The sequence below is a fragment of the Saimiri boliviensis genome, chromosome 5 (assembly GCF_048565385.1).
Source record: "Saimiri boliviensis isolate mSaiBol1 chromosome 5, mSaiBol1.pri, whole genome shotgun sequence".
Taxonomy (NCBI): Eukaryota; Metazoa; Chordata; class Mammalia; order Primates; family Cebidae; genus Saimiri; species Saimiri boliviensis.
Genome location: NC_133453.1, coordinates 23,720,407 through 23,864,585, shown reverse-complemented (window position 1 = coordinate 23,864,585; position 144,179 = coordinate 23,720,407). Strand labels below are relative to the sequence as shown.

Below are 144,179 nucleotides of genomic sequence, written 5' to 3'. Positions count from 1 at the left end.
CTGTACCCCGGACACTACGGCCCTTTTTCTTTACCTCCCACTCTTCTTTTCTTGATCCATGCCTTCCTTTTCAAGGGCCCTTTTTCATAACACTTGGAAGGCACTTAGAGCATGTTTAAGACTGAGGTAACTATCACAGGATCAGGCTCATTCTCAGTTGCATTAATTTGCTTGGGCTGCCATAGCAAAACACCACACACGGGGACTTTAAACAACAGAAATGTGTTTTCTCACAGTTCTGAAGGCTGGAAGGAAGCCCAGGAGCAAGGTTTCAGCAGGGTTAGGTTCTGCTGACCTCTCTTCTTGGTTCATAAATAGCCACTGCTGGCTGTGTCCTAACGTGGCCTTTTTTTCTGTGCATGTGCAGAGAGGAAAAAAGAAAAGGAGAGAGTCCCAATCTCTGGTATCTTTTTCTTTTGTTGCAAGGACACCAGCCTTGTGGGATTAGGGCCTCATTCTTATGACCTTATTTAACTTTATTTAATTAACCCATTAAAGGCCCTATTTCCAAATATATATAGTCCCTTTGGGAAGTATAGCTTCAACCTATGGATTTTGGGGGGATACCATTAAGTTCATAACATCAGGCAAGAGAAGCTCTCTGATGGGTCCCACAATCTAAAGGGTACCACTCTGGCCTTCCTCTGGCCATGCCCTTCCTCAGAGCATGAGAAACTTACCAGATTACAGGGTCATGTCCATCCAGAGCTGGCACTCCACTTTCTAGACCATGTTCTGGGTACAAGGTACTCCAAAATTCCCTTCCTAAGGAAGGATCCTGCCTCCCACTCAGTAGATGGCCATGGTGCAGCTATTTCAGAGGGGCCAAAACAGAGCTTGGAAGGTGAGCCAGTTTGTCTACACATAAACCTTTCAGGCCCTTCATGATGTGGGAAGATGCCTGGGGGATAACCCAGGATCACGGGGCCAGAGACTGGGATGGCAGCCAGCTCACCACAAGTCACCATATTATGGCAGGAAGACAGTACAGATTTATTTAATATTTCCTTAGCTTCATGTAGAGCTTTTACATATTTAGATGTCATCGATGGGCTGCCTTTTGTACTCCGCTGGGCACAGCAAATGTTACCCATTGGGCCTGGCCTTACATCCTGGTTTGCCCCAGGACAATGGAGTTTATGCCTGATGTGCTGCAGTATTTTTAACACCATCACATTTTCATTTTCAATTACATCCTGTTTAGGGACAATAAATGATGTGCTCTGCTCAGCTGTGAGACACAACATTAACACAGAAATTGGGGAACCAACGGAGAAGAGGATGATCTAGAATAATGAAATAGTTGCTAGCCCACCCCTGAGCTGGCTGCAGGAGGTACGAGATGTACAAGACACGCTTCCTCCCTAAGAAGTTTGTTGATTACGTCTGGGGCACCAGACTCACACTTTGGTGTGAAGAATGCAGGGAAGTGCACAGAGGTAGTTGAGTAGGTAACTAACCAGGGCCCAAATATATGGTGTGGGTAGTGAAAGCAACATGACTGTCTGCAGAATTCTCCAAATTAAGGCTTCTGACGCTGGAGCACATAAAATGGAAAACTAGTTCAACCAAAAGAATAGTAATACAAAAGCAATGAAAATCCTTATGTATATATAAAACAATAAACAAAAGAAGCCCATGAAACTCCCTTAATGCCTCTCACAGCCCTAGGTTAAGGACTGAGCAAAGGTTTGAAGCATTTTCTTTTTCTGCATCCAAGCCTTCATTTCCAATTAACACTCTCATCACATCCCTTCCTGGGGAAAGGGGCCTGAGGAAGCTTGAAAAGGCAGGGACCATCTGGACCAGCTGCACTGGCTATAGTCCGGTTGTTTTAAATCTCACCTTGCTCCTTCCCTCTGGTCCCTCAACTCCCTTCTCCAGATGCTGAGGCCTGTATGTCTTGATCTCATGAAGTCTCTGAAGCTCTATGACCTTTCCTGACAACTTAGTCTCTGCTGATTTTCTTTCACATGAAGCATCTGCCATATGGACACATCTTGCTAGTTATCCTCTCCACTGTGAGAGTCCACTTGGATTGGAGTACCACAGTTAGGTTCACAACCCTGAGTTTGTACGAAGTCTCTGGGGTCATTACCTCTCTCTTTGTGCCACTATAAGGGATGGTGTTTTAATTGGGATCTTTGTTAATTTTCACATGTAACTTTTACACAATAGATAATATATCCCCATGGAACAATATTCAGAATATACAAAAGGAAATACTCTAAAAAGCCTTATATATTCAGTTCCTCTCTAGTTTTGTGTATTTTTCCCAGAAAGGTTTATTTTCTACCTCTTCTTATTCATTTAAAAAAATACAAGAGAGAATATGCAAAACATATTGCTCTACATTGGTTTTTGTTTTAAAATAACTGTTTTGTTTTAGAATCGTTTTAGATTTATAAAAAATTTGCAAAAATAGAATAGAGAGTTCCCATTAACCCTGTACACACACACACACACACACACACACACACACACACACGTTCCTCTACTAATAGCTTAACATTAGTAAGGTGTATTTGTCACAATTAATAAGCCAGTATTGACACATTATATTTAATGAAAGTTTGTACTTTACTCAGATGTCCTTAGTGTTTACTTCATGTCATTTTCCTGTTGCAAGATTACCGCCATGATTTCACAGTTCATTTATTGTTGCATTTCCTTAGGGGCCTCTTGGCTCTGTAACAGCTTATCAGATTTTCCTTGTTGTTGATGATCTCGACAAATTTGAGGAATGCTGGTCAAGTATTTTGTAGAGTGCTCCTTGGCTGGGATTTTCCTGAGGTGTTCGCACCGTTAGACTAGGGTTATGGGTTAACACAGAGGTAAACTGCCATTTTTCGTATCAAAGGTATATGCTTTCAGTATGACTTATCACTGGATGTTCATCTTGATCACCTGACTGAAGGTGTTTGCTAGGTTTCTTTACTATAATTTTACTTTTTTTTCTCTCTTTGCACACTGTTCCCTTTGGAAGGAAGGCACTATGTACAGCCTACACTTCAGAAGTGGGATTTATGCTGTATCTCCTTAAGAATAACTGCATAAATTATTTGAAAACTCTTTGCATAAGAGATTTGTCTTTTGTCCCTCATTTATTTATTTACTTATCCAATCATTTATTTGTAGCAGTATGGACACATACATATATATTTTATACTTTATATTATAATCCGTGTTAATTGACTGTCGTAACAAAATGTCATATGCAGGGAATTTTGTTTTTTCCCTGTTCTAGAGACTGTAAAGTCCAAGGTCAAAGTGCTGGCCAGTTTGATTTCTGGTGAGGGCTCTTTTCTTGGCTTGCAGAAGGACTCCTTCTCCCTGCATCTTCACATGGCAAAAAGAGAGAGGGAGCTCTCTCCTGACTTTGCCTACAAACAAAATAATCCTTTCTTACAAAGGATCGGGGCCCTTCCCTATGACCTCATTTAACCTTAATTACTTCCTAAATAAATATCCAGTTTCTCGACACAGTCACATAAGGGGTAAGAGATTCAACCTGTGAATCTTGGGAGCACATAAGTGAGTTCATAGCATAATCTAATTCTACTTTATTTTGTTGCTGAAATTGTTCCAGTTTTGGATACTGGGACCTCTTTCAGTTGGCTCCTGTGTTCCTTTGATATAATCCTATCATTGTGAGCATTCTTTAGCACTTTTTTACTTTGCACTTCACTTTTGTCATTTAATAATCCAGTTTAGAAATCACTCCTTATTATGAAAATCTTCCTTATTCAATTCATAGCTGAGGAGATTGCTACAGAACAGTAATTTGGCCAACTAGCCTCTTATCGTTTAGGTTGTGTTCAGTCATTTGCTATTAGGATCAATATAGCTTTGAGTAACATGACGTGTATGTTGGTATAATGTCAGATAATTTCCAGGATAAGTGTCTTAATCCATTAGGGCTGATGTAACAAAATATCATAAACTGTGTGGCTTATACACAATAGAAATGTATTCCTCACAATTCTAGAGGGTGGGAAGTTCAAGATCAATGCACCAGCATATTTGGTGTTTGGTAAAACTTCTTGCTGTGTCCTCATGTGGCGGAGGGGTGAGAGTCTCCCTGGGGCCTCTTTTATTAAGGGCACTAATCCTACTCATAGGGCTCCTCTCTCAGAGGAATCCCCAGTCACCTCCCAGAATCCCTAGCTCCTAACACTATCATCTTGGGGGTTAGGATTTTAACACATGAGTTGTGAAGGGATGTAAACATTGACTCCATCATAATGAGGAATTGCTGGGTCTGGGGAATATATGCTTGTCCTTTGGATAGACATTGACAATCACCCTTCAATCAGTTGGCTCCAGCATACATTTCCATAGGTAGTGGATGGGCAGTGCCTACTTCATCCAGCTTTTCCTATATGGTGTATACATAAATTTGCACATCTTAAATGTGGGAAATAGTCTATAGTTTGGAAGATATCAGAGAAAAATGCTTCACAGCTCACCCTGGTGACTCACTTCCCAACTTATGGGAAGATGTGAGGTTATTCTGTATTCTAATATATACAGGAGAGCTAATATATAGCAGGAGAGCTCCACCCACAGCCTTCCTGTGCTTTCCTCCCTGTGAGCTCACATCCCGTTCACCAGCTGACTCGGAAGGGAAGTCAGGACCAGGCCTGACCCCATCACACCATCATAACCTCAGGATGGCAGGGCTGGAAGGCATCTCAGACATCATCCTTTGCAGACTCCTCATTTTACAGTGAGAGGCATGACGTGTCCCTGGCTGGGTAGTGCCAAAGTCTGGGACAGGCTTCACATTGTCCAGCTCTTAGTCAGAGCACTGTTGATGATGTCTGCCTTCACTTGGAATTCAGCACCTGCTTTCAGTATAAACCCTTGCCTTTCACTAAAGCTGAGCAGCATGCTGATTTAAAAAAGACAGGTCCATCCAGCAGGGATTAAGTTTTTCCTCCTTGAAAGAGGACATTCGCCTAATGGAACACCTGGAGTCTAAATCTTTCTGATGTGTGACTTGGCACAGTAACACAATGCAGGCTGTTGGAGCGTTAATAAAAATCAAAGTTGCATCTGCCCATCTCAGAGTCAACAATGTCAAGAAGTTAATATGAGTACATCTGAACATTTTACTGATCATCATGATGATATCAATGTCTTTTATTTGCAAGTTCCATTTGTTTTTACTCAAATAATTACTCCTGAGTGGGGCCAGCAGACAAGCACTTGACAAGTTTGCTCTTTGAGAAGTTCTAGTTTCACTTCCCCATTCATGGACAACCATAAACCACATACGGCAACCTTCCATTTGCTTTTTCACACCTGCTTTCTCTCTTCCTGTTTTCTCCTTGCTCTTTCTCTCTCCGGCTTTTCTCCAGTGTGACCTTGTGCAAACCACTTGCCTTTCGTGGACCTCAACATCATTTCAAAAATGAAGAGACTGCACTAGATGACTTGTGAGTTCTTTTCCTTCCTTAAGTTTCCCTGGTGACTTTACTTATGGTTTCTTTATTATTTTCTCTTGTTCTCAATAACACAAGAAGTGAAGTCACACTGTGGGAGCCTGATATGGTTTGGATGTGTGTTCCCTCCAAATCTCATGTTGATCTGTGATTCCCAGTGTTGGTGATGGAGCCTGCTGGGCGATGATTGAATCATTCATCAGGGTGAATCCCTTCTGATGGCTTAGTACTGTCTCTTTGGTGATAACTGTGTTGTTGCTGAGTTCCTGCAAAATCTGGTTCTTTAAAAGAGCATGGAACACCTCACCCCTGACTCCACTTGTGCTTTAGCCATGTGATGCACCTGCACCCCTTTCACCTTCCACCATGATTTTAAACATATGGGAGCCCTCACCAGAAGTGGATACTGGCACCATGCTTCCTGTACAGCCTGCAGAACCATAAGCCAATTAAATCTATTTTCTTTATAAATTACCCAGACTCAGGTATTCCCTTTGAGCAATACAAACAGATCAGCATAGAGCCCAGTAATTTATTCCTTACAGAGACATCTAGAACAGTGCACTTTTTTTTTTTTTTGAGATGATGCTTGGCTCTTGTTGCCCAGGCTAGAGTGCAGTGGTGCAACCTTGGCTCACTGCAACCTCTGTCTTCCAGTTTCAAGCGATTCTCTTGCCTCAGTCTCCCAAGTAGCTGGGATTATAGGTGCCTGCTCACCACTACACCCAACTAATTTTTGTATTTTGGGTAGTGATAGGGTTTCACCATGTAGGCCAGGCTGGTCTCAAACTCCTGGCCTCATGATTCGCCTGCCTTGGTCTCCCAAAGTGCTGGGATTACAGGCTTGAGCCACCACGCCCAGGGGAACAGTGTGCTTTTAAAACAATGTGGTAGCCTCCCTAGTTTATTCTGTTCAGGCCATGGCTGAAGCACTGGAATCAGTTCAGCATTCCTAACTGAAGAGTGACATTGTCCAGGCAAAGAAATCTAGAGGAGAAGAGTAGCAGGAACTCCAAATCACATCGCAACCACACTGGTTCAAATACAGATGAGCTGGTCGTTAAAATACTGAACTGCTTCTTTGCTGGTTGGTAAACAGTCACTCCCTCAAAAATCCAGGGTAATACCCCATTTTGATCATTGCTTATTCACCCCATTTGTGGGGGAGAGATTCCCCACCCTATATAGAATGAGACGGCTGAACACGATCCCCAACAATGGGCAGATGACATTAACAGCAGTTTAGAGTCACATTTACTCACATCCCAGAAAAGGAGGATGCCAAATGCCGTGGAGGGCCACATGGAGATTGCACTTGGGAATAGAGGAGCAAGCAGAGGCTGTGGAAGGCAGACTTTGTAGTAACCAGAGGGTGAGGTGCCCCCAATTCCCACTGGAGGAAGTCGTTGGTTTCTCAGAATACTTTTGTAGGCTTGTAGGGAACTGCAGATCACTAGGTTGAAGGTGGCGTGGTGTGCAGCTGGTCTACCTGATAAGTGGGTGAAGGGGCATATGTTACAAGAACAGGGGAACTCAGAGTTAGGCCTTTTGGGTCCTGTGAAGCTCAAAAATGTCAAGGTAGCACATGACATTTTAGGCCTTGTAAACACTACCTCTCACTTCCCAGCCCTATATCCAGCTTGCATCTGGCTTTGCCGCACAATCCAGCAACAAAAGCATTCATGTGTTGTGCAGCAGGAACCTCCAGTCCCTGATCCAGCACAAAGGCTACTTGGTGTCCTTCTGATTTGGTCACACACGTGCTTTACCAGCTGTGAAATACTTTGAATATCGTCCTGGCCACAACCAATAACACATGGTAGAACAACTTTGACTCGGAGCCTTTTGCTTTCCTCCTCCTTATCCATAGCTCCCAGGATTTTAATTCTTTCTGTCGACTATACAACTGGAATGGCCTGAAAAATCCTTATCTCCCCCATCCTTTCTTTAAAACCTTGTTCCATCCAGTTGGAACTAGAAAGAAGGAGAATGAACTAATTCACACTGAGTTGCTGGTTATTCGCTATTTCCAGGAATATTTGTGTTTTAAAAATGGACTCGATATGGTCTTTGAGCTGAGCCGAGGTGGTCGCTTGTAGCGCAGCCTCCCCACAGCCGCGGATCCCCGCTTAAGCCTCCTGTGGAAGCCCTGGCCCACTTTGCATTTCTCCCTTTGTCTCATAACCATGTCCGCCAACGAGAATGCACATACACCACCTGTCCGTCTTAACAGATTCAAGAGCAAGGGAAAAGACAGTACAGAAATGAGGCGTCACAGAATAGAAGTCAATGTGGAGCTGAGGAAAGCTAAGAAGGATGATCAGATGCTGAAGAGGAGAAACGTAAGCTCATTACCTGATGATGCTACTTCTCCGCTTGAGGAAAACCGCAACAACCAGGGCACTGTAAGTTGGTCTGTTGATGACATTGTCAAAGGCATAAATAGCAACAATGTGGAAAATCAGCTCCAAGCTACTCAAGCTGCCAGGAAACTACTTTCTAGAGGAAAACAGCCCCCCATAGACAACATAATCCGGGCTGGTTTGATTCCAAAATTTGTGTCCTTCTTGGGCAGAATTGATTGTAGTCCCATTCAGTTTGAATCTGCTTGGGGACTCACTAACATTGCTTCTGGGACATCAGAACAAACCAAGGCTGTGGTAGATGGAGGTGCCATCCCAGCATTCATTTCTCTGTTGGCATCTCCCTATGCTCACATCAGTGAACAAGCTTTATGGGCTCTAGGAAACATTGCAGGTGATGGCTCAGTGTTCCGAGACTTGGTTATTAAGTAAAGTGCAGATGACCCATTCTTGGCTCTTCTTGCAGTTCCTGATATGTCATCTTTGGCATGTGGTTACTTACGTAATCTTACCTGGACACTTGAAATCTTTGCCGCAACAAGAATCCTGCACCCCAGTTAGATGCTGTTGAGCAGATTCTTACTACCTTAGTTCGGTTCTTGCATCATGATGATCCAGAAGCATTAGCAGATATCTTCTGGGCTATTTCCTACCTTACTGATGGTCCAAATGAACGAATTGACATGGTCGTGAAAACAGGAGTTGTGCCCCAACTTATAAAGCTTCTAGGAGCTTCCGAATTGCCAATTTTGACTCCTGTACTACGAGCCATAGGGAATATTGTCACTGGTACAGATGAACAGACTCAGGTTGCGATCAATGCAGAAGCGCTTGCCGTCTTTCCCAGCCTGCTCACCAATCCCAAAACTAACATTCAGAAGGAAACTACATGGACAATGTCAAACATCGCAGCTGGCCGTCAGGACCAGATACAGCAAGTTGTGAACCATGGATTAGTCCCATTCCTTGTCAGTGTTCTTTCTAAGGTAGATTTTAAGACACAAAAGGAAGCTGTATGGGCTGTGACCAACTAAACCAGCGGTGGAACAGTTGAACAGATTGTGTACCTTGTTCATTGTGGTGCAATAGAACCGTTGACGAACCTCTTAACTGCAAAAGATACCAAGATTATTCTGGTTATCCTGGATGCCATTTCAAATATCTTTCAGGCTGCTGAGAAACTAGGTGAAACTGAGAAACTTGGTATAATGATTGAAGGATGTGGAGGCTTAGACAAAATTGAAGCTCTGCAAAACCATGAAAATGAGTCTGTGTATAAGGCTTCATTAAACTTAATTGAGAAGTATTTCTCTGTAGAGGAAGAGGAAGATCAAATGTTGTGCCAGAAACTACCTCTGAAGGCTATACCTTCCAAGTTCAGGATGGAACTCCTGGGACCTTTAACTTTTAGATCATGTAGCTGAGGTATAAATCTGTTGTGTACTATGTTTGATATTTTGTCTTCCTGTTTCTCTACGAAGAACTCTTTCTAAATGTGGTTTATTATTGTAGCACTTTTTACACTGAAACTATACTTGAACAGTTCCAACTGTACATACCGTATGAAGCTTGTCCTCTGGCTACGTTTCTTATTTCTATGTGGAATTTCATATCTTGCAGCCTCCTGTAAATAAACATTAAAACCCACCCTTTAAAAAAAATAGACTCTACTTTACTTTAAAGGAAGGGTGGGCAAGTCATAAGCCTGCAAGCTAAACCTAGCCCACACCTGTTTATGCACAATTTTCAAGCAAAGGATGATGTTTCTATTTTAAATGTTAAAAAAGAAAACAAACAAAGAACATGTGATGAAGACTAATTGGCCTGTTAAGTCTGAAAAATTTACTATTTGGATCTTTATAGAAAAATTTTTCTGGCTCCTCACTTAAAGCAAAGATTATCTAATGGTGGAAATGAGAATATTAATAATAGGCTAGGGACACTGATTTTGAAGCAGGGATTCTCATCTTGTTCAGGGGGATATTCTAAAATCAGAGAGATAAACAGAGAATAAAACCAGGTTAGAAAGCTGAAGCCAATGATGCCTAAAGGGCCATTGGCAGGAGAGTGTTCAGGACGAAAGAGCTGAAAACAAATGTAATGAGGCGTAAGCATGTTAGGGCAGAAGAGGTGGTTCTGGAAGGGTTGCCAAACACATCCTTCTGATACATATTATTTTCCTAAGGGCCCAGAAGCTGGGAAGTCTTCAAAAAAACAAAGGCAAGTGTGTATGGAGTGTGCAATTGTGAATTAAAACCATGTAAAACTGACCTATCTGGGGACATAATTTTTTGTTCTTTTCTTACCTTCATATGCTGGTATAAAAAAAGAGGACTGGGGGTTTGAATGATGTCTTCTAAACAAGACATTCCTGTCTTTGCAATATTAAATGCTAATGAAATTGGCACTTGATATGTCCTGGAATTGAGATGAAGAAAATAGGTTAAAGTAACATGAGTAAGAAGCTTTATCCCAGAAAGGACTGGAAAGGTGGAAATGAGTTTCTGAAGGAGTGTGTAGAGTTTCTCTTCCTGGAGCCACCTTACAGGAGCCTGTTGTATCCAGGAGTAAGGTCTTCCTGGCACCTGTGAATTCAACTTGGCATTTCTGCCTCCTGGAACCCCAGCAGAGCCCTGGGAGGCAGGCTTCTGCCAAGTGTCATGGCCTGGTGTTTCCACTATGTGCTCCCATGCATCTTTGTTTCGAAGGGAAGATTGGTGGGTGGGGTGCTTTCGTCTGGGAGACAGTGGGTGGTAAGAGTTTCCAGGAGGACAGAGACAGACTGATTGGCCCAGCTAGTTAGTGAGCATGGTGTTAATGAGGCCAGGTCATATCCTGGTCTCCCACCACACCCAGCCAGCAGTCTCCTTTCAGGGGTCACAAATTTCACTCTTCCCCAGAAAGGAAGAGCCAAGAAAGAGGGTGGGGATAACTCCACGCGAAACAGTCTTCTCTGCTGAAAGAAGAATCCTGCTGGTGGAGGGTTCTTGGCACCTTCTTTCCTTACGTGTATCATTTCTCATTCACTCGGGAGATGAACACAGAGGACACTGCATTCATTAGTTTGGACTGCTTAACAACCTACCCCAAAAACTCATGGCTTAAAACAGTAACTGTTTATTTAACTCACCGTTCTTTGGGTCAGCTGAGCAGTTCTTCTGTCTTAGGACATCTCGACTGATCATTTCCCCGCTTGCTTATGCATTTGCAGACAGCTGGAGAGTCAGCAGGAGACGGATGATCTAGGGTGGGCCCACTTACACAGTCCAGCAGTTGCTTATTTGTCAGTCAGGGTGACGGGGGACATAGGACTTTGTGTCTCTTATTTTCCAGTAGGCTAGCTTCAGTTTCTTCCCATGCTTTGGTGGCAGAGGAGCTAAGGGCAACAAGAGAAGGCAAACTCTCATGCATATTGCCCTTTAAAAGTTACAAAAATATTGGCTTAGATTTATTCTAGAAACAGATGTGATAATACAGCATTAATACGTTTTACAAGAATGGCGGTTATTTTAATGAAGATACTATACTCAGTGCTTTACATGTATTATCTCATTTAATCTCATGAGGTAGGCTGTAAGCATCTGGTCCAAATTCACTCTGCCATAAAGTAGCAGAGCCAATATTCAAACTCCAAACTTAAACCACCATCATACAGAATCACAACTCACAAATTTTAGGAATTAACATGCCTGTTCCAACCACGCTACCATTGTTCAAAATTCCATCTGAATTCCTGTTGTCAAATCCACAGCCTTGGCAACACAGAAGCCATTGGATAGAGGCATAACCTTGTGTGACAGCTGCACAGGAATTGGATTTGTCTCAGATGTTTCAGAGGACAAAGGTGGGTGATCAAGTTTGTTATGTTTGGATTACAACCAAAGTATGATGAGAGAGAAAGAAGAGTCAGTTGTGTAGATGGTAAAGTGAGATGCACATTTCATCTTTTTAGTATTGGAACTGGGCTTTTTAGCCCTGTTCATAGTGCCAATGCTGCTTAGTCTTTCCGAGACATCAGGCAAATTCTTTTTTTCCATGTTTCAGATTTCTCCTCTGTACAATAAGGGGCTTAGGTTCTACGGTTTCTAAAAGATCCTTCCAGTTCTAGAAATCTATGATCCTACAATATATTGCTCCTTAGAAATGATTATTTTAACAAAAAATGTACATTTCTCATCTTCAAAATAAAGACATGCCTTTGACACTACCCCCACTCTCCCTTTTCACAACATAGAGGAGACTGAGAAGGTGCTGTTTAGTGACAGACCAGATTCTTTTGGAGACGAGGGAGTTGGGGGGGAGTGCAAATATCATATTCAGGACAGGAATTCAGACTTGAATGCTGCACGTCTTGCCTCTCAGCTCTCCATGCAGTATCAATTTTATTATTTGTCCACTGACTTTCATGAGCAGGAAAGAAATCAGGTCAAGGAGCATATAGTATCCTTCTTATTCCCATGCAGATGTCTAAGGCTTCTTTCTCTTTTGGTCCAATCCGATCTGTATTTCTTCTTGGTTAATACCCCAAGAGTGCTCTAGGCTGCTTTCTGCCTAAATGTCACAAACTCAAAGTGTATAATGTTGCAGGGGTGAGCGGAGGTGGAGAGTCAGCCGGGAAGGAGATGCTAAGGATAGACCAAGCCATCCCATTTCCCCACTTCCCAGACCTTGTTCTTGCCCTCCAGCAAAGCCTTAGGAAGGCCTCATGGGGGAAGTCTGAACTCATTCCCACCCATTTCGGATGGTTGCAGCTACTCAACCTTTTACTAAATGGCTCTGCACAGCTGTTTCTAGTTACGTGTCTATTTATGTTGTTGGTGTACGTGTGCTTGTGTACCGTGTGCGTATCTTATCTTCTCAGTTCCCCAGCTACCCAAGTCTTCATGTGAATTCACATTAGATCATTTGGAATCCTAAGTGGAGGCAATCGCAAAACAACATAATGTTCAAGTTCAGAAAGCATTTACAAAGGTTGTATTTCACAGAGCATCTTCTCTGTCATTCATAAAGGCAAGGGAAGTTAGAATTCAGGAAATAAGATGCAAAGACTTATCAATGTCTTGAAATTCCAAAAGAGTATATTTCCCCACCAGAGTAAAATCAGATTGTAATCCTCTTGAAACAGATACTTTTTCCTTTTTAATCACCTAGATAACAAATGTAAGACTTATCCCTGACTTTATCCATTCTTTTGTTCATTCATTAACTAAATAAACGTTTATTAAGTTTCTCCATGTGCACTGGACTGCTGAAAGCTCTATAGTAGATACAGCAATGTGCTTTGCTGCCTCTGAATAGAGCAGTATCCCTCCCAGCCTATTGGCATGGCTAAATTTTAAAAGGATTCTTCTGCTTGTCTTCAACTTCAAAGATCAGTCTGAACACGGAGTGAAATCACCAGTGTCCCTGGCAGGGAAGAGACCCTGTTCCACACCCAACACATCATCCTAATAGTAGGCTTTTGACACAGTTCTATTAAATAATGAGGAATGTCTCTGTCTAAGTTTATATAATCAGTGCTTCAAAATTCAGACACTTTGCCTCTCAGAGGTGGATCGGCAAACTCAGTGAATTCCTATAAACCAGTTTGAAAGGAATTACTGTCTAGAGACGTGCTCCCCATTCTGCCTGCCATGGTTGCCAAATGGTGGTTTTTCTAATTTTGTCATTCCTTTTTGCATTTATTAATTGACTTTCTGATATAAGGAAGAGCTTTTCCTTCTACTCACTTAGTTAAATCAGAAAAATCTTGTTTTAGTTAATAGGCTATAATCCTTTACTATTGCAAATTTATTTTGATACCCACAATGTTCCAGAGTTGTGGCCAGTAGAAGCCCCACATTCTGGCTTCTTTATCCTTTTGAAATGCCCCCATCATTCTTTGGGAACATTCTTAATTTCTAAAAAAAAAAAAAAATATACTTCAGATTCACCTTTTACTTTCTCTCCCTGAGCCACAGAATCAGTGATTTTTTTTCAAAAAGCCCTAATTCCTTTTAGTAGAGAAAAATATTTAAAAGCCAAGATCTGGAAGCCACGTGGTCTTGCTGCACTGCAGTTCCTTGGTTTTCGGCCGTCTTAGAGGACACAGCCGGGAAGTACATGTATGTACAAACACACCTGCATCCACATACATCTCAATATTTATATCCACGTCGTCGATCTCTGTTTCATCTATCTATATAGTATATGCCATGAGTTCTCACCAAAAGCTCCAATTCCAATCGAACATCACTGAACTGCTGCTAACATTTCCCCTCACCGGATTTGTAACTACCTTTTCTGGACAAGGAGAGCACTGGCTGCCGTCTTCTGTAATATATTTGCTTATTTGCTTGGAGAAACGTTACTGTTGCTCAGCGCTAGAATTCACACAGAATAGTTTCAGAATTGCTATCCTGTGCCTCTGTGAAAAGCAAACCTCACTCCACAGCACCAATGATTGCTTAGAATTTTATTCTTTGGCCCGAGGACGTATTGTCCAAGAATACTTGGGTTGGTTCTTTCTTTAGCATCAGGTTAGTTCTTCCTTAGCACCAGCCTTAATTCTCCTCCTCAGTATCACTTTGAGACCTGGCCTGAATCTTTGTTTTAGCCGTCTCCAAAATAAGCTAAAGCTTCATTCCTGGTGCTCTGGTGCTGCTGCTGGAGCCAACATATGTCTCTCTGGAACACCAAGTAAATATTCAATGTATGTCTGCTCACTCCTCCTTCCTGTGTAGCGAATCCAACAAATAGATCACAGAAATATCTTCATTTCCACAAACACTCTTGTGAGCTTATAATATGAGTGTTATCTCCCAGGGCTATCCACATTCCCATGGCTGCTCCACCCCCCATGTTTAGATACCAAAATCTTTTTCACATTGAGACAAACCTTAATTCATCTCCCTTACACAGGCTTTGTAATACCTCTTTACCTAAACATAGAGCATAGGCCCACAAATGCCATGTTCATGGATTTAGAAGCTCGTTTCCTATTTATCAAGTTCTCACATATTCTCCATCTTTCATATTTTAAAATATTTACTTAATTAAATGTATGAGCCAGAAATTGAGAAACATGTGGAGTGAAGGGAAGGAAAGAAAGGAAAAAATAGCCCATTCATTCAGCTTTTCCCAGCTGCCATTACTGACTTGGGAGATTTGAGTAGATGTCAAATTTAGGTCCAGCATGAAAAGAAAACAAAATCCCTCCTATAAGACAAACTACTCAATTTGGAAATGGACTTTTGTTTTGTTTTGTTTTGTTTTTTTAAGGTCCTGCGTTAAACCTTCATAGTGATTGTTTCCATGAGGGTGAGAATCAGTCTACCTCTTGGAAAGCTTCTGAATAGGGCAGTTTAGACAAATTTAAGAAGCATTTATTTCTCTGAATGGAGAACTGTTCCTCTTGGGGGCTCTGCTCTCTCCTTTTTGGACAGAATCCACTCCGCCCTATCCTGGTTGGAAGAGGAAAAGGTGCATGGAGGATGATTCCAGGTGCTGGAGATTGCACAGTGGGTCCTATTCTTTGTTATTTGCAATCCATCTTTCTCAAAGTTGGCTCACAAAATTCCATCTCCTTCTACAGTTAACCCTCTGGACTAACCTACCTGAGAACACAGGTGGGTACTTTCTCAACACATATAAGGTCCAACACATGACAAGTGACAAAGTGGGATGAACCTTTCCAAACTGCATGAGTATTGTACAGTTTCCAATATGGTCTGGTTACCTGGTTACTTTTATTGTCCTGTCTCTACCTATGTGTGTATGTATCTCCACCTATGTACTCTTATTATCATATCTCTACCTATGTTTTATACAAACACACGCTATAGATAGATAGATAGATAGATAGATAGATAGATAGATAGATAGATAATGTTGCAGTTATATTTTATGCTCACTTTTAAGATGGAAAGTTTTGCATTCCAGGAAACCCTCAGTCCTGAAAAGACTGAGGCACTTGATCACTCTGTGTTGCAGACTTTTTCAAATGGCAAGAATTAATAACTATTTAGGTTGCACATATATTTATGCCCCAAATGAAAATGCTCTGAAACCACATCTTTACTAGTTGGAATTCCAGGCCCTTTCCAGGGTTCCTTCAACCTGTTATTGCAGAGAATGTGCTGTTGCTGTGAGTAAATCTTGGCCAATCTTCTGTAAGCAAGAAAGAAGCCCAGATGCTCTCCTCAAGACAAGTCCCTGAAGAAAAAGTCTGAGTGCCCCCAGGTGATCTGCTGGGGTTTCCTAATGGATCTGCTCTTTCAAATGTTGATGAACCTGATTTGGCAAAGCCAGAGGCCCCTCTCATAGCCTATATGTAGTGAGGAGCTCCCCTGTGTGTCACTTGCCTATCGAAGTGTCACAGCATTTATACTGAAATAACGACATTGCTTTGCTCACAGGACACAGGTGCCCATTTGGATCCAGGCAAGTTTTAACTCAGGCAGCATACTGTTTTCACTACTTCCTTCTCATGGTGATGTACAGTCTAGTCTGTAAATTCAGACTTTCCCTTTCCCTGGAGTGAGTTCCTTCTCAGGAATCTTGTTCTCTCATCCTGTGACTTGTCATCAATTCAGAACACTCTAGTGTAATAGACACTGGGTGTGTAATACTTATACTGCCCATCTCTTCATGTACCTATGGCTCCATGGATTAAAAGGGAAGGTGGATCACCCATGTTTACCTGTCAGAAGCACTTGAACCCCAGAGGAAAACTTATCTATCACAGAGGGTGGGAAAGGAAAGTTGAGGAGGAGGAGGACTCTGCCATGGTAACTAGGATGCAGGCCCCGTGGCCAGCCAAAATATTTTACTGCATGGCTTTTTATAGAACACAATCATTGTCTTAGTCAGTCTGGGTGACTATAACAAATTACCATAGACTGGGTAACTTATTTCACAGTTCTGGAGACTAAAAGGCCAAGTTCAAGGTGCTGGTAGATCTAATGTCTGTTGAGGCCCACTTCTTGCTTTGTAGATGTCCTTCTTGTTGTATCTTCACATGGCAAAGAGCAGAGAGAAGAAGCAAGGTCTCTCACGTCTCTTTTAATAGAGCATGAATCCCACCATGAGGGCTCTATCTTCATGAGCCAGTTACCTCTTAAAGGTCCCACCTACAAATGCTGTCATCACACTGGGGATTAGAGTTTCAACCTATGAATCTGGAGAGGGACACAATCATTCAGTCCATAGCACATTCATGCTCTGGGGCTATGCAGGGGTTAGACTCTATCTGCAAATTCACCTCGTACAAAGTTTCTCTTCTACGATGTCATCAAGTTCTCTCATCTGTTTATCTTTTTCTTGCCCAAACACTATAATCTGAATTGATTGAAACCATTTTCTGATGGAAAAATATACACCTTAGACCAGTGGTCCCCAACCTTTTTGGTACCAGGGACTAGTTTAATGGAAGACAATTTTTCCACAAATGGTGGGATGCGATATGGTTTCAGGATGATCCAAGCTCATTGCATTTACTGTGCACTTCATTTCTATTATTATTATTATTATTTTTAGATGGAGTTTCACTCTTGTTACCCAGGCTGGAGTGCAATGGCGCGATCTCGGCTCACTGCAACCTCCACCTCCTGGGTTCAAGCAATTCTCCTGCCTCACTCAGCCTCCTGAGTAGCTGGGATTACAGGCACACGCCACCACGCCCAGCTTATTTTTTGTATTTTTAGTAGAGACGGGGTTTCACCATGTTGACCAGGGTGGTCTCGATCTCTTGACCTCATGATCCACCCGCCTCGGCCTCCCAAAGTGCTGGGATTACAGGCTTGAGCCACCGCGCCCGGCCACTTCATTTCTATTATTACAATGTAATAGATAATGAAATAATGACACAGTTCATCATAATGTAGAATCAGCAGGAGCCCTGAGCTTGTTTTCCTGCAACTAGATAGTCTTATCTGGGGGTGATGGGAGACAAGGACAGATCATCAGGCATTAGATTCTCATAAGGAGTGCGCAACCTAGATCCCTCACATGCACAGTTCATAAAAATCTAATGCCATCACTGATCTGACAGGGGCGGAGCTCAGGCAGAAATGTAAGAAATGGGGAGTGTCTGTAAATACAGATGAAGCTTTGCTGGCTTGCTCGCTGCTCACCTCCTGCTGTGCTGCCCAGTTTCTAGCAGGCCACAGACCATTACCAGTCTGTGGCCTGGGCACTGGGGACCCCTGTCTCAGATTATTGCTCATTGCCCTTTGCAATTTTGGTAAGTTCCATAATGCTGGCAAATTGACCACTATTATTCTCATCATTATCAGCATTAGCAGGGGCGGTAGTATTCGTAATAGCTAACATCTGTTTAATAACTCAACATTACTAATATTCTTTGACAATCCTGAAAGAATGGGTGATTGAGATAAATTACATTTGGTAACTTGAGATAATAATGCATTTCTAAAAGAGAGCATAGAGCCTCAAGAGGTTCAGTGACTTCTTTAAGGTCACACTGCTAGCAAATGACTCTCTTCATATTTATTAAATTCAAGAGAACCAGAAACCTTTCTGAAGTCTGCTATTTCTAGGTCATTTAAACAAAGAGAAATTTGAGAGAAAGGAGAACCCCAGAGAAAATGGTGGGGAACAACTCCCCAAATGTTAGCAACTAGAGGCATCCCAAGTGAGGAGAAGTTTTGAATCCATGGTAACTTTGTCCATGATAACTTTGCAGGGCTGTTGTTATAGGGAAGGTCAAAACAGTTGTGTCTGAAAGCTGTCCCCACCCACTACAGAAGCAAGAAGGTCTCCAGGCTGAAAAGACACAGGAGGCAATTCAATAAAGCTGCCCTTAGTAGGATAGCTCTGTGGTATTCTCCTTTAAATATTTATTTTCCAATTTATTGAAAGGAGGTAGTCATTGCTACATGGGGAAAGGGTGGAGAATGGTGGCCCTTGGTGGACATCCTCTACTTCTGTCCTTGCAAAATCATTTGCTGCACTTTTTCTTTGGAAAATGAATTATAGCATCAACAGATTCACCCTTCTCAGAAAGGAATTTTCAAAATCATCAGTCCTCTAGCAGGCCCCCTGGGAGTCCTGCATTCTCTGTTTGCATTTGCAGCAAACATCCCCCAGTGTGGCATGTCCTCATAATCTCTGACAACCTCATGGAATGCTTGTCCTGGAAATCCAATTTTATCCATTTTGCTGCATTTCTAGGTATATTTCAGCATGTCTTATGGATTAACACTTTAAGCAGCCGTTTCATAAGCTTATTCTCCATCTATCTTGGCATTTATACACAGACATCAAATTGTATTAGAATTGAAAATGGGAGGGGGGAAAAGGGGAGAGGTGGAGATTATCTGAGTAATCAATTTGGTTCTCTCCTGCCTTTAGGCTGTATTGACACAGCTTAGCTCTCGCCTTCTCCTCCCAGACAAGCTTATCTGCTGCACACTGAACTCCCTTGATCTTCTTGAAAGACAAATGTGTTCAGGACAATGCTAACACTTAGCTCTCCCAAAAAGAAGACAGATTCTATGAGGTACAGAGTCAGGGTTCCAGGGCCTGCACTGGCAGCTCAGACAGACCTCAGCCAGATGGATTCTGTGTGGAGAGAGAGTGGATGGCAGAGGAACGGGCTTTGTGAACCTGAATACCAGCATCAAACCAAGTCCACCTACACCAAACCAAACTAAGAGAAACCAAATATCAACAGAAAGCAAAGCCAGCCCAAAGACAGCGACGACCGAATAAATGCCTGCCCATTTGGAGGCACCATGGGCCAGATGTACCTTTGGGTTTCAAGCAGACAGCACAATTAAATGATCATTATTCTTTAAATTTTAACAAATAATTGGCATTGGGTGAGGAGTCCACATAATAATCGTCAATGACTTAAGAGAAAGAAGTATTACAGAGTACATATGTGTTTTGGGCCATAAAGACACCAAAGCATTTCCCTTTGATCACTATTGCATTCTCCACCTTGTGGCGCTCAGAGCCACCCTCCCACAGACAAGAGGATGATCTGCTGGTCCTGGCCCTGTCCAGGAGACCCTGCTCCAAGATCGCTCCTGACACCACATGCTCTCTGGGATCAAGTCGTTGCCCTGGAAAGGGGAGTGAATTGATTATCTGTTTTCTGTGTCTCTTTATGCTGACCCTCCCAAGTCACATCACCCCTGTCCCCCTGCATCATTCTTTTGTTCCACTAAGATTTGATAGACCATTCTTTTCACTCATAGATCTGCAATCCTTGGCTGGAAATTGAATGGGAAGGTGATCTTCTCCTGGAGTTGAGCTGCCCAGTGGCCGGGCCCCTCTCTGACGGCCCCCAGCTGAACTCCTCTCGGTGTTTAGATATTCCTCCTCTTTTTTCTGTCTCTGCCATGTCGTTTGGCTGTCTGCCTGCTGATCTGATGGTTTGCTGGTCTGCTTCTGGAGCTCGGGGCTTGGGGTTTATATGAGTGCATAATAGGGGGCATGGCAGGCCAAAGGGCAACTCTCTGGGTATGAAAACAGGAATGCCTGACCTCATTTAGGGCCGTGGGTCTTCCGGGTTGAGGGCGAGGCCTTTGCCAGGGAATCACCCTCTTCTACCCAGTATTTCGATCTCCTGTCTGTATCAGCACCCTTGTGTAATTGCTCATGGTTAGACTACTGCCCTACTGCCTTAGTAAATACCCTATAGCCACTGTCCCCATAGACATGGCCTGTAAATACTTTGTGTAAAAGACTTGCCTTTGACTAATTATAAGCCAGATGTTATGAGGGCCCACCAGCCAATGGTTCATATACAAAGGAAGCTTTCTCTTTTTCTAACCAAGTGACTGCCTTGGCCCATAGAGAAATGAACTGTTGTTGCCTGTTAACGCCTTCTTTCTGCTCCTTACTAGCTCTCCAAAAAACTGGAGAAGGCCTGGTTACCATTGGACAGTATGGCCTGTGCTACTGGGTAAGGTGACTTTGCTTCAGAAGCAAAACATTCATTCTCTAGTGTGCTTTCCTGCTTCATAGAGGACTCACTTTACTCCGGCAGTATACACATGTTAGGCGGACAAGCAAGGAAATCCTCCCTCTTTCTTTTCTTGTTTTTCTACCAGTGCCTTCCTGGGTAGGAAAGCAGAGTAGAAAATGTCACACTGAGGGCCAATTAGCTTAGTTCTAAGGATAAGTAATCGGAATCCCAATTTTGGCCTCCCACTTGAAGTATGTCCCCAAACCAGTTTTCCAGGAAGATTTACCATCTGGATAACAAAGCTGGTGTTTTGATCCCATTTGACTCAAGTATTTGTGTTTATATTTGATTGGCGAAAGCCCTGGAGGGAAAGAAGACGCCTTCAACCTAAGCTTTACCCATGACGTTAGTAACATCACTCTGACTTCATACCTGCTGTGGATGCTGGACTGCAGCCTCTTCTCGGAGCATCCCCGAGTAGTATTCTGTGAGACTTGTGCACAGAAACTAGTCCCTTTCTGCTTCACTCTCCTCATGGCAAAGTATCACCCACAGTCTTTCAAGGGAAGTTTCCCATATGTGCTGTTGCAGGTGCTTCACCTAATTCTCTTCGAGGCCACTGTGGTACTGCCTTCTTCACACCGCTGTTGGTCCTTGCACAGAAATGGGAAGTTTGTCTTCTTGTTTGTTCTGGGTAAACTTAGGCATCCGGTTTCCAAGGATCACTTCTTACGATCCAGATCTCATGATGGAAGATGCTTCAATGAAAAACATTGGTAATTTCTGCTGACATTTTTTCCTTTCTACATCTGGTCAATCTAATCTTTTAGATTCTTAGGAGATTAGCATCTAATAGGTTCTAGACTATTACCTTTATTTTCCATTCCCCTTCTTTGGTCATTGAAAGAGACCCTCCTGTACATTGAGTCCTATTTGTGATTAATCCCCTAAATTGTGATTACTCTGAATCTACCCTTGAGTTCACCAGATCTATCCTGGCTACAGATTTGATTTGTATAAATTTGGTAGCTGTATTAAATAGGATTAGGCCAAGTATGCTATAGTAATAAACAACCCCAAACCACAGTTCCCATAACAACAAACTCTGGCAGAAGTAGAGAAAGAAGAATTGGGAACACTAGAAGCTCACAAAATCATAGAACCTCTTCTTGATCTTTCAAAGGGGAATTTTCAGGCATTTCCTACAAGAGTTAATATTAGGATAAACAGATACTTGTACTATTTGAATAACATCCAAAACATACTGGGATCGCAGACATACAGAGACACGATAAATAGATGCAAGAAAATCTACACTTAGCTTACGTATGTATTTATATGCTACCTGATGCTCAAAAAACTTGGAGGTAGCTTACAGCACAAATACAAACAATAAAGACCAAATAAGAACAAAGACAAATAGAAAAATAGAAAATCTAGACCATGACAAAGAAGAAAACTGATGTATAAAGGCCAACGTGAATGTAAAAAAAGAGTTCAAATTTTCTCCTGAGCTTCTTGGCATTGCAAAGCAAAAGTGACATAATTATTATTAAGTAAACAAATACAAAGACAGCTTCAGAATACCCATTCTTTCAGCTAAGCAAACTTGACCGAAACATAGAATTTAGACTCTCCCTTGTCAGCCAAGCTTTTGTTAGATTTTGAATAGCAAACAGTTCCAAGTTGCATTCATGAATAATCTTGAGCAGTTGGTGTTTGCAAAGGTTTTTGAGAGCAGACCTGTAAGCTCCAAATCCTGATGGAAAGATAACATTGAGTAGCTTCCCCCAAGTATTTTGCCTGCCATCATCTGCAAACCAGAGGTTTCCACACTAGGGGCTTTGGGACAGATTTCAGCACACAATAGGTCTCGATTTATCAAAGTGCTCCTTTATGAACCTCTTGCACGAGATTTTTTAGAATTGAAAAATATTCCAATCGGTTGCTCAAGCTGTCTGCTAAAAAAACATAGTGAAAGCTTTGATAATACTACTATTTAATCACTGATGTGGGGTGTCCCAGATCCTAGGTAATCTATTAGGTTGAAATAGCACCAAAATATTCTCCCTTAAATCTCAAATTAAGTAATTTTCTCTTCACTTGAAAGTAAAATTGATAGAAAGCAGTTGAAGCTTGGAAGTGGTAGCCAATGATGATTGTTTTGGTTTTGAACTTGTTTTTTCGTATGAATGGAGGGTTGGATCTGACTGTAGAGGTCATCTCTGATTTGTAACAATGAAACAGTATTATTAATGTATATAATATATCAATGTGTTACCATCTTTTCTTTATTGCATCAGAATCTGCAAATTGTTCATTTAAGGGTGGTTTTATTTGAAAATTATAAGCTAAAAATAATAGACACCAGAATACAACCTAGTTTAGAGCCCTCAAAAGTATTCTATAATTTGTCAGAGTTTTATTCAACACTCATTTTTATGAAGTATCAAGATACAGGAATGCAGATTCAACATGGAAAACATTACATACGAGTTTTGTTGTATAGTAATTTGCCCCACATACAGTATCTGTTACAGGTCTAATATAGATTAAAAGTCCAAAAGAATTGGAAGTCAACATATGTATGTTTAATTGTAATAAGAATTATTGGTTGGGCATGAGGGCTCATGCCTGTATTTCCAGCCCTTTGGAAGGTCAAGGCAGGCAGATCACCTGAGGATAGGAGTTCAAGACCAGTCTCACCAACGTGGCAAAACCTCTCTCTACCAAAAAATACAAAAATTAGCCAGATGCAGCAGCATGTGCCTGTAGTCCCAGCCACTGGAGAGGTTGAGAACAGAGAATTGCTTGATCCTGGGAGGCAGAGGTTGTAGTGAGCCAAGATCACACCACTGCACTCCAGCCTGGGCAATAAAGTGAGATTTAGTCTCAAAAACAACAACAAAAAATTATTGATACTGACTAGAGTCCACCAATCAGAACATGGTTCAAAAAATTATCTTTTTACCTTTTGGGCAGGATGTAATAAATTGTTGTTCCCATTGCCACAGTCAGACAAGCCCATACAAATTACCCAAAAAAAGTCACAATTTTTTTTTGAAGAATCAAAGATATTTGGAAGCAGTGAGAACTGCAACAACTAAAGCTACAGAGAGAGAAAACCGTTTCAAGGTGATCTGATGAACATGTCATTTTGTTTCCGCATTGGGAGCATTGGAGAAATTTAGATGTGAGACGAACCTTGTCTAAGACACAGGGCACCTGCACAAGTAAAGAGAAACAGGCAAAGCTTTTGGCAGTAACACAGACTTAAAGTTACCCATTAGAAAACTTAGAATACTTCAAAGCATGGCCACGTGGGACATTTACCTAGTCTGGGGTATATAAGAAAGCCTAATGAACCAGATAGAAATCTTTAAAGTATATAATTTTACATGTGGTACTAAGAAAGACCCGTAAGAGCGGGGGGTCTGTCTCAAGACATTTCCCATATTTAGAATTTGTGTGGAAAGTAAGATTAAAGAGCTATACTGACAAGCTGTGAAGGTAAGGACTGAATCACTCACTGTTTTCAGGACTAATGCTTTCCATCACAAACCTAAGAGCCATACCTGGCAAACAGAGGATAACCAAAGGAATGAAGCCATATTATGTATACAACCATGTTACCTTCTTTTCTTTATTGTATCAGCGTCTGTAACTTGTTCATCTAAGGATGGCTTTATTTAGTAAAATTATAAGCTAAAAATAAGAGAGACCAGAATGCAATCTAGTTTAGAGCCCTCAAAAGTATTCTACAGTTTGTCAGATAGCTTTACTCAATCCTTATTTTTATGGTAGAACTGGGTTTTACAACTGCCACCCAGCCCAGACTTAGTTCAGTTCCTGATTATATTGAAGTAATGAATGACTGACCCTTTCCCTTTCTGCCTAACACATCAAAAGGCACCGCTCTTAGTACAGAAGTTCATCTCATTGGGAGAACCTGTGGTTATTTTTTTCTTATTTTTTATTTTTTTATTTTGTTAAACTTTAAGTTCTGGGATACATGTGCAGAACATGCAGGTTTGTTACATAGGTGGTTCGCTGCATCCATTCCCGCTGTCATCTACATTAGGTATTTCTCCTAATGTTAGCCCTCCCCAATCCACCCCCCTACTATTCCTCCCTTAACTCCCCAACCCCTGACAGGTCCCAGTGTGTGATGTTTTCCTCCCTGTGTCCATGTGTTCTCATTGTTCAATACCCAGTATGAGTGAGAACATGCAGTGTTTGGTTTTCTGTTCTTGTGTTAGTTTGCTGAGAACGATGGTTTCCAGCTTCATCCATGTCACTGAAAAGGACATGAACTCATCCTTTTTTATGGCTGCATAATATTTCATGGTGTATATGTGCCACATTTTCTTTATCCAGGCTATCTTTGATGGCCATTTGGGTTGGTTCCAAGTCTTTGCTATTGTAAATAGTGCCACAGTGAACATATGTGTGCATGTGTCTTTATAGTTGAATGTTTTATATTCTTTTGGGTATATTCCCAGTAATGAGATTGCTGGGTCAAATGGTATTTCTATTTCTAGATTCTTGAGGAATCACCACACTGTCTTCCACAATGATAGAACTAATTTGCACTCCCACCAACAGTGTAAAAGTGTTCCTATTTCTCCACATCCTCTCCAGCACCTATTGTCTCCAGATTTTTTAACAATCGCTATTCTAACTGGCATGAGATGGTGTCTCAATGTGGTTTTGATTTGCATTTCTCTAATGACCAGTGATGATGAGCTTTTTTTTTCATGCTTGTTGACTTCATAAATGTCTTCTTTTGAGAAGTGTCTGTTCATATCCTTCACCCACTTTTTGATGGGGTTGCTTTTTTCTCGTAAATTTGTTTGGAGGTATCATGCTACCTGACCTCAAACTATACTACAGAGCTACAGTAATCAAAACAGCATGGTACTGGTACCAAAACAGAGATACAGACAAATGAAACAGAACAGAGGCATCAGAAGAACACGGCACATCTACAACTACCCAATCTTGACAAACCTGACAAAAACAAGCAATGGGGAAAGGATTCTCTGTTTAATAAATGGCGTTGAGAAAACTGGCTAGCCATATGCAGAAAGCTGAAACTGGATCCTTTCCTTACACATTATAAAAAAATTAACTCCAGATGGATTAAAGATTAAAACATAAGACCAAACACAATAAAAATCCTAGAACAAAATCTAGGCAATACCATTCAGGACAGATGCATAGGCAAGGATTTCATGACTAAAACACCAAAAGCAACAGCAACAAAAGCCAAAATAGACACATGAGATCTAATTAAACTTAAGACCTTCTGCACAGCAAAAGAAACTATCATTAGAGTGACCCGGCAACCAACAGAATGGGAAAAATTTTTTGCAATCTACCCACTTGACAAAGGGCATCTGTGGTTCTTTTGTATGCAATGTACATTCTACAATAGAGGCACACCCAGAAATAATTCAGATACTGGAGTTAGAAGTTCAGGATTCTAAAATAAATACAATTAATATTTTCAAGGAAACAAAGGAAAAGATGAACAGAAGAAATTAAAGTATGGATAAATTTAATAAGCAATTTGAATTTTTTTAAACAGTATTAAACAGGTATTCTAGAAATAAAATGTATGATGTTTGAAATTAGAAACTCCTCAAATGGACTTAGCAACAGTTAAGGTGTTTTTGATCCAAGTATTTCACTGTTTCCAAACTGAGGTACAGAGCGAGAAAAACGTAAAAAGGAACAAAAAACTGTAAGAGGCATGCAGAGCATATCAAAAAGCCTAACATATATATGATTGGCATTTTAGAAAAAGCAAAAAGAGAAAATGGCTCAGAAGATTTTCCTGTAAAGTGGCAAGTGAGTTTAGCATTCATGAAACTTTCCAGTGCTGGCTGGCGTCCAGAGGGACCCAGGGAGCATATTCTTCTAGCCTGTGCCACCTCCTTGCTCTGGCTGGGGTGTGAGTTGCCCTCTGACCCTGACCTGGTGCAGCACTGCCCCATGGTGAGGTCCATGCCCCTCTGTCCTCATCCGCTGTGCTCAGAGATGCCCCTTCTGTGCTGCTTCTAAGGGTGCCTGCCAACTATGCTGCCAAGACGTGTGGGCACCAGGCAGAGCTGGTTCAGAAAGTAGGGGAAAGCAGAAGGCAGAGAAAAACCCCATGCCCTTGAGGGCAGGGAGCAGGGGAAGAGGGTGGGCAGGATGGAGATGATAGCTGGGAGCCCAGCAAAGTCACCATGCCCTGCTTCTCACCTCCTCAAGCCACGAGTAACAGCCATATTGGGTACTGGCGTTTTCTGGGTTTTCCCCAACTCTATCTAATCACATAGTTCAAAGGTTCTCGGGGACCTTCTAACTCAATCTCATTTAACTGAAGAGAAAAGCAGACTCAGAGAAGTGAGATTCCTGTGGTCATCCTGAATTAGTCAAGGCCTGGGAATCAGGATGTGAGAGTCTAGCCCTTCCATATGCCAGTAGTTTTGCTACATCATTCTGACTAGGTTGATCTGTTTTGCCAAGAACATCCCAACTCCTATCTACTCACTGTCCCTTACACCCTCTCTACCTTTTCTTAATTCTGTTTAGTTCGTGAGTCCAAGCCTCACTCAATTTAGTTTAGTTCATGAGTCCAAGCCTCACTCCTTCCTTCAGCAAACATTGTCCTTGAGCACCTTGATGGGACAGACACACAGCAAACCAAGTCTCTGCCCACCTGGAGTGACCTTTTAGTAGTGGACTTACATCGTCCTACAGCCAACATGCCAGAGGGCTTCTTCAACATCTCCTAACTCCATTCATTCGTTGACTTTATAAAATAATTTCTGAAAACCCATCTGTATTTTTAGTTTTAATTTTAACCAGAACACTTAAATTTCCTTCCCTTCTCCTTCAAATCTCCCAATACTACATGACTTAAGTATTATTTGAAGTAACAATTCTCTTCACTCTCATAAGACTTTGAGTGTTTTGGTGAAAACCCCGCAATGCCCTCAGGCCTTCTTAGCATGTCTAAGGAAAGGAGGTTATACTGCCTTTTCCCAGTTTTTAAGCCCAAAATGGCAAGGATGGGAGGTGCATGTTGAATCAGCTGTATGAGAAGCAAGTATGAATGGAACACATACACACAAGGCAGAAAATGTGTGGTGGTTGGGCTGGGTGGCTGTGGAGAGTTTCTGGGGACATTTCCACTGACAGCCAGATGCACAGAAATCGGGTTGAAGTCCACAGATGAACAGAACCACCAGGGAAGGAAGCACAACCCCAAAAGGCGTAAACTCGGGCTCACTCTGGCAAATGAGAACTCATGAGGCACCCAAATTTATTTCCACAAATCTTGAGCAGTGGAATATGTGTGTTCATTTGTTCTATTTAATAGTGGACTATCTAAATCTGTTGTCTCATTCCTTCTTTTAAAAATTATTTGTTTTGTGTTCTTTTCTTCTCAGAAAGCCAAAGGAACGTGCTTTACTGTGTACCTATGGCCCTTCAAAGGCCAAGGTAGACTCTGCTACGATTTATAAGCAAACAAGAAAGGGTGAGTAGCTGGTAGCTAAGAACTCGGACTTTGGGATCAGACAGGCCTGGGTTTAAATCCTAGCCCTGTCACTTTCACTCTGTGATTCTGGGAAAAAGTGTTTTTGCTTTCTCATATGTGAAATGAAGGCAGTGGGTATCCTGAACATGCCACCTTTACGTGTCCAGTATGTCAGTCAGGTTTTGGTCATGGAGACAGAGCTGCTGTAAACATTATGGGAATAAGGGATTTTGTTCAGAATTAGACCATGCACAGATGTAGGAGGAGGCATGAAAGGGGTTTTGGAGGATTGATTGGTCACTGTGCAGTCTGCATCCTGAGTCAGTGGTGAGGCTGGACATGTTCAAGCTTCCAGGAGAATCAGAGAAACCAAGAAAGACAGCGGTGGGAAGTGAGACCACTGAGGGTAAGCTTGGGAGGGGGTCCTCGAGGCTTCTGCATAGGTGGGATCCACAGCTAATTGATTGGTGGTGACCTGGTGTGCTGCAGCTTAGCAGGGACAAGAGTGGAGGAAACAAGCAGTCCCCAACCTTTTTGGGACCAGGGACTGGTTTTGTGGAAGATAATTTTTTCATGTACCAGGAGGGGGATGGTTTGGGGATGATTCAAGTGCATTACATTTATTGTGCACTTTATTTCTAATACTCTTACACTTGCCATAATGTAGAATCAGTGGGAGCCCTGAGCTTCTTTTCTTGAAACTAGATAGTCCCATCTGGGGGTGATGGGAGATAGTGTCAGATCATCAGGCATTAGATTTTCATAAGGAGTGCACAACCCAGATCCTTCACATGTACAGTTTGCAATAAGGTTCAAGCTCCTATGAGAATCTAATGCCTCCACTGAAATGACAGGAGATGGAGCTCAGGTAGTAATGAGAGTGACGGGGAGTGGCTGTCAATACAGAAAAGTCTTTTCTGGCTTGCCCAGTGCTTACTGCCTGCTGTGCAGCCTGGTTCCTAACTGGCACTGGTCAGTGGCCTGGGGTTGGGAATCCCTGGTAGACAAACAACAGAATAAAGCCAAGCCTCAAGGAGAGAGAGTTGTGTAGATGCCTACCTGCCTAGTCTGTGTTGTGAGGGCTAAATCACACAAGACCTATATTTAATTCCTTATGGGCTTAGGCTGTGAATTAATGTAAAATCTCAAGAAACCAAGATGATAGGCAGGAACCAAAGAGCAAAAGACCATAGCTATGGTGGGGCAGCAGACAAAGTCAATCCCACCTGGCCAGATGGTGCCGACCCTTATCAGTTCTGTTCTGTCATCCCATAAAGGTAAAGACTTGTGTTCTTTTTCCTAGTACATCCCAGATGATATTGGCTGTACTTAAAGAAAATTTGGACGTGTGTGGGTATGGCTGGAATTGACATTCATGAGGGCTTCTGTTTTTATTTGAAAGGGGCTGAATAAGTATTTGTGAACATTGGATGGTGATGAAGAAAAAGAAATGGTGTCTAGTATCCTACCTGGCCTCATGGACCATGGCTAGAGGGGTTAGAGGCAAAATCGAAGGAAGCTGCCATCATAAAGGGCTCTGTGAATACTGTTTAGGTGGAAATGTGTGACAGAGCACTGGAAAGTATCTCATTGCATTACCTTGGCTCAGGCCATAGCATGACCCTTAACTAACACCTTAAGGTGATGTTCCCCTTGCCATAAGTATTGGTGTTAAAATGGAGGTTAACCTTACTGATGGCATGGTTAAGATTCTCCTGCATGACTTTGGAAGCTGAAGACACTGATCAGGAGAAGCAGAGCAGGAAAGAGAAAAATAGGACCGGGGCTGAGTTGTGACTGACAGATGAACACAGGAATGAATTCTAACGAGAACCCCAATAAATGTCTAGGGAGTGGTGACTGTGCATGAGCAGGCCGGAACAAAAGCAGAAGATCTGGGTAGTTTCCTGTCATGGGTTCCTTTACAGTCTCAGGAAAATGAAGGACTTTCAGCATTTTCACTGAGCACCAATCAATTCCCTCTTTACGAAAGACCAGATTGGAACAGCACCAAAGTTTAGAGATATTGAAGCAATATGATGACAGTGGAGTGGCCACTGAGAGCCAGCAAACTTCTTCACCACTTATATTCTCAGGCATTCTGGAAGCCAAGAATCTGGCTTACTTGCTAAACTGTGCATGCTGCACAGAGAACAGTGGTAAAGCAACAAGAATTGGTTCTAAAATCTCTGTAAAGGGAAGGGTGGTCATCTCTTTAGATGGCCAATTGAGTTTCTATAATGGGGTTTGCTCTCATGTTGAATTTCCACTCAGGCATCAAGACATTCTGCTGTTTAAAGCCCTAGACGGAGCTGGGCTTATGCAAGGCCTGGATGCTTCACTGAGCTCTCTTTTTCCACACACACTCATTTAAATCTTGGTCAAAATTATCCTTCAACATTTGAGTCTCCTGAGCAGGCAGAGGGGTCAATGGGGATAATCAGGAGAGATGAGGTGCACTTTCAGAAGCTAGAGCTGAGAAGGTGATGGAAGTATCTGTAAAGTCGATGAACAGCAGCACCAACTATAGGGGGCAAATTTCTGGAGATAAAAGGGGAATAGCCCTTTCCTCTTAAACCAAAATCATAGCACAGCTCCAGAGGCTTTATATGGAGAGTTCACTGGGATGTGAGCTCTAAGAGTGGCTAAGAATCCAACAAAAACAGCCATCTGCCAACCCAAAATTAAAACTCCTCTGTTTAGCACCCAGTAGAGAAAGCCAACCAGATTGACTTCCCAGACAAAAGACCTTAAAAGCATCACCTAAGAAAAGCGTGTCAGGATCCACAGATCCTGACACAGAGGATTCCCTATGTTCATTACTTACATTATTCCTGTTTATTTACACATAATGTTTAGATGTAAAATTCTTACAATGAAAAGGGCGTATATGCTTTCAAAAAGGCACAACAGAGAAGAATTGAGCAGGCGGTGTCCTGGCTCACAGATAGCGTTGAAAAAGAGGGTAGTCCTAAGAATTAGAATGAATTGGTGGTAGCTAAATAGAAGAGAGCACAACAAGCTGTATCCCAGAGGCCTGCCAGCAGTTGAATTGTTTTGACCATCAACGGGCAAGTGTGTGTGCTTTCTAATATCTGGCTCTGCCACAGCCCAGGGAAGAGGTAATGAGAAATGGAATAAGGCAGTAGGAACAGAACATAAAAGACAATGAGATGCAAAACCAGCTTGGGTTTAGGAACCAGACCACGTCCATCTCAGAATCTATGGTGCCTCAGTGGCACCTGGTACATAGTAGAGGCTCTGTGTAAAATTTTCTATGGCAATGGGCTCTAGAGACTTTGGGAAAATGCTAATGTGAAAAATGTTTTCATTCTTTATAGGTAAGAGCCTCTATTTTTCCTACTTGCTTGCTTCTGATAATGAAGAATATTAATAGAAACTGAAATTTGCTCATTTGAGTTTCTCTCTATCCAGTAGGTAGATTCCCAACAGAGAGCCTCGTATATGTTTGCTAAATTAATGAATGAACAAGTGAATGAATAGATAAATGAATCAATGAACAAATCAAAGAATTAATCAATGAATCGATGAATGAATCATTCAGTTAATGAATCTTATTCATCGTCTTCTAGAAAGGCGTATATCTAATGGAGTGAAAGAGCCCTGAACTTGGAGTCACAACCAGGGTTTATGCTTAATGTATTTCTTGCACAAGCATTTTCTGAGCACTTGAGCTGTATGCTAGGCTCTCTGCTACTACCATGACATGTAAGAATGGTAGAGTTATAGTGCAAACAAGACAAACATCCTCTTTTGTGAAGAAATATTAGTCCAGATAGCACAAAGGTATGCAGCACTGGGTAGGCAGTTACTCTTTTATAGAGGAAGGTCAGGAAAGGACTCCCTGAAAGTGATATTGGAACAGAAATCTGCATAATGAGGAGGAGCAAAAGAAAAGTCTGGGGTAAGAGCACTCTAGGCAGAAGATACAGGAAGTGCAAAGGCCCTGAGAAAAAATTGGCCCAAATTGCCAAGGTAGAGAAACAAGAATGTGCCACTGTAGCTGGGACACGAAGGGGAGGGGAGTGGGGTGCCATGTAAGATCAAAGCAGTAGGCAGTGCTTCCTTATTTTACCTGATTATGAATTGGGACAATAAGAACAATAGCTCACAGCTGTTGAGAGTTTACAATATGCCACGCATGATTGGACTGTCTTACTTTATCATCAGCAAAACCCAACAAGACAGGCAGAGTGATATTCAAAGTATTTCACCACTGGTCATAGGCACCAACCAATCAGATAGTGCCAGCCTCAATTATCCTCTGGCCATATAAGTATAGATAGGCTTGGTCTCGGGTACCACTATTTCTCTCACTAGGTGAGAAATCTGAGTTTAGAGATGGGGTCATTGCCTCAGAATTATATAGCTGCCCATTTTATCACAAACTATATGTTGAAAATGGCAAGTCCTACCTCTTATAAATGCTACCTAGGCAGCTCAGGGGATTATTTATGTAATGGGAAAATAGGTGATGTGGGATTTACTATCCATACTATAGAAGAAAGGGCACTATGCCAGGAGTATGAAATCATAGAACTATTCCTAGTACGAGACTTTGAGGAAATTGCTTTACCTCTCTGGTTGTCAGAAAACTTCTAGCCATGGGTAGTAAATGGGGGTGCTACTGGCATCTTGTGGATGGAAACCAGGGGTGTGACTGAACATCCCACAATGCACAGAACAAGCAGCACTACAAAGAATCATCAGCACTCGGTTGAGAAATCCTGCTGTCGATCTCAGAGAGGTAACAGACATTGTGAAGTGTGACATTAGGGAGTGGTGGGGACTAGAGCAAACTTCAGAATATGCATAGTACACTTGCTTTCTAAAGGCATTTTATATAAAAAAAAATTTATAAACTTTGTAGACTGAAAAGTATACATATTCAGGCCAATTTCAGTATTTTATGGCCTTAACCAGACTTGGTTGCCCATAATTTTCTTTTAACAGATGAGGATAAAAGTCTCCTAGTCATGAAGGTGTGTGTGTGGTGGGGGATGAGGGGGTGTGTGAACATATATGCATGCACATACATATATGCTCTTATACACAAACACACACACACATTAGCAAGAAGATTTATTTTTAAAGTGTTTGCAGAAAGTGAGGCCCTCATCCCCCTTAGAATCCAGTTCTGGTTTTTTCAATTCTGTAACTTTTCCCTCCTTCAGTTATACCAACCCGTTTCCTCTTGTTCCGACTTTGGCAAAGATAAAGCCCAGCTGCTCTACTCCACCCATAAGAGGAGCTTCTGGTTTTAGTTTTGATCCCTTCATATTGTCTAAAGCCCCTGGGAAAAAGGCACCCTCACTCACATTACTCCTTTAGCTTGTAGAGACAGATAGGCTAGAAGAGACAGGTCGGCCCCACATTTACAATGTGCCCACAAAGTTATTTATGTTTTGTTTATCCACTCAGTGTGGAGCAATTATGGCCTCTGACTTTCAGCTCCAGGGTGCATTAACAGATTTGGGGAGAAACTGGCAGTGTCAAGCTGCATAGTTGTACTGGGCTTTTCAGCCTCTCCCCATAAAACAAACACAGCAACAATCCCAGACACTCAGGCACAATGGCATTTCTAGAGCGACGCCAATAACTCCATTAGTAAAGAAGTGGTGGGAAAGCCTGAAACAGGTGAGAAGGTGATGAAATTAGGAAAAGGAAGTCTTCTGACCATCAGGCTCACTGGATGGGTACAAGCGTGGCAGACATGCTATAACAGATGTGGACCATGAGTTGGCACCATGATTTCAAGTATAGAAAAACCAAAGGTTGATGGGGCACCAAGGCAAAGCCTCCAAGGTCCTGTGGGCATCAGTGCATACTGCTGGAAGTACATTTCTGCAATAATATAATGATCTGCATCAAAGGAGTACATTTCTGCAATGATATAATACAGGCATTTGAAAACTCTTGTACACTGGCTGGGCATGGTGGGTCATGCCTGTAATCCTAACACTTTGGGAGGCCGAGTCAAGCAGATCACCTGAGGTCGGGAGTTTGAGACCAGCTTGAGCAACATGGAGAAACCCCATCTCTACTAAAAATACAAAATTAGCCAGGTGTGGTGGTGCATGCCTGTAATCCAAGCTACTTGGGAGGCCAAGGCAGGAGGCTCACTTGAACCTGGGAGGTGGAGGTTGCAGTGAGCCGAGATCGTGCCATTGCTCTCCAGCCTGGGCAACAAGAGCAAAACTCCATCTCAAAAAATAAAAAAAGGAAAGAAAGAAAGAGAGAGAGAAAGACAAAAAGATAGATAGATAGATAGATAGATAGATAGATAGATAGATAGATAGAGACAGAGAGACAGACAGACAGAGAGACAGAGAGAGAGAAAGGAAGGAAGGAAGGGGAAGGGAGGGAAGGGAAGAAAGCAAAGCAAAGCAAGCAAGAAAGATGGACAGACAGATGGAAGGAAGGAAGGGAAAGAAGGAAAGAAGGAAGGGAGGGAAGGAAAGAAAGAAAAGAAAGAAAACTCTTGTACACTGCAAGCAACAGGACTGATGAAAAAGTAGGATAGGAGATTCTACACAAAGCCTACCTAGGGACCAGAGCACAAACAAAAGCAGTCACTGTAAGCTCAGTGTTGGACATTAAAAATACCCAGTGACAATTGGTAGACGTGTTGGCAGCCCTTCATTCAGAGCAAGTCTGATGGGTGCCAGGCAATGCTGATGGTAATGGAGGTCTGAGCTGTTGGGTCTGCTCTTAATGTGGTCAAAGAGCAACTGCAATTTGCCAGCAAACATCTGGGGTGAACCTCTTGTGGAAGAAGCCATGAATGCAGTGAAAAATATTTAATTTTCTTAAAATATAGCTGAGAAGATCCTTATGGCAATAGAGCAGCCACAATGGGGACTTTTCTTCCTTCTTCCCACTGTTCCATGTTATACTGATGTCATTCACCCATATGTCAAGAGTATACATTAATTCATATTACAGAAATGCTAGCAGTAGCAGAAGAGTCCATATGAGACAAATGTATGGCCTGAGGCCCTGGGAACTAAGGCCCAAGTGCCTACAAGGCTCATAAACTTCTAGGGTTCTGAGTGGTTTCCAGCAAAGATGGAGCCTGGGTTTGACTTTGAGTCTGACAGGTAGAAGTTAAGTATACAAAGCCTTAAGTATGTGGTTTGTGCAGTGACCCAAAAGCTCAAAGGAGTGGTGGGGGTAGTGATATGGTCAGGAGGCAGGGAAATACTGGGTAGAAGAGGGCGGGGTCCTGGCAAGGGCTCCACCATCAAGCTTAAACCTGTGGGCCTAAATGACAACATATGTTCCTGTTTTCCTACCCAAATGTTGTCTTTTCCAAAACCACCCTGGCCCACCATGCCTCCCAAACCTGTAACCATAAAAAGTCCAAGCTCCAGTGGTAGAGAAACAGAGTGGCACCACAGAGAAAGAGAGAAAAGAAGAAGCATCTGAATATTGAGAGGAGTTTGGCCAGGAACAGTCAAAGAGGTATTCAGCTGGGGATGGCCAAACTCCAGGGAAAATTTATCTTCCCACTCCATACCCTTTCCAGCTCCCCATCCTGCTAAGAGCCACTCCCATCACTCAATAAAATTCTCCCTATACACCACCCTTCAATCCTTTCATATGTCCTGATTCTTCCTGGATGCTGGACAAAATTTCAGGATGCACTGGGTGCAGGAATCCCTAAAGGCTGTCACACTGACTCTTCACTGAGCTGTTTAACACTGAAGTCATCCAGGGATGGCAAAGCTAAAAGAGCATCGTTTGTAACACACACTCCCTGGGGCTCCAGAGGTCTCAGGCAAACCCTAAATGCTACCAAGAGCTGGTATGGGGTTTGTTCATGCCAAATACGCAAAGGCACTCACCCCAGCTCCTGCACCCACTCACCCGCATGCTCCTGCTCCCACAAGGGGCTTGAGGGTGGCAACTGAGTAAATGAGCCACACCCCTTTCACAAGTCCCACAAAAGAGTCAAGGAACTCTCCCATCTCAGTAGGTGATCAGGGATTCTGAGAGGTACTGAAGAAAATGGGACTCACTTTCCAGACATTAAGGTTTGAATGACACTTTTAGACATGAGAAAGCAGGAAGGACTTGGTGGACAAGAAAGCCAAAATGGAGATTCTACAAAGATCCGTCTTTTTTTTTTTTTTTTTTTTTTTTTGAGTCGGAGTTCCACTCTTGTTACCCAGGCTGGAGTGCAGTGGCGCAATCTCGGCTCACTGCAACCTCTGCCTTTCGGGTTCAAGCAATTCTCCTGCCTCAGCCTCCCGAGTAGCTGGTACTACAGGCACACGCCACCACGCCCAGCTAATTTTTGTATTTTTAGTAGAGACGGAGTTTCACCATGTTGACCAGGATGGTCTCGATCTCTTGACCTTGTGATCCACCTGCCTCAGCCTCCCAAAGTATCTGGATTATAGGTGTGAGCCACCATGCCTGGCCGAGTTGTGGCTTTAACTGTGCATCACCTCCGAGAGAGGAGATAGTTATGAAGACCACCAAAAGAATCTCCACACACTAGGACTCACAGTACTGGCAAAAGAGTAGACAGTCAATAGCTAGCAAGTCAAAGATAAGAAGGGAAGAAACTCACCAAGAGTAATGTGGACCTACACTATGACTGCTATTTCTATCTGTTTTTCATGACTCAGGCTTCTCCGCTAGCTTTTACTTGAACTTGTTCTAGATCATCAAGTGATACCAACAGGCCCTAGAAGAGATATTGCATCTCCACAAAACAATGTATTCCCTGAAAAATATTGCCTAGAGTAATCATGAAAAGACCCTCAATCTGGACAGGACCGCAGTAGATGATACGGTCTAAGTCCCTGCCTCTGTGCTATAGCCCCAAAGGAATTAGCAAACTCAAGGCAACCACAAAACAGAAGTGAAACAGGAAACCCTGAGTATTTGACATAGCATAGTTGATAGAGAGGGCTTAACCACACAGACAAAAATGCACAAGTCAATGAGTAAAAAGTATGCACTGTGACAATTTATAAACGATTGTTCGCAACCAATAATTCTACTTTTAAGCATTAATTAATTAATTAACAAAATCTTTAGACCTGAAATACTTTTTGTGACAAACCCCCAGGAATTCAGCAATCTAATTTAAGTACGTATTTAATACCTCTGTTTGCAAACATCATGCTAGATGCTCTGCAGGCCCAAAGGGGAATCCTTAGGCTCCTTGCTCCCTGTAATTTAACCCAGGTTTTATGGAGTCTTATGAGGGACCTCTCAAGGAAATGAATACAAAGTTACACACGGAAAATTTCTAGATCCTATCCTAGGGCACTGGAAGCAACAGCTGTGAGTCCTCTAAAGCTTAAATTCATTAGCTTCCTGATAAATCTATGCTTGTTGTTTAGAATATGTTTCTCCAGGTGTTAGGGACTTGAGTAAACAACCCAGGTCCAGACGCTTTCTCTTCCATGCCTCTCAATTCATGGGATGACATGGATCTGGCTTCGTCCTTACCCACCACCCAAGACAGGAGTCTCCCTCTGTTACCAGAAACATTAGGTCAGCATCCTGGTGGGATGGGTTTGAAGAGGTGAGAGCTAATTTTAGGTTTTCCATTCATCCATCTATCCACACACAAATACCCAAAACTCATTTACACAGTTGTATAAGTTAACCATTGTGTTGTGTTGTCGGAAAATGGACACATCTATGTATTAGTTATCTATTGCTGTGTAACAAATTGCCCCAATCTAGTGGCTTCAAAACAACACATACTTACAGTATGACAGTTACTGCAGGTTAGGAGTTCAAACAGTTTACCTGGATCCTCTGCTCAGGTTTTGGCCAGGCTGCAAACAAGGTGTTGCCCAGGCTGCTTTCTCACCTGAAGACTGGATTAGGGAAGAATCCACATTCAAGCTTATTCAAGTTGTTGGCCGGATTCATGTCCTTGAGTCTGCACGAGTGAGGCCCCAGCTCCTTACTGACTTTAATCCTCAGGTCCTAAAGACTGCTCTGCCACTTGACACTATCCACAAGGGCTTGACCAGGTGGCTGTTTGCTTCTTCAAGGCCATCAGGAGAATTTCTTTCCTGGTTTGCTAAGACAGAGCCTTATATAATGAAACATAATCACAAGAGTGACATTTCAGGACCTTTACATAACTACATAACTTCACATAATATAAACTAACATAATCAAGGGAGTGTCATTCAACAACTTTGCTACACTGTGTTGGTTGCAAGTAAGCAACAAACCCACACTCAAGGGGATTACACAAGGGTGGATTATTGGGGTCACCTTAAAGCATGTCCTCCACTGTCTATTTTGAAACTTCTTTACAAAGCTCTCCTTTTGATTATTTGTTTCAGATAACTGGAGCCCACTCTCATTAAAAATATTTGGAAAATTCTGTCTAGCTAGATTATGTTAAGGCCAATCTATTGAATTTAAACAAAAAGAGCAATGCCTCCACTTGTTAAGAGATAAGACTCCTTATAGCCTCAGCTATCAACAACATGGCTTATGCTATTTCTTTATGTACATATCTACATATGTCCACCACATGCCAAATAAGGTTTGTAAGTGTTGAAACATAATAATAAAATGAACTCAGGTATCCGCACTCCAATTTAAGAGCTAAGCCATTATGAACTGCATTCTATCTACCTATGTACTTCTTCCTATCCCATTCCCCTGCCTCCCAGAGGTAACCAATCATTCAGTTGCCATAATTCATTTGTTTTTTTTGATAATTTTATGACATACATATTTAACAATAAAAAGTGGTATACTATTGCTAACTTCTGAACTATATACAAACGGCATCACATACCACAGAGTGTTCTGTGGTTAGCTTTTTCCACACAACATTATGTTTTTGAGATTGGTTTCTGCTGCTTCTCAGAGGTGTAGATCAATCATTTCTACTCACACAATTCCACTGTGCAAATGCGACACAAATAAGTAGACATTTTTAAACAATGTCCATATAAGTTCTTTTCATTTTTTTCTGCCATGAATAATGCTGCTGTCAACAGTGTTACACATCTAACACATATGCAAGAATTTTTTTTCTGGGGTATGCACCTAAGAGTAAGATCACTGAGTCTCACGGTATACAAATATTCAGCTTTTCAAGGAATGACAAATTGTTTTCCAAAGCAGACTCTTATCAGCAACTTATAAGTTCCTTCAACCTATTTTCTCGCCAACCGGACTTCTTCATATGGCCAATTTAGAAGCTCTAAAAGAGTATTTTATCTTACTTTGTATTTGTTGAATATTAGTAAGTCTAAACATTTTATATGCGCTTATTTTCTATTTGTATTTTCTCTTCTCTAAGATGCTGGTTTATTTCTCTATTGTTTACATTTTCTTTCATATATTTGTAGAAGTTCTTCATATATTCAATGGTTAAAATTTTGTTAGTTCTTTTATCAATAAAACAGCTTCTCATAATATATGGCTGGCTTTTCATTTCTTTATATCTTTTAATAAAGAGACATTTTACTTTTATTATAGTCAAGTGTATCAATAATTTTTTTCTGGTTAGCCTTTCTGTGTCTTATTTAAGAAATTCTTCCTTTGGGAGACTGAGGTGGGAGGATTGTTTGAGCCCAGGAGTTCAAGGCTGCAATGAGCTATCATTGCACCACTGCACTTCAGTCTGAGTGACAGACCGAGACCCTGTCTCTTACCAAAAACAAACAAACAAACAAACAAACAAAGTTTCTTCCATTCTTAAGGACAGGGAAAATAAAGAAGACTTACTTTATGTTTTAAATTTTTAAAATATGATTTATAGTTCTTTGTATATGTACCCAGTAATGGGATTGCTGGGTCAAATGAAATTTCTATTTCTAGGTCCTTGAGGAATTGCCACACTATCTTCCACAATGGATGAACTAATTTACACTCCCACTAACTGTAAAAGTGTTCCTATTCCTCCACATCCTCTCCAGCACCTGTTGTTTCCAGATTTTTTAATGATCACCATTTCTAAGAAAATTCTTAGCTATTATCTCTTCAAAGATTTGATCTCTTCCATTCTTTCCATCTTCTCCTTTCAGAAATTCTATTGAATGTATGTTAAATATTCTTATTATGTCTTCATATTCCTTAACACACTTGCCTTCTTTCCTTCTCTCTTTGTGTTGGATTCTGGATAATTTATTAACACATATCTTCCAGATCAATAATAATCTCTTCATCTGGGTCTAAAATACATTGAGTATTTAACTTTGACCATTGCAGTTTTTATTTTTATTTGGGTGTTTTTCAAATCTGCCTGGCCATTATATAGTCTCTTTGGGTTTTTTTTGTTTTGTTTTGTTTGAGAAGTCCAAATAAAGTAAACTGGATTTTTGCATGAGGTATGGAAGGTGTAATTTGGCTCTGCATTGGGACTTCTTTCTAGAGTTTTCTTTTCTTTTAAGTACTTTAGATGTTTTCTGATTATTTTCACCACCCCATAGTTTTTACGTATCTCAAACAAAAAGAAAGGCATGACAAACTGTGAATTATGATGGACATTGATAATAATCCTTTGGGAAAAATAAAATTCCAGAGTTCATCCTATCCATCTTGTGCTTTGATACAGAGTAGGTGTTATTAGTCAATAGTTACCAGACAAGTGGTATGTACTCTTGATGTCATTTATTTACAAAATTATCCTTTAATTTGCCTATAATTGCCTTTGGGCAAGCCTAAACCCAAGGACAGATTGACTGCCCACAGCTTTCCACTCTGACCAATTAGGCACATTTACATGACTGCCCCTGCTCTGCAGCTCAGATCTTGTCCAGAAGCCCAAGGGAAACATTACTCAGCATCAATCAGTGACACGATCATGGCTCCAGAGGTTTAACTGACAAGTGATTTTTGCTGATTGAATGAAATTTTTTTCCGTAACACCACCATGTTGACTGTTACTAAGCAAATCTCTCACTCTGGATTTTTGAGTAGCATTAGAATACAGGAATGTGGGTATGCTGCTGGCGATAGGAATGTAAACAGGAATTGTGTTCTCCATGGTATACATCTTTCCTCAACCCTTTGAAATAATACTGCACTGAAGTGGCTCTCACCTGACTAAATCTCCCTTTTCTAGAGATGATGCATCCTCACTGTGCTGGACATAGAAGGCAAGTACAGACAGTGACATCCCAGATGATCACTGAGTGCCCCCTGACCAGTCTGTACTTTTCACCTCATGAGCAATCGCCATACTTAATTTTTCTTTCTGATCCCATATAGCAGCTCTTCAAGGCATACAAACTAGTACAGTTGATTCAGGTTTTACTAGCGCAAAAGCCCTTTTCATATATTACCTCCATGAATGCTTACAAGACTCCTGTGAAGTAGATAATATTAGTATTTCCATCCTGTGGATGCAGTGCTTGAGTATCAGAAGGGTTAAATTACTTGTCCAGAGTCACATGACTAAAAGTTACAGAGCCAGGTTTGCTAAAGACAGCTGCTTCCTTGTTTCATATCACCCAGCCTTACAGTAACACAACTCTACTAATTAAAGATAATGATGTTGGTGTACAATGAGAATAAGAAAGTAGTGGCCAGGTCTGGAAATAAAATAGAAAGGCAGATGAATAAATTTACTGGGGAATTTTCTTTTTATGTATAGTTGTGACTTGTTTTATCTTTATGTATGGCAGATAAACTACTGACATTTTGGTGAGACTTAATTCCTTGCTGTCTAGGGATGGACCTCCCGTGCATTGTAGGAAATTGAGCAGTATCTCTGGCCTCTCCACACTAGATGCCAGTAGCATTTCACCCACCCCAGCTGTGGCATCAAAAATATCTCCAGACATTGCCAAATGTCCCCTGGGGGTGGGGGGGCAAAATCATTCCCACATTGAGAATCACTAATCTAGTGGATTGCTGAGAGCAAACAAAATAATTTCTCTGCCTCTAAAATTAGACACTGCTGGCATTCAGTTGGGTGGCCCGAGTGAGAGACCCCAGGGACCCTTCTTTAGTTGGAATGAGAGATTATTCTGAACCAGACCTGAATCAGGACCCAGTGTGCTCATGCCCTCTTCTTAACAAGAAAAGGAAGATGTAGGAACTTAGGGCACAGCTAAAGACCACTGGTTTGTTTTCAAGATTCAGCTTCAGGGAACTTAAAGTAAGCGTTCCAGAAAAAATGCTCAGTGATATAGGGGGAGGAAATAACACCTGTCATTTCCTGGAATATCAGATCAATTACATCACTTAATCCTTACCATAATTCAGTAAGGCAGGTAGAATTTATCATTTCCATTTTGCAGAATCAAAAAGGAATGCCAAAGAAGTTGAAAGACTTGCTTATGGTTAGAAAGTGAGGTAACAGCTGGGTGTGATGGCTCACGCCTGTGATCCCAGCACTTTGGGAGGCTGAGGCAGGCAGATCACGAGGTCAGGAGTTCGAGACCAGCCTTGCCAACATGATGAAACCTCGTCTCTCCTAAAAATGTGAAACATTGGCTGGGTGTTGTGGCAGGTGCCTGTAATCCCAGCTACTTGGGGGGCTAAGGCAAGAGAATCGCTTGAACCCGGGAGGTGGAGGTTGTAGTGATCTGAGACCATACCACAGCGCTCCATCCTGGACCACAGAGTGAGACTCTGTCTAAAAACAACAAAAAGAAAGTGAGGTAACTGGAACAAGGACATTTCTTTTTCTTCCTTTCTCTTTTCTTTTCTTTTTTTTTTTTTTTAGATGGAGTCTCACGCTGTCACCCAGGCTAGAATGCAATGGCATGCTCTCAGCTCACCGCAACTTCCACGTCCTGGGTTCAAGAGATTCTCCTGACTCAGCCTCCCGAGCAGGTCAGACTATGGGCGTGTGCCACCATGTCCAGCTAATTTTTTTTTTTTTTTAAGTAGAGATGGGGTTTTGCCATGTTGGCCAGGCTGGTCTTGAACTCATGACCTTTCTGTCTGACTTAAATGTCTATGCTCTTTCCAACCCATCCCAGGAGCTTAGGGAGAATCTTTCAGAGATTACATGGAAAGATTAATAGAAAGCTGTCCTTTCATTCACTCATTTGTCCAGCAAAAATATATGTACACCTACTTTAGGCAGATACTATGCAGTCCACCAAGGGTACAAACATAAAATCGAATCCCAGCCATAAAGAGTTCAGATTAGTGAAAGAAAAATATATACATAAAACTTTTATAATACAACATGCTAAATACAGTGACAAGGACTTATATGTAGATGGTACTATGGGAACGTAGAGGAGAGAAACCCAATTTAGCCTTGGGAAAGTGATGGGGAACATTCTCAGGGTTCTCAGGGAAGGGTTCATGGAAGAGGTGGTATGGGAACACAGTTCAGAGATGCCAGGATTTGTCCTAGGAAATGACAGAAATCTCACAATTTCCCACTGAAAATCAACTGCTACAAACTGCAGTTTAGATATGACAACAGAAAAATGCACTCAACATTTTCATTAAAAGGAAAAACAGTATGTTGAGGGGAGAGACCCCAGACCTCTTTGCTGGCACAAGGGGTATCACTTCTCAGGGTGTGCTGAGCAGGAAGACTGATTGCCGTTTGTGTTAGTCAAGGTTCTCCATATAAACAGAACAAAAGGAGGGATGGGAAAAGGTAGGGAGAGAGATTTTAAGGAACTGCTCATGCAAGCATGCAAGTTGGCAAGGCTGAAATCTGTAGAGTAAGTCAGAAGGTTGAACGTGCAGGTAAACGTTTTTCTTCTTACCCAGGCTGGAGTGCAATGGCACGATCTCGGCTCACCGCAACCTCCCTCTCCTGGGTTCAAGCAATTCTCCTGCCTCAGCCTCCCAAGAAGCTGGGACTACAGGCGTGCACCACCACACCCAGCTAATTTTTGTATTTTTAGTAGAGACAGGGTTTCACCATGTTGACCAGGATGGTCTTGATCTCCTGACCTCATGATCCACCCATCTCGGCCTCCCAAAATGCTGGGATTATAGGCGTGAGCCACCGCGCCCGGCCTTCTACGGCCTTCTTAACTCTGATTTCCACAGGGCAGATCAGCAGACCGGAAACTCAAGCAGAATTTCTACACTGCAGGTTTGAGGTAAAATTTTATTCTTGCAGAAACCTCAGTCTTTGTTGTTAGGGCCTTCAACGGATTGGATGAGGCCTACCCATATTAATCACAGCCACATTCATAGTCATATCCACACTAGTGTTTGACCAAACAACTAGGCATCCTAATCTAGCCAAGTTGACACATAAAATTAACCATGACACCATTGTTGCTTACTCATTAATCTCTCCCAGAAAGAATTATAATCCTCCATCTGGAAACCTATTGGAACTTGGAAGTTAAAATCTCTGCAGCCCAATGTGCTGCAGGCTTCAGATCCCCTGGGAAAGCTGCAGCCTGGGGTGGGGAAGGAAACACATCAGCTAACATTTAGTTGAATATTTTAATACCACTCTTAGAGTCATCAATCCCAAAGTGCCTAGCCCTAAAGCAGATCCCTGAAAGAGACGGAGTAATCTTAAGGTTTTGGTAATTCAAAATCCATTTGAAATATACAAAAGAAGCTCTTTAATGAGCCCCAAGGTGAATCTTTTCAAAAAATAATAAATTAAGTGGTTTTTTCTTCCACTTTGAGGAAACATGTATTTCTAATATCCTACACTAAAATGCCTTGACTTGAGTAGCTGTGTGTGTGCATGGACATGCATTTATTCATTTCTTGACAGACAAAGGAATGGAATAATTTTATTCAGGCCTGATACACCAGTGTATGCCTGAGCATGTACATGTATATATAACCAGTAACATCTCAGTTATTGGCATGATGGGAAACATTTCTTTCCATGAATGTAATTTGTTGGTTATATCAAGATGATCATTCCCACATTTTAATAGTGAAATTATCCAGGAAAGACCCCATGGTACACAAGAGATTCTCAACCAGAAATCTTTTATTTAATGACCAGTTAATTTGTTGCAGAATCTGTATGCTTTGACAAGGAGTCCACACAAATAAATCTCTGACAAATCTAACTAAGCTGAATTAATCAGCAAGAAGGAAAAAAAAAAAAAAAAGAATGCTTTCCCGTAAACTTCATCCTGATGAAAAAGAGAGGGTGTCAGAAGTCCATGACAAAACCCAGGCACATCTAAAATAAGTTTGATTATAAAAGCAAGAACTTCCTTCTGGTTTTATGTGATGATTCGGGGAGGGCTGGCACAAACACCATAAATTATTCAGGTTTAAGAGACAGTGATAAAAATGTAAACGCAACCCTGCCACAGAATCTTTGCACCAGCTGAATAAATTCAAACTAGAAGCTGAATCAGCATCTCGCCTCTGATTAAAACCAGTTGAAAGCAGAGACAGGAAGAAGAAAACCTCAGAAGTTCTTTGGAAATAGCAGATAAATTGATCAAGCATAACTGCAACATTAAGATGAAACAGTTTTACTGATAATTGACCACAGGCCAAAGGGCCCTGCCAGCTCTCTTCAGATGATAGCACTTGTAATCAAAGAACTAGGTCTTATTTAAGCTCAAAGTGATTATTACTGCATTAATTATGGTCATGCCTACTCTTTCATTGTGAGCACATTTAACCTTTTCCCAATAGCAGTCCATTAGCCTCATTTCATCTTTAATCGGTCACATGTTCCTTTCTGAGCATGCTCTCTGTGTGCATAGATTCAAGCTGCCGAACAACGGCTCCACATGCCAAGCTGGACCCCAACAGCAGCCCTACACTTGCTTGACACTATGGTCAGAGAGCACAACAAAATTAAAAAACTTTTTTTTTTTTCGTATCTATTTGAGACAGGTCAAGGGATAACATATAAACATGAGTGAATGTAATTTTCTTCTACAGCTCAGGGATTAAAAGCTGGAGCTCAGTGTCCAGGCTCCCTGGGTTCAAAGACAGGCCTGCACCTCACAAGAAGTCAGTGGCCCCGCAGCCTTTCTTATCTCTAACACAGGGATAACAACAGGGTTTGTGGCAAAGATTTAATGAGTTTAAACACAGAAAGAGCTTGGGATGTGTCTGGCACATAATAAGTGCTCAATAAATGTTAGTTCTTATTAACATCGTTTTTACACTACACATATGCCACTGTCACTGGTAGAGGGTTGTGACTGCAAGTTGTCCAGGTTCTCGGCATTTTGAACAAGGAATTGGACAAAACGCCCAGCAAAACAAAGAAAGAATGAAGCAACAAAAGAAGGAAAGCAGGGATTTACTGAAAATGAAAGTACACTCCACAGTATGGGAGCGAACCCAAGCAGCAGCTCAAAGGCCTGGATACAGAATCTTCTTGGGTCCACATATCCTGTAGAAGTTTCCCATTGGCCACTTCCTGCTCACCTCATGTAAATGAAGTGGTAGCCCACAATCTGATTGGTTGCAGAAAGCAGCCAACCAGAGGCTGAAGTGAAGTTACAAAGGTCACGCTCCTGTGCAAACATCTGATTGGTTGCAAAAAATAACCAATCAGAGGCTAGGGTGAAGTTACAAAGTTATACTTCCATGCAAACAAAGACTCAGCCTGCAATCAGTAGGATTTGGGCTGGACAGCCGATTTCCCACGTGCAGGGCAGAAAATGTCTAAGGGAATAGGCTCTGATGTTTTTGGTAGGCATGCCAAGTTTGGATTTTCCTTTCAAGTTAGTTCTAGGAAGTTGGGGTGAAACAGCCTTAGGTTCCCTGCCTCCACACACTATTCTCCTGCCTCACCACCCACTTAGGAGTTAGACAAATGGGTTGAGTGCTTAAGGGAAAAGTTACCAGGCAGCCCATCAAGCCACTCACGTGCATCTACTCAACAGCACAGCCCGGCGCACCCATTTATACACATCCACGGAATGCCTTGAGAAGTGGGCTGCTGTGCACGCTCTCTCCCGATTTGGCTATAAGCTCTTAGGATTCATTTCTATGTTGTAGTGTAGTGAAAATTACAGAATTCTATCAATATCACGTAATAAAATTGCTTAATGAGCCTATTCGCAAATATCCACTGAGTAGTCCCCATATGCCCTTAATAACATTGTGCTTGCTTATATTAAGCATATGCCACTGTCTCGGGTAGAGGGTCGTAACTGCAAGCTGTCATGACCCTCTACCTGTGACGGTGGCATATGCCGCGCATGAAAGGGCACAAAAGATCTAGAGAAGGCTGTAAAGACTTCCAGATGTTGACAACTATTTAGGGAGAAAAAGGCTTATCCTGAACTACTAAAAGATGAAACTCGTATGTGAATTATGTAATTACAGACAGTGATACAACAAAGCAACAGAGCATAATGTGCTATTCACAGGCCTAGAACTTTCTGTGAAGGAGAATGAGAGGTGGGGAAGCTCTCTAGGGGCCTATGTGTTGGGGGTGGTGGGTGGGCACACACACACTCACCCTGTCCTTCCACCATTAGGTGAAGTGTCCTGCCACTCCCCAAACAGCCCTCCTTACCAAAGAGATATTAAACCAGACAGTTGTGAAAAGACAACACCTTCAGTGGCAAAACTGTCTTATGCAGAGATGTTGATGATTTTTTATCTACTTCATCTTTGCATGTGGCTCAGGGGAGTTTTCTCAGCGATTAGCAGGGGGACTGGCAGAAGACAATAGGCCTGAGAGCTTCCCCGGCTGCCCTCACCATTGCGGCAACCCCAAACCCCCCTGAGGACATCTTGCAGACCAGTAACCTGCTAACTCTCATTCCTCTCATTCCTGCTCTGCTGTTTTCCCTGGCTAGCTCCAGAGCCAGCAGAAGAAGGTAAATGTCACTCTCAAACTATGTCGTAGTTCGGGAGTGGAGGTGAACAGTTTACACATGGTCTTTGTTTCCTCCAGCTGGGGTTTTGTTGCTAATCCTGTCCTGCAAAGTCATACCAGAGGGCACAGAATGGGCCTCCTAGCCTACGTGCTGATGTGACTCTGTCTGGGAGAAGGATCAGATTTAGGCCTGGACATGTTACTTTTGTTGCTATTGTTGTTTAAACCGATTTATTGGCAAGTCAGTGACATAAGAGCTTCAGGGAAGTTCCTATGTATCTTCCTCCTCCGTCACTCCTCAGCAGTCCTTTTTGCCTCTTTGATCAGCTTGTCCTCTTTGCCTAAACATACCTGCTTTAGAAGGACAAACTGTCCGGGCTGATTCTTGAGCCACAGTTTTTATTTACAATGTGTGATGGGTTTGCTTCCTTCTTTTGTGTGAAATTCCTATTGTGAGTGACCTCCTCTTTGAATGAATTAGGTCACAAATTGTACTGGCCCTTTTTTTCTGGTACTGCAAGCCCATTTATTTTTATTTGAAGAGACAGGGACTCACTCTGTTACCCAGGCTGGAGTGCAGTGGTGTGATCATAGCTCACTTCAGCCTCCAACTCCTGGACTCAATCAATCCTCCTTTCTCAGCCTTCCAAGCAGATAAAACTACAGGTGTATGGCTATTTTTAAAAAAATTTTTGTAGAAACAGGATCTTACTATGTTGCCCAGTCTGGTCTCAAACCCCTGGCCTCAAGCAATCTCCACACTTATCCTCCCAAAGCGCCAGGATTATAGGCATGAAATACCATGCCCTGCCCTGAAAGCCCGTTTTGAACCCAAGGCACTGTGCTGGAGATTGGATGAAGGTTTTTAAAAAGTAAGTCACATGTAGTTCTTGCTTTCATGTTGGCAAGAATTTAGTACTACCCTGAAGTTGAGTAGGAAGTGAAGGCAACAATATCAATATTCCAATATAAGGCCAAAGCCCAGATGAATAAGACAGGAAAAGTTCTGGAAAGTTGTAGGCACAGGGAACAGCAGGGCATAAATATTGAGGCTGGAGAGGCCAGGGTGTTAGCAGGCCAGTGAGTAGGTCATCACTGGAAGTGCATGGTCACGGGCTATCCAAAAGCCCTTTCTGAGATGAAGCAGAGAACTTCAGGGAACAGCTGCCAATTGTCTCACTCTTAGGACTTCAAACCTTGCCCTCCCTTGCACACCACATCCAATCTGGAGCCTACTTCCTATTAGTTTATTAAAACTCAAAATGTATACTAAAGCCCTTAGGAGTGGTCTCAGATATTGAACCCTTGTGGCTTCTGAAAACAGAGAATTATTACTTGGGAATGGGAGATGCATGAACTATTTGCTCCTGGAAAGTGACATACTGAGGTTACTTGGCAGATGAGTCTCACACAGAATAGTCAGCTTGCTTTTGTCAACTTGCTAATATTAAAAACTGGAAAACTATGTAACTACTAAAAATATCAAGTAGAATGGGCTCCTTTAAAAGCATGGGACACTTTAAACAAAGGCCAAATAATTGCTGTAAAGAATCCTGTGAAAGAGACACTGTGCTACGTGGGCAAGTGGATCAACCTCCCATGTTTCAAATCATGCTGTGGCCCAGAAAACTATATTCCATTATGTGAATGGCAGAAATGAAGAGAAGGAGCAAAGCCAAAAAGAAAAGAGGTGAATAGTTACTGGAGAACAGAGGGAGGAAGCAAGGAAGAATGCAAAAAGAAAGAAGAAATTGCACTTGCATTAAGTGGACCAGTATTTGGAAAATATTAAATCAGAATAATTCCAATTTCTAGGACTCTCTCTCTCTCTCTCTCTCTCTCTCTCTCTCTCTCTCTCTTTCTCTCTCTCTCTTTCTCTCTTTCTCTCTCTAGACAGAATCTTGCTCTGTTGCCCAGGCTGGAGTGCAGTGGCACTACCTCAGCTCACTGCAACCTCTGTCTCCCAGGGTTCAAGCAAACCTCCTGCCTCGGGCTCCCAAGTAGCTGGAATTACAGGCATTCACCAACAGGCCCAGCTAATTTTTGTATTTTTAGTAGGGACAGGGTTTTGCCATGTTGGTCAGGCTGTTAAACTCCTGACCTCAGGTGATCTGCCCACCTTGGCCTCCCAAAGTGCTGGAATTACAGGGGTGAGCTACAGCACGCAGCCTGTATCATGAATCTCTTAAGTAAGCTCTTCAGCTTAGGGACAAAAGTATATATATTTTCATTTTGTTCATGACTGTTATGAGAGATTAAATGGGACTACCAACTAGAAGGACGAGGTTAGGGGTCAGTTTTGGGATGAGTATGCATCATCACCAGTGATTTCCAAATACTACAACATAGTGATCCCTTGCTGGGGCTCTGGGTTGCAGTATCTGTTTTCATTGCCCCACCCTGCATCTAAGCATGGTCTTGAAACCAGCTCAAGAGAGCAAAAGAGCTGGAAGGATTCTGCCTCCTTACACCAACTGGCTTTGTGATCTTTCCCTTCGTAGTGAAAACAGAACCAGTCAGATTAAAACTACCAGCCTGCTAAATGAGATAATCTATGTGAAGTAAATAGAAGTCGCTGTGTCCCAGCAAGGTATCATTATGCAAATGGAGGGATAATGCCAGGTTCCTAACTCCCGTGGTCTGAATGTGCTCCAGGGTCTCTGCCATCTTTAAACACATGCTCCCTTACATGTGGATATGTAGGGGAGATAAAAACTGAGAACGGAAAATTTCCCAGACCCTCAAATAGCTAGGCAACTAAAGTGTGGTCAGTGGAAATTAGAAGTAGATGCAAGAGTGAAAACAGAAGATTCTGAATTCTGCTTTACAGAACTTGGAGCTGTTGTGGGCTTTCATTGAGAGGAGAGCAGTGGCTGGGTTTAAGTCCTAGCATGCATCAGTCAGTATGAGGGAGGGTGTGCTGCAGTAACAGTCCTGTCCTCCCAAATACCAGTGGCCTAAAACAAAGATTTATTTCTCACTCGTACGATACATCCCTTGTGGCTTGGCTGTAGGTGTGGTGCTGTATCATCCTCATTGAAGGATCTCAAGAAGCAGTCCCCATCTGGTCATAATTGGCAAAGGGAAAGAGATCTTTGAATGGTTTTGTATCAGCAATTAGATATGATAGCATGGAAGTAACACGTATCACTTTTACTCACAACTCACTGGCCAACACTAACTAGTTACCTAGCAGCTGCTCATTCAGAAGGAGAGCAAGCAGTGCAATCCCAGCATGAACCCAGAAGGCAGAAAGCCAGAAATATCTATTCAACTGTGTTCCTAACAACCACATGACACATCAGTGTATTTGAATAAAGTTGCCCTGGTCTACCTGGGTAAAAGGTATGTCAATGCTCAGATGCTATGGCTGAGTCTACCTGGCCTTTTATGTTATTTACTTTTAATGACATTAATCATTATTCTCTTTATTGACAGTATGATGATTCATTTTAATGACATTAGGTAAAGTCATTAACTTTTCCCAAAGCCAGTCAGCAACACTGTAACAACTAGAGGCCACAGGACAACTTTTTTAGTACAGGTGTATACGTGAGTCACAGTGTTGTCACTGAGGTCATCTTCGCATCGAAGGTTAGAAACTCAAACCAAAGCTCAGTGTGAAGTGGCACTCAGAGTATATACTTGCTTCCTTGCTTAGCATAAATAACTTTACATTTCTAAATATGTGTTTTTGCCATGTGCTTTATAGGCAATGGAAATAATGAACAAAATTCTCTCAAGTAAGATTAACCCTACGAACAAGTGAAGATGGTGGGCAGTTTCACCTGCTTCAGAATAACTCCACCAGTCTCAAGAACAAAAGGAAGAAACCCACAATACTAGATGTATTATAAAGTTTCTAGAGTCCGAAAGTGGTGTCACTCGATACACATAGTATCTGTGGATCTGATACTTGTAACAACTTACATCCCATGGCACTGTTATTCTCCTCAGTAGATACAGGACCTCCTGCTGCTGGCCAGCCTCCTGAATTGTGCTGAGAGTCTCTAGGGTGTCTTCTGCAAGGCCTTTCCCCGCAGTTGCTGGAGACTTTATCCCTGTTGCAGGACCCCCAGCAGCTTCGCCCCAGAGACCACCAGTGCCACCCAGGTGAGGCAGTGCTACTTCTGAAGCTCAGGCCATTGCTGCTTCTGCTGGACATTGCAGCTCCATCACTGCGGCCGTCCATCTGCACACATCTGTCTGTCCAGCTGTGCCATGGAACCCGAGGTGTCATTCAAAGATCACAACACCAAGAGTGCTCTTCCTGGGAGCTGCTACTCCTCAGGCACTGCTCACCATCCCTTTCCATCTGGGCCTTCCTTCTGCCAAAATATACTGAGAAGTTTGAGGAGGTAGAGGAGAATATGATTCCATCCCCTTTGTGTGGGGGTAGGAGAGGGGTTCATGGCAGTGAAACTTGGGTGACAAATAGTAGAGCATTTAAACTGTTCTATAAGCATTTAGTCACAGTCCTCTCACTCCCAACAAGCCAGGCCTGAGTGACTAGAAGCTGTGACCATTGTTGATTGAATATAAATTACCAAAATCTCAGAATCACTCCTCAATCTCCAGCCATTGTTTTGTTATGAGTTACTTTAACTGATATACTGCATACAGTGTGCTGAGAGCATTGGTAGGTACATAGTAGTCCCTACACAAATATTTTGTTGAGGTTGTTGCTAAGCATTCAAGTCCTTCCTTGAGAAGCAGTTATCACTCAAAAACTGCTAAGGGTCAATGCAACCAACTTCTCGAAGATCATCAAACAATCCCAATCACGTCTGAATCTCTTTTAAAACTCATATCCACACAATTATTCTGCCAGCCAGAAACTGTTGACTTCATGTTGTTCATAAGGAAACTAAAGCTCAGAGAGGTTAAGAACTTTCTCAAGGTCACAGAGCAACAAGTGATGGAGCCAGCTTTCAAACTCAGGACTGCCTGACTTTGAACTCATTTATACTATGGATAGAATAGAGGGTTAGAGCAGTGAATCTCAACCAGGGTGATTTTGCCACATCAGGGGACATTTGTCAATCTCTGGCGACAGTTTCAATCATCACTGCTTAGGCAGAGGGAGGTACTGCTTGCATCTAGTGGGTAGAGGCCAGAAATGCCACTATTGAACTCAAAACAATGCACAGGACAGGCCTCTGCCTGCAACCCCCAACCCCCCAACAAAAGGTATCAAGTTCAAATGTCAACTGTGCTGGGGTTAAGAAACTCAGGGTTCGAGGAACATATGACCACACTACATTGCTAGGAAAGAATAATCAGGAAACGGCAGGAAGAACATACTGAAAAAATCCATTCACAATTACAGGTTGAAGTAGGATTTTAGTAAGCAGAGGGACAAGGCGAGAATAGTAGAGAAAACAGCATGAACAAAGGAAGGGAAGAAATACAAGATGTATTTGCAGGAAAGTAAAAGCCCAGGAGCAGGGAAGCAGTGGAAGTAGAAATTGAAAAGAGACGTTGAGACTTAATTTGGGGAGGCCTGGAATGCAAAGAATTTAAGGGCAGAGAGCCTGGAACAAAATAAAACACAAAATGTCTTAAAGTATTTTTCTTGGGGCTGCCAGCCGAGCTCACCAAGTAACATGAGGGTCTGTAAAAAAAAAAGGAAAAAAATGAATCTTTTTCTAATCCAAGCATTCTTCATCAATGCAGTCTATATATTGCCTTAGACAATCTCAGGCTTACCCTATCACTTAAAGAAGGAAGCACTGGGGTCCAGGGGACGAAGTCACTTCTCCACGGCCACTGGTGAGTTAGTGACTGGGCTGGAACTGAAACCAAATCTTGGCATTAGATCTAGTCCTTATTCCCACGAAATTGATGGCCTTTGTTTATGATATACAGTTTGAACCCTGGGATCTCAAAAGCACAGACAGCTTTTTCTCCCTTTTATGATTCTTCTATTTGTATAAAGAAGATTGTTGGTGAATTGTCTTCATTATTTCCCCATTCCTACTTGAAGAGCCCAAAATGTGCAAGGCCAAATATTGTTGCACAAGCCAAATAGCGTTTTTCTACTAAAAAAAGAAAAACTGTGTTAAAAGGGGACAGGAATGAATGGAAGGGCTATTGTTCTGTCCTTGGAGGCATTTTCTGAGAATCATGGTTGAGGTCTGACAGGTATTTCCCATTTCAGCTTCGCATGTGGGCCCAACTTGAATGAAGAATTGAGATTTGGCTAAAGAGGCAAGTAACATAATCCTATAAAGAATCCCAGGGACAGATCCAGGCAAGGCAACTTGTATACAGAGCCAGGCTTCTTTGACCCACAGAACATTTCACAACCTGAAAGCTCTGTTTTAGAATTTTTTAATTTATTCCTCTCAACTAGGCAAAAAAAAAAAAAAACCAAAAAACAAAAAAAAATTATATTCCCACTGCAACATAAAGGTTATTTATCTCCAAACAAAAGAATTAGGAAATGTGAACTTTAAGGCTCTAAGACTTACATTAACTGATCAGCAAGAGACAGATGGTATTTAGTATCTTCAGTGAAGAGGCTGTTAAATGTGAACTTAATACATCTGGGATGAATCATCAGGGTGAGCTAATTTGCTAAAACCTTAGCTTTTGCTTTTCCTAATTAGATTTTTTTTCTCTTTTCGTCTTTCAACCTGGCATCTTCGTCCCTAACGATTTTCCATTTAACACAAAGGAAATACTTTGAATTTTCCTTTATTTGTAGTTTCACCAGGGTCATTCTTGGGTATTTTCCTCAGGCTTAGTTTAAAATTGTGATGAAACAATTTAGGAAAAAGACTTTAATAGGGAAGTGTCATTTCATATGAAGATATCAAGTTAAGAGGGACATTATATATAATATTATGTATATATTTACATAATATATATACATGAATATGTTTTATATATTTATTGTCTCCCTCTGGCTTGCTTTCCAATGATCTCCTGTTAGTAGTACTTCCTTCCACCTTCACTTATTTCTGCTAAGTGCTTATGTGAATCCCATGTATAATTTTTTCAGATTGAGGCCATAGGATTTTGGTTTTGCCCTTTTTTCCTCAAAGTGTCTTTTAAGCGTGCTGGATCTCTTATTAAGTCTATGAGATAGAAATCCTCGCTAGCATTTATGTATTCAATAGATGTTTCCTAAATGTCTCATATGTATTACTCCCCTTAATAATTCCCAAGACATTTAGGAAGCTGTGCAGTACATCCCCAGGAAGAAAATGTTATTATTAGACACCTACAGATAACACGCTGCTCCAGACTGTGGTCCAAAGGGTTTCTTGGCTTTTCTTACTGAGTTATCTATTAGTCTGTACAGAATCCACCCCCAGGGACATGGTAAAATCCACCTCTCTTTCTCTATGGATTCCTCACTGTCTCTGCAACCCTGGATTTGCCCTGGAAGGGTGGCTTATCAGATCCTTACAGGGAAACTTTTACTGAGTCAGTATTTCTTTTGCTAATACTTGTTGAGAATTTAGATGTGATAATTCATCTGATCTCTCCCATTACCATCACCACTTCAACTTTGGAACCAAGGAGTCAGATAATGGGAAAATCGAAATATCAGAATGATGGCAGATAAAGCCATTTTGGAAAATATGGATCTGGACCCATGGCCACAGAAGAGCTTCTCAGTAAATCTCAATTCCCAGATTTAGATCTTGGGGCCTCTTCTCCGCAGTGAGAGTCTGCAGAGAAGCCTGTCCAACCCAGAGCCCCTCTCTCACATCCGTTAGGCCCCCAGGAGTCAGGAGTCAGGAAAGAGGAAGCCTGTGCTCTGAACAACCTCCAGAAAGTAGGTAAACCTGAGTGCTAACCCTCATGAGCTCAGTAGGGAAGAAAGGACAAAGGCAGATGCAGAAAAACAACAACTCAGAAGGGACTGAGGCACAGGTTTCTAAGCCTTAGGAAAACAACGTATCAGAAGGGACTGAGCCACAGGTTTCTAAGCCTTAGGAAAACAACGTATCAGAAGGGACTGAGGCACAGGTTTCTAAGCCTTAGGAAAACAACGTATCAGAAGGGACTGAGGCACAGGTTTCTAAGCCTTAGGAAAACAATGTATCAGAAGGGACTGAGCCACAGGTTTCTAAAGCCTTAGGAAAACAACGTATCAGAAGGGACTGAGCCACAGGTTTCTAAGCCTTGAAACCCAATGGCACAAACAAACACAATGGAGTAGACAAAGAGAGGCCCTCTCCTCTCCTCTTCCCCCCACTCCCTCCCCTCTTTCCTTTCCTCCTTTCCTTTCCTTTTTCCTCCCTCCCTACCTCCCTCCCTCCCTTCCTTCCTTCCTTCCTTCCCTTCTCTCTGTCTTTCTTTCTTTTCCTTTCTTTTCTAAGACAGGGTTTTACTTTGTTACCCAGGTTGGAGTGCAGTGGCATGATAGTTCACTGCAGCCTCCAACTCCTGGGCTCAAGCGATTCTCCTGCCATAAATTTCCTAGTATCTAAGACTACAGGCATGTGCCACCATACCTGGTTAATTATTATTATTATTTTTAATTTTTGTAGAGATGGGGACTTTCTATGTTGTCCAGGCTGGCCTCAAACTCCTTACCTCAAGTGATCCTCCTGCCTTGGCCTCCCAAAATGCTGGTATTACAGGTGTGAGCCACTTTGCCTGGCCTCTACTAACTTTTATCATACTTTAGAAGTTGGGATACTTGAAAACTTGGCTTTTTTAAACATTTAACTTAATTTTTTAATTTGCCCTGGAAAACTCTAATACTTAAAACTCTTAATACTTAGGCAAGTATTTACCTAAATATTAAGTAAATACTCTAGGCTTGAAATTTATTCTCTATCCTATATATTATTTGAGATTGTCACTAGCCAAGATGCTGAATAGAATTAATCGGAAGTCATATACCACACTCAAATAATACCAATACAACCCAAAATACAATGTTAGTGGAATAAGAATGACTCAAACCTGAATTTGAACTGTCTCCTAATATTAAACTTCCAGAGAGCAAGAAAGTCCAAAATTCAAATCCCTTTTAACATTATAATCTAAAGAAATCAAAGGCTAACATTCTTAAAGACTCCAAAAATTAAAGCCATATCTTCTCCAACATTAAAAAATATTACTTAGTCTCACACAAAACAATCTTGAGATTCCTTAATAGAGTGTGGCTTCTGCATCTGTAGCCTCTCACTGAAATAAGGATGGTTCCTAGAATCTTCACAGTTGGATTAATTAAAGCCATGTTCATTGTACCTCTAATCACAATAGCCAAGATAAGGAAACTACCTAAGTGCTTGTTGATAGATGAATGGATAAATAAATTGTTACATTTATATGTTATTTATATTTCTTGGTTGCAGAATGAAATAATCATTCCCACATTTCAAGGTGAGGAATAGAAATGGCATATGGAAAGCAGCTTTCATTATGTGCCTTAAAAGTTCACTGTGAACTGTATCAATGTAAACAGCAATGGATAAGAGAATAAAATTCTAGGTTCTGATTCTGGCTAGACTTCAGTCTTATTATCTAAATAAATAAAAAGATAGATAAATAGATAGATAGATAGATAGATAGATAGATAGATAGATAGATAGATAGATGATAGATAGATAGATAGATAGATAGATAGATAGATAGATAGATGATAGATGATGGATAGATAGGTAGGGGATTTGACTCAAGGCTGCCTAAATCCGTATCTTCCTTTAAAATTTCTTTTTTATTAACTTCTATTTTAAGTTCACGGATGCATGTGCAGGTTTCTTAGGCAAACTCGTGTCACGAGTGTTTGTTGTACAGATAATTTTGTCATCCAGGTATTAAGCCTAGTACACATTAGTTATTCTTCCTGATCCTCCCCCTCCTCCCACCTCTATCTTCCGGTAGGCCCCAGTGTCTGTTGTTCTCCTTTATGTGACCGTATGTTTTCATCATTTTGCTCTGACTCATAAGTGAGAACATGTGGTATTTGATTTTCTGTTCCTGTGTTAGTTCGCCAGGGATAAGGGCCTCCAGCTCCATCCATGTTCCTGCAAAGGACATGATGTTATTATTTTTTATGACTGCATAGTATTCATGATGTGATGTACTACATTTTCTTTATTTAGTCTACTACTGATTGGCATTTAGGTTGATTTCATATCTTTGCTATTGTGAATACTGCTGCAGTGAACATACGTGTGCATGTGTCTTTATGATAGAACAATTTATAACTCTTTGACTATGTGCCCAGTAATAGAATTGCTGGGTCAAATAGTAGCTCTGTTTTTAACTCTTTAAGGAATTGCCACATTGCTTTCTACAAAGGTTAAACTAATTTATACTCCCACCTGTTCTCTTTTCTCTACAACCTCACCAGCATCTGTTAATTTTTGACTTTTTAATGGCATTCTCACTGGTGTGAGATGGTATCTCATTGTGGTTTTGATTTGCATTTCTCTAATGATCAGTGATGTTGACCTGTTTTTGTATGCTTCTTGGCCACATGTATGTCTTCTTTTGAAAAGTGTCTGTTCCTCTCTTTTGCCCACTTTTAATAGAGTTGTCTTTCTGTTGTAAATTTGTTTAAGTTTCTTTTAGATGCTGGATGTTAGACCTTTGTCAGATGCATAGCTTGCAAAGATTTTCTCCCATTATGTAGCTTGTTTACTTGGTTGATCGTTTCTTTTGCTGTGCAGAAGCTTTAGTTTAATTGGATCTTGTTTGCCAACTTTTGCTTTTTTGCAGTTGTTTTTGGCATCTTCATCATGAAATCTTTGTCTGTTCCTACATCCAGAATGGTATTGCCTAGGTTTTCTTCTAGGGATTTTAGTTTTGGGTTTTACCTTTAGGTCTTTAATTTATCTTAAGTTAATTTTTGTATATGGTGTAAAGAAGGAGTCCAATTTTAATCTTCTGAATATGGCTTGCCAGTTATCTCAGCACCATTTACTGAATAAAGAGTCTTTTCCTTATTGCCTGTTTTTGTCAGCTTTATTGAAGATCAGATGGTTGTAGATGTGTGGCCTTATTTCTTGGCTCTCTTCTGTTCCATTGGTCTCTGTGTCTGTCTTTGTATCAGTACAATGCCATTCTGGTTACTGTAGCTCTGTAGTATAGTTTGAGGTTGGGTAGCATGATGCCTCAAGATTTGTTATTTTTGTTTAGGATTGCCTTGGCTACAAAAATTGGTTCCACATGAATTTTAAAACAGCTTTTTCTAGTTCTGTGAAGAACGTCATTGGTAGTTTGACAGGAATAGTATTGAATCTATAAATTGCTTTGGACAGCATGGCCATTTTAACAATACTGATTCTTTCTAGCCATGAGCATAGAATGTTTTGCATTGGTTTGTGTCATCTCTGATTCCTTTAAGCAGTGTTCTGTAGTTCTGTAGAGATCTTTCACCTCCCTGGTAAGCTGTATTCCTAAGTATTTTATTATTTTTGTAGCAATTGTGAATGTGATTACATTTCTGATTTAGTTCTCAGTTTGACTGTTGTTAGTGTAAAAGAATGCTAGTAATTTTGTAAGTCGATTTGTATCCTGAGACTTCACTGAAATTGTTTATCAGTTTAAGGAGCGTTTGGGTTGAGACTATGGGGTTTTCTAGATATAGAATCATGTCGTCTGCAAACAGAGGTAGTTTGACTTCCTCTCTTCCAATTTGGATGCCCTTTCTTTCTTTCTCTTGCCTAATTGCTCTGGCCAGGACTTCCATTACTATGTTGAATGGGAATGGTGACAGAGGGCATCCCTGTCTTGTGCTGCTTCTCTAGGGAAATGTGTCCAGCTTTTGCCCATTCAGTATAGTGTTGGCTGTGGGTCTGTCATAGATAGCTCTTATTCTTTTGAGGTACGTTTCTTCTCTATCTAGTTTATTGAGAGTTTTTAACCTGAAGGGATGTTGAGTTTTATTGAAAGCCTTTTCTGCATCTATTGAGATAATTATGTGGCTTTTGTCTTTAGTTCTGTTCATGTGATGGATCACATTTATTGATTTGCGTTTGTTGAACCAACCTTGCATCCCAAAGATAATGCCTTGATCTAGTGAACAAGCTTTTTGATGTGCTGCTGGATTCAGTTTGTCGGGATTTCGTTGAAGACTTTTGCATTGATGTTCATCAAGGATATTGGCCTGAAGTTTTCTTTTTTAGCTGTTTTTCTGCCAGGTTTTGGTATCATGATGATGCTGGCCTTGTACAACGAGCTCGGGAGAAGTCCCTCTTCCTCAATTTTTGGGAATAATTTCAGTAGGAGTAGTATCAGCTTTTTTTTGTACATCCTGCAGAAGTTGGCAGTGAATCCATCATGTCCTGTGCTTCTTTTTTTTTTTTGTTGTTGTTGTTGTTTTGTTGTTGTTGTTGTTTTGTTGTTGTTGGTAGGCTATTTATTATTGATTCAGTTTTGGAGTTCACTATGGGTGTGTTCAGGGATTCAATTTCTTCCTGGTTCCGTCTTGGGAGGGTGTATATGTCCAGGAATTTCTTCATTTCTTCTAGATTTTCCAGTTTGTGTGCACAGAAGTGTTTATAGTACTATCTAACAGTTATTTGTATTTCTGTGGGGTCATTGGTAATATCCCTTTTGTCATTTACATTTGTGTTTATTTTAGATCTTCTCTCTTTCCTTCTTTATTAGGCTAACTAGTGATCTATTTTTCTTTCATTTTTTTTTTCTCCAAACCAACTCCTATATTTCTTGATCTCTTGACTGTTTGTTTGTGTCTCAATCTCCTTCAGCTCAGCTGTGATTTTAGTTATTTTCTTGTCTTCTGCTAGCTTTGTGGTTGTTTTACTCTTGGTTTTCTAGTACTTTTAGTTGTGATATTCGATTATTAAATTGAGATCTTTCTAACTTTTGGATACAGGTGTTTGTTTTATGAATTTCTCTCTTAACCCTGATTTAGCTGTGTTCCAGAGATTCTTTCTTCTCAGCAGTTTCAAATAAAAAAACTTCTTGATCTTTGCCTTAATTTCAGTATTTATAAAAAAAGTCAATCAGGAGCAGATTAATTAATTTCCATGTAATTGTATGGTTTTTAGTGATTTTCTTAGTCTTGATTTCTAATTTTATTATGCCATGGTCTGAGAGAATGGTTGTTATGATTTCATTTTTTTTTTTTTTTTTTGCATTTGCTCCCGGTTGTTTTAAGTCTGATTGTGTGTGATTAATTTTAGAGTATGTGCCATGTGGTAATGAGAAGTATATATATGTATATATATGAGTGTGTGTGTGTGTGTGTGTGTATATATATATATATATATATATATATATATATATATATATATGGTGTTCTGGGGTGGAGAGTTCTGTTCCATAGATGTTTATGAGGTCAATAGACCTGACCAAATGTTGAGTTCAGACCCTGAATGTCTTTCTTAATTTTTTACCTGGATGATCTTTCTAATACTGTCAGTAGAGTATTGAAGTCTCCCACTATTATTGAATGGAAGTGTATGTCTCTTTGAAGGTCTGTAAAAATTTGCTTTACCAATCTGGGTGTTCCTGTTTTGGGTGCATATATATTTAGAATAGTTAGGTCTTCTTGCTGAATTGAGCCCTTTACCATTATATAATGCCTTTCTTTGTTTTTTGTTTTGTTTTGTTTTGTTGGCTTAAATTTTGTTTTATCTGAAATTAGAATTGCAACTCCTGCTTTTTTATGTTTTCCATTTGCTTGGTAGATTTTTCTCCATTGCTTTATTTTGAGCCTATGGCTTTCATTGCATGTGAGATACATCTCTAGAAGAGAGCATATCATTGGGTCTTGGTTTTTCATTCATTCAGTTTGCCACTCTGTGCCATTTAATTAAGGCAATTAACTTATTTACATTCAAGGTTTGTTTTGATATATGTAGATTTGATTCTATCATCATGATGCTAACTGGTTGTTATGCAGACTTGTTTGTGTGGTTACTTTATGGTATCACTGGTCTGTGATACCACACTGTAGGTGTGCCTTTGTAGTGCCTGGTAACAGTCTTTCCTTTTAAGATTTAGTGCTTTCTTCAGAAGTTCTTGTAAAGCAGGTCTGGTGGTAACAAATTTCCTCAGCATTTGCTCTTCTGAAAAAGATCTATTTATCCTTCACTTATGAAGCTTAGTTTGGCCAGAGATAAAATTCTGGGACAAGGCCCAGCTCCTATCTCCTGGACTATGTGCTCAAATTCTGGGGAACTGGTACTGGACTCCAACTTTGTTCTTGGGCTCTTCAAGATTAGGAACTCACTGTGCTGGTAGGGGTGTCAAGGTACTTCTAGACTTCTGGTCACCACACTTCAACAGGTGGCATCAGCCAAAGTGTTTTGTACAAGAGTAGCATCAGGATCCATACTCATTTGCACATGCCAGCAGCAGCTGTTTGGCAAGGTGTGTGCTAGTCCACTACAGCAAGGTGCTAGCAGTGCTGGAGTGCCAGTCTTTGTGCAGATGTTCATAGTAGCAGCAGAGGCGGCATGGCTTGATGGTATGCATGGTGACTGTGCATACAGTCACACTAGTGGTGGTGTTAGCATGGGTGTGGGATGTTGGCATGTGCAGGTCTGTGTGCACCTTCCTTGCATGTTCATGCCTGGCTAATTTTTGTATTTTTAGTAGAGACAGGGTTTCACCATGATGGCCAGGCTGGCCTCCAACTCCTGACCTCAAGTGATCTGCCAGCCTCAGCCTCCCAAAGTGTTGGGATTGTACAGGCATGAGCCACCACTCCTGGCCAACTTGGCCATAATTATTATCCCTATTTTACAGGGAAAACACAGGTAACTAGGGGTAGAGAAACTTTCCCCAAATCATATTGCTAAGCTGTGGTTCAGCCGGGATTTAAACTGTGGCAGTCTGGCTCCAGATTCACTCTTAAGATTTTGAGGCATGCTGGAATTCATTTGTGGCTCCTTTCCCTCCTTTCAGCTTCCAAACACAATCGTCTGTTTTTGGGATATTCAAGGGTGCCATTTGAAAGCACCAAGGTATGATTTCTCCCATCCTATATGCTGCCCACTCACAGTGTGGTCATCCACCTTGCCCAGGGTTGGGAGATGAAGGAACATGGTCTTTCTTGGCACATACTGTTCAGATGCTTTTTCCAAAGGATACAAAAGTCTTTATCTCACCCTATTTTTGACAAAGGGAGTGGTTGAGGTGGTTATGGATGGGGTGTTTCTTCTGTCATGCTACTCCAGCTAGGATGATTTGTTGAATGTCTTCCTAACAGTCTGTAGAGCAAAAGGAGTGAAAGAGTTGGGGTTTGTGATTGATATGGGTAGAATAAATGGGGATGAGGCAAGAAGGCAAGATTTGTATTCACACAGGGGACTGCCTTTCGGATGCCTCAGAGTGGAGGCTATTAATCAGAACCACTAGGGCCCCAGGGACATGCAGCCTGGGGAGTAAAAGCATACTCCGAGGCCTCTGTTCAGAGGCCTTGGAAGTAACACCACACATCTACAACCACCTGATCTTTGACAAACCTGACAAAAACAAGCAATGGGGAAAGGATTCCCTATTTAATAAACGGTGTTGGGAAAACTGCCTAACCATATGCAGAAACCTGAAACTGGACCCCTGCCTTACATCTTCTACAAAAATTTAATACAACTCCAGATGTATTAAAGATTTAAACATAAGACCCAACACCATAAAAACCCTAGAAGAAAATCTAGGAAATACCACTGAGGACATAGGCATAGGCAAGGACTTCATGACGAAAACACCAAAAGTAATGGCAACAAAAGCCGAAATAGACAAATGGGACCTAATTAAACTTAAGAGCTTCTGCACAGCAAAAGAAACTATCATTAGAGTGCATTGGCAACAAACAGAATGGGAAAAAATTTTTGCAATCTACCCATCTGACAAAGGGCTAATATCCAGAATCTACAAAGAACTTAAACAAATTTACAAGAAAAAAAGAATAATATCCAGAATCTACAAATAAACAAATTTACAAGGAAAAAAACCAGACAACCCCATCAAAAAGTGGGCAAAGGATATAAGCAGACACTTTTCAAAGAAGACATTTACGAAGTCAACAAACATGAAAAAAAGCTCATCATCACTGGTCATTAGAGAAATGCAAATCGGAACCACACTGAGATACCATCTCACACCAATTAGAATGGCGATCATTAAAAAATCTGGAGACAACAGATGCTGGAGAGGATATAGAGAAATAGGAACGTTTTTATACTGTTAGCAGGAGTGTAAATTAGTTCAACCATTGTGGAAGACAGCATGGCGATTCCTCAAGGATCTGGAAATAGAAATGCCATTTGACCCAGCAATCCCATTACTAGGTATATACCCAAAGGATTGTAAATCATTCTATTATGAAGACACATGCACACATATGTTTATTGTGGCACTGTTTACAATAGCAAAGACTTGAAACCAACCCAAACGCCATCAATGATAGACTGGATAAAGAAAATGTGGCACATATACACCATGGAATACTATGCAGCCATAAAAAACAGATGAGTTCATGTCCTTTGCAGGGACATGGATGAAGTTGGAAGCCATCATTCTCAGCAAACTGACACAAGAACAGAAAACCAAACACAGCATGTTTTCACTTATAAGTGGGTGTTGAACATGAGAACACATGGACACAGGGAGGGGAACATCACACACTGGGGCCTGTTGTGGGGTGGGGGACTAGGGGATGGATAGCGAGGGGTGGGGGTATTGGGGAGGGCTAGCATTAGGAGAAATACCTAATGTAGATGGCGGGGGAATAGATGCAACAGACCACCATAGCATGTATATACCTATGTAAGAAACGTGCACAATCTGCCCATGTACCCCAGAACTTAAAATATAATTTTAGAAAGTTCCAAACTAAAAAAAAAAAAAAAAAAAAAAAAAAGCATATTCTATCACTTTGATTACTGGTGAGATCTGAGGTTACAAAGAAGAAACTGATCAAATAGCTGCTGAACCTTCTTCTAGCTCCACTGACCCCACATATAAGGTTCTCCTAGCTTTGTGGGCTCCTGACGTCACCTCTCCTTATTTCCCCTCCGCACATTTTGCAGTTGGTTAAATGACAAGCTTCTTTCAGCTAAATGCTCTTAACCCAAGGAGATGGTAGCTACCATGGCAGAATACTGTCTTGAAATAAAGGCAGCAGATAAATCCAATTAAGAAAAAAAGCCCGTATACTCACAGAGGACTTGTTCCTCATTTCTGCCAGGGTCCTAAGCAGAAAACAAGCACATATTTCTCTGGTCAGTGTTTACTCAGCATATGTTTTGTCTCTGGAATAGGAGACATAGCATTGAAAAAATCATATGGAATTTCTACATTCCTAAAGTTTAGGGTGTGAGAAGTCTTAAGCAAGCACTACGAGTTAGAATATGATATACTATTCATATAAAACAGATATGATAGGGGAAGTATAGGGTGTATGGGATCCCAAAACAGAAAGATACAGCTCACTTCACCCAGGAGGGTTACTTCATAAGAGGGTAACTTTCCTAGTTCCTAGAAAAATCAACCCCCTTTTTAGGATTTTGTCCTAGGAAAAGGCCATCTTCTAATGAGACATTTTCTGGTCACTAGAACTATCCTTAAATCAACTGAAACTATGACCTTTGGTTTTAAGTAAGACAGTGAGATGATATATCTCAGTTGAAATGCAGTGGCTTGAACTTATGCCAAAATACTAAGTTTGAATTTGTGAGAGTGGGATCGGCTTTTAGTAACGTAATATTTCAGAATATTTGTAGTTACCTGTCAACGGTAACTTAGTTCATAAATCCTAGCTGCTCTACAAGAGTTCAGCATCTGGGACGGATGCCTGTTCCTGTCTGAGGAGGATGTACCCTGCTTCATGTCACTGTTCTCAGAGCTGATTGGAACTGTCAGTGAACATGCTGAACTTTTCCCAGCCAGGCAAGTTGACCCATGACTCCTCTGTGGACCTGCTGTGCTGGGATGCCGAACGTTCTTCCCTCTGAGCAGCTACATCCTACTGGGAGCCACAAGAGATGACATCAAGCTTGCTGCTGCTTTGTTCTAAACTGGTGAGTCTGTTTCTTTCTGTATAAAAGACACCTAGATAGACGAAGAAAAGAACCTGCCATTAGCTCTACTTTTGGTATCAGGAAATGGCTCTTTATCTGGAGTTAAGTGGGAATCCAGGCAGAATTCCTGTGGGAAGTAAGAGTTAATGGAGATCTGAAGGATGGGTAAGAGCCTGGTTGAAGTACACAAGGAATTGTTCTAAGAAGAAACGTCTTATATGAAGACTCAGCTCTCTGAAGCATAGAGACCACAAGACATATAAGGTACTTGACAGGGTTGGGGCAGGCTGAGGAGGTGAGGCTTGTAAGTTCACGTTAAAGAATTTAAAGTGTGTTCTGAGGTCAAGGGGAAGTCAGTGAAGGGTGTGAAGCAGAAAAAAAAAAAGACATGTTTGGGTTTGCTTCTTGAAGAAATATTATTCTGGCTACAGCATGGAGAAGGAATGGAAAAGGGACAAAACCCAAGGAAAGAAGACCAGTTTGACAGCTGTGGCTACAGCTCAGGAAAAGAGGGCAGCAACTTCGACCAGGGTGGGAGCAGAAAGATACAAAAAAGTAGACATATTCAAGAGGTTTGAGAAGCCAGAATGATGATGATAAATTTAAAATAGATGGCAAAGGGCCAGGCATAATGGCTCATGCCTGTAATCCCAGTACTTTGGGAGGCTGAGGCAGGTGAACCACCAGAGAAATCCGGCCAACATGGTAAAGCCCTGTCTCTATAAATATACAAAATTAGCCAGGTGTGGTGGTATATGCCTGTAATCCCAGCTACTTGGGAGGCTGAGGCAGGAGAATCACTTGAATCTAGGGGGCAGAGGTTGCAGTGAGCCGAGATCATGCCACTTCATTCCAGCCTGGGCAACAAGAGTGAGACTCCATCTCAAAAAAAAAAAAAAAAGTAGACGGTAAAGGACAGAAAATTAAGATGACTCCTAGGTGCCTGGTTAGAGCACCTGCAGGAAGGAAGGGGTCATGTATTGTGTGACACGGACTGAATGTTGGTGTCCCCCCAAATTCCTGGTTTGAAGCTCTAGTCCCTGTTGTGATGATATTAGGAGGTGGAACTTTAGATAAGGTCCTGAGGGCAGACATGGTGAGATTAGTGTCCTTATAAGAAGAGTAAACAGAGCTTGTTCTTTCCACCATGAGAGGATATAGCAAGAAGGTAGACATCTCCACACAAGAAAGAGGGTTCTTACCAGACGCTGAATCTGCCAGCATCTTGATCATGGACTTTGCAGACTCCAGAACTGTGAGAATTAAATGCCTGTTGTTCAAGCCACCCACTTTATGCTATTTTGTTATGCAGCCTGAGCTAAGGCACTGTGGCAGGGAAGAGGAGGTAGAACAAACCAATTTCAGATACGAGCAGGTGCAACTGCGGGGCTGCCGGATGTCTCAGTGGTTGAATAGACAGCAGAGATCATATGAGAAGTCCAGGCTAAAGATACAGACTTAGGGGCCACAGTCCTATGAAGGAATGTTCAGCCACAGGCATATATAAGGTGGCCAGGGTGATGGGCAAGGGTGAGAAGACAAGGGGAAGATGCTTGGAGGCATCAACACTGACAGCAGCAGAGACTTAGCTCTGTCCACAATGATGCTCACAGTTCCTGTGGTCCAGAGTGGGGAAGAGTCCAGAGGTCATATACTGAGTCATAGGCAGGTGATCCTAGGACATAATTCTGCACCTGACAACAACTTTTGTTCCTGGCCTAATAACAGTAGGGCTAGAAGGAGCTGACATCTATGAAAAACCCTGCATTAGATCAGTGAAGTCTCATGTCTACAACATATAGATTTAAAAATTATCTGTAACTATAAAGCATTATACTCATAATAATTCTCATGTGACTCTAGCTATTATTCTCCCCCATCTTAAAGGTGAAAGAATTTAAGTTCAGAAAAGTTACTTGGCTTATCCCAGGTAATTCAGGGATGATGGCAGAGGCTGAAATCCTTCCTCGTCCTCCAATTCAGGTTCACTCCTCTGTCCCAATCCTCTTAAGTTCCTATTTATTGCAGCTTTACGTTTATGTTAATTTATTCTCTTCTCAACCTGTGGAACCTCTCCATGAAAACAAGTAAGAAAAAGCCACTTTGGCTGAAGAGGTGGAAAAATACAGAAGGAGAGAATTCCTCTGAGACCTAAGATACCCTGCCCTTCCCCCTGAGCCTCTCAGCTGTTGCCGAGTCCTGGAGAAAGTCGGGCATCTGAACACAGGCCTGGTTGTCTCTGCTCGGGCCCTGTGTTCTCATTCCTGCCACACCATCATGGATAATGAAAGTCGACTGGCTGCCCGGGTTTCCTTTCTCTCTGCCAACGTCATTTCCATTTGCTGGGTCTCATGCCTTTTTAGCACAGAGTTGTGTTTGGGCTCTAATTTGCCAGGCAGTGATAAATTCCAAGAAAAACCACTCTTATTGAATTATTTTTGGAATGTTATGCAAACAGCTCTAAATTGTAGAGTGGCAGCCAACTCCACTCTAAGATCTAGCTTTGACTTCATGTTAATTCAAGTAGAGGAGAGAAAGAAAGAAACAAGAACTCAAAATGCTGAGATGCCACCTTTCGTTCTCAAGAACTTTTTAAGGTCTACTCCTTTGACACAAGCGTCGAAGCTCCATTTCAGAGCTTAGGCAGTGAAGATCACACTCCCGGACCAGAATAAACAGGGGGAAAACCTCCGTGTTCAGTTCCCTAGCAGAAGAAAGACTGAACCGAGTTGAAAGCCCACTGAATCAGCACACAGGGCAAAGCTATGATCTCCTCTTTAGGAAAGAATCAAGCAAGACTTCTTTCCTTGAGTTCCGGCCTTACTTGAAGATGTCTTGTTCCAGGAGACTTTTAAAAAGGAAAATCAAGTAGCAATAGCCATTTTCCACCCCTGTGCCCTCTATCACCAGCTCTAAGAAATAGCTTAGTTTAGAACCAAGCTCTAATTCCAGTAGAGCCAATACATTTCTGATTCCAGGAGTGAATAACTGTCATTTCTCTATTTCCACATTTTTGCAGTCAAAGCCCCTCTTTTTGTCTTGTTTATTTGATGGAACATTCCGTTCTCCACTCCCTGTCCATTTTAGAACTTGCTAAGCTAGTAAGTAGGATGGATACCTGGAGGTGCTGAGAACTCATCGCCACCATCAGGGCAGTTGCATGAGACTGAAGCCAGGACAGGAGTGGGGAGAGTTGAGAGGTGGAGTGGGGAGAGTTGAGAGGTGGAGTGGGGAGAGTTGAGAGGTGGAGTGGACAGAATCCTGGGCTCATCATCCCAGTGCCTGCTTCAGCCCTCGCCTGAGCCAGATCTGCCTCCAGGCTCTATAAATACAAGGAGGAGTAAAAGCAAGAATCTTCACTACTAAGCTTTCCCAGTCTCAATTTCTTCATTTGAAAAAGGGAAAGGACGGCATGCAGAGCCTTTAACTGTGTTCTGTAGAGTCTGGAATTCCAAAAGTCGTTAAAAATGCCATTGCCGGCCGAGCACAGTGGCTCACACCTGTAATCTCAGCACTTTGGGAGGCCGAAGTGGGCAGATCATGAGGTCAAGAAATTGAGACCATCCCGGCCAACATAGTAAAACCCTGTCTCCACTAAAATACAAAAATTAGCTGGGCATGTTGGCATGTGCCTGTAGTCCCAGCTACTTGGGAGGCTGAGGCAGGAGAATTGCTTGAACCTGGGAGGCAGAGGGTGCAGTAAGCCGAGATCGTGCCACTGCACTCCAGCATGGCACCTGGCGACAGAGTGAGACTCTGTCTCAAAAAAAAAAAAAAAAAAAAAAGCCATTGTTTGCATAAGTATCTGACTATACACAACAGAATTTGCAAAGAAGAGGGACTGAAATTCCTGAATTAAAATGTTTATCACAATAACACCAGTGGCCCCCTATTGTCTGAAGATTCCGATCAAAATTGCTCACCCTGGCTCCCCAGCTGTCCCTGTTTACATTGTCAGACTTACACCTTGACATTCCCCATCCTCTGGCCAAACCCAGCCCTGCACTATTCTCCACTTTCCTCAGTGCTGTCCCTGCAGTCCTTGCAATCACAGTGTCTCCTTTTCATGGAACGCCCCTCCACCCAACCCCCACCTCACCAAGTTATACCTCCCCATCCTGCAAAGTCCCATTCAAGATCTGCCTTCTCCAGAAGTCCTCCCTCAACTCCCTGTCCCCTGTTCTGCTTCTAAGGACAAGCTCCCGTTTCTGAATCCCCAAAGCCCTTTATCTGAACCTGACTTACGTGACTGAATCAAGATCCCTTTATGTCTCACTTCAGATTCCCTTTGCTCAGATGCTTCAGGAAACTCATGGCCCCTGGTTCTGTCCTAGTTGCCGCTGAGGCCAGCAGCACTGGTGGACTCTGGCCAACTGCGCAGGGTCACAACCTGGCGGTGCCTTTTTGCATGCTCTTGCTCTGAACCTCTTGCATCCTGACTTGGCATATTCCTGCTGCTACTGAGAAATTGGAGCCAGAGGAATATACATGGTGCTCAGTGAGCATGCATGTTCCCCTCACACATACCATGCACACACACATACATGCACACACACATGCACACACATTCACGCACATACATGCACACACACATGCACACACGCACACACATTCACATGCATGCACACACACATACATGCATACACACGCACACACATTCACACATGCACAAACACATACATAAACACACATGCACACACATACACACATTTGCACACACGCACGCACACATGCACACACATGCATACACATGCACACACATTCACACACACATGCACACACATACATGCATACACGGATGCACACACATACATGCACACACATTCACACACAGGCACACACATACATGCATACACACATGCACACATACATGCACACACATTCACACACATGCACACACACATACATGCATGCACACACATACACACATTCACACACACACACATGCACACGCACATACATGCACACACACAAGCACACACACACACATGCATCCACACACACACATATGTACAAGTAGTTAAGGGAAGTCAATGCTCCCTAGATGGAAGCTTTTGTCAGTGGGACACAGGAGCCAGGAAATAATTTCTTCTCTGTTCTCTTTCCCTCAGGAAGAGGGTCTATTAGACTGATCAGTTATTTATACTTCTTATCATGGTGTCCAGCTCAGGAAACCTTTTCTCCTTTTCGTTTTCATTTCTCCTTTCCTTGGTTTGCATTACCCAACAAAGAAGGAGCACAACAGTTTTGGCATCTAGTTCTGATTTTTGAGACACTCAAACCCATCACTTTTTATTTCGTATCACAGTTGCTTATGCATGTATCTTGTTCCACCTGACTAGACTACATAATTATTATGAGATTCCATATCTGCACTACAATCTAACATAATGCTAGTGGTCTGTGGAATGAATTAATGACAAGAGGTGTTGGAAAATATAGTGTCAACAGGGACCTGAAGACCCTAAACTGACACTCTCCACACAGACGGATGAGAGGGGAGTGTGTTCTTACATGATGACTTCTGTTCTCAAGCCAATGACTGGTTATTCTGTTGGATGTACCAGAGCACAATTCAACCAAAGGATGGCTTCTTTCTTATGCCAGTACAATAGTGTGCACAATGAGGCAGAATATAGAAAATTATTAGGCCAGACTCCTTATATAGAACAGAAGGCAGCAAGACACCGTGGAGCAGAACATAGGGAAAATAAGAGGAGAGAATTCCCTTAGAGGCAAAGAAACTGATGATCTGATACTTTTCACAATATTTGCAAAGGAAAAAGGCAAATTCACAATGGGGCTAAAGAACCATCTCAAGAGAGATCTTATTAGAAGTGAAAGAGTATGGGGATGTTCCCAACTGAAGTCTGCTGGAAGGAAAGGAGACCATTGTCCCAAGGGCAGAGCTCACCCCGCATGAACTGAAGGTTCCTTTCAGCACTACCCCACCACCTCTAATTTAATCTTTTTTGCATCCTGTTTCCTTAGAGTTGCAACCTTGGTGTGTAGCCTTGAAGCCACTGTGTCTGTGCTTGTATCCAGGCCAACAAGGACATGACCATGGCAGTGGAAAGGCACCCCTCAGTCTGCTTTAGGGCAGTTTTTAACAAAGGCACCTGCGGAAGGAACTGAAACAATACTCATCCATAATTGGGCAGCTCAGAAGCTCTAGTTCCTCCTCAGCCCTGTATTTGGAAGCAGGACTGTGCACTTTGGACTGTGTCCCGGGAGTTCTTGGACCTCAAAAGAGTAACACTAGTCCTCTTGCTAATGAGGACTTGATCAGCTAATTGCAAATGAAAAAATGAGACCACATTCATAGGGGATGAGGTAGTTCCTTCTGGTCATTCCAGGACTCACTGAGCCTGTCTGCACTAAGAACACTTTGTTGACTAAAACCTTTCTAGGGTACCAGGTGTAGCCATGGCTTATTGGAAAGTGTGACCTATGCAAAGAAAAACCAAACAGGAGATGGGCAGAGGAGAAGAGATGAGTAATTGCACCTGTCAGAAAATGAGGATGATGGTTAAGGATACACGCACGGAAGCTCTGAGTTTTGTGGAGAAAAACACCAGGGCAAATACAAGGAATTATTTGCCCTTAATCTCCCCTGGAAAAGGTGGAGTTGATCACTGGGGCCTGGTGGCCTGTATGGCCTTCCAGTCCACACTATTAAAAGTAACTGCTCACACTCAGTGGTTAGCACAGGCATTACACAACCCCAGCCCTGCTGCCCGCCCTGCAGATAGATACCGGCAGCTCTAATTTTGCAAAATGCTATTTGTAAAACAACCAAATCATCCTACATTGCCCCCTTTGCAGTCTAGAGGAAGGAACTGGTCACCTCACCAACCTTTGGCACCAAAGTGCTTCACTGCGGATGTCTTTTTTTCTGCTGTCATACCATCCTGATTAAGATTAATTGTCCCAGTCGAAGTGAGTCACTCAGAAAAGATGGGAAGGGTGGAGGAAAAAGGGCAGTTTGCTGCTGCTTCTTTTTTCTATTATTTTTTTCTACTTCAATGTTTGTTCTGAAAGATCCAGAAGAACACAGGAGTGGAGCAAAGGAATTTAAAGTGTGGAACATGTAATAAAGGAGATCAAGTGAAAAAGCTATTATAGGCTCCATGTTTATCTTCAGCTCAGTGACTTGCAGAGGAGCCGGCACTTGGCTAAGGAGTCCAGAGGGTGTGACTGCTCCCTGCCAGTTGGAGGGCCTTGACCTGAACTCTCAAAAATTCAGCTGACCTTGTCCAGCCCCAGCTTCTCTAAAAACAGGGCTGGGACATCTCCTCTTAGACACAGATACACTCCAGATGTATATATTGGAACCTCAAAAGTTCATTTTGGGTGGAGAAATCATACACAATCAAGGGAGAAACTGAGTAAGAAAAGGAAAATATATAACCACTAAACTCAAAGCTGTACCAAAGAGGAAAGAGATATTATTTACAGAACAGCTTTCACTTGCCAGGCATTAGTGCAAAAGTTGATTTCTTTCTGAGCTACTTCTCCAGAGCTCAGATTTGTACAACCTCTCTGAGTCTATCCCTCCGTCTCTGAGAGGCTTACATTGCCTGGCAAGCAGCTCAGACTCCTTTTTTGATGGAGTGGGCCTGTCTGAAGCAACTCAGGCTATTTTGGAAACAGTTACAGAATACTTATAGAGGCCTTATTCAAAAACTCATGACCACTACTCTCATTCCAAACTGAAAACATCTATCATCTGTGCTTTTTTCCCCACTGTATTACCTTAACAAAAAGAAGAAAGGTTTGGCAAGGAAAGAAGTATGTGGCTTTGCTGATTCTTTGCATTCAATAGAAATCAAATTGTCATGACTTGTTAGGAAGAGAATTGGGCAGGCTGTCAGGAGACTGAAGCATACAACGTCCAGCCCAGAACATGGCATGCACAGTATTCATTGGCTAGTGAATGAATAGATGAATGAATTAACTTGAGTATGAATTTTAGCCCATCAACTAACCAGTTGTGTGCCCTTAGATAAAGTACTTCTATTTTCTGGACCTCAGAGATTATCCAGTTCAAGAGAGGAAACCAACCTTAACATCTAGTTCAGATACTCCTCTTACTGTCCCAGCAGCCTGGAGTCTGTATACTCCCGGGCGGGGCGGGGGAGGGGGTTGGGGGGAGGCTGCTGTCTTGACATTTCCTATTTCTGAAAAGACCATTTGGAAACATGCCTGTTCTACATCTACATTTTGGGCTGGATGAACCTTAAACATTCATCTCTCAGTTCTGACTTGAGGCCACCCAACTGCTTAACTGAAACTTTCTCTGGGTTCCAGTGCTCCAAATCCAGAAGCTTCAATATCTGCTTTCACCAAATACAAGTGGTTGGCAGATAAGCCTGCAGTAACTCATCACCCAAACAGTAACTCATCTGTACTCCCTCCACCCAAGCTCTACACAGACAAGACGCCACAAATGGATGGTGATTTGAATTCATTGCCTCCTTGGGAAATCTCTTTGAGGGGAGTATCTGGCTACATCCTTAAGTTACAAATAAGATACTTCTTATTCCCAAACAAGTAGCCAAGGAATATTACCATAATTCTGCCTTCCCCAGTATTTGATACCCTTATATAGTTATTCTTCTAAATTAATCAAGGTTTATTGATATTCAACCTCTCTCTCTCTCTAGTTCTCTTTCTCAAAGAGTTGGAAGGATTATCAGCCACATGAACATAAGTCAATGCAATCTTGGCCAAATTTAGGTCAAAGGACAGGATGCAGACAACACTGGGGAATCAGAAGGTTGAGCAGAGCTAGACAGCTTCAGTCTTCCATTGGCCCATGATGCTTGCTCTCATAGTCCCTATCTCTTCCCTGTGTTCCACACTTGCTTAAGTAGAGAATATCAGACCAAGAAATCTCAGGATCCATTCTGGCTCTACTTTCCTCTTTTCAGGGATCAGAAAGCCGAGACTCAGAGAGGTTAAGGTTGCCTGTCAAAGTCACAAAGCCAGCAGAGCCCAGCCACGTTTCGCAAACATGTCCGACATCTCTTCCACTACCACTCAGGACACATTAAGTCACCTCAATTTCCCACAGGACCATTAGGCTTCTATTTGCAGATGGAACAATTCTAGCAACAATCTTTGTTAGTGATCAATTCAAGCTTCCCTGAAATGGAAAACAGGGAAATGCTGGGGCAAGAAGGATAACCAAGGAATTTACAGAGAAATAAAAGCCCCAGAAGAGAAGCCATCATGACCTAATTGTGACCCTATAAGCCCAGGGCATGATGGACATTTTGCTTTGTTTTACTGCCTTTTTTTCTTTTTTTTTCCACTTGCTCTTCTCATTTGTATCCTCACTTAGTTTTGCAATGGGAAAGAGAAGGTCAAGGATCTGGAAAGACAAGGAAGGTATTTTATTGGCCAGAAATTGGCAAGACTTCATATTCCTGCTTTATCAGTATGCCTGGCCCATTGACCGGAGATGGGTCTCACCTCCTGGCTCCTTTTGGGCCCTGTAAGTTCACGCTTTTTAATTTTTATAGAGCAGTTTATGGGCTGCAAAAAGGGGAAGCTGAGGGAATCTGTTGTCAGGGGCTGCATTGAGCAATGAGCCATCTTCTCTGTCTTCTTTTTCTTTCCTCCCTCTGGGAGCCTTGTAAATGAGCATTTAGGCTTTCTGAGGGAGACAGAAAAGGGCTTTTGGGGAGCAAGCCATGAAAGAACAGATGGGTTATGAAGGGACCTTAGGAAAATCTGAGACACCGTCTATCTCTGGTCAGCTTGGTTATTTGTGGGGCAGGAGAAGATTTCAGCAGATCATTCTCAAAATCTGCTCTGAACTATCCAGCCTGTGAGGAAAAGAGGAACGTGTGACCTGATGATTTAAGCTAGAATTGTCAACTTTTTTTAGGAACTGACATTTTGAAAAAAGTGATTTGGGGGCAGTGTGGTAGGATCTAAAGAACTCAAAGCTTTAGAATCCTCCGACTCTCTAAAACTCCTCTGGACCACCATGCTCTGCACTCAGCATCTCCACAGTAGCCGTACAGTCACTTAAAGACGGTAACTGACAGAGACCAACCACAACATGGCAGGCAAAGAATCAAAGCTATACTTGAGAAAAATGTTACCTGTAAGCCAGTTGGTTAAGGGTCAAGGTAAGTTGCTATAATTTTATTTGTCAATAGAGTGAAGCTTGAAAGATGAATTAGATTTTTTTAAATGTCCTACTGTTTTAAAGCTTGGGAATTCAATGAAAATGTAGGTTAGAAAAATTGGGGAATCATCACCATCACCATCATCGCTATCAACACCATCTTCATCACCATCCACCTCTTAGTGAGCACTGATTAAAAGCTTGTTGGATACTGGGCCTCTTTTGAGTGCTTTACATACCTTATCTCTGTCCTCACATCACCCTTCATGAGACAGGACTGCTATTAGCCATCTCTTATAGGTCAGGAGAATGGGAAGAATTTTTCCTCATACTCAAAAAAGGGGGGGTAAAGAGAAGAAAACTCAACTTTTTCCGAGGTCTAACTTTACCCTCTGCAAGTTAGAATGCAAATGCTGAGAAGATTTCAGCTTCTATTCAGAATTCCCAATTTTTCCTTCCTCTCGAAGAATAAATGAATTAATGTTAACATATGGAAACTCAAAAGGAAGCGAGAAGAAGAAAGTGGCTTTTAGAAAAAAAAAAAAATAGACTGGTTTCTGCAGTAAATTTGAGAAGATCCCGACTGGAATGATTTGAACCCTTGCTCGTGCTCCTATATTGGGATGTCTTTGCTTGTCTAGCTTCAGAAGACTTCCAGAAAAGTCCCTGCCTATTCATGGAACGCTCTATGCTATCCCACCTTCACATACCTGGGATTAGGAAGGTGTTCTCTTGAGTGAAACTCAGTGCACTTGAACCGTCTGTGGGTGGTAGAGTGGAAGGGAAGCTGGCCTCACAGGCAAGGTTTTGGGTCTTCTGCAAAATGCTGCCAACAGCAACTGTTCACTTAGCCTAACAAGGTCCAGGAGTGGTGATACTGAGTCTTTGCTCTTTACTGTACCTTGAGTTGTATTACTATAGGCCTGTTGAGTTTCCCTGGTAAGCACCCCACACCAGAGGGATGGTAGTTATGTTGTTCCATGCCTGAGGAAGGTGAGAAGGGAGAAAAAAAAAATTACTGTAAAAGCAAACTAGAAAACATTAGAACTGGGGAAATTCTACAAGGGAAACACAAAATATGATTAAATCAATTTAGATTCTTCTGGGAAGAGGTGTATGTGAGGGGGTAGATGTGGATGCTAATAAACAGTGTGTTCTAGAAGTTTCCAAAGGAGCAGAAACCAGACTCCTTCCCAGGGCTGGGGTGATATATTTAGAGAGGTAACACCCTGCAATTGTCACAGGCCACCCTGTGATTTTCACAGCAAGGCGTAGTGCCAGAATCCATGGATTTTCAAATCGATCATCAAATCCTCTGAATTATCAAGCATTTTATTTGCCTTTAGAGTAGACCCGCTTTATATACCATAAACATTTCATTCAAGCATTAAGTCGTGGGCTCTGCGTCTCGTTTACTTCGCCCTGCTCCTGCAAAGGCAGCTGACTTACTGTCCACTTTCTTTGACTGAGCCTAGTGCAGTTAAGATAGGATCTCCAGTTGCTTAGGGCTGACAGGGCTGACAACATCTTTTTATATATCATTTACCCTTTAATTCTTGCTGAGGTTTGAATGCAGATGCTCTGATGATGTAGGCAGAATAATGTCCTCAGAGACGTCCATGGCTTTATGTCTAAACCTGTGGCTGTTACCTCACACATCAAAACCACTTTGTAGGTGTGTTTAAGGAGCTCGAGATAAAGAGGAGTATCCTAGATTATCCAGAGGGACCCAGTGTAATCACAAAAATCCCTAAAAGATGGAAAAGTAAGGCAGAAGAGACAGAGAAGGTGATACGATGATTTTTTCACAGAGGTCAAGCTTCACCTCCTTGGGGAAGCCTATTTTTTGTCTTCCCTTGTGAAATCAGCTGTCTTCATTGTAGCCTCTCTTTGTATCATCTACCACAATCACCACCACAACCGTGGGATGAGTGTGTGTGATTATTCTATTAATGTCTGTGTCCTTCACTAACTCATGAAAGCAGGGACTGAGCCAGATTTTGCTTCCTTCTGAATTTCCAGCACACAGCAGGCACTCAATAAATATTTGTTGTATAAATGAGCAAATGAAAGGGTGAGCAGAATCTAACCCCGTTATGGTTCTGAGTATTCTTTAGTGTGGGTGGAAACACAGCAGTCGATGAGGCACCCCACTGACAGGCTCTTTGCTTCTCGTTTTGGTATCTTCCTCAGACCAGAATATTTATCTTTACATATGGTCTTAATACATTTCTGCTGAGAGAGCAGCAGTATCTGTGACTCCAATCACTGGCTCCAGGAGTTTGCAGGGATGGAAGTTTTCCTTTTTCTGTTATGATTTGTATTCAGATTATTCTGATTTAACTCTTGACGCAGCAGCCCCACCAGTGTACAATGGTCTCTGTTGTTAGATTGGAGATCTCCCACTGCTTTCCTCTTCTCTGAGTGTGAAAGACTATCCACTTATTCAAAGGCTGAGATCCAGAGCCCTGTTTTGCCATACCCCAGAGGTATCCCATTTTCAAATCATCAGAACCAACTGTATTAAAAATCACTTCAACCTTAATGCACCCCTGCATTTATTTTTAAAGGAAGTAGTGAGCAAAGTTACAAAAAAAAAATAAAAGAGACCAGTAAATACTAAAACGGCAGCTACACTTGATCCAGACAGTTACTGCATACCCACCATGAGTAAAACCCTGAAATTAGGTTGGGAGGCACTGTCTTTTGTTGGCATCCTCGTATTTCCCTTACGTCTCTGAGCACAAGTTCACTTTGTCCCTCACAACTCGCCTGGGAGACAGACAAGGACGAGGTGTTAATCTCTTTAAGTGCTGAAGTCACAGGTAATTACTCACTCTCTGTTTATCTGGGCGCTTCGTCTTTGTCTTCTTGTATTCCTCATGCTGTCTGACACATAGTAGGCCTGGAGGAGTCTTTTCTGAAGGAACAAATGAGTGCCTGCCTTCTTTCTAAAAGAAGAATTTTTTTTTTTTTTTTTTTTTTTTTTTTTTTTTTTTTTTTTGAGACCGAGTTTTTGCTCGTTACCCAGGCTGGAGTGCAATGGCGCAATCTCGGCTCACCACAATCTCCGCCTCCTGGGTTCAGGCAATTCTCCTGCCTCAGCCTCCTGAGTAGCTGGGATTACAGGCACGCGCCACCATGCCCAGCTAATTTTTTGTATTTTGAGTAGAGACGGGGTTTCACCATGTTGACCAGGATGGTCTCGATCTCTTGACCTCGTGATCCACCCGCCTCGGCCTCCCAAAGTGCTGGGATTACAGGCTTGAGCCACCGCGCCCGGCAAAGAAGAATTTTTAATTGATTTGCCCAACATGACTCAGTAAGCAAAGGGACTTGGATGTGCAGCCTGGTGGCCTAATTCCAAGTTCAGCATTCCTTCCTCTCGGCTGTCCATGAAAGGACTCCTAGGCAGGAAGGGTGAGGGACAGTGGCGACACACACCATATACATGTCAGGTACATGACGGGAAGTTTAACTATAATCAGACGAAGAAAAGTGGCACAGGAAAAAGCAAGCTTTGAGTTTACCCAGTCAAACAGCAGGAAGAATGTAGCTGGACGACAAAGACAAATAATCCATCAGTGATGCCTGGAACCTTCCGCTTGCCCCGGGTATAGCCACACAAACTGGGGAGAGCCCCCGAAACCAAGTGAGCCAGGCACATCCCTGGCACAGCAGCCAGTCCAACTGGGGCATTTTATAGCCCTCAGGATGTTTAAAGAAGCAAAAGACTTGGAGGATATGTATTCCTGCCCCAGTAAAGTTTATTTTATAATATTTAACATTTCTTTATTAAAGGTGAACAGGCAGGATATAAGCTCTATAAACTTTCCAAGAAGACATTGCTAGCATTCCAGGTGGAGAAATCACTGCCCTGTGGGAGGACCAAGGCTTGCCTATTTCACTTTACAGGGGCCACACATGGCATATTTTTCTTACAGGATTCTGATGCGGATGGGTAAGCTTTTGGACATTAAAATTGCAACCGGATTTTTCTTGCTGCCTCATTACTGTGCCATTGAAGGGAGAGACCCATGGTTAATTCTCAGGGTAGGCTTGCCCAAAGCATCCCCTGTATTATGGGCAGGGCCTTGTCTTCAAATCGTACTACAGAAGATGTCAGCCGGGGCCTCCCTGCCCTTCCTCTAAGATTTCAGGGACTGGGGTATGGTGCCAATGGGGGTTGCTGGTCAAGCCTCTTTCTCTTCCCATCTCACTCTATCAGCACCAGGAGCAGCTCACATGTAGGAATGTGGACATCTGAGGGTCCAGACACTCAATTTCTATCCGCATCCCCACAAACAAAGCTCCTTGGTGGAGTGGTCCACCATCCAAAGGAAGAACCCAGGTGAGAGTCCTGTGCAGGCTTAGGAAGCCAGACTGGAACCACGTGGACAGGGAATTCCAGTGTCCCATGAATCCGGCAGGGCATGAGTTCCAGATGCACACACCCACAGACTGAGAACACTCCTAACCCCTCAGCCAGAAAGAAGCTCTCTGAGGTGCTGGGCCCAGGTTCCCCGGATCTGGGCTTGTGCTAATCATATATAGGTAAAGTTGATTTAAACTCCCCACAAAGCCCCAAGCTCCCCGTGTAACACCTGTCACTGTGTTGGGGCTCACATATTCATGGTCTTTGCCCCTCACTCACCTCTGGCTGTGTACTACTTGTTGCACTCCACACCAAACCAAACTTGAAATGTCACCACTTCACAGTTTCTTAGCAAAAAATATTCTCATTCCCAGCATTTTATTTTTAGTTCATGCTACTGAAGACTTGGATGTTGAAAAGCTCTTTTTATCTCTGCATCCTTCTCTCTCCAAGGAGCAAAGCAAATCCCATTTCTATTGTTATAGCAAGAGTCTAGAAACCATCTTTTAGGGCCTGAACTTTTTGTTGGGATCTTACCCTCCAAATAGAATGGTTTTCCAAAGCCTTAAGAGAGATTTGGGGAAGCAAAGTGTTCTCTTTATTCATATATGTCTGATTATGCATAAACACAGACATCACTTCCACTCTCTTCTCGGTGGAAGAGAAACTAACACACGGATTTCAACTGAGGCACACTCATAGCGGCGCAATAGACTGAAGTTCCTGGGGCTACCTATTCCCTTCTCCTCAGTCCTGGTTGTTGGGTCTTCTCATTTTGAGATCCAGGCTGGAGGACAAATCCCTCCCTGGAACACACGACCCTTGCAAAAGAAGGAAATGAGCTATGTAACCTGATGATGTTTTTGAAAGTTTCTGTTCAGGGGTAGCCTACATAATTTTTGCTCACTTTCCATTGGCAAATGCAAGTCATATGGCAAAAGCTGATCGATGGGATGTGTGTGTATAATTATCTCAAATACATGGAGATTAACTAACTGGGGACAAGAATGCTACAATACTCATCAAATAGTAACCTCCTTATCATCCTCCAGGAAGCAGCTAAAAATGTCATCGCCTCAGTATCACTCCACAGAGACATTGCTCTCCCTTTTCTGTTCTACAGCATTACAGCACTGAGACTTTCAGGACAACATGCTGCTTCCCCTACTACTTAGTGAGCCCTTTGAGGGCAGTGATAATCTCTTATTTTATTCTACCTTCCCAGGACTTAGAACAGCCCCTCAAGCCTAATGCAGTGCGCTATTATTGCTTACTTAAGGGGAAAAAAAGTGGTGCTGAAACGCATGGAATCAGTCTTGAAATCTAAGAAATAGTAAGAGAAAGTTATAAAGGAAGACATGGAAAAAGACCAAAAACTAACTTTTGCACTTTTAAGCTGAGATGTGTGTGTATATGTATATAATAGATATACAATACAGGAAATATAGATTAGGCAGCTGCATTTATAAGCCTAAAGTTTTGGAGACATGTTCAGGGTGGAGATATACATTTGGCATAATTTGGCAGTCATCAGCATGTAGATGGTGTTATTTCCTAAGAAAAGAATGGAGAAAGAGATGTTTATTATGTGTTTCCCATTTCCCACTTCCTACTTCCTGACTTGCCCAGAGACCATAAGTCAGAATCTCAATTGTTTCCTTAGACAGACTCTTAAAGTGTCTCCTAAAAGGTCAACCCTGGTGGACCATTGTTTTTTCACTAGAATATACGCAGCGTTGAAACTCTAATTTGTCCCTCTGTTCCCTTGGGCTTATTTCTGCATAAAGCTGGGTTATATTCTTTTTTTTTTTTTTTTTTTTTTAGACGGAGTCTCTCTCTGCCACCTAGGCTGGAGAGCAATGGCACAGTCTTAGCTCACTTCAACCTCCACCTCCTGGGTTCAAGTGATTCTCCTGCCTCAGCCCCCCAGGTAGCTGAGATTACAGGCACCTGCCACCACGCCTGGCTAACTTTTGCACTATTAGTAGAGACAGGGTTTCACCATGTTGGTCAGGCTGGTCTCAAACTTCCGACCTCATGATTCTCCTGCCTCAGCCTCCCAAAGTGCTGGGATTACAGGCATGAGCCACTGCACCTAGCCTGGAATATGTTCTTAGAGGGACCTTCAAAGTGCATTATCTCTCACCTCTGGATGCCTGTTGCTTGAGCCATCCATACCACATAACTGTCACTCTCTTCCCTCCTCTTCCCACATTTATTATATTGGTAAAATGACAGCCTTGTATTGTGTGAGTAAAAGGAGCAGGCATGATGACATATGTCTTGCATACGCTATCTCTTTCCATCCTCACCACAACCTGGTGAGGGAGGCATTGACTCAATTTACAGATATGGCATTCAAAGCTTAGAGAGGTTAGGTAATTTGCATCAAGTCAGTACCAATAAGGAGCAGGACTCTTGAATGAAAGTATCTCAGTGCAGATTCCATGCCCTCCATAAGCCACTAAGCTGCCTCAAACACAAAATATCCTTGAGAGCTGAGTCTTCTGCAAAGAGATATTTACACTTTGCAGATAAAGAGACATACACACATACACATAATACGTCTATATCTGTGTGTAGATGTAAGTATACTTGGATTTTTCTTAAAAAAATACATTACATCGTTTCCCACATTCTTAAATAGATAACAAATAATATTTAATCGTTCCTCCATACTTGTATGTCTGCTCTGTGCTTTACATTGTGTCAAGAGCAGCATTTTGAACTTATTTCAAATTAATTTTTGCCCTCCAAAACTCTTAAGGGTTTGCAATTTAATTGATGAGAGACAATCTACATATTGCTCTATGATCACCCTGATCCCCAACGTGATGGTGTTTGGAGATAGGGCTTCTGAGAGGTAATTAGGTCGTGAGAATGGAGTGCTCATGATGGGATTAGTGTCCTTCTAAGAGATGGGAGACAGCTTGTTTATTTTATCTCTGCTGTCAGCTATATCAGGACATAGCCAGGAAGGGGCCTTCACCAGAACCTGACTAAGCTGATACCTTGATCCCAGACTTCCATCTTACAGAGCTGTGAGAAACACATGTCTATTGCTTAAGCTAACCAGTCAATGGTCTCCTGTTGGAGCAGCCTGATTAGTTCAGGCACACACACATACACACACACACACACACACACACACACACACACACGTACCTATAAAACAAGGAGAGATCAAGTTAAGAGGAATAAGTTACTTCTTTTTAAATCTGGAGGCATTCTAATTTGCAAGTCTTTTTCCTGTGTATAATTTCATTTGATCTTACAGTAACTACCACCATTTCACAGATTTAAAAAACTGAGGCTGGGAAAACTTCAAAATTTGCTGAAGATTACACAACTAGTAGATACCAAAGCTGGAAAATAAAACCCAGGTTCAAATTCGAGATTCCCTCTGGTAAAGTGAGGCCGGCTCCTTACAGAAACAAGCTTCTCTCCTGTTCTCCTGGACCTCTAAGGAAGGAGAGCTCACTCCCTTCTTCCGGCACCCAGGAGTCTAGCTCCTTTATAGGAATGAAGTCCTGGTATTCATTTTCACTCAACTGCACTCTTGGGTTTGGCCAGGTGATGCCTAAGGCTGGGGGTGGCGGGCAAGAGAATGTGTGTGCCATGCAGCTCCTGCCAGCCTTACAGAGCTGGCATTTTCTACAAGAATGCTTGCTTCTCAGAAACACTGTTGATAATGAGGTTGCTCATTTTTAAAATGCTGTAACTGATATTCTGAGAAAACAAACCTGGTTCCAGAAGTGCAGCTGTGGTATTTGGATTTAAGGTTGGAGGCGGTTGTTTCAGATGAGCTTTTAGCTAGCCTGCTGTGGACTGCGACAGGGTGACACAATCAGGCCATTGTACTGACAGAGAACTCTCAAGGCTCCTTGGAGCCTAAGAAGACTGTGAGAATTCCTGAACCTGGCACCTACTAAAGTGGACTTTTCACCTCTTGGGACCCTGGTAAGAATCAAGAGAGGGAAAGAGAAAGGAAGAGGTTGGGGGGGGGGGGGGTGGAGAAAGAGAGAGAGAGAAAGAAAGAATGTTTCAAATCAGAGGAAATAAGCAAGCCAGGGATTACACGAAATCCCCTCTAGCCTCAGTCAGACCTGGAGGACATGCAAATGCATTTGAACTGAGGAAGATTATTTTTTGAGACCCCTGGAAAATAGGGTGGACAGAGCAGTTTCCTGGCCTCGGAGAGGACACAGTTTTCTGAGATGCAAGGTTTGGTTGTGCATTTCCATGCACAGGGCAGGGGGTCTCAGCACAGTAATAGCCAAAGAGTCACACACCGAGGCAGACCCCTGGCTTGGAGGGCCAAAGATTCCGAGCTGAGTGGATCATCAGCAGGCCATCTGAATCAAGCCCCTGTCTCCTGAACTACATTCTTTCCATCATACCTCTCACCCCATGTCTATTTTCTCAGTATTGAATGAGAAAGGAAATGAATATTTACTGCATCTAGTTATGTACCAGGTGCTTCAGTTAATTTATAATGAAAATCACACAGTATGATAATAGTCAACATTTATGAAGAATCCAGTAGGTACAAGCAGGAATCTAACCACTGGATACACATTAACTTACATTTAATTCTCACAATAGCCCCAGGTGGTAGGTTGCAGTGAGTATCTGAGGGTGAGGCATGGAGAAATGTTCTTAGCCAGCAAGCTAAGCAAGAGCTGGCATTCCCCCCATGGCTGGCTGACTCTAGAGACCTCCTCTCTGCCTCAAGTCAAGCCTAGAGACTGAATCAAATAAGGTTCTCTGTCCCCTTTTGAGATGTTCCAGAAGTTTCTTCCTCTCTTTTCACCTGACAATTCCTCCAAGAAGCAGAGCCAAAGGAACCCTCCACTCCGGTGTTCATCTGAAAGTCCTCAAAGACAGCATCTCTTAGCGTTACATTGCCAAAGGTTTTTAAAACCTGCCAGTCGTTAAAAGTTTACCAACCTCACAAAACCAATAGGTATCCAGTGGTAACAACATTGGCAATATTTTTGAAAGTTGGCATACATTGTACTCAACACTTCTGTTTGCTCTGTGTTATGCTTTTAATTGGTGCTTCATATTTGACATAATCTAACTTAGTAAGTCTTTCCCCTGGGAACTGTTTTTCAACTAATAGAAAGTAGATCCATTCTCAAGGACCTGATCATAGGCTGGAGTCAGATAAGAAAAATATTTACAAAATGCCAACATGAGCATAGTAATCTTTAGTTTGCAAATTACCTGGAGATATTTTTAACCCTTCGAGATCCTGTTTCTCACTCACGATCTCATCAGCCTGGCTGCTTCCCACACCCTTGCCCTGGAGGCTCCAGACAGGGAACCACAGTGGCACAAGGCTTTCCAGGGTGACTGTGTCTGAACACACAGCTCCCTGAACACATGCAGACTGAGCACCACATTCCTTCTATCTGGCTAACTCCGATGAATCTTCCAAAGCACTGTTACCCTCTCCAGGAGAGGTACCTTCACCAGAGAGCGTCTGGGAAGTCAAGTCCACTTCCTGCAGGTTCCCCTGTACCCTGTGCCTACTACCTGTATCCCAGCACCTGCCACCTTCAACTTCTATCAGCCAAGTCCTGATGGCACTCTGAACTCTTTGAGGCAAAGACTATATTCCTTTGACTTTATATCCTCAGAGTTTTGATACCATTCTGGCACATAGCAGATGCTCAAACATGCTTGATGAGTGAAGGATACACATTTATAAATCCACTATTTAAATAGAGATTGTTTTAGGGTTTTAAAAGGGCCCAGGTATATGAACCCCCTTTGTATATCACCCTAAATCAAATACAATGTTTATAATAACATACAAGGAGGGGTTCCATCAAACTAAATCAAATGCATAGCTACAGCCTGTCCTTTGCTTTTATTTTAGTTTTCCTATTTGGGTAGGTTTTTTATGGGGGTAAAGTTTTGGAGTACTGTGGTACAATGTTCTGCACCATAAAGAAACTTTAGTGTTTCAAAATCAGAAATTGAGCCTGACTGTGAACTGCACCAACATGCATGCATGTGGGCTGTGCACTGACCACATAATGCAAATGCTGAGACATTATAATACATCTAGATCTACACAGGTAAGCAGATCACTAGATACGGATACAGGTATAGATAGCTGTAGATACAGACACAGATACAGTTATTGATATGTAGATAGCTGGATATAGTTTCCTGTTATATACAAGAAACGTCTTGATCTTAGTTTTAATACTGAAAACACAGACAATAATTAGCAAACTCACAAATTAGAGTCATGCTTATTTAATTTCTGATAAATAGAGTCATGATATATTTGATTGAGTTCATTCTCTCAGTTTCTTACATTTATTAGTTCCTACTCCTTGACCTGCTCCAGAGTGTGAATTTAGGTTTCAAAAGCCTTTATTAAGTTCTGGAGTTCACTCTGGTCCATGCATTATTATTATTATTGGTTTGTTTCCAAATGGACTGTTCTCTAATTTTACTTTCATATATGTTGAGTTAGTGCATCCATCAGTAGGGGGACCAGAGAGGAGGCCTGAATCCAGATACGAGAGAGCCGGAATGGAAACAGGAAATTAAAAGTAAAAAAGAGTACTGTGTGTGTATATGTGTGTGTAGAAGAGGGAGGAAAAGCCAGAATCAGGAAACTCAGATCGTTCCTCCTTCTGCCTCTCCAGCCTTGGAAATCCTGTCTGAAATACAGCTGGCATTCACTTCTTATACACTGAGCCTCGTGACCTTGGCTGGTACCCAGGTCTACACTACATTTATGGCATCCAAATTGCTAATTTGGTGTTGAGGTGGAGGGAGGGAGGGAGGGAGGGAGGGAAAGAGGAATTAAAGGATAGGAAGGGGAAAAAAGTACCCCAAACTGCAAAAGTTAAATTTCCGGCCAGGTGGCTTCCAAACCATCCAGCAGCTTTATTCAAGGCTTTGAAGTCTTGAGCCAAACAGTTCCAAATCTTCAATATTTACCCTGCAGTCTCCAAAAACAAAAGTTGACTGTGTTCCTTGAAGTCAATCTCACCAGCATTTCAGGATGACAGATGGGAGAGGCTGAAAAAGAGTTATTGGATGACCTGGAACTTCTTGGTAAGTATTTGTTATGCTTGGCTCTCTCTCTGCCTTTCTCTCTCAATCTCTCTCTCTCTCTCACACACGCACACACACTCACTCAAAACACACACAGACACACATAGACACACACACAGTTTTGTTTTCTTTTTAAGCTTACTCTACTTCCCACCATGAATTTCTACTCTGCCCCCAACCCAGTCACCTGTTGCATTATTTGTCTTGTATATCAAGAACTCACCCCGGAAGAGCAACAGCTAACCCAGCTCCCTAGTCTGAATTCCTTTAACCCAGCAGTTGAACTCAGCCTCTTACACCCATGGACTAAATACAAAGAAATAATGGTGGAGCCAATTCTGTAGGTGAGGTAGAATCTCTATCTAGCTATGGACTAATGCAGGGCGCACCCTTGGGAAGGGGAAATAGGTGATGGGTGAACCTAAAATTCTGAAACTGAAACATATTCAGGAGGCAAAGACTCCATCCCAGTCCAGCCTTGACGAGTACTTGCCACTTGCCCTTCTCCTCACTATCACTTATCCTTCTTTGCATCTCCAAACCTCACTTACTGTTCAATGTCCTCAGTGGTAGCTATCTCCATCAGAGTCACTCAGTGAATATGTACTGAGAACCTACTTTGCACCAGGTGCTGTTCCAGGCTTGAAGCTAACAAAGTGCTGGGCCTGCTGGAGCTCATGTTCTAGGAGAGGGGGACAGACAATAAACAAATAAATAAGTAAATCTACAGTGTGTTGGATGGTGGTTCACGCTATGACTAAAAATACTGCAGGGTGCATAGGAAAGAGAAGGGGGAGCAGGGGCAATATTTGTCATATGGGCAGAGACCAGAAAAAGCTGAAGGAACAAAGGAGAGGCTGTGTGAAACAAGAGCATGCCAGCAGAGTGATCAGCCAGAGCAAAAGCCCTCAGGTGGGAGGGTGTGGCTTGGCCAAGAAGCAGCAACAAGACAGGTTGGCTGGGCCAGAGGGGACAGGCAGGATCACAGAGAGCTTTGGGAGAACTCTGACTTTACCTCTATGGGAAATGGGAGCCATTGGTGAGTTTTGAGCAAATGAGCAGCATGATCTGGCTCATGTTGGACTTTGAGCTGCAGTGTTGAGAACAAACTATAACTAGAAGGGAAAGAGCTGAGGCAGCCAGAGTAGAGTCTTCTTCATCCCTCCACACTTAGATAGAAAAAGATAATGGTGACTTAGACCAGGAGGGGGATAATAGAGGTTGGACTCTGGAAGTGCTTTGATGGTAGAGCCATCTGATATACTTGCTGATGAATTAGATGTGAAGAATAAGAGGTGTCAGGGATGACTCACAAGTTTTTGGCTTTAACAACTGAAATGAGAAAGTCATTTCTTAATCTGTGCTCCCAAGTATTTTTATTAATGTTAATATCATAACATGTTAGTAACAGTTATGCATGTGGGCATCTCCCCCACTAGATGCACTGTCTCTTAACTTTCAAAGGTCTTTTGATAGGTTGGGACTCTACTGAAAGCTATGGACTCTTGCCAATGAGGAGATAAGTATTCATACACAAATTCATGCACACATTGATATCTTGAAAAGGTTTATTTCTCTCCCCAAGTTCACCTACAGAAGCTTTGAGTTGTTCATGGATCCAAGATTAAAAGATTCAGGCACTAGGTTTGTTTGTTCTTTTAATACATTATTATGGAACACCTGGGGCATGACAGATGTAATGGCTGACCAAAAATAGCTAGACTCTTTTCTCATGGAGACTGTCATCTGAGGCAGGAAATAGACAAGGTGTTAGTAAACAAATAAACAAGTAATTATAATTTATCAAATAGCTATGGAGAAAAAACAAAGCAGGGTGATATAATCTACTATAATAGGGTATATTAAGAAAACGGAAACCATCCAGGTCTTAGAGGAGATTAACATAAGGAATTGGTTGTACACATGATGGAAAGAATAGAAGATAATGAGACCAGAGATTGGCAACATGAGAAGCCCATTATTGCTCCCAAAAATGGAGAGGAAATGAGAAGAGGGGGCACTACTAGAGCTCAGACACCTAGACTATCTGGAAGCTAGGTCGAAGAAGGGGTGCTGCTCCATGGCAGTGACGACTGGAAAAAGGGCTTGTCTACTGGAGATGCCAACAAAGACAGCACAACAGAGCAAAGGGCTCTGGCTTCTCCCCTTCTCCCACTCTCCAGTTTTCTAACAGTGCCTCCCCTTGACCAAATCCATCCAGAACCAGTTCCCTGTGATTCAGAGCAGAACAGAGGAACAGAGACGGATCCAAGAGCAATCAGGTGAGCAGCTGACACACGGGACACCCACTTAGAAAGAGTGGTCACCAAGCACCACTCTAAGAAGCTGCAATTTAAGTTGACATTGGCTAAATCAGAAGGTGACTATCACGGGGGAGAATATTCCAGGTGGAGGGAATTGCAACAGAACGTTCCTGAGATGTTAAAGAGCTCTGCCTCTTTGGGAGTGCAAGGCCTCACCTAAGGTCAATCTGGCTGTATACCTATCCCATTCTTTTTTTTTTTTTTTTTCTTTTTCAGAGACAAAGTCTAACTCTGTTGCCCAGGCTGGAGTGCAGTGGCATGATCTCAGCTCACTGCAACATCTGCCTTGCCTCCTGGGTTCAAGTGATTCTCCTGCTTCAGCCTCCTGAGTAGCTGGAACTACAGGTATGTACCACCATGCCTGGCTAATTTTTTGTACTGTTAGTAGAGACAGGGTTTCACCATGCTGGCTGGGCTGGTATTGAACTCCTAGCCTCATGATTTGCCCATCTTGGCCTCCCAAAGTGCTGGGATTACAGTCGTGAGCCACTGCACCCAGCCAGTTATCCCATTCTTTACCTAATCAGAGGAAGTTAGGCATATGGCTATTCTTCTATAACCACCTGCGAGGTGGCATATTGCAATGGAAGGAAGCCTCAGATCAAATTCCACTAGATGCCCAGACATTTATCAGTGATCCTACAGAAAGACAGTCCTACCACCTGCTCTGTCCTTTGGGCCACCCCACAAGTACCTTGCCTGAAATGTGAACTGTGAGGTAAAAATATTCCAACACCAAGATTTATTGTCAGTGTTTTCTGCTAAGCAAAGGTACGCATGGCCAAATGGAGTTGTAGGCCAAGGACACCACTCAGAAAGTTCTGGATTGCTGTGCTTGCCAGGTTCTTATACTTTATGCAAAGGCAGAGGGGTTATACAAACTTTCAGCTATCTATCTTTTATTTCATCAATGAGAAGTTATTTGTAACATTACTTATACTAATTAATATACCTTCTAAAGCATATTCAGAAATTGATATTTAAAGTACATGCTGAGGCCATTTTTGAAGCATAGATTCTTTATCAGGGCAATTTAAATATAGCCTAGCTGCCTCTAGAATGTAGATGGAAACTAACCTGCACATTCAGATCACATCGCACTGTTTATATGGAAACATAGAAAAGTTAATTACAGACAGCGAAACAGAGGGGATGAAAGGTGCCAGTGCTACTGGAGTTCTGCTGCTGAAGAGGAGAGTAGATTCACAGGAGGCTGCAGAGGTGAGAAGGGGCTGAGTCTCATAGGTCACCTTAAGGGATTTGCATCTCATTCAAACTGCATTGCAAGACTTTGACCAGGGGGTAACATAATCATGCTCACTGCTTTGTGAGGAATGGATAATAGAAGAGGGAATGTGACACTAAGTCATTGAAAGTGTTGGAGTTACGGACGTCAACCCATCATGGTGGCAGTACAGATGGAGAGAAATGGAGACAGATGAGCTGTGTTTCAAAGATAGAAACTCAGGAATTATGTCAGTCTGTTTTGTATCACTGTAAAGGAATATGTGAGGCTGAGTCATTTATAAAGACAAGAGGTTTATTTTGGCTCACATTTCTGCAGGCTGTACAAGCATGGCACCAGAATCTGCTTGGCTTCCAATGAGGACTCAGGGAGCTTCCAATCATGGCCAAAGGTGAAGAGGAAGCAGGCGTATCACTTAGTGAGAGGGAGCCAGGAAGGAGGAGGAGGTGCCAGGTTCCTTCCAAACAACCAGCTCTCACATGAATTAACAGAGCAAGTACCCATTCCTCACTGAGGGGATGGCAACAAGCCATCGATAAGAAATTCACCCCCATGATCCAACATCTCCCACCAGGCCCAACCTCCAACACTGGAGATCACATTTCAGTGTGAGGTTTGGTGGGGACACCCATCCAAACCATATCAGGAATGATGATTGGATGAGTCTGGAATGGTGGTGAGGGAGAGGTTGGAATCAAGGACCCCTTCCTGGTTTGTAGCTGATGTAGCTAGCCAGAGAATGGTCTATTTTACTAAGATGGAGGAGGCATAAGCAAAAGATTTGGTGGTAAAGTGGAAAAAGGGAGGTCAAAAAGATTTCATTTTATACATTTTAATTTTGTGACACAAAAGCAAGAAACACACCCTTGTCTATTTATCTTTGCGTCCACCTGCATGATCTTGACTCAAGCTTAGTACATGCCTGAAGAATCAGAAAGAGTAGCCATGCTATTATTTTTGTCACTTATCTTGGTGTTTAACACCTCTCCCTGCATCTTCCTTTCTTTCTCCCTCTCCCTATTCTCCTTTCTCTTAATATATATAAAATCGCACTTCAATTTCATATGGTGGTTCAAATAATCAAAGATAAGATAAACCAAGAATATAATACATTTTAAACAGAAATAAAGGTTCTGTAAGGCTTGAGTTGCAATGGTGACACCAACAAGAAATTAGAAATCAAACGAGCTGAAGTAAATGAAGTTTGGAGTCTGGATGAAAGAATGCATCCCAAAAAATCCCCTGTCTCTGAGATGGCTAAATGGCCTTCCATTCCACTTGAAGATCTGTTAATGCATTTCCCTTTTACATTGCAGACAATGCCATTGCAAATGCTATCATTCCTGTGTGGGAGATGCAGCTATAATTTTCTCATCTATAAAATGAAGGAATTACACTGGATTATCCCAAAGACTTGAAAGTCTCCTTTCAGATTCTTCTCATCTTCTAGAGTGTCATGGAAATGCCCTTTGGGGATCAGGAACACAACAGGTCCAGCTGTGGTAATCTCTCTGGTAGAGCCCCCATAGCACACAGTGAAGGGTACCAACTGTGTAAATATAACAGAAGTTAGGAGAAAGCATTAAAATTTCTTTATTTAGTTCTATAGAGAAAGGAAAGCTCTTCTTCCTATCATCTGGAAAAATATTATTCTCCCTTTTTTTATTTCTTTATATCACACAAGGAAAGAGATAATAGTACTCTGTGGCTTACTACATTTTGGAAGCACAGTTTAGGAATTTTCAAGCAAGAAAGATCTGTTGAAAGGCTCAAAAGTATGTTAAAATTTTAAAAATTCTTCATGCAATTTATGTCTCATAACTTACCAACAATCCTTTCAGGACTGCTCACATATTAAATTGTATATAGTACCTTTTTTCTGGGAACAGAAATATACAGTGTCCATAACTGGACAGAAAACCTTACTGTGAACACAGAATGCATATTTATGAAGTCCAGAACATTTTACAAAACATGTCATTATATTCTCCCAGTCAATCACAAATCTATCCATGGTTATAGAGTCCAGTTTGGCCCTGAGCCTCCTGGTAGCCAAAGCAAAACAAAGCACAGAATCAGCTACAAAATACTCATTACGATAAAGAAGGATGCATACCATTTTGAAAGGACGACAATAAAATATTTTGTTTAAATAGTGTGAGGCTGTGGGAAGCAGAGGATGATCGGGTAACAGTAACTAACTCCTCCACAGTAGAGGCTGTGACATTTCATAAGGTTTGTTCTTCACTGAAAGTCAAGGGCATCGTGTTAAAGTACAGTTCAGTGAAGGACTAGGACAAAACAGACCTTGAGAGGTGCAGCTGGAACGAAAGATAAAAGCAGATCTAGAAGGCACTGTCGGGCATGAGGCCATGAACCACATAAAACTGGAAATGTTAGGCATCCAAATTGAGATAGACTGTAAGCGTAAAATGCTCTCCAGACTTCCAAGTTTTTGCACCACAAAATGAAAATAAGGGGAAAATCTCTCAACATGTTTTATATTAATTATGTGTTGATAATATTTTGGATGTTGGGCTAAGTAAAATAATTACTAAAATGAATTCCATTTGACTCTTTATTTCACATTTTTTAATGTGGCTCTTAACAAATTTTAAATTATCTATGTGGCTCACAGTTGTGTCTTGCATTATATTACCATTGGCTAGTGCCAGCTCTGGAGGAGTGAGCGCCTGCCACTTCATGTTGGACTTGCTGCTTTTTCTCCTTGCCCATCATTCTCCCCATCTATGAACCGAAGGACCCTAATATCCGTCTCCAAGAGTTAAGTGGTCTGGCTTGTAGAAATTGCCAAACACAATGCCTGTCATGGCATCTGGCCCAGCAGCCTTCCTTTGCTACTTCTCTGCCCAGAAGTCTACCTTTGGGGCTGAAAGTGAGTAAATATTCTGACTCCTGCAACAGTCCTGCCATGAGATTTCCCTGTGACCCTGCACTCCCTGAGGTCCATGGCTGTTTCTCTGCCTTGAGGAAGTGCAGTACTGTGTGATTTCAGTGTCTCAAGACAGATAACTCTGGCCCCCTGGAATAACCAGCAGAATGACGGGGGTTGGGAGGGAGGCTGTTTATAGAAGACAGGGGTCAAACACTGCTCAAGGACTTTGTTTAAAATTCTTTTTGTAACCACACAGCTCTATGTTTGGGTTTGCTTCTCTCATTAAATAAATATCTGGAGAGTCTTTGTGGATCATCCCAGATACGTATGGCCAAGGTTTTTAAGATAATGAATCACACTCTTGAGTTACCCTTAGTGGATTCCCAAGTTGGGGCATCTAAGGATGGTCAAGAGGGGTCAGTGACGGATGGCAACAAAGTTCTTCCCAACAAGGCCAAGAGAAGGGGATCCTTTCAAAGTTATGCTCAAGATTCCTGCTCACCAGGAAATTACATAAATTTCTTATGGACTCAGTTCAGGTCAGCAAGAAGGCACAGGGAGAGAACAACCAAGACCTTATGATATGAAAGAACAGAATTTAAGGAAACAAGAACATCTTGTTAACTTGAAGTTTGCCCAAGACTCAATTTCGTGTTTGAATGAACATGTGCCAATGATTTCTGATTAGTAAAAACTGTAAATTTGTGTTTTATTTTAACAAAATATTTTGAAAAGCTGAGGACATATCTGGAGTTCTAAATTTGGTATTTGTGATTCTAAATTTGACACTTAGCAAATTTAAGTCACTTTCAACTCAAACTTTCCTTAAGGGAGAATCAGAGATAGTTGAAACAGTAAATTAAAAAAATATTTGGGATAAAAGAAGTTTTTTAAGTTGATAAACTTTATTTTTTGCGTAGTTAAAAGTTTACATAGAAGTTGAGCAGAAAGTACAGAGTGTTCTCATATACTCCCTTCCTTCCACACACATACAATTTACCCTATTTTTAACATCTTTGCATTAGTAAGATGTACCAATATTGATACATTATTATTAGCTAACGTCCATAGATTACATTCGAGTTCACTTTATTGTGCAGTTCTATGGGTTTTGATAAAGACATGATGTCATGTGTCTACTGTTACAATAGCACGCAGAATAGTTTCACCGCCCTAAAAATCTTCTGTGCTCTAACTATCCATCCCTTCCTACCACCAGCCTTTGATAACCACTGGTATTTCTGCTGTCTCTACAGTTTTCCTTTTTCCAGAATGTCGTATAGTTGGAATCATTCAGGATGTAGTTTTCAGACAGGTTTAACAATATACATTTAAGGTTCCTCCATGAGGATTTTTTTTTTAAATCAGGAAAATAATATCTTCTATAGAGATGAGGAGAATGAGAACAAATAAAAGGAAAATTTTAGGCTGAGCTGTTGTCTCTGGCTCCTGGTATTTGAGGAAAGGAAAGGACAAACTCACCCTGGAAGAGAAGACCCCAGGACAAAAGGCATGAGGCTGTGTGAGGTAGAAGGGCAGGTGCAATCACACAGGCACCTTGGGAGGATGGGGCTGGTTCTGGGGGGAGGCGGGAACCTCGAGTTTATTCACAAAAACCAACTTGATGACTGAATCATAAAACAAAGTGAAGTTTTGCCTATTTTCTCTACAGAAGACAATATAATCCAGTTTTCCAAAAGGAGTGTACGTTAAGATTTCTCCTGGAAGCAGGAATATAATAACACTTAGATTATTATGCTATTGGTTTCTTTTTTTCTTTAGTTTAATTCAATTCCTAATTCTTGACTCAAGAGTATAATTTGTTCCTTCAATGGGTCAAACTTGTTATTTTTTTTTTCTAGATAGTTTTTTTCTTCATTCCCATCTTTTTTTTTTTTTCTAGAACTTGAATGAAAACTGCACTCCAGCTTGTTTTCATTCAAGTGGTTTGGATGGGGCTCAATCTATACCCTAGTTGTAGAGGTAGACATATGGTACAGACATATCTTGCATTTCACCTCCTTGGACAGAGTGTTTGCTTCCAAGGTGGCCACAGAACCCAAGCGGGATCAATGAGCTACAAGCCTAGAATTTTTGCCGGAACTCCTGGGAAAGAGAGGCTCTTCTTCAATGGTTCCTAAGCCTTGAAATGTAGTCTAGGGACACCACTCTGTCACCTCTTGCTAGAGCCTGCCAGAGAGTAATCTCAACACAGGAAGGAGAGAGCTGACATACGGTAGCAGGTAGAGTTAGCCAATAAAATAGAGATAGCAGTACAGGGACATGTTTATACCAAAAAAAAATAAAGTTGTTCATTATTTATATGAAATGTAAATTTAACTGGAAAATTAAATCTCTGTTTTTATTTGCTAAATCTGGCAACTTGAGCAGCAGGCAGCCTCCATCTTTGTTAGTGCATTTCTGAACACTCTCATTAATCTCCACTCCTGAACTTCTCAGTTATGTGAAGCATTGTCTACCTGTTTTTAGTTTGTTTTTGTTTTTTTCTTAAACCAATTTGACCTCGATTTCTATCAATTCAATTAACTTGTAACACAGAAGTTCCTCCTTCATGTAGAAGCTCTGTCATCTTTAAGAATAATAGATGTTCTCTTCAAAAAGAATATATCCTCAGGAAAATATCCTACAGCCACCAGTGGGTCATGTCATTGGGGCATACGCAGGAGAGGTAAACAGCGAGACCAGGAATATTTGCCAGCTGTTAGGGGCATGGAAAGTACTCAGAGAGGTAATATCTTATACCTGAGGAGAGTGGAAAATAAGACCTGGACCAGGATGGAAACCCTGGGGCACTACCAACTGCATGGGCTAGGATCAAAAGAAAGTCACCATTACCAGCACAGGCAGCTCCATGCATTCCCTCATGTCCCCAAGAGTAGCTTGCCTTTAAAGATTGCCCTCCTACCCTAACTTCTGGGCTATTTGCGTTGAACAATAACAGACACAAATCTACAACATAAACCCTAAGTGATGAGAAAAAGCCAAAATATTCTTGTGGTTTGAGCGGGTAGAGGAAAGAAAGGCAGGGGAGGAAGGAGAGTAATTCATTTCACAACAGCCTCTGTCACTTGCCACCCCACCTGGGGTAAGGACAAATAGAGCACAGTCTGGGTAGGAGAGCAAACATGAAAGTGTCTCTCTGGCACCTGAAAGCCAGCAACCTGATCCCAGGGCCCCAGAGACAGGGCCGGAGGACAAAGCTTTGTTGGAGTGGGGGAAGGCAATGAGCCGTATGGATTCCAAAGCTTTCTCTGCCCTGCCCTGTCTCCAGGCACCAGCAGGTCATGTCACTGCAAACAAACAACATGGGGAAACCTGCCAGGAGAAATGACAAGTGTATATGCCAGTTGAGAAAGCTTCTACCAGTCAGTCTGGACTGGTCATCAAAGAGTTCCCTCTTCTTGACTTGGATTTCTAATACATTAGCCAGAGCCTTTTTTTTTTTTTCCATTTTTTTGTTTTGTTTTGTTTTTTGACAGAGACTCACTCTGTAGCCCAAGCTGGAGTGCAGTGGCACGATCTTGGCTCACTGCAACCTCTACCACCTGGGCTCAAGCAATCCTCCCACCTCAGCCTCCCAAGTAGTTGGGATTACAGGCGCATACAAACATGCCCAGCTAATTTATTTTTATTTTTGTATTTTAGTACAGAAGGGGTTTCACCATGCTGCCCAGAGTGGTTTCGAACTCCTGAGCTCAGGCAATCTGCCTGCCTCAGCCTCCCAAAGTGCTGTGAGTACAGGTATGAGCCACCACACCTGGCTGCCAGAGCCTTAATTAAGCAACTTTTGTGTGCTGGGTTGCTGGGCCTGGTGGTCATTTACATTCACTACATAGTCATTTTTCTAGTTTTCTAGCAAAATCTTTTGAAAAGATAAGTTAAAGCCAGTATTGTCCCTATTTAGAGGAAACAAGAAACTGAGGTGTGGACCTCCTTAGATCACACAGGACATGAATACAAGGAAGAAAGCCTTACAGCCATTATTAATCTCTGAATCTGTCATCGTTCTTCTTTACAGAAACTGGCATGGTGGCTTATAGGCCAACACTGGCAAATCCTCTTTGTAGCAAGTCCTTACAACTAACTACAGTGGAATGAAGTTTTTATTATTGCTTTCAAAAAGTCATTGTTGTATTGGTGGCAATAATATCAACCCCACAGTCACGGCAAGTAAAGACTCTTAATGAAAGGGTGCTTCAGTCAAGCTTGGAGAGAAGTTCAAAAAATGTTACCACTTATTCTTGATCTTTGGCATTCTTTGTTAAAAAGCTATCATTCCAGTCATTATATATATATATATATATATATATATATATATATATATATATATGAGAGAGCTGAAAAGATCCCGAGCTGGGGATTCCCAGGAAAACGTCTTGGAAGCTGTGGCAAGCCTTTTTAATTTTATTTTATTGTCTTAAGAGAATTTAACATGGGATCTATCTGCTTAACACATTTCTACGTGGCAATGCAGTGTTCTCAGCAATCGTGTTGCACAGCAGATCTCTCAGACTTACTCATCATGCTTAACTGAAACTTTATGCCAGCCAACTAGTATTCCCCACTTCCCCCATCCCCAGTCCCTGGTAACCACTATTCCAAAATTCTTTGATTCTGGGAATTTAACTATTTTAGATACCTCATGTGTATTAGTTTGTTTTCACACTGCTGATAAAAATATACCCAAGACTGGGCAATTTACAAAAGAAAGATGTTTATCAGACTTACAGTTCCACATGGCTGGGAGGTCTTACAATCATGATGGAAGGTAAAAGGCACAACTCATATGTCAGTGGCGAGAGAGCATTTGTGCAGGGAAACTCTCCCTTATAGAACCACCAAATCTTGTGAGACTTATTCACTATCACAAGAAGAGCACAGGAAAGACCTGCCCCCATGATTCAATTACCCTCACTAGGTCCCTCCCACAACACATGGGAATTCAAGATGAGATTTTGGTGGGGACACAGTCAAACCATATTATTCCTCCCCTGGCCCCTTCAAACTCTCATGTCCTCACATTTCAAAACCAAAACATAACAAGGTCTTAACTCATTTCAACATTAACTCAAAAGTCCTGAGACAAGGCGAGTCCCTTCTGCCTAAGACCCTATAAAAGCAAAAGCAACTTAGTTACTTCCTAGATACAATGGGGAAGATACAATAGATACAGGTATTGGGGAAATACAGCCATTCCAAATGGGAGAATTTGACCAAAATAAAGGGGCTACAGGCCCCATGCAAGTCCAAAATCCAGTGGGGCAGAAAAATCTTAAAACTCTAAAACGATCTCCTTTGACTCCATGTCTCACATCGGGTCAGGCTGATGCAAGAGCTGGGTCCCCATGTTCTTGGGAAGCTCTGCTGCTATGCCTTTGCAGGATATAGCCTCCTTCTTGGTTGTCTTCATGGGCTGGCATTGAGTGTCTGAGGGTTTTCCAGGCACATGGTACAAGCTGTCAGTGGATCTACTATTCTGGGGTCCAGAGGACAGAGGCCCTCTTCTCACAGCTCCACTAGGTAGTGCCACCATAGGGACTTTGTGTCGGGGCTACAACCTCACATTTTCTTCCGTACTGTCCTAGCAGAGGTTCTCTATGAGAGCCCCACCCCTGCAGCAAACTTCTACCTGGTCAGACAGGTATTTCTTTACATGCTCTAAAATCTAGGTGGAGGTTTTCAAACTCCAATTATTGACTTCTGTGCACTCACAGGCTCAATACCATGTGGAAGCTGCCAAGGCTTGGGGCTTACACCCTCTTTAAGCCACAGGCTGAGCTCTATGTTGGTCTTTTCAGCCATGACTGGAGCTGCTGGAACACAGGGCACCAAGTTCTTAGGCTGCACGCAGCAGGGGAACTCTGGGCTCAGCCCACAAAATCATTTTCTCCTAGGCCTCCAGGCCTATAATGGGAGGGGCTGCTGTGAAGACCTCTGACATGCCCTGGAGATATTTTCCCCATTGTCTTTGGGAATAACATTTAGTTCCTAGTTACTTATGTAAATTTCTGCAGCCAGCTTCAGCTTTTCCCTGGAAAAATGTTTTTTTTTTTTTTTTCTTTTCTATCACATTTTGAGACTGTAAATTTTCCGAACTTTTATGCTTTGCTTCCCTTACAAAACTGAATGCCTTTAACAGCATCTAAGTCACCTCTTGAATGCTTTGCTGCTTAGAAATTTCTTCTGCCAGTTACCCTAAATCATCTCTCTCAAGTTCAAAGTTCCACACTTCTCTAGAACAGGTGGGAAATTCTACCAATCTCTTTCCTAAAATACAACATGAGCCACCTTTGCTCCAATTCCCAACTAGTTCCTCATTTCCATCTAAGACTTCCTCAGCCTGGGCCTTATTGTCCATTTTACTATCAGGCTTTTGGTCAAAGCCATTCGACAAGTCTCTAGGAGGTTCCAAACTTTCCCAATTTTCCTCTCTTCTTCTGAGACCTCCAAACTGTTCCAACATCTGCCTGTTACCCAGTTCCAAAGTTGCTTCCACATTTTCAGGTACCTTTACAGCAATGCCCCACTCTACTGGTACCAATTTACTGTATTAGTCCATTTTCACATTGCTGATAAAGACAAACCTGAGACTGGGCAATTTACAAAAAACAAAAAAAAAAGAGGTTAATTGGACTTACAGTTGCACAAGTCTGGAGAGGTCTTACAATCGTGACAGAAGGTGAAAGGCATGTCTTACATGGTGGCAGCAAGAGAAAGAACTTGTGCTGGGAAACTCCCACTTATAGAACCATCAGATCTCATGAGACTTATTCACTATCACAAGAATAGCACAGGAAAGACCTGCCCCCACGATTAAATTACCTCCTACTAGCTCCCTCCCACAACAATATGAGATTTTGGTGGGGACAGTCAAACCATATTATCACATAAGCAGAATCTAACTTTTTAGCACATGCACACACTGTATATGTGGGATTCTTTGAATTCCCCTGCAAGCCAATTGTAACATCTTGATGGCTCCCTTATTAATTACTGAACAATACAAAATGTTTGACATGTGCTCATCTTACAATATCTAGGAGCTGTGGTTTTACTCATTAAGAATGGATTAGCTAAAGGGAACACACTGCATGTCAGTGTTCCCAGAGCCTCACCATAAAGATAGATTTTCCTCAACATTATGAAAAAGTGAAACTTTTCTTTAGCAGCATTGCATAGTTATTTTCTATATTCCTATCCTCTTAAAGGGGACCTAATTTTCTTGCCTTCTCATTCCTCCTTTTATTCCCCTTTCTATCACACCAGTTAAGTGATCTTCATCCATTCCCTGGCAAAATTCTTTACCTTTTTTTGCCACCCCGACCTCAAAATTGTTTCTATAAAAGCTGATACTTACCACCATTACAGTGTAGCTGAGATATAAACATTAATGTGCATCCTTTCCTACAGAGTTTCTCTGGCATTTGCCAGGAAACAAAGGCTTCAGTTAAAGAAAAGAATTTCTAAAGGTTGAGATTCCTGGGAGAAAAATCACACATCATTTTGTAGTAAGGTATAAAGGCTTTTCGGAGACTCTGAAATTAGACTTTGTCATTCTGTGCCCCCCAAAAAAGATAATATTTCTGAGTAATAACCAGTACCAAATAAACAAAGCAGGGTGTTGGCCAGTGGAACAACTCCAAGTTATGAAAAATAATGCTAAAAGACAGGGTCCTTTGCTAGAAGAATGTCACCTGAGGTACATACAACACTCTGTCTTAAACAAACAACAGACACACAGTAAAATAAACATGGTGAGTATACAAAATGAAGAATAACAATGCATTGGGTGTGTGTGTGCACTGTGGGAGGGAGGCAGTGTCAACTCTCTGCTGTCACCTGCTCTGGAAGGGAAGATGCTGATTATTCAGAAGACAGCCACATTGGCTTTCCTATCCCGGAAAGTCCATCTCCAAACCTTTTAAGTTTTCAACAGAGCACATGGAAAGGAAGACAAGCAGCACTTTCTGAGAACACAAGTAATGGGAAGGCTTGATCAAATGAGCAGGCAAGGCCATCCCAGGGGCTTCTCCTGATGTTACTTCTCTTCATGCTGTAGCCTGCCCACTCCCTAAGATCCATAGTTAAATTGCTAAGATGCGTTTTTGGACTGGAACCAGAAACCATCAGAGTCTAGCGGCCTTGGGGATCGGGATTGCTACCTCCTCACCTCCCACTCAGTTTAAATGAGGACAACTGATGTCTAAGGACACTTCCAGGGGTCTCAAGCTATAATTAGCTGATGAGTATCACATCTAAGATGTGATAAGCTGTGGCCAACAAGGAGAATTCAGGCACCAGTACTTACCAGATCTGGCAAGCTCCACCTCTCTCTTTTTTATTCCCTTCACCTCGCTTCTGCCAGCACTCCCACAGACCTCGTGCAGGGCAGTGAGCCCATGGGGGAAAAGCCAAGAATTCCTTCATCTGGGGCTGTGCCTCTGCAACCCTGAAGATTTAGTGCCAGATATGATCTGCTTTTCAGAACTCAACAGCCAATCTTTAGAAAGAACCTATGACTCAATGGCAGCCTGGCGATTCAGCCTGCATCCCTCTACCCTTCTGCCCTCACAGTCCCAACTTCCAAATATGGATAGAGTTAATTTCCCACTTCTGGAATACATCTGATTGTGTATTCTTAAATCAGACCACCTGAAGATGATTTAGTCCATAGAATTCATCAGAGAGCAAAGAGCAAACCAGCTGTTGATTGATTGGGGTGGTGTCAGAATCAGAGCTAGAACACAGAGTTGGAAATATTAGGGCCAGGAATGCATCAGCTCATTTAATGAATTATCTGAGAGCCTTTGGTTCTAGTTTCTCTTCTGCTTTTCTGTTTTTCTCACTACCAAATGAGATAATCTAAAATAATGTACATAAAAGTGGTTTGAAAATAATAATTTGGAATGTAATTGAAATAATTGGAAAAACAATAAAATGAACATAATATGGAATATCTACTACGTACTGACCAAGTGTTTTACATAAATTATCATATCTAATCCTTAAAGCTGAAACTCAGAGAAGTTCAGAAATTTGCCTATAAACACAGAGATCTGTCTGATGCAGAAGTTCCTCTTTTGACAGTGCAGCTATATATCCCTCAAGCTGTTTATTTTGGGTACTGACCCTGATAGCTGACCTAATGCTCTTCTGCTTTTGCGCTGGCCCCACTAGCTTAATATGTCTTAATGAAATTCAAGACAAATCTCTGCAGTGTCCCAAACAAACGCCTTCATATGCCTCCCCGGTCCAGAACAGCTAATTGCCAACAAGGAGTTAGTGATGCAATGGCAAAGCGGGTGCACTGTATGAGCAAGAACAAACAAGGATCTCGCCTGAAGGATGTGTACATTCCACCAGCTCCTAGGCCAGGAGACCCATTTCCTTCCAAATGCCACCCATTTTACAGAACGAGTCACACTGCCCTGAGTAAGTCCCACCAGCTCTGTGTCCTAAACCGGGCTGAAACAGTGGGTGTTTAATTATTGTTTTTATGAGATCCTGGATGTCAGCATCTTAACAGATGTTTTAAATAGATCAACTGACTTAATGCACTACTACAAACCTGTGAAATATTATCCCCATTCTACTGGTGTGAAAACTGAGGCCAGGAGAGGTCAAATTGGAAATTGTACATCCCTGATCAGAGCTACTAACCAAGATGTAATAAGAACCTGCAGAGCTGGGAGCTGACAACACGTATGTCTTGGTTAGTGGCCAACCTATTTGACCTGAGCATCCTGATGGTTATTAGAGGAAGGTTGTACATTATCGGGGTGCCCTAAGCAGGTTGTACAACATTTTCCCTCGCTAAAAAGGCTGATGTCACTTCTCTGGGTGATGTTTTGTGGTATGTGATAGGGCTGGATCACATGTCTTTTAGACATCTATCATTTCACTATGTAAGTCTTAGGCTCTTAGGAGTCATTTATAAAATAACATGCATAGAATCCTTCCATCTTTTTAACACTTCAGAATTTCTAAGCACTGTTATGTGCATTAGTTCGTTTAATCCTCACCACTCTTAGAAATTGTTCCTACCTTGAAGAGTTTCCTAAGGATTCAATGGAAGGCAGCTATGCTCACCACTATACCACCAACGTGTAAGGATTCAAGGAAAAAATGTTAAATAAGAAAATGTACATTTAGCACAATGACTGGGGCACATAATATATGCCTGCTAAATGTCTTCTATTATAAATGGTAATTCAAAGTGGTAGGCAATGTGGTCTATTTCCTAACACACTCCCAAGGATCTTCAGAGGATAGAGAACAGTGGGTTTTTTGATGACCATCTCTTTCCCTCAATTTTGCCAAACGTCCATCTGTCTGTTTCATTGGCTTATTTCCTGGTGATACGTAAAACTCATGCTGTCATGTACCAGCATTTCCTAGTTATAATAGGGTGATAACTCTCTCTCTAACTCTGGAAACTGGGGAAGATCCAGTGCTTTCAAAGTTGGCAGATCTGAGAAGCTGACATCAAGGACTCCCTTGCTGCTCATGATGGCCTTTGGAATGCTCAACCAGCAGCTTTGTAGAGTGGGTTAGTCTGCTGGACTGAGCTCTCCATGGGGAGCCAAGAGACAGCAGTTAGTCTTCCTCATAACCACTGAGCCACTAAGACTTGAATCAGGCTCCTAGCCTTCCCTGGATGAATCCTTGCTCCTCAAAACCTCCAGCCTCTGCTTCCCTCATCTGTGCTTCATAAAGCTCCACACATAAAGTTGGAGGAACTCCTTCAGGGGATGTAGACGTGAGGTATTTACTTCCAGAGGGCTTAAATATTTAGCCAGTCACAGAGTAAACAAGATCATGGATTACCCTTTGCAGTTAACTCGCAAAGAAAGTAAAAAATAAACTGGGAGCATGGGCGTAGAAGTCATTCCCTGGTGATACTCTGGCCTGTGGGGACTTCATTAGGCACTGTATCTATACTGAGCATGACCCAGCCCAGTGGCCCTAGCCTTCGTGAACTCAGAGCATACAGCAGCAGGTGCAGCCTCAGCACTCACCCCCAGCTGTCTCCTTCCTTCCTTGGTGGGGTTCCAAGATGAACTCATCTGCAAAGTAGGTCATTTGAACCCACAGTGGAGATGACGGCTGTCATGGTAGGGCATCAGGACCCAGCCCCACATAAATGCCTGGTGGGGTAATTACTGAGATGAGACTGGATTTACAGCAAACTATTTTCCTGCTGGTGTGGATGTGAGGCTACCGCTTTACCCTGGGAAACCATAGCATTCCTATTCATGTATCAAGACTGTCCTCATGGAAGCCCTGAGACAAGAGCTTAAGGGTAGCTCTCTATATAGAAATTGGACTCACATATAGCCCACTGGGAAATGCTCCACTTCTCTACTGAGCAGAAGCTCTGGGAGTAGAAACTGCGTGCAAATCCTGCCCCCCCCCCCCCAACCTCCTCTGTCTCTCACACACACAAGCACACATACACATATGCCACCTACCAAATCTAAGGGAATATTAATATAAGAAACAAATATTACTTTAAAGATCTGGGGGGGAAATGAAGCCAAATTAAGATGGAAGAGCCTAAAACACCACATGGCAATTTTCAAGACTCACTAGCAAATCCCCATCCTGCTGAATGTGGCAGGACTCGGTGGGGTAGGAACAATGGTACAGGTGGTGTCCCTGCAAAATTCATATGTTGACATTGTAACCCCTAGTACTTCAGAATCTGACCTTACTTGGAAATGGGCTCTTTCCGGATATTATCACATTAAAGCAATGTCATTATGATGGGCCCCAATCTGTGGGACCGATATCCTTTTACAGCCCTTCCACCCACAGGATTCCTTTGGGGCACCACTCTCCCTCTCCTTAAAAACAAAACAAAAAACACCACTGTTGGCCAGGCCTGGATGGGATTCTAAATACTTCCAGGCTACCTTTCTGGAGGTCAGAAAACATGGTCGTAGAGTTCAAGCCTTGTATGCCTGCCTGCAAGGGCTACTGAATTTTTATGGACATTTTGTTTTTGTAGGACTAAACAATAAGGCTAAAGTCAGAAGGACAGTTGAGCTCAGGAGACTCAGCATTCCACAGGTTTGTATGACTAAAGAAACCCACTTCCGCCCATTCTATCCCCTTCCTAGTCAGGAGACATTCCTGGTCAATGAGGTAGAGAGACTGGATTGGAGTAAAACAAATTCTTCACTGGACATAGCTGTTTGGACTGTTGTTTTATTTTATTTTTTTTGAGACGAAGTGTTGCTCTGTCACCTAGGCTGAAGTGTAGTGGTGCGATCTTGGCTCACTGCAACCTCCGTCTCCTGGGTTCAAGCAATTCTCCTGCCTCAGCCTCCTAAATAGCTAAGACTACAGGCACGTACCACCACGCCCAGCTAATTTTTTGTATTTTTAGTAGAGGCAGGGTTTTGCTGTGTTAGCCAGGATGGTCTCTATCTCCTGACCTTGTCATCCACCCGCCTCAACCTCCCAAAGTGCTGGGATTACAGGCATGAGCCACTGCGCCCAGCCAATGACATATATTTCTATCAATCAGCATCCTAGCAGAAAACAAGGTATACTTTCAAGATAAGTAATTGTCCCTTTTGGCCTTATGGCCTCTTTCACCCTGTCTATGCCATTGCAAATAGGCCTTTTTCTTAAATGTTCTTTAAATTACTCAACTCCATTCCATTCCAGCCTGGACAACAGAGCAAGACTCCATCTCAAAAAAGGAAAAAAAAAAAAGAAATATGTGCCATTGATCCCCATGACAGCACTGAGAAAATGGAGACACATGGTCCATGGTGGGCATAGAACCCAGGCCGTGAATTTGCTCCCCAGAGACTGTGCTCTCACCCCTACACTCCCTCATCTCTACAAGGTCACCCATCTTAAGGATACACCTCTAAGTCTATTCCCATGACACCATAGTGACTCTCAGGGCTTTGCCAATATAAATAGTGTTTCTGTGAAGACCTTTGTGTGTCTGTCTTGGTATATATATGGAATTATATCTATTGAACATATTCTAAGCAATCCTTAGTCAATGTGTATATACAATTTTTAATTTGAGGAGATACTGTCAAATTGCTAATGTACTTGTATACTATGACCTGCTGATTTTACTCTAAGTAGCTAGATTTAGATGTAGTGATAAAGATATAACTATAGATAAAGACATAGACATATCATACATATCCATAAAGGGATATGTACAAGAATGTTCATTATAGTTGTATTTGGTTTTGTTATTTTATTTGTATTGTCTTTGTTTAGGGCAGCAGTGAGAAGTTGATATTGGTGACAGTTCCTCACTGGGAGAGTTCTTAGGTCAAAATCAATTAGGTCAAAATGGACATCCACGATGGGATTTCGTGCAGCAGTTTGAAGTAAGCGCAAATGTATGCATAATAATATTATAAATACAGTGCTGAATGAAAAAAGTAAGATGTATGCCATAATGCTATGTTTGTACATCAAAAAAATCCACAAGAAACACTATCTCACATTTTGCAAGAATACATGCAAAATGACACACATTAAACAAATGGGGAGGGATGGCCCAGGAGAGGTGGGTAGAGATGGTACAAAGAGAAATGAATGAATCAATCAAGCAGCGGAAGGGGGAAAGGAAGGGGGAATGACAAGGAGTGATATTGTCACATTTCCTTCCAGAAAGGTGATGCCATTTACATTACTCCCTACAATGTGAGAGAGTGGCCATTTTTCCTTAATATTTCCAGCAGTGAATATTATGAAGCTTGCAAAAAAATTTCCCGAAGCTAATGGCTAGTGTCAGCTGAAATTCTTTTCCAGTCTGATGATCTGATTTGTGTTTTTCCATTGTGAGTGGGGTTGAGCTATTTCTTTTTCTGTAACTCAGAATACTTTGTACTATTGGAAATGTCCCATGCACTTCAAGGGGTTGGCGGATCCAGCAGGACAGTGAGACAAATAGGTCTTCCACCATCCACAGGCACAAGGGAGGCCACATATCCAGTGGACACACAATCCATGAGTATGAGTGCCATGGTTATTTCCAAACCTAGTCTGACAGCACCAGTGTTTTGGTGACTTCATGACCTCTCCAGAAGGCCCTCTGTGCTTGATAACCCCAGCTGCATGTTCAGATTATTTCAAACTCTGTTTCAAATTCACTCACACTAAATGTACCCAAAAAAGCACTGTTTTCTCTGTGCTGAGCTACTTAATGTTGTGGGGCTGTTTCCATGACCCCTTTTTGTTTAGCTGGGCTTTTTTTTTTAACCCTCCCCCCCTTCCGCCCCTCCTTTTTCCTTTTTTTTCTTTCTGAAATGTTCTTTTCTTGGAAGAAGACATTCCTTTGCCAAACATAAATGACACTTTGGCTCCAAGTTCTACTTAAAATTTACTAGCTGATAAATTAGAAGCAGGGAGTGGGTTGTGAAGATGGGAGGAGAGGAGAGATGTTGGGAGGGAGGTTTTCATTTGGGGGCAAGTTCAAACTTGGAATCAGAAGCTATTAAAGTGTCTGATGTGTGCTGAGTCAAATGGAGGTGGGGGCAGGGGATGACGCTGGCTCCTTGCCAGCCACACATATTGCCCAAGTTAATGAACAAGCCTCCAAAGGTGCTACAACAGGATTATAATTTCACTAGCCTTTTAAACATAATATTAGAAGCCACATGCATGACACCAAGCAAGCAATCAGCATGGGCCTCTTGTGTTTATGAGACTGGTCTCTGAGTATATACATCTTTCTTAAACTCCGGACTCCCACTCAACTCTACCCCTTTCTCCTACCTTCTCATCCTCCTCCAACAGAGTCTTTCCAGAAGCCTCCACTCTCAGCATGGGGTTACATGGAGCCATGGCAAAGACACCAGCTCTGAGAGGAGAAGCTTTCCTATAAAGATAATGATGATAGTAATATTAACTCATCTAATATTGAAAGGAATCCTATAAGGTAGATAACATTATCCCCATTTTTACAGATAAGGAAAATAAAGCATAAAGACAAAGCTGGTAAGTGTAGAGCTGGGATGTGAATCTAGGATGGCTGCATTCCTAGCCACACTAACCTCTGTCCCCCATTCAAGTGCCTTCATCTCACCATCCCACATCTTCCATAGACTGTTTCTGACCTTGGCACATGCTGTGCTCTTATAAGATAGAGAAAGGCTGTAAAGGGTAGAGACTTCCAGGTCTTCAGCCCCTCCCATTATACTTCCTTGCTCAAATCTTCACACAAAATCCATCCTAATATTCATCACTCCTTTATTTCTTCCAAGATTTTATGATGGAAAATTTCAACTCTACAGAAAGTTGAAAGAATAGTACAGTGAATATCCAAGTACTCACCATCTCTTTCCCTCCTCCCACCCTTCCTGCCTCCTCCAACTGAGTCTCTCTAGAAGCCCCCATTCAACCAGGGGTCATACAGAGCCATGGAGAAGACAATTAAGATTTTGCTATATTTTTTCCATCATATCGATCCATCTCTCCATACCTTTATTCCTCTACCCAATCCATCTTATTTTTGATGCATTTCAAAGTAAGTTGTAGACATTAGTACATGACACCTCTAATCACTTTTATGTTATTTCCCTTTTTACTTTATATGAAATAAAAACCACAGTTAACAATTATCAAGTGCTTTCTGTCAGGCACCATGCCAAGCACTTTCCTTGCATTACATAATTTGAAATTCATGGTAATCCTACAAGTACAATTACCACCTTCATTTCACAAATGAGAAAAACTGAAAATAGAGAACAATGGTGTCAATTAACATTTTTAAAGTGTTTCTATCGGCCCACCACAGTGCAAGTACTTTTCACGCATTATCTCAGTTAATCCTTTACAGCAATTTCATAAAAGGCAATACTATTACAGATGAGAAAATTGAGACTTTGAGAAAAAGATCCTGCAACCTAGTAAGTGTCAGAACCCGGGTTTGAGTTGAGGGAGTCTGACTCCACTATGCTTGGCTTCGCACATTGGTTAACATCCCTATTGAGGCATTTTTCTTTGCTTTTGTATTTTAGTTTTTTGTCTACACTTATGTTTCTCACCAGACTGTGGCCTGTCAAGGTCGAGTCATGTTTTAGTCTTCTTAGCTCCAGGCCATCATTCAGATACAAGTAGGCACTTACTTCATAGATGTTTCCTGAATGGATTCATCAACAACGAATAGTAATAGCTGAAAGCCCCACATCCTAGAATGAAGTAAAATAGTCATGACCATTCTAGAAAATGGAATGAAGATCTTGAAAACGATGACAGATGCAGCTGATCATTCTCTGAGGTTTTCTTTTCTTTTCAGCTCACTGCAACCTCCACCTCCTGGGTTCAAGCAATTCTCCTTCCTCAGCCCCCCGAGTAGCTGGGGTATAGGCGCCCACCACCACACCTGGCTAATTTTTTTTTCTGTATTTTTAGTAGAGACAGGGTTTCACTATGTTGGCCAGGTTGGTCTTGAACTCCTGACTTGTGATCCACCCACCTTGGCCTCGCAAAATTCTGGGATTACAAGCATGAGCCACCGCACCCGGCCTCCCTGAGGTTTTCTTTATACCAATAGGATGCATAGCTAATCAAAGGCTCTCCACGTCATGCAGTCTGGGTAACCTGGAGATGGAAGAGACATCCCTAGGGGGAGTCCAGTGCTCTTGCCAGCCCAGGTAGGAGCACATCCCATAATGTTTGGCCCACCAGTCATTTTTTATGAGCCCACTGTGGGGCAAATACCAGGCTAAGGGCTAGGGAGGACATAGAGGCAAAACTGGCAAGGCCCCACCTGACAGAGCACATAGGCTAACAGGGCATAAGAAGAGACTAGCACATTCATAAACATGACACAAGTCATGACGGGCACTTCCCAAGAAAGAGACAAATGCAATTTTTTTTTTAAGGACTTCCAAGAAAGGAGAAATTAGATTACAGTGTGGAGAAGAGGCTCAGTGACACCCTGCTGGAGAAATTTTATTTGGGATGGGCCCAGTTTTCAATAATAGAAATGTAGCAGGGACTAAATGAGCAAAGGTGGGAAAACACAGTCTGATGATGCTCCAGAACATTGCAAACAGACCCAGAGGGGCCCAATTACCCCATGTGGAGTAAGAAAACAGACAACACTGAGGCCAAATTCCTGCACTGTGTCTGTTTTTACCCACAGCAGCACTATCGAAGAAGCAGTGACTATATCCTCACTCACAGGTTGAAGCTCATGCAAGATGCCTGCAGCAAGGCAATGGATACCAAGGCTCTCCTGGGTGGTACCACAATGCATCGAAAGGCACAATGTGGGAGAAGAGCTTGAAGGACCTCACAGATGGGGCGTCCCAATGACCTAGACACAAGTTGTGTCCTATTCACAGTTCTTTATATCATCTCATTTGACCCCATAACAACAGATCCGAGAGCTGTTATTGGCCCCAGTGTTTCAAATGAGAAAACTGAGGCAATGAAAGATTAATGACACAGTCAAGGTCACATGGCCTGGAAGAAGAGAAATTACTGCCTCCAAATCTAGTTTTCTTGATGTTGCCTCATTAATGCATAGGAAGATCAGGGCTTTGGAAATGAGTGTCTTGCTACAGGGATAATGCACTTTTTTTCCCCATATCCGGGTATTTCATAGTTATTAACTGCCTCTACTAGAGTTACAGTTACTGGCATTAATGAATTTTTAAAAAATTAGAGTTAATGAATAAAAAAAAATATGACTTTTGAGAAATTAGTCAAGTCAGCCATTAGAAGCAACTAGACACTTATTTTATGGAATTTACTCAGGAGCACCTTTCATTACAGCTTTGTGATTGTGAGCATGGGCTCTGGTATCAAACTGCCTGGGTTTGAATTCCAGCTTACTACTTACTTACTGGCTGTGTGACTTTGGATCTGTAACTTAGCTCCTCTGAGCTTCAGTTTCCTCATTTGTAAAATAAGAAGAGTAATTGTATCTACATATGCAATTGGTAAACTTTGAATAGGGCCTGGTACATATTAACTGTCTGACAAATTAGCTTGATTTGTCATTTATATCCCAATATATCACTTTTTGTTGGGGGTGCCTTTGGGTTTCAGAGAATGGAGACCTGCTTGGATGACCTCAGATGCTGGGGGCTTAATTCAAAGATAGTGGCGTAAAAGAAGAGCAGAAACTTCACAACTGCATGACTGGCCACATACATCTGGAAAATCATTCTTTATCTTTTCCGTTATTGCATGCATACATTGCCATATTGTGAAACAAGTGTTTGCCTGCTTGTCCAGAAAGTAAGAATCCTTTATTACTGTTTTTCATTCCCCCCACCCCATTTCTTCTTTTCCTCCTTTTGTTGGTTGTAGAAGGTTGAGTAAATTGAACTCCTCAGTCCATGGCCCATTATTTATCTTGTTGGCTTATTTATTTTATCACCATTCCTTCATCCTAGTTTTTCTTCCTCCCTCCCTTAGGCAACCACTCTTCTTTGCATTTAATTTAGATCCTTTGATTTGTATGTGTTCTTAGAAAACACTCATTTTTTTGATCCATGTATTTTTTAATTTTTTAAAAAAATGGTACTTTGTTATATATCTCTTTGTGTTTCTTACTTTTTTCACCCAGTGCTGTTTATCAATTCATTCGTGGCATCAGAAGTTCAGGCAGGCTGTTCCTGCTCACTGTTGCTTCATTCTCCACGATGTATACTCACCATATGCTGCCTACCTAATCTGCATGGATGGATTTCCGGATTGCCGCCAACTTCCTGTCACCACAAACAACACTATAATGAACATCTTCAAAGACATCTCCTTATGGATCTGGGTGAGATATCCTTGGAAATACATGTAGGGTCCATTTTAATTTGACTAAGTTGTGTCAGATTGCTTACCAGAAAGCCTGTTCCTGGAAACACTCCCAGCAGCCGTACATAAATCCCCACACCCACACCAACCCTCTGGCATGCTGTAAGCCTCCAACCTTGTAGCCATTGCTTCTCCATGGTTCCCCTCTTTCCACAATCTTGCTGCTTGCTGGGGGCTGCTTCTGCTCTCACTGCCCACCCACCCCATCCTGCAGCTGCCTGTCCTCACTTTTTTCTCTGGCCTCCCCTACACCTTATGTGGTTTCTTCATATTCATGGCTTCTGCTTTTTGAATAAACATATTTGAGTATTTTCTAGTATTCTTTTTTCCTCCTTGTCTTCCTCTTTGGCCTTCAAACACTCTGATTGGGCTCTTTAGTTGCTACCCAGTTTAGCAACATCTGTGAGATGAAGTTCTTTTTTGGGGCCACTTCTTATAACTGCTGTGGATGGGCTCTGACAGCTACCTCTGGCCCAACAGATGTCTCCAGGCTGCTGAGGGTCACTGGTCTAAACCCTACTGACCCCTGGGGAAGGAGTATCTGTTTCAGGCTCTTTCCGTAGAAGGAGGTTACAGCTATGGCAGGCATTCAGAGTTCCACGGACTGCTCAGTATTCACATTCATTTGGTATTTTGTTAAATTCACCTTTTACCAATTTTGATGTGAAGTGACCACAGTTATACAAGGAAAACACCAATCTTGAAAATTATTTCATACTTAAATGTTACCAGAAAGAAGTCCCAGTCCATACCCCAAGAGAGGGTTCTTGGATCTCACACAAGAAAGAATTCAGGATGAGTCCATAAAGTGAAAGCAAGTTTATTCGGAAAGTAAGAATGGCTTTTCCATAGACAGAGCAGCCCCAGGAGCTGCTAATTGCCCATTTTTTATCCTTAATTGTTGACGATATGCTAAAAAGGGGTGGATTATTCATGCCTCCCCTTTTTAGACCATATAGGGTAACTTCCTGACACTGTCATGGCATTTGTACACTGTCATGGCACCAGTGGGAGTGTAGCAGTGAGGATGACCAGAGGTCACTATGGTGGCCATCTTGATTTTGATGGGGTTTAGCTGGCTTCCTTACTACAACCTGTTTTATTAGCAAGGTCTTTATGACCTGTATCTTGTGCCAATCTCCTATCTCATCCTCAGACTCAGAATGCCTTAACTGTCTGGGAATGTAGCCCAGTAGGTCCCAGCCTCACTTTACCCACCTCCTATACAAGATGGAGTTGCTGTGGTTCAAAAGCCTCTGATAGAAATAATCTGTTACTTGCCATTGTTTATCTTGAGCCCCTCTTTTCCTCCATACATTACTTCCTGCACATGGTATCAGGAAAATTATTTCTTAATCCAGAGAACACGTTGTTCCCCTTGCCTGGAACCTTCTTTCCTAACTCCCTTTTGCCCTGACTAAAGTGACTACAGTGACCCCGTTCTTCTGACATTAAATTTCCTGGACGTGAAATTTAATGTGAGAAGAATGGGGTCACTTTAGCGAGGTCTTCACTGACTTCTACTCTAGGATTGGTTCCCCTACTGAATGTCCCCATCTGCTATCCTCACACATGCCACACTTTATTATAATTAAATGTTGTCCTGCTCTGTAAGGTAGGAGTTACCTAAGTAGATAATTGCACCTGTTCCTTTCACTATTGCTTTTCTATTGTTCAGCAAAGTACTTTGCATGTAGTATGTGTCCAAAAAATCTGTGGCTGTCTTTATTGAATGACAGAGAGGGATATCTCCGGAAGATTGAGTTTAAAATCGAGTCCTGTTATGACATCTGAGACAAGTCATAGTTCCTGTATTATCTACCTCACAGGGTTTTTACATATATAAATTTTTTAAAAAATATATTCTGAGGGTCTACAAAAACAAGACAAAAGCATTGGGCAGGTAGAGATCCTCAGATAATTTTGTACCTTTTCAGAGAAATTTAAATGCCAATTGCTTGAGTAAGCTAATAAAATAGTTACTTATCCTAATATAATTTCATAAACCAAAGATTATCATCAAAGGGGTATTAGAGATGGGGGACCCTGGAGCTTGTCCTGTCTACATATTTGTTCTACATCGAAAGGAACTGACCTGGAATCTATGTGACTTGCCCAAGTCAAAAGCTATCCACAAACAGGGCTCAGAAAAAGGGTCTTCTCTTGGACTGCCCTTCACATACTCAGAAGCATGCGCACTTGTAGGAGGAAGTCCATCCAGCCGCACGCGGTCTCTGAATGCTTACAGCAACCCAGCAGCCTCCTCTTTGGCTGCTACCAAGCCAACCTTTGATTCAAGCTTCCCACAGGCCATTATTTCTTAAAATCATGGAATCATCAAATTCTCTCCTGCTTTGTTTTTTCATTTTTTTCTTTTCTCTGTGCCTCTCACTGACCCATTTCTTCTCACTGGCCCATAAAGAAGTAGCAAAAAGAGAGATGTGCACACTGAGTCAGAGCCTTTATGTGCTATGATCCAATATGCGCCATACCCCCCACATTAATTGGCTGAAGAGCTATCTGGGGGTTTCAGATTCTAGACCTCTGATTTCCAAGCAAATTGAAGTTATTCCCAGCACACGTGGCTTCCCAGTTAGAAGCATTCTCTATATTTCTGTGTGTGTGTGTGCGCGCGCGTGCACGTGTGTGTGTGTGTGTGTGTGTGTGTGCGCGCGTGTTTTCTAGTTGCTAGAGGAATTAGAAGCAGTGGCAAAAAAATAATCCTAATAAGGAGTCCTTTATGCCTGGCTGTTATAAAACAGGATTTTTCACAAGCATTTACTCTCTCCCCACAACGAAGCCTTAAAGTGCAAAAGTTCACCCTGAACATTGCCCACTGCTTTTCTTTAAACCTTCCAAGAGACACACAAGGCTCTTATTTTTCAGGGCCCATCTGGCCATAAATTGCGATAGACATTAATTTATGAAAACAAATGACACCAGCTTACTCCACAACATTTTGAAATGGGAATATTAGGCAGGGCAATAAAGCAGGAATAAAATAAAAACACTCGGACCCCATAGCTGCCCTGGCAATGCCTCAAGCCACACAAGGACCCTGAATATCCCTGTTCTAACACACTTTGCTCTTGCAAAGTTATGGTTATTTGATTATAAGACATGATATTTGTCAGAGTGGCAGGAAATTAAATATATCCAAGCCTCTCTCCATGTAGCCAGCATCACCATTCTACTTGCAGAGTTTATATCAATGGTGATAACCACAGATAGAGCAAAGGAGCTGGATTATCAATATGGGTAGACGATTTAGCTGGTGGTTAAACCATTCTCCCTAGGGTCTAGAGGAATTATTTCATTCTTGGGACTCTTGTCTAAGATTTGGTGTGTGATCTTCTAGTAGAGTCAAGGTGAGAGTTTTCAAGAATGCAGAGTAGAGGCGATTTTAACCTCCTTATTGTAGCACCTGCAATCTCCAGCATTAAGCAGACCAGCAGTGCCAATTCAAATATCACAGGAAAGATGCAAAGAGAAAGGGCTGAGTAATGTGACTCTAGGCAAGACAGCTGGCCTCTCCAGGTTTCTGTTTCTCTGGATGCTCGAACCTAACGCATTTTCGTTTTTCAGACATGCATACTAAGGGCAGACACACATATACATGCAATAAATCTTAAAACTCATTCTCGTTTTATTTATTTGTTTATGTTTTGAGACAATCTCGCTCACTCACTCAGGCTGGAACACAGTGGCTCAATCTTGGCTCACTGCAACCTCCATCTTGGGTTCAAGTGATTATCTTGCCCCAGCCTCCCAAGTAGCTGGGATTGCAGGCATGTGACACTCATTTTCATTTTAAAAGGCTACACTTCACGTTAAAAATTAGATGGGATCGGGAAGCAGGGTTACAGCTTCTCCTGCCACTCTCTGTTTTATCAGATGAAAAGATACAAGACTCATCAGACCCAAATGGGGGTTAAAAAATCAGCCTCTTTATTGGTGAAGGATATACCTAATCATTCTCTCAAAGAAGAACTTCTAGAAAATTATTGGAGAATAGGACCTAAATCTGAAGCTTAGTGGATCTTCCTTCTCCTCCTACTTGGTCTTAGGGGACTCACTTATTTGGACAGTTGATTTGTAAGTCAGACCTAAATTCAACTGCCTAGCCACCAGCAAAGTAGGAAAAGGAAGCACAGCCCTGCCCCATATCCTCTCCAGGATATCCTCTCCAGACCCTCCACACCAGGGGACCTTGCTCAGGGGAGTTTATCTCATAGAATTTACTATGAGGAGGCAGAGAACACAGAGCCAAGAAACTAAGAAACAATGCCATGTGTGAATTGCATATGGCATTTAACACTGTCCTCCATCCACTACTAAATGTGATTCCATGACGGTCAGGGCCTCCACAGTCAGCTTAGCTAGTCCACCCACTTTGGGGAGGTGCAAACAAGCGGACAGAGAAGATGGAAGTATTGTATTCTTTCTTTCCTAGTCAAAGTGCAAACATGGGAAGCAGAGTAGAACTGCTCCTTCTCTCGGCGAGAATTTCCTTGCTGGGGGAATTCAGGAAACAGGAATGTAACCAGTAAAAGAAACTCTGGCAAAACCTTCCTCGGAATGTTTCAAGACTGGGAGAGAATACCATCCCAAGTGGGACAGAACTCTAATTTTTCTCTCTTGAAATGTTTCCATCCTCGGAACTGCATCCACAGTAAGATAGTTGATGGAGCCCATCCAGTAGCCTTCTTGGTTGGTCCCGAGGGTGGGTCAGCAAGAAAATAACACCCCTGCCTATAGAAGGCCACGTTCTACCTGATCTACTGGAAAGTGAAGGGACAGCCTAACTTCTAACAAGCAGGATCCTCACCCCTGAGCAAAAGAGAGAATGTTATGTAGATTTTCCCAAGACTGAAATGAGAGAAACATATAAACTGTGAATCATTCACTTGAGGACAGGCTGGGAAGAGCCAATGGAAGCCAAAGGGGAGAGAAAGTACAGAGGAAGATTTCCAGAGATATAGAGAACAACTCTTCAGTGAGCCAGCTTGGCGAGAACAAGCGGAAGGAGGCATGCCTTCAGCCTGCCGTTAGCAGATGTTACCACTAACTCACTGTGGTACCGGAGCCAGCTGTGGCTGACTGAGGAACATTTTCCATCCCAGACCCTTTATGGTGAAAAAGAATAAAGCAGAAAATGGATGGCACCAGATTGTGTCCATGATTTATCATTTTCATCTTGTCACCAAGAATTGAAGAGGCCTAGTCAGCGAGGCTAGGGCAAAGGAAAAGGCAAAAAATATATATTTCATAGAATCAGTTATTTGAGGTCAATCTGGGAAGTTTCTTTAGCACATAAAAAAAGTCCAAAAGAAAAAGAATAATAATCTAGTAATCGCTCATGGCAAACTTTCAAGGGTAAAGAATTTAATTTACTCAGGATGTAGAGCAGCACGGTGTAAGGATGGAACACTAGCTCAACAACTTAATGGGACAGAATTCCTGGGACGGCGGGGTTTCTCCAGAGGTCACTTGACCCATTACTCAGACTCTTAGAAGAGCTGTTGTCAGGCCAAACATGGCCGTGCTCTGTTCTTATGACTGTGACTTGTTCCTGCAATTTGTAATATTTGGAAGCAGCATCCTCTGAGAATTAGAACTTAGGACAAATTTTCCTTTACCTCTTTCTTCTACTCAGACTCTTTCCTATTCTTTGCTGCTTCAAGACTTTTGTACTTGATGTCCTTGTGCCTAGAATGCTCTTGCATCAGCTCTTCCCCCGGCTGATTACCTTTCACCCTTCTGGTCCTGGATTAAATATCATCTCCTCCAACAGGCCTTCTCTTATGGCCTCATCTGAAGTCAAGACAATTCTCTATAAAGTTCTATCCCATTACTCTATTTGTTTGCATAATAGCAATTAATACATTAACAAATTTTTAATAATTATCAGATTATCAAAGAGGAACTCAAAAGGGAAATTAGAAGGTATTTTGAACTAAATGAAAATAAAAATTTATGGTATGGCACTAAGGTAGTACTTTGGAAAAAATATCTTGCAAAATGCTTAGATTCAAAAAAGATAAAAGTCTCAAATCAATTACTTCAACTTCTGCCTAAAGAAAATGAAAAAAGAGGAGTAAATTAAACCCAAAGTAAACAAAAAAAGATAAATATCAAAACAGCATGAGTAAAATAATATGAAAGATATGTAAGTAAAAAATATATGAGTATATAAATGTATAAAGAGTAAAATGATATGAGTAAAATAATACAAAAAATTAATGAAGCAATAAAATAATAATAGTTTCTTTAAAACTATCAATAAATTGGATCAACTTCTAATCAGAATGATCAGAAAAAATCAGAGAGAGAGAAAGGACACAAATTACCAATAGCAGGAATGAGAGGTGGCATCCCTACAGATTCTACTGTGTGCAAAGGACAGCAGGAAAATATTATATATAACTTTCTGACAATAAATTGACAACCTAAGTGACGGGGGCAAATTTTTTAAAAGACACTGTGTTATTAGTCTGTTCTTTGCTATATAAAGAAATCTCTGAAACTAGGTAATTTATAAAGAAAAGAGGTTTAATTGGCTAACAGTCCTGCAGGCTGTACAAGCATGGCACCAGCATTTGCTCTGCTTCTGGGAAGTCTCAGGGAGCTTTTATCAGAGCAGAAGGCAAAGCAGCAGCAAGCACATCATATGGTGAAAGTAGAACAAGACAGAGCGTGTGTGTGGGTGGGGAGAGGTGCCAGGCACTTTCAAACAACCAGATCTCAGGAGAACTGACTATTGTGTAGACAGCACCAACCCATGAGGGATTCACCGCCATTACCCAAACCCTTCCCACTAAGACCCACCCCCAACAATGAGGATTACATTTCAACATGAGATTTCATAGAAACATATATTTAAACTATATCAGGCACAAACTATCAAAGCTCACTCAAGAATAAATAGGTAACATTAGTACAAGTAGCTTTATATCTAGTAAAAAACATTAAATTTGTAGTTAAAAATCTACCCACAAAGAAAACTTCAGATTTAGATATCTTCACTGGTGAATTGCATTTTAGAAAGAAATAGTGTCAATTCTATATAAACAATTCTAAATGTTGAAAAGGATAAAACATTTTTCAACTCTTTTTATGAAATCAGGCTTACTCTCATACAAAAATCATACAAATACATTGTAGGAAAAGAAAAATACATACTAACAGCCATCAAACATAGATGTAAAATGTCTATACAGAGCTTTAGCAAATCAAGTTCAACAATACGTACAAAGAATTTGCTAAATGACCAAATAGGGTTTATCCCAGGAATGCAGTGTTGATTTAATATTTGACAACAAATCAATGCAATTCACTGTATTAGCATACTTAAAAAATAAAAATCATATGACATTTCTGGTAGATACCAAGAAAGCATTTGACAGAATTCAGTGTTCGTTCCTTACCAATAAATTAAAACTAAAAAAAAAACCTTCAGCAAACAAGAAATAGAACTGCCTTGATCTTACTTAATCATGAAAAGTCAAATATTTTTTTCCTAAGATCAGGTAAAGGAAAATTATGTCTGCTCTAACAGCTTTGATTTTACACTGCACTGTGGGCTTGAGTTAGGATAGTCAGACAAGAACAAAAAATAAAAATCATCCAGATTGGAAAAGAAGTAAAACTTTATTTGTAGACTACATGACTGATTAGTAGAAAATCAGATAGACTCTACAAAAAATCAGTTGGATTTTTTATATGATAACAATGATAAATTAGAAATTGATGTTAAACGTAATATTATTTATAATAACATAAGAAATATGAAATAAGGACAATTCTGACAAATACGTGAAAGTGCTATGCCCTGAATATTACAGAACATTGTTAAAGAAAACTTAAAAAAAAAAAACCCAAAATGGAGAGATTACATCATGTTCAGGGTCAGAATAGTCATGTTAAGACATCAGTTCTCTCCAGATTGAGCTATAGGTTCACTGCAATCCTAATCAAAATTCTAGCAGATTTTTGGTATATTTAACAAACTGTTTCTAAAATTCATATGACAATTTAAAAGATCTAGAACAAATCTAAAGTGAAATTGAAAAAGAAAAATGAAGTTGGATGACTAATACTATCTGAGCTCAAGATTTATTATAAAAGCTGAAGAAATCAAGACAGTGTGCTATTGGCATCATGACCACCAAACAAATCAATGGAGCTGAAGAAATGGTCCAAAAATAGATGATTTACACAGAGATGGACAACTTGGTTTTTTTCCCAAGGTACAAAGATGATTTAGAGTACAAAGGGTAGGCTGCAAAAAAATTGTGCTGTAAAATTTGGATATCTACATGCCAAAGAATGTAAAATCTAAACTATAAAGTTTTCACAAGACAGCATAGGGTAAAAATATTTGTGAACTTGAATTAGGCGAAGATTTCTTAGGTCTTACACCTAAAGCATAATCCATAAAAGGAAAAAAAAGCATATATTAGCTTTTGAAGTAAAAAACTTCTCTTCAAAAGACCGAATTTTGTAAATTCTGTAAAGAGGATTAAAAGATAAAACGCAGCACAGGAGAACATATGTATCTGACAAAGAAGGTGTATTTAGAATTCATAAACAACTCTCAAAATTCAATAATTAGAAAATAATCAAGTGCAAATGGTCAAAAGATTTGAACAGACACTCGCTAAAGAAAATGTATGGTTGGCAAATAAATACATAGAAAGATGCTCAACATTAGCAGTTGTTAGGGAAATGCAAATCAAACTAGAATTAGATACCACTACGGAGTTATTGGAATGGCTAACATTTAATACACTGACCCATTTCAAGTGTTGCCAAAGGAATGGAGTGACTGGGACTCACACATTACTGCTGGGCACAGCCACTTTGGAAGACAGTTTGGCAGATTTTCAAGAAGTTAAACATACTTACCAGCAATCCCACCCCTAAGTAAAATAATCACTTATCTTCACATACAGAAAACCTATACATGGATGTTTATTGCAGCTTGATTTATAATTGCACAAAACTAAATGACCCAGATGCCTTTCATCAGGTAAATGGTCAAACCAGATTTGGCATATCTTGTACATATCTGGTACTCTATTCAGTATTAAAAAAGACATTCTTTTTCTATTGATGCAATCCATAACGCAGATGAATCTCAAAATAATTACGCTGAGTTAAAGAAGCTAGACCCCACAAAAAAGATGGATCAACCAAATAAAATAACCAGTGCTCTGCCCCCTCTAACCAATGGGATTCAAAAATGATTTTTTTTTTTTGTCAGTCGTACCCAAGGCATGAAACCCTTGCTCAGAATCCATACCTCTTGATTATGCCTTTAGACAGCAGCTTATTCTCTGTGTGCATTTTGAGACGGTATACTTTTATTTGGCATTTTTTAGGCAACTGACATTTATTTCACTGGACACTTCTTATCCCTGTTACCACCATCACCACAAAGCAATCTTCAGAGTTACGATTTAGAACTCAGGAGCCACTAGACCTATGCATTGGACAGCTCAAGAATTCCACACGTCAATCCTCGAGTTGGAACCTTGACGCTTCCAGCTGGAAATGGGAAAAACTTTGTCATCTAAAGATGACCCCTCAATAAGTGAAATCCCTGATCTCTGCTTAGAATACTCCTGCCAGAAACCTCTGAAGTCAGGTTCTCCAGAAACAGCCTGGTCCTGGATTCTAACTCATTCAAGTCTCTTCCTCATGTTTTTCTGAAAATTTGGAGCACAGGGATGCTCCTGTCCAAAGTGTGGACAAATGGAGTGAGATACTTGGCAGGTAAAGCATTTGCCTCCTCCTTCACATATGGGTCTCTACTTTGTTTTTGCCTTACCCTTCCAATTTGAGCTGAGTTGTTTTCTTCATAGGCTTTAAGACCAGGTTTGACTTCTAATTATTTTTTAAAATCTTCTCCTTAACTCAATGATTTCATGATTGTTCTGGTTAAAACCTCCAGTTCAATTCACCTCAGACGAATCTGTCTGTATGGTCTCTCCTTATGGTCATCTCCCGTCCCTCTCTTCCATCCTTAAAAGGGGGATGCAGCTACTCAGCAGTCACGAGTCTTCCGTGCTGATAGCTACCCTTTCTCTCTGGTTTTCCTGAGTTGCAGGGATTACACACCCATTGGGATTGTGAGACTTCTCAGAACCAGCTTCTACACAGAAATTGTTTCTAACTCTTCCAGCCCACGAAGCTGCATGTCAAATTATGTACTCTTCAAAAGTTCCTCACTGACTAGGGTCTATCTCCCAGCTCTTCCCCCAGTACTTTCCAACCCTACCACTCCCCTCCAACTCAACCTACTGGCATCATTGCCTGCTCCAAACTGTGAGTGGGTAAGTGACAGCAGAAATTCCTGCATCAAAACCCATAAGTTGAAGGGAATGGGAGAGGGACCTGAATACAGCCTGCTAACACCTCAAGGAGAGTTAATTAAAACCTGAGGAACCAGAGATACCAGATAGTCCTAGCATATCTCAATAATGCTAACTTGGCAGTTTTTATTAGTGCCACAATTGTACTGAAGAAGGAAGTGAGTGGAGAGGTGCAAAGAAAACAAAAAGAACAGAGATGGTGGGGAGGGCAGAAGGCTAGCTTTTGCTGACTTCTTGGACTGTTTAGTTGAAAACCAGTTCTGAGAAAGTTTAGTCATGCCTCTCCAGCTGTGCCCATCACTGGACTTCTTTTGGGTTGCCACTGCCAAATATTTGAAAATTTTTGAGAGATTATTTTTTGTGGAAATATGGCCAAAAGTTTCAGGGAAACAGACAAGTTTCTAAGAAGCTGGACTCCAAGAATAGGTTCAGCGTGAGTATAAAGGAATATTTTAAACAAATCTAGTATTAAGACTGTGGCTATATTCAAGAGTGATTAAAAGGATTTGAGGATGAATGACAAAGATACCAAGTAGTATCAAAATGTTTATTTTAAAGATGAAACAAAGAAACTAAGCATCTGACGTGTTGATAGAAGGCTAGCCTGTTTTAATAAAACTATGTTCCTTCTCCTTTTGCTTTTTCTCTCTCTTTTTATTTTCATTTTACTTCTGTATGCGCACGATAATCCACTCCCATTAGCCTTACTCACAGCAGTGGACCCAAGCAGTCTCAACCATGAGTCTAAGATTCTATCAATTCACTACTTGGTGTCAGTACAGTCCAAAGTGTCACACTTCTTGGGGTGATGGCCAAAGGTCCTGAAAAACTGTACAAACTTACAAATGCACCACCTGCATTTCACATTCTCATTTTCTTCTTGTCCATCTGTGCTTCACCTTGTACCTCTCTTCCCTTGACAACCAGAACCTCTGCATCAGCACGCAGTGAGCACATTAATAAGCTGATCATTTTCCTCAAGTTCCCTCATCTCCAGTCCATGATGTGTTACTGTTGCATAAGATTTCATGCCAGAATGTCCTTTGGACCTGACATTCCTAGACCTCAAAGATCCTATCCCTACTTGATTCCAAAACTGGTAGTATTTCATAAGTAAATTAAGTAAGATTCCTAAAGTAAATTTTTGTTATCTGTGAATTAGTGGCTTTCTAACTTTACTAGACCAAGCCCCCAAAAGAAGAAATACAGAGGGAGCACAAGAAGGGGACACAGAAAAAGCACTGAAACATCTAAGGGTGTTCCGGCATCTCTGTAACATTCACACCCAGAATGGTAGAACTTGGAAGGATCCTAGAAAATACGGTTCAGTTCTCGTCAGTTTCACAGGTTGTAGCTAGGTGAGCTTGGACATACCATTTACACCCTCAAAGCTTCATTCAGTGACAGAGCCAGGTTTGGGACCCAGATATTCTGATACTTTTCTTCCACAAAGCCTTTCCAATTACATAACCTAAAAGTGTGCTCACTCTTTAGTGCAAATGTAGAAAAACAAGCTTTGTGTCCATCAGGGATGAGCAGGGTACCCCCTACTGAAAGTGTTTTTGCCAGACATGGTTGCTCATGCCTGCAATCCCAGTAACTGACTCAGAGGCTGAGGCAGAAAGATCTCTTGAGGCCAAGAGTTCAGGAAGTGCCTGGGCAATATAGAAAGACCCAAAATTTAAAACTGACAAACCAGTAAGCAATAGTCAGGTGTGGTGGTGTGCCCCTGGAGTTCCAACTACTTGGGAGGCTAAGGCAGGAGGACCGCCTGAGCCCAAGAGTTTGAGGCTGCAACGAGCTATAATTATCACTGTACTCCAGCCCAGGTGATAAAGCAAAACCCCAATCTCTAAAACTAAAATAAAACTAAAGATAAATAAATAAATAAATAAGTGTCCTCAGCACTCACAGCTGCAGCTGTGAATGGTCAGATCAGCTCCAGAGGGCCACTTGGGGAGCAGCCCCAAAGTAATAATACAGAGGCCACCATCAGCTCTGAAACCACAAAGGAGCAGCAAACCTTTTAGAGGGGATCAACACTGACCGTCAGTTTTCCTTTTCTAGATAACTATTTTCTCTCGCAAGCTCTTGTCCCTTATTGGATTCCCAGACTCAACCCCCACCCTTGGCTGCAGGAAAGTGACTCTTTCTCAAAGAGCCAACACTTGACCTTACTGGCTAAGGGGGAGAGTGCTGTTCATTTGTCATGGAAAATTTCCTCAAGAAAAGAAATGCATATTTCTTAATTCTACCCTTATGTTTATATGATTCTTTCCTGAGTATTTCTACTCTTAATTGAAAGGAGAGAAAGAGGAAGAAAAGAAAATCTTTGAAGAACACACTTTATAGCCCTGTGTACTAGGTCATGGCTGATAAACTAAGCCCCCTTCAAAGGCTTGAGAGCAGAAAAATTTAGATTTCCATTACCTCAAATAACTAGGGTTGTGTGCTCAGACCAGTATTCTCCTTCTGTGGAGGCCACCTGTTTCAGCCAGTTAGACTTGCCTGAGAGGTTGTCTTGGGGTTACCACTGCTTCCCAGGACTTTGGCTAAACTCTAGGAAAGGCAAGTTGAGGGACTACTGAAAAAAAGACATGAAAAATGGAGCTGGTATAAACAACAAAAATTTAAGTTAAACAACTGGCAGAAGTTTGCCAGGGAGGATTTTGAGTGCTGGAATATATTTTTAAACCTCCATGAATAACTTAAGATCTAGGTCAAGCCAGGAGCACAACAAAATAAAAATAAAAATAATAAAATGAGAGAGATACTGATTTGATTCATTTTCCCATCTGTGAATACCCTGAGATGTAGGTTAAGGAGAGATGCTTATAGTTTGTGCAAGGGACTTTTATTCTCTGGCTTACTGTGTTATCCTTCCTTTTGCCCTTTGTCACTCCGTTCCAAACATCACAGTACACCGATGCCTAGGAGTAGAACTGCTGGGTCATATGGTAGGCCTATGTTTATACATCCAAGAGAAATTAAAACATGCATTCACACAAAAACTTGTATGTAAATGTTTATAGAGACATTACTTGTAGTGTCCAAAAAGTACAAATAACACAAATGTCTATCAACTCATGGATAAACAAAATGCGTATCTATACAACTGAATATCATTTGGCAATAAAGAATGAAGTATTGACACCGGTTACAGCACAGATGAACCTTGAAACCATTATGCGAAATGACAGAAGTCCGTTTGAAAGACCGTATACTGCATGTTAACATTTACATAAAATATTCAGAATAAGCAAATCTATAGAGACAGAGGGTAGATTAGTGGTTGCCTAGGGCATGAGGGAGGGGGAAAGCAAAACATGAAAAAGAATGAGAAGAAGCTGCTGATAGGGATGGGCTTTCTGCAGGGATGAGGAGGAGCAATACAGTGGTCTAAAATGAGATTGTTGTGCTGTTTGCACAACCCCGTGCACAGACTGAACAAAACTGAATTGTAAGCTTTAAATGGATGGATTGTGTGGTATAAGAATTATATTTCAATAGAGCTGCTTAAAATGTATTGTTTGGGACCATCTTTTCTACAGGGTAGAATTCGGTCACATCTCTACTGGACAAAATTCATAGTATTTCTTTAAGGAAGATCATTTGCGTTACTGTCAGTTTTCCTCAGGCAAAATAACTTAGAAAACAGACAGTTAAAGAGATAACTTTAACTGTCTGTTTAAAGGTAACTTTCAGTATAATCAAGTATCCCCAGAGGAAACCCTAGACAATGCTTCAGCTCTCTACTGAATGGATACTCAGGTATCTCTTGCCCATTTCCAAGTCCGGCAATTTCCCTTGAAAAAATATGAAGCTTGTTCTAACCACAAGACCTATGGCAGTTCTATCCCCTCTACTTCAAGCATTCTTTATACATATAATTACCTGGCTCATTCCCCTTTTTCATTCTGGTCTCTGCTCTTACTAAGAGCTTCCCTAATCAATTGCTGGTTATGTTTAACACATTGTCCCACAAAGCTGTGGCTTTAAACAACAAATATTAACTCAGAGTTTCTCTAGGTCAGGAATCCAGGATTATCTTACCTGGGTGGTTCTCTGGTTCAGAGTCTTTCCTTCCACTGCAGTCAAATTGTTGGTAGGGGCTGCAATTATCTGAAGGTCTGACTGGGGCTGGAGAATCTGTTTCCTAGCTGGCTCCTTTACATGGCTGTAGGCAGGAGGCCTCCATTCCTTGCCACACAAACCTCTTTATAAACTGCTTGAGTATCCTCACAACATGACAGCTAACTTCCCCAGAGAAGAAAATCTAAAAGAAGAGGAAGAAGACATGGTGGGTTTATTATCCAGTCTGAAGGCTATACATCATCACTTCTACTTTATTCTACTTGCTAGAAGAAGTCACTAAGCCAAGTCTACACTCAAAGGGAGGTAGATTAGGCTGCACCTTTTGAAGAGAGGGTGAAAGAGTTCATGGACCTATTTTAAAGCACAGTAACACACATCTACGCAAACACATCTCCTTGTCTGGTACTTCCTACTGCCTTACTTGATTTTTGCTTTCTTCATAACATTGGTATTATTATATTATACATGTATATGTAAATTATTGCTTTCCCCATCACAATATAAGATCAATAAAAATATTGCATTATTTCACACTAACACTCAGCACATAGAATAGGACAAGACACATATTAATTCAATGACTGTTTTGTTTCCTAATTAAATAAATATATGGATGAAGTATAAATCACAGGAACAGAACCAAGCTTGGAAGCTAGGTACAATGACTCCTAACCTAATGCTATTTCCCAGTATTTTACCTCAGTGGAATTCTAATGGTTGAATGTGTCTCAACAGTGAGGAAAGGGATCTTCCCAGTCCTCCATAAAATCACTCCATTGAAACTTCTTCCACTCTTCACAGATCTAAAACAAACCCTGCTGACCAAAATTCAAGAAAGTCTTTCTTTGATTCATGTGCACAAATGAAAACCTCTCATCTTTCAAGAGTATGCATGGGGCCTTGGTAGGATGGGAAATGTCTGATACCTTCACGTTTTCTCCTCTCTTTGCGAAGAGAAAGTTAAATAGCACCAAAGCAGCCTGGATCCCAGGGTTTAATACAAGCATTGCAACTGGGTGTAGGAGTAAGAGATTTTGAATGTTACCTTGTTTGTTCATTCTTGTTTATTCACGATTTAGCAACATTTCTGAAGCCAAATGTTGATGCTCCTCGGCTCTGGAGAATAAGGAAATTCACACACAATTAAGAAGCAGACAGTAAGGGACAGTACACAGTATCAGGCAGCCAGATACTTTGTATCTATGACAATTTGCTGAAAATCTTACTTTTTACACCTTAAAATGACAGGGTATAGCTGAGGAGAGTATGGACAACTTCAAATTCCTATTCACATTCCACCGTTTTATAAGTTCGGAGATGTCTTAGCATCCCTCGGATAGTCTTTGCCAGCTTCTTTCCAGGTATTTCAAGAACAATCAGCCTGGGATGTACTTGCATGTTTCTCTCCCTTCTCTAGCAGCCTTCGAATTCTAGGAAGATGATTTGTATAAAAGAAAAAAAAAAAAAAGCCATTTCTCAAGGATCTTTTTTCATACAAAGAAAAGTGGTGGGAGACACGGAAGACAAACTGTCCACTTCCCACACAACATGAGGCAAAATACCAACTTCAGGGGACTAGAGAATGGAAGTCTTAGCTCTTCCCTATCATCTCCCAGTCAGTGGAAAGTCAGAAAGAATGGCGACTCCTCATGCTTACAGAGGACAGTGTTACTTCAAAGCCTATGGTGAGTTTCCCAGCTCCCAGCAAAGGTGCCATTTCACCACTCCCCTTGCTGCACTCAATGGAGCTTCTAAATCAACACCAAAGGAGACCCGATCTTTAAAGAAACTCCAAGCCTCAGGAGCCACCTCATTAAACTAGAGTCTTAGCTGAAGAGACAGTGGTGGGGACGGAGTGGTGACAAGGTGTTCATATGCACCCTCTGATCACTTCAAAGGGGGAAGTTGTCTTATAACTTTCCACCTGAGTATCTACATCTGCATAGCTGTGGAGTGGTATCCTCAAAACAATAACAGGGATAATAACAATGAGAACAACACCTACTCTGTTTAAGCCCTGGCTCCAGGCAACCCCCTTACTTGATGTGACATCAGAAGGAAAGGACATGGGATTGCCTCCCTTGGGAATATCTGAGAAATCCTATCATTGCTTGGGTTCTTGGGCTGCCACATTTCAATCAAAAGAAAAATAGAGGAAGAAGAATTTTAAAAGCTGTTGGGAAGAAGGAATAAGTGAAATGACAGAAAACTCAGCTTTTCCCTTTACGGTCTATGATATACACAGGCTAACAAGTTAAAGAATGTCAGAGCTGGAAATTCTCAGAGATGTGGTCCAATAAAATAGGAGATGTGGTCCTCCTATTTTAGATGAAGAAATAGCACAGACAGGTGAAGGAATTCATTCACAGTCTCATGATGTGAGGATCACTCGATGGTTAGGAGCTATTGCTATGGTTGCAGACAGAAATGAACAGGCCTGAAGAATGGAAGACACAGGTCAGAAGGCCAAGGTGCTGGTTTCTATTTACTTTTAGAAACCATGATCAATAGTATTAGTGACTTTTAAGGAGGGCGATAAAAGGGACAGAGTCCAGGATGTTCCTTGATTTCTAGCGTGGGAGACTGGGTACATCTTGGTGACATGTATTAAGATGGGAGATACCAGAGAGGAAACAGGTCAAGAGTTTGAGACTGTGTATTTTATTTTAGAAGGAAATTCAGTTGCAACTCCAATAATCAATTAGGGTTAAAACCCAGGAGAGAGGTTTTGATCTGAGAGACAACATGTACTGTGGGTGACAATCCAAGCCATGGGAATGGATGAGGTCTTTGAGAAAGAATTTGTAAAAGAGAGTGGGGAACAGAGCACCTGAAAGAGATGAATGCTTGAGAGGCAGAGAGAGAAAAAAGAAATGGGGAAACTGAGGAGTGGCCAGTGGGATGGGGGGTAGAACCTGGAATAGGGGTGTGGGAGTCAAGAACAGCTCATGCAGAATCTAAGGTCCATGGAGCCCACATATGCTTAGCCAGGCTCTCAGTCCTTTCGCTTTTTCCCAGTCAAGAGGAGGCAGAAAAATTTCTAACATATTTGCTCTGATTTGTTCTCCTGGATGTCCCAATATGAAGTTGTGAGTCTCCTGAAGCAAAGTCAGTGTTCCCAGTTACAACTCAGAGCAAATGCCTCTAGAACCAGCCTCCGCTCAGAGATTTTCCCAACGTTCCATGTAGCCCTCGTAGTGTCCTGCATTGAGGGTCTGGTGTGCAGCTGTGTCTCTTCCATAATGATGCTGCTCTTTCAGTATCTATTAAATCACAATGACTTGGACTGTCTCGTATTTAGAAGACTCAGAGCTTTGCAGAAAAGAAAAGAGGAGAGGAAGAGAGAAGAGAGGAAAAAGAGCATGGAAAGAAAACAGTTAAAACAAACATCTAAATAGAAGTCTCTGTGCTTTCAAAGCTTTGATTGCTCAAGCAAAACATATCTTAGGTAAAAAGCCATGCCTTGTTCATTTTTATTTTATTTTATTTTATTTTACCTTTCTAGTATTTGGTGTCAAGTAGGAGCATAAAGCGTGTCCCAGGAATTCATTCGAGGGTCCTAATGCTAACTCTATCACGGAAACCCAGCACAAAATACCCAAGCATTCAGTATAACAGGGTTTGAGACCAAACGTGCGGCTCCTTCATGCTTCTCTTGAGAGCGATTTTCCTTAGTTGCTCCTACCATCCCTTTCATTGGCTTTCCCAAGTTCTGGCTTCTCCAAAGCATGTGAAGAATGAGTAGCCATTCTTCTTGCTACCTGTTCATTTCTTCATAATGAAAAGTTCTACAAAGTATGCAGAGAAGCACACAAGTATGCATTGGTCTTAAAAAGCCAGGGCCGTCTCAATATATTACTCCCATAGTTTTCCACTGTGGGTTCCCAGATGGGTTGGATGGTGCTCATGATTCTTCAGCTTATTTCATGCCTTATGCAGCCAGCTCTTCAGGAGGTATGAAAAATGAGAGAGCCCAGTCTGAAACCTCAGACCTTCAGACTGCCAATGACTGGCAGGATTTCTCCAGCATACGATCTTCATTCTTAAAAGGGTCAGCCCTGCCAAGGACCCATTCTCTTGATTTCAGCTCAATGGTCTTTTCTGCCTTGGCAGGGCCTGCCTACAACAAGCTTCAATGTCATGGAATCTCGGAGAAGAAAGAGGATTAAATACTTCTCCAGGTTACTTCTTGCCCTCCCTGAAACAGTTGACTGGACTCTAACACTTAGTTTGGGGAAGAATTTTACCCCGGAGCCATCTGGCAAGGCAGAAGACATGTCTTTTTATATTCTGCTTTCCTTGGCAGCAATAGGCCAAGAGAGATTCATGTTTGTCTCACAAAAAGGAGGTGACCATGGCTTCTGGAGACACCTTGCTGTAAGGCAGTGGAGTCAAGAGGAAAGAAGCTGGGAAAGCAGGATGCTTACTCTGCCTCCACCCCTCAGTCCCTTGGGAACTTGTCTACAGTCTAATCCCTAAAGGCTCTCTTTTCACATTGATATATCAGGGACAATAACCACAGAGCTCACCTCAATTTAGTAAAGCCAAAGCAAGAGAGGAACAGGGAACATTTGAGAAGCACTGACATGGAAATTATAAATAATCAAGCCCTCTGTAAACAGGCTCTTGGCTGAGTTTAAGAGGTGGATTTCTTTGCCTAGTTTGGGGCATGTCAGTTCATCCATATGACTTCAGCACAGACCTGGTCCAAAGTGTGCAAAGCGATTCCTTCTGCATCTCCTTCCTTACCCTGCTCATTTCTACAGGACACAGTCTACTTCAGCACACAACTGCACATGAAGTAAAACTGAATTGGGAGGGGTGGCAGCTAACCAGAATTTGAGTTCTTGTTCAGGGATGTGGAATGTGTGAAGGAGGGGCCTGGCTAAACGGCTTTATATAACAGTACAGAGTAAAGTCGGGTAGCACCAAGGAATTGGAGTCAGCCTTGGGAAATTCTTGTCCTGACCAAGTTCACCTGTAGTGAGGAGAGAACATTCATTCATGGATCACTCAGGTGGTGTCAAGGAGACCAGGTAATGCCTTTATTTTCACAGCATAGGAGTGGCGTCTCTGGGCTGTGGGCAAAAGCTACCATGGCCTGGAGGCAGATCCTGCCATCTTGAAAGTGCCGCCACATCATCCTTCCACATGCCTTTTGTTTGTGTAAACATATGCCTGTCTATATAATCTCTCCCTCTACCCTGGCAGGAAACTCATTTTGTGATGGAACAAAATTCATCAGCTAGACCGTCCGCTAAATCACTGCTGAGATATATAAAGAGGCTGGGTTGAAATTTCACGTAGAAGAAACAAAGTGGCCCTGAGAGGAGCCTGGGCCCAGAGGAAAACAGATCAGACACGCTGAGACCTGGGGGGCACAAGCATGATGAATTTCTACCTTCTGTCTCGGGTACAATGTCAAGCAAATGTGTCTTTCACCTTCACATCTCAAAACTCAGGTAAGAGTGTAGGAAAGCTTAGTGTAACTGAGACAGAGTTGAGGCAATGAGGTCTGCTGTCCCGGATTCCCACCGTAATAACGTGCTGGACACTCAGCTAAGCCACCTCAGACGATAAAGGAAAGGTCTTAGGATGTCAAATCATTAGGACTAGGCCTATGTCGCTACTGTGCATTGTATTTATGCCTCACTGTGTAACAAAGAGCAAGTCACTGCTCTCTGGAATTTTCCATCTGTAAAATTACACTACAGCTAAGAACTGACCTACCAGAGGGCAAGAGAGATCCAGCCCTTTAAGACCCTGGTATTGCATTAAGGTTGCTTGACTCAAGGGTCATGATACATAACTCTCTGGTCGTGGAGGGTCGTTTGTGTGGCCACAATTTCCTGCTGTGCCCCCAGCCCAATGCCAGGAACTTTCTCCTCTGTTTATCAATCTTTTGTTCATAAGTATTGTTTCTTCTTTTCTTTGTAGGTTGAGAAATTGAAGTAAAAGAGGAGGGCTAGTGATCTAGTGAGTTAGTAGGAACTGGATTTTAGTTTTGAATCTGAGCACTCGGTGACATGAGATATGGTGTTGGTAGGCGTCACCCATCACCCAGCAGCAGAGCAAGGAGAAGGTAACATAAGATGCCAATCACAAGAATGGATTTCCAAAGGGTCCCAGGACCCATGTGGAGGGGCCAGACCTGTACAGATCCCTACAATAACTTAGGAGCTGGCATGAGACAGAGAATTTAGGGGAAATCAGGCACTCTAGATATGTCCCTTTATGGTCTGGCAGCCAGGTGTATGCCAGCTTTTTAGGGCAGTCATTGAAAGCTGCTGTGGGAAGCACAGCTGGCTGACCCTCTAGATTCTCGAAATTTCACCACTGTCCCTGGTACGTTGGCTAGGCCTGACTCACTCCTTTTCTTCTTACTGACTCTCAAGCAAGGGATGCCAACCTGTCTGCTTTGTCTGGGAGACTTCCACTGTGTTTCTGAGAAATGCTGGCTATTGAGAACACCTTCTGGCCTCTGGTCTTCCCCAGTTCAATCAGCCACAGATGGGGTACTTGTTCCCTGCTTGTACCTCGAGGGGTAATTCACCCACCTGCCTCCTCACTCCTCATTCTCAATGCTTACGTAGCCTAGGCTGGAACCCACCTGAACTGGGGAGGGCCAGGACAATTCTATTCCGAAGCAAGGGGTATGGTCAACTTCGTAATGTCTGAGGCGTTGGTTTCTGAAAATAGCACTGTGTTTTTGCTGAGTCATGGCCAGTTTTCCTGGTCCTCATTTTTCCTCTTAACTGCTTCTGCCCCTTTTGTCTGGTCCTCATTCCTTGGAACTCAGATATCACAAATTATCGTCCGAGAACAGATGTACTGAGGCACTGCTCTCTTTCTCTCTCTCTCTCTCACACACACACACACAGACACACACACACACACACACACACACACACACACACACACACAGAGGAAATCTCATCTGCAGGAAAAAGTATTAGGTTGGTGCAAAAGTAATTTGCAATTTTTTGTCATTCCTCTTAATGGCAAAAAACACCATTACTTTTGCACCAACCTAATAATTGGCTTCAGTTACTTCTCAAGCGACTGACCGTCTAATTTCTTTTCCTTTAAAAAAAAAAAAAAGTTATGCTCTATCTGTAGAAAACAATAGACAGTTTTGTTTTTAAAATTATTCAAACTGAAAAGTACAAAACAGTTTTTTTTTAAATCACTCCACTATTAAGCCAACCCTTATACTTTTATGTAAGAATCATTCTGTGACCTCTCAATGTATACAAACAGGCATAATTTTCCAAAAATGATATGTTCTTTAGACTTTTTAAAATCAAAAGCATTAAGTTTGCCTGAATTTAGACTAAGAAAAAGATTATTATGAATCTTAAAAAATTCCTAATATAAAAAATGTTGCTTTAACACATGAAGTATTCATTCCTAAAAGGATTCTTTTTGGTTGGGGCTGGGGGAGGAGTTGCAAAACTTTAAGATATGGGAATCATAAATTTTTTAACTCATTTATTTTGGACCCTGGCTTTTAGGACCATGGCTTATATTTTACATCTGTTTTTTAAGCTATGTTCTTCAAAAATAAAACTAGAACTCACCGGTTGTTTAAATTATTCTTTACACTCCTGCTTCAACACTTTTGCATTGTGCTTGCTATCTGTGTAACACTAAGACTCCCCCTCCACCTGAACAGCCTTCTAGAAACGGGAAAGAGAAGGAGAGGTTAAGGAAGAGACTGAGAGGATCAGATCTCCAGAGAAAAATCCATTTGAAGTAAAGTAGGCTGGCTTTCTGCCCAATTCCCTCTTTCTTTTAGCAATAACAATTTAATAATTCGCTTTTGCCAGATTTTTAGACAATTAGTCCTCCCACCACAATCTACCCTACACCATTGTGACCTGGAAAAAAATAAACCCATTTTAATGGCATTGATCTACTCACATATGTTCTCAGAAAACTGCTTTACAAGTGGAGTCGTAAGCATAATGTGTAGAAAACTGTGGGGCATGTTTCAGTACCAAAGCAGTACTGAATTCAAAACAGCATGGGTATACAGGAATTCCAACCTGTACTCACATCTCTCCTAACATTTTAGGATGTGCCATAGGATAGGTCAAGGTTGCTTATTAAACTTTTGATCCTTCTCCTGTTTCTTTGGCATCCCAAACTCCCTTGACCCCTCATCCTTCCTACCCCAGGAGAACTGGCCCTTCCATCCACAGCATTTTATTGTACCATCTTGGTCCCTCAATCTTCCCTCCTCCATTTCCCCCCTTCCAGTGTGCTCCAGAGTAGTCATGAGCCTGGGCGTTTGCAGCTCCTGCTCGAGAATGTGCTTGCCTTGCGTTCTTCCTTTCTCCTATCAGAGAGGAGTGGGGAAGAAAGAAGATGAGCAAATAGGCTGTGAGAGGGGAAAGGCAGGGTCTTCCAGCCCCACTCTCCTGATGATTGGTGTCGAATTGTACTTTCACAGCGGCTTTGTGGCTGGGCCAGTGCGAAAGGTGGGACTAGTTGTTAGAAACTGACCATCTCTCTCCTGTTGGTTTTGTTGGTTTCTCTACTCCTAGAAACAGAAGGAAAAGAGTGGGAAGTTAAGTATGTGGTGATGGTACTATCTTTTAATCAGTTTCTGCAAATACCCTCCAGAGCAGATTGTCTCAGCACTGGCAATCATGAAATGAGGGTCTTTGTAAAGATCGTTTTCTGTCTTGGACCGAGGTTTCTTTGTTGGTGATTCTGAGTTCCATTCCTGTCTGTCTTGGAAGTAGGGCCTTGGGAGAGGTTGAATAGAGGACTAGAAGGAGAAGAAGAAGAAGAAAAGTGCATATCAGGTGCTTTAAAAAAAAAAAAATGAATTCAAACCAAAATTGCAAAGGGGTGTCTGGACAGCTATGCTGACGGTGACCAGAGCGGGAGAGAGAGAGGCTCTGCCTGGCAACAGAGCTCTGATTGGCCGGACCTGTGAGAGAACTAGGCCTGTAGCGACGGCTCTGAGCTGCACTTCTGCAGGCAGCTGAACTTGGCAGGCCCAAGCAAGCCCTGCAAAGACTCGCTCAAAACAATCCAGAGTACAGACAGCTGCTGGCGAGCAGAAGCTGGGAGTCCTGACAGCCCTTGGGGTTGTGAGGCTGCCATTTAACTCGTCAGCCTACTGCCTCTGCCTCCTGTGGTTGGAATTCTGTCTTCCAGATGATTTAACTCTTACAGAAATGGTCTTACCAACAGTGGTGACACAGGCAGGGAGTGTCTGAAAAACAATGGATCAGGGAGTCAGGAGCTGGACTCTAGGTCTCTCCCAGGCTAGTACGTTAAATACTGTATGTGCTACCATGAACAGAGGACTTATTGTCTTCTTGTCACTGTGGTACGTGCTCCACAACACCAGTCCCTCATACAGCCCAAGGAGACAGAAAGTTATGATCCCATTTTTCAGAGATGGGAATTGAATCAGAGAGGCCCAGGGACATACAGTCTGCAGCTGTTTGGGGCACATGTGGACTCTCAACTATCTGCTGGTTGACAGCAGTTCAGTGTCAACTGGAAGACAGGCTGCTCTCAGGCCAACAATGTCTTCTGGCCAATTTGGGCTGACATTGAAGTATTAGGTTGAACCAATTATTCTTATTATTAAAAATAAAACACTGGGCGAAAAGATTGAAAAGGGTTTGAATATTTTTTAGTGAGGAATGAATAGATGCTCATTAATAAATATTTGTATTCACACATTGAGCACTTGAATGCAGTTTAAAATGAAAGGACTGGCCAGACACAGTAGCTCATGCTTGAAATTCTGGCACTCTGGGAGGTCAAGGCAGGTGGATCACTAGAGGTAAGAAGTTCAAAACCAGCCTGGCCAACCTGATGAAACCCCCTCTCTACTAAAAATACAAAAATTAGCTGGGCATGGTGGTGCATGCCCATAGTCCGAGCTACTCGGAAAGCTGAGGCAGGTGAATCACTTGAACCTGGGAGGCGGAGGTTGCAGTGAGCTGAGACCACATCACTGCACTCCAGCCTGGGAGACAGAGCAAGACTTCATCTCAAAACAAAACGAACAAAAAAAAAATGAAAGGACTGTATTTATATGCATGAAAATATATTATACAGTTCAAAAACATAATGTTTACTGAAAAAAATTGCAAAACAATTCATGCAGTATATCATTCAGCAAAAATCATAAAACTACAAAGCAATACCATCTACTGATACATAAAATCTATAATAAGCTAATAAAAACATGGACTGGAATAATATGTATCAAATTATTGACAGTGATCATCACTGGAGAGAAAGAAGCAAGATCAGGATGGAGAGGAGGAACAAAATGGTTTTCAACTTCAACTGTGAGATACGCTATCTGAAGCCTACGTGACTAAAAGGGAACATTTTAAATATAAGCAGGGGATGTGTGTGTATATATTATTCTTTTGGTTTTTCTGAATTAGGAAAAAATAGGAGGGTCTTTCCTGGGGCATCTTCATTATACCATCTGGATCATATGATGGCAAGAAATTAATCCAAGGTGCTACTGCTCCTAAGAACACCCTGTGGCACCACGAGAAATAGTAAGAGATGAAAGTGTGTGTGCTGTTTTGAAATTTAAAGAAAGCAGGAAAAGTCAAGAGTCCCCTTTTTCAGAGAGAAAAACTTGCAGAACCTGTAGAGTTGTTACCCCTATGCTCTTGAAAATCCTCTCTTCTCTTCCCTTCTCAGCCACAAAGTAGTTATTAGGAGTTATTAAACTCTTTTTTTTTTTTTTTTTTTTTTTTTTTTTTTTTTTTTTTTTGTACAGGGCTCCCAGCCAGCCTCAAGAGCCTGTGTATGCTAATGTGATTTCTGGGTTTTTTCTAACTACTTCAAAAGTCATGTTCACTTGTCTGTGAAAACAAGTCCTCATTCCTTGTCCCCTGTTTGCCTTCATGTCTCAGGAAATAGGGACGGGCAAATCACACGCCAGGCGGGAAGAGACTAAAGGAATGTTGTGCACACACCCCACTCTGAAGATCAGGGTGGACAGGGAACCTACCTGTGTGTCCCAAAGGGGCTGTGAGCAGGAGAGAAAGACAGAAATACAGCAGAGAGATGTGACTTACATGTTCTATTTCCCCACTCCTGTGGTGAACCCCAAGATCAGAAGGAGGCATAGTGGAAATTTCTAGGTAGATATGGAAGGAGCCTGAGAATATTTGGGGGAGGTGACCAGCGACACTGTTTCCCAAACACAGCTTTGGGGAGACTGGGAGCATCTTGGAAGAGCCCCATACAGAGCCATATTCAGCATGGCCTGAGTGAGGACGGAAAGTTTAGCAGTGGAGCAGGAAAATGACCAGCTAGGCAAGCTTCCAGCAGCACTGCTCGCACTCCACGGCCTGCCTGGGGTGAACAGTGGACCTAGGAATTCATAGGTGCCCTAGAGAGGGACCCGAGTGAAGAAAAAGACACCACATTGTCCCCAAAGGCCACTGGGGACCAGTGGTGCAGTGAATCAATTGGTGGCTATGACACACAGTTCAGTTTGTCCTCTGTTATAAGGACACATATCAGATGTCATAATTGAGGAAAGCACAAAGAAGAGACAGCTTTTGAGATCTGTTTACCTAGAATTTAAATTCTTCATGTTCACTTTAGTACCTCTTTAAATGCTTGATTCCTGTGAAAACAAGTTGTAACTCAGCACCGTCACTCTAAAAGTTGTGGTAGAAGGTGCAGAGTTTTAAGTTTGGAGAAGGGTATGTGATAAATAGAAAAGATACATAGGAAGCTTTTTAAAAATCTGGGTACATGTTCACACACATATCCACAGGCAGAATGCACAAATGAACCCTGTGAGGGCTCTGACACTACGAAACTGGCAGAAGCTGGACTTAGAGACTCAGCAAGAAGAAGTCCACAAACTGAGCGGATGGTTAATGAGCATAGCATCCATCATCCCTGGCTCAGAGTATGGCCCTGGAGGTCTTTATATAAATATAAAATAGAGCCTGAAAAGAAGCTTGGCGACAAGCAAGTATGGCTTTCTTCATTTGCCTGGTCCCGCAGGCTCTCTGTTGCAGTGGTGACAAGCCCACCCAGATGGATGTGCTCTGCAACTTCAAGCAGCCTGTCACTGGTGAGGGAGGCAGCAATGCCCCAGGGCCCCTGGGGCAGGGGAGGTAAGAAGGCATGTCATCTGGTGCTGCCCCCCACTGCTGACCTGGGCAGTGGGCGCAATCCTCAGTTCCCTCTGACCCATGCGCTGTCCTGAACTGAACTCTGCTCAGCTCCATCCCTTCTGCTCGCCTGCTCCCTACAGAGTGAGCCCTCCCCTTGCTGGCTAGGCCTTCCCTGCCTTATTTGGTTTAAATTACTTTTTTGAACTTTGGTCTCCTTATTTTTGGACCGTCATTCGGCTTGGAAGATTTTCTTTCCACGGATTCCTTCTGTTCTTCCTTTTCACCCTCTTGAATGCGCTTTCCAAGGCCTCTTTTTACAGTTTCTTTTGGGTGGTTTTTATTACCTTCATGCATCTAATCTGAGTAGGAAGACGTTCCAGGATTATTGTTATCTTCTCTCTTGGAATCCTGCTTGTTTGGTTGTTACGGGAGCTCCTCTGTTTTAAAGGGCTCCTGCTTCTCCAGGAGCTGGTGACCCAGCTCCCAGAATGGCCTTTTCCAGCACAACATGAGAAACCAGCTTCTGTGGTAACCCTGCAGGGCCGTAACCCATCCTCGTTCTCTGAAACAAACCCACAGATCTAGGGCCGTGCATCGAGGCACACACCTAAAGGTACCGCAGCACTATTTCTTTCTCTCCTCTGACGCAAGACTTTGATTTGTGGTTGAACGGTTTGGATGGTTCTGGCTGCAAGTAATAGAATATATCTCAACTGGCTTGAGCAATTAAGAAAACATTATCTCCCAAAACTAAAGTCTATGGGTAGGACGGTTCTGAAGCTGGTGAATTCAGAGCTCACAGACACCAACAAGGCCCCGGTTCTTTCTGTCTTCCTGCTCTAGCACCCTCGTGGATGGGCTTGTCTGTGGGTTAGCTAACCTCTTGGTGAAAGGTGACTACCATAGTCTTACCCATTGCTATGATCTGAGTGTTTATGTCCCCCCAAAATTTCTATGTTAAAACCTAACCACTAATGTGATCATATGAAAAGGTGGAGACTTTGGGAAGAGGTGAGGTCATGAGGTTGGAGCCTTCAAGACTGAGATTGGTACCTTTAAAAAAGAGGTCCCAGAGACCTGTCATGCCCCTTCCACCATATGAGGACACAGTGAGAAGCACCATCTGTGAATCAGGAAGCCGGCTCTCACCAGACATTGACTCTTCCGGTACCTTGATCATAGACTTCCTAGATTCCAGAAACGTGAGAAATAAATTTCTGTGTTTCATAAGCTACTTAGTTGACGGTATTTTGTTATAGAAGCACAAAAGACCAAGACACCCAGACACCACAGCATCCAACAGAACAGAGAGCTCATCTGTTTGCATGTGAATACACCTTTCACGAGAACCCCTCCATGGGATAAGGCTTCTCTCACATCTTATTGCCTATGCCCAAACCAATTTCCGTCAAGAAGAACAGGACCACTATTGACTCCCATCAACCATAAATACAGTTCTGGAGTTGAAGACGGGGCTCCATCTCACCAGAAGTTCACAGCTTCACAGAGGAAGGCAGAGGTCTCAATCAATCAGTAGGCCTTTTAAAAGGGAAGAAAGGGGAAATGCACTGATGGGTAGACTCACAGCTCTGTCTGCTACCGTGTAAGGGAAACTCCAGATTTCTGACAGAAAGTTTTTGTCCCTGTATTTCTGATTCACGTCTCAAATGCAGGAGAGTTTTCTCCCCAGTAACTGATGTTTCCTGTTTTCTGATGTCTCTATATTTTTTATGTCTCCTGGGGAGGCAGAATAGTATAGCAATTAAGTACTTGAATTTAGAGTTGATTAATTCTGGATTTGAGGCCTAGCTCTACCATTTAGTAGCTGGGAACTTTTTCAAGTTAGCTTATCGCTCTGATTTTTGTTTTTTTACTCAGAATAGCAAATAATAATAGCAACCACTTATATAGAGATTACTATATGCCTAAAGCCTCCTCCCTTCTTGGTCTCTGTGTGATCACTTTCTCCCAGTTCCCTTCTCCTGAAACTTCAGAGGCAGCATGTAAGAGGAGCAGCTACCTGGGCTGAACTAAAACCTGAAGGCTCCAAGGGATGAGTGTGTGGTGCAGGGCCTGGGATGGAGAGCATGTCCCAACAGAGAAAACAGCATGTGTGGTGTTCATTGCTTCTTGGGTGCCATCAGTGGCTGCACAGTTGACCACCAAACACTACAAGGTCACTCTGAAGAATGGAAAAAGCCGAAGTGGTCTAGAAGAAATGGGATTTTCTATAGGAAAAACATTTAGACGAGTTGACAGAGGTATCTGTTTTTAAAAATACATAAATCTCAGCCTCAGCCAACACTCATTTGGTGTGACCCTTTCACCCAAGACCACTTCTTCATCCCATTAGAGCCTCGGTTCTCAGCACTGAGCAATATCAGCAGACAGCCTTTCATCCGGCAGGGTAACACAGAACTGTGGGAACCCCAGCAGAGACAGGGCTGTCAGTGAGACCTGTCCTGGTGGGCTGTCATCCCACGTGGAGAGGTAAGAAAAGCAGGATACACAAGGAAGTGGTGCTGAAGACTGAGGAGGCAGGTGGAATTCAAAGTTGGTCTTTTTTATTTTCTTTTCCGAATTAAAGAGATGTTTTTTTCTGCCACAGCTTCTGGGCCCTAATACAGCAATAAGTCAAACACCAGCATTCATCCCCTTGTAAATGGGAACCACCTCCCCACCTTGGAGTACAGACAGATTACAGTTAGGAGGCCCAGTGGAAAAAGCTGAGTACGGCTGGGCAGCCTCACACAAGACTTTGCCTCTAGAGCCCCTTGAGCTCCCTTCCTGAGTGCTTGACAAATATGCAGGGCGAAGGGGCTGTCCAAGGAATGCAGCTGTCTCTGCCGCTCATTACCAAGGCTCAAAACCACAGGGGCAGGAAGAGCAGACAGAGCCGGGTAGGATCTGTCTCTAGTGAGGTTTGGAAACAGGAGATACCCCTGACTGGAGAGGCTGAATTGATGTGGTCTGGCCTAGGGGCAAGGGAACGGACAGAATGACCATCATCACTCTCAGCCAGCCCAGTGGGTCTATGAAAAGAGACGTTTGATTCATTCTCGGGCTCTACCCAAGTGACTCTGAAATATTCCTAGACAGTTGCCAGGACAGTCAATAGTGGGTGAAACAAAGACCGAGAAGCCAAGATTCTGGGCTTCCAAGCTGCTTCCTTCAACTTTCTTTAAGTGTTTTCCTTTATGTTTGCTGGCTGGTTCCCCTTCTCTGACAAACCGTAAGACCCCTGAGGTTGGAGGCAGTTTCCTTTCCTGCCCACTCCTCCTTCTTCTTCTTTCTTTATCCTGCAAAGTTGTGCTAAGAAGAATTTTTTAGGGTCCTTCTTCACCTTAAAAAGAAGAATTCCTAATGGACTCAAGGTGGTTTATCTAAGTTGCAACTGGTCAGCCACAGGGCCATGGAGAGGGTGAGTGGCCTTGGGGCTGGCAAGAATGACAAGAAGGAAGAAACCTGGGACCATGATTACTCATTCATGGTCTTCCAATTTACACTTTGCTCTGATGACCACAAAAGGGAAAAATAATTAGCAAAAAAGAAAAATATACATAGACAGACTGCCCTCCCAGACACGGAAAAATTTTCCTACCTGCAAGAAAATTCCACCAAGCATAAAGGTTAAATGGGGCCCTAAAATCTGATATCTACTAGTATCTGGACACACCTGGACCCTGTGGAGGTGGCTGTATGCTGATTGACATGTTGGAGGGGCAGATGGAGTTAGTCAGGTAGGGAGAGTCAGAGAGAGTAAGTCAGGAAAGCCCTCCCACAGGAAGAATTCTGAGTAAGAATTTGCGAATGAGGAGAAATCCAGAATAAAAAGAGGCAGGTACAATTCTCTACAGGTGGTGGTCAGCAGGGGATATTTGCATGGGAGCTGGACACACAGACCAGGACCAGGAAACATTCTAGGAAAGTTCAAAAATAATGGGAAGTGGGCACATAGTGAAACAGGGCTAGGGGAGTGTGGTGATGGGGAGACACTGTCCTCAAACCTCAAGCTGAGGAGACTGGATTGAGTACAAGGGGACGCTGGGAGCCAAGTCAGAGATCCATCCCAGCATCTCTGGAAGTTCATAAGATGCTGTGGTCTCTCTCTTCTCTCAAGGAGAATCGCAGGAGCTCTGATGCCTGAAGCTTTGCCATGCAGGCAGATCAAGGGGAGAAGGAGAGACGCTTTCTCCGAAAGCTCAAGGGGAGTCAGGAGAAGGTGGGATTAGCAGCTAGCAGGCAAAAGCATGCACCTCTAGTAAAGTCTTTAGAGAGATCTTCCTTCCTCCTGGGGTGGTGTGGGAGTGGGGAGGTTGGGATGGATACAGAGGCTTGATGGAAAGTCTGTGGATTTACATCAAGTGTGAGGGGAAGGACACTGGGAAGGACGGTGGTACAGGGAAGTCACCACGTCACTGGCCTTCACCATATTGGCCACCCAGGATGGAGTGCTGGCATGAGGCGTGTCCATGTTGTTTTTTGTTTGCCTACATCCACAGCACAGATGGTCCGTGGTGCAGGGGAGGCTCATTTCAAGTCCCTCTTCAGTCACCTAAATTGGACTAAAGTTTGACAAATGATTTCAAGTCCATCTTCAGTCAGCTTCAGAGGACTAAAGCTCAAGAAATTATTTTTCAATGTTTATCTCAAGCCAGGCACAGATTTGTTACTGGAAAGCAATGGAAGATGTTAACAGAATGGATGTTTCTATCCTAAAAGA

The 144,179-nt window shown here is 42.0% G+C and overlaps 3 long non-coding RNA genes and 1 pseudogene across 5 annotated transcripts; 3 read left to right on the top strand and 1 right to left on the bottom strand.

Annotated features, from left to right (window-relative positions):
* Positions 1 to 7,633: 7,633 nt before the first annotated feature.
* On the top strand, positions 7,634 to 9,271 carry LOC101040105 (importin subunit alpha-1 pseudogene; annotated as a pseudogene).
* Positions 9,272 to 84,058: 74,787 nt separating this feature from the next.
* LOC120364265 (uncharacterized) lies at positions 84,059 to 93,677 on the top strand. Of its 3 annotated transcripts, none has more exons than XR_005579565.2 (5): positions 84,059 to 84,428; positions 87,445 to 87,554; positions 89,776 to 89,836; positions 90,095 to 90,223; positions 91,443 to 93,677. It is a non-coding gene; the product is annotated as an uncharacterized LOC120364265 (long non-coding RNA). The 3 variants fall into 3 exon arrangements; XR_012517616.1 differs by lacking the exon at positions 89,776 to 89,836 and having other exon boundaries at positions 84,064 to 84,428; positions 91,443 to 91,515; positions 92,441 to 93,677; XR_012517615.1 differs by lacking the exon at positions 89,776 to 89,836 and having other exon boundaries at positions 84,069 to 84,428.
* LOC141584543 (uncharacterized) lies at positions 87,381 to 128,901 on the bottom strand. The gene is made up of 4 exons (XR_012517617.1): positions 128,368 to 128,901; positions 127,281 to 127,503; positions 88,106 to 88,236; positions 87,381 to 87,518 (listed from the first exon to the last, which is right to left on the bottom strand). It is a non-coding gene; the product is annotated as an uncharacterized LOC141584543 (long non-coding RNA).
* On the top strand, positions 107,052 to 113,269 carry LOC141584544 (uncharacterized). Its single transcript, XR_012517618.1, has 3 exons — positions 107,052 to 107,408; positions 112,087 to 112,278; positions 112,610 to 113,269. It is a non-coding gene; the product is annotated as an uncharacterized LOC141584544 (long non-coding RNA).
* Positions 128,902 to 144,179: the final 15,278 nt, after the last annotated feature.